At 35.7% G+C, this 129,218-nt stretch overlaps 5 protein-coding genes, 1 long non-coding RNA gene and 1 pseudogene across 7 annotated transcripts; 3 read left to right on the top strand and 4 right to left on the bottom strand.

The window, feature by feature from the left end:
• Positions 1 to 29,836: 29,836 nt before the first annotated feature.
• LOC143556976 (homeobox-leucine zipper protein REVOLUTA-like) lies at positions 29,837 to 35,810 on the top strand. The gene is made up of 18 exons (XM_077046162.1): positions 29,837 to 30,213; positions 30,790 to 30,949; positions 31,027 to 31,109; positions 31,207 to 31,297; positions 31,605 to 31,700; positions 31,794 to 31,907; positions 32,228 to 32,311; positions 32,393 to 32,545; positions 32,618 to 32,692; positions 32,772 to 32,878; positions 32,983 to 33,145; positions 33,231 to 33,425; positions 33,519 to 33,599; positions 33,670 to 33,804; positions 33,868 to 34,205; positions 34,304 to 34,409; positions 34,490 to 34,639; positions 35,640 to 35,810. The coding sequence occupies exons 1-18, from the start codon at positions 29,969 to 29,971 to the stop codon at positions 35,787 to 35,789; spliced, it is 2,526 nt and encodes an 841-aa protein (XP_076902277.1). The 5' UTR covers positions 29,837 to 29,968; the 3' UTR covers positions 35,790 to 35,810.
• Positions 35,811 to 38,055: 2,245 nt separating this feature from the next.
• Positions 38,056 to 41,118, bottom strand: LOC143556977 (auxin response factor 10-like). Its single transcript, XM_077046163.1, has 4 exons — positions 40,019 to 41,118; positions 39,249 to 39,940; positions 39,097 to 39,162; positions 38,056 to 38,632 (listed from the first exon to the last, which is right to left on the bottom strand). The coding sequence occupies exons 1-4, from the start codon at positions 41,051 to 41,053 to the stop codon at positions 38,575 to 38,577; spliced, it is 1,851 nt and encodes a 616-aa protein (XP_076902278.1). The 5' UTR covers positions 41,054 to 41,118; the 3' UTR covers positions 38,056 to 38,574.
• An 11,394-nt stretch (positions 41,119 to 52,512) lies between these two features.
• LOC143556958 (uncharacterized) lies at positions 52,513 to 55,111 on the top strand. The gene is made up of 4 exons (XR_013139475.1): positions 52,513 to 52,567; positions 54,402 to 54,508; positions 54,623 to 54,744; positions 54,839 to 55,111. It is a non-coding gene; the product is annotated as an uncharacterized LOC143556958 (long non-coding RNA).
• Positions 55,112 to 56,470: 1,359 nt separating this feature from the next.
• On the bottom strand, positions 56,471 to 60,492 carry LOC143556957 (uncharacterized). The gene is made up of 13 exons (XM_077046155.1): positions 60,159 to 60,492; positions 59,941 to 60,052; positions 59,725 to 59,859; positions 59,509 to 59,613; positions 58,528 to 58,611; positions 58,314 to 58,429; positions 58,014 to 58,229; positions 57,438 to 57,494; positions 57,286 to 57,352; positions 57,141 to 57,194; positions 56,983 to 57,057; positions 56,866 to 56,901; positions 56,471 to 56,767 (listed from the first exon to the last, which is right to left on the bottom strand). The coding sequence occupies exons 1-13, from the start codon at positions 60,176 to 60,178 to the stop codon at positions 56,672 to 56,674; spliced, it is 1,173 nt and encodes a 390-aa protein (XP_076902270.1). The 5' UTR covers positions 60,179 to 60,492; the 3' UTR covers positions 56,471 to 56,671.
• A 5,825-nt stretch (positions 60,493 to 66,317) lies between these two features.
• Positions 66,318 to 70,284, bottom strand: LOC143556956 (BEL1-like homeodomain protein 8; annotated as a pseudogene). The gene is made up of 4 exons (XR_013139474.1): positions 69,374 to 70,284; positions 67,922 to 68,307; positions 67,777 to 67,837; positions 66,318 to 66,938 (listed from the first exon to the last, which is right to left on the bottom strand). The product of XR_013139474.1 is annotated as a BEL1-like homeodomain protein 8 (transcript).
• A 17,856-nt stretch (positions 70,285 to 88,140) lies between these two features.
• On the bottom strand, positions 88,141 to 89,178 carry LOC143556966 (uncharacterized). Its single transcript, XM_077046160.1, has one exon. The coding sequence runs from the start codon at positions 89,176 to 89,178 to the stop codon at positions 88,141 to 88,143; it is 1,038 nt and encodes a 345-aa protein (XP_076902275.1).
• An 11,134-nt stretch (positions 89,179 to 100,312) lies between these two features.
• LOC143556965 (lysM domain receptor-like kinase 3) lies at positions 100,313 to 103,965 on the top strand. Its single transcript, XM_077046159.1, has 3 exons — positions 100,313 to 100,777; positions 102,526 to 103,106; positions 103,585 to 103,965. Exons 1-3 carry the CDS (start codon positions 100,313 to 100,315, stop codon positions 103,898 to 103,900), a joined length of 1,362 nt encoding a protein of 453 aa, XP_076902274.1. The 3' UTR covers positions 103,901 to 103,965.
• The last annotated feature ends 25,253 nt before the right edge of the window (positions 103,966 to 129,218 follow it).

Here is a 129,218-nt window from a genome sequence, read left to right as displayed (position 1 = left end):
AGTTCTTGTTATTTTAAGCAAGAAGATAATAATACAATGAAATGACTCTTATGGATACCCTAAGATTATAAATTTATAGTTGAAGCATTTTGATGAGAATGTGACATAAATATATTCCGATATTTTGGTATTTAATAACCATAATTAATACTAGCATTAAATCAATATTGACAACTACTCTATCTGTCCTATTTTAAATGTCATGGGACCTAAAACACATAAATTAAGAAATGTTTAATAATTTTATTTTATGAGCTGTAAAATAACAATAATGTTATTTAAGTTATTATGGCTAAAAACCATTTGTCTTCCTTGGCTAAAAAATCTAGTATATGTAATAGTAAGGGCACAATTGGAAATTAAATTTATATGTATAGAAATGACATTTAAATTGAAACAACTAAAAATTGAAAAATGAACATTTAAAATAAGATGGAAGGAGTAATTTTTTAAGGAAACATATTAAATGATGATTAATATAGACCATTTCCATTTCAAAGTCAATAATATTATGATATTATATGATATTAAATAGCCACAAAATTTATTTATTATTATTATTATATTGTTAGTCAATCAACTCATAATATATAATTTAAAAAAAAAAATCCAACTGGGCAACAGAGAAATAGGTAAGCCGACATTAAGTTACGTCAAACTCTTATTTTAAATGGCAAATCTGATACAACTGAAAATAAAGTTATAGTTTTTCGACGTCAATATATTACTATGCAAGTCATGTTGAACTCTTTTTAAAAAATGTAACAACATCTAGGGCAAAAGATCGATATTAATAAACTATAACTATACATAAATTATCATTAAAACAATTTATTGTTGAAAAAAGGTTTGTGATAATTGAGGTAATAACATAAAATCAATATTGACAACAAACATATTAAATAATTAATATAGACCAATTTACAATTTCAATAGCATAATACCATGCAATATTAAGCTTCTATTATTTTAACATCAGTTAAAGAATCCTTTTATATTTATTTTAACCGTAAATATATAATATCAAAGATAGGTTATAATAGTATGAATTTATTAAGATATATTGGTTTTTATTAGTCTCAACTATCTTTTTTTGGTCATGCCGTTCCCAACTAACGAATTGGCTACTGACGGTCTCAACTTTTAACGTATTTGTTTCCAAAGGTCCGCGACTAACAGAATCCTAGCGTTGTTAGTTGCAGGTCGTCGGAAAAAACGTTTTTGGCCGCAAAAGTCACACTTTTCTGGAAAACATCATCTGAACACTGCCACCACCACCAATTGACTCGTCACCAAACAACCACAACCACTTGAGCACCATCAACCAATTTCGACGATGGTTCTAGGGTTCCGGCGACCTCAATAGTTAGGGCTTTTACTAGAAAAATATTCCTAAAGGTCTGATACAAAGTTACAAAGATGTTTGAGATGAAAATGTTGAGTTTTCCGGAAAAAAAATGTGACTTTTCATACCAGAAACATTTTTTCAGCAACCTGCAACTAACGACGTTAGGATTCTGTTAGTCACGGACCATTGGGAACAAATACGTTCGAAGTTGGGACCGTCAGGAGCCAATTCGTTAGTTGAAACCTGCAGCAACCAAAAAATAATAGTGAATAAAACCAATATACCATTTATTAAAATGTAATTTGTAAGATATTAATAACATAAAAACGTAGTCAAACACAATAACTTATGTTTCATAGCATAAAACATGGTCACAAAATTGGAGTGTTCAAGTGTGAAATACAAGCAAAGGTTTCAAAAAACACACATAGTGAGTGTGTCGGTGTATGCGGTTGGCTCACATTCACATAATCAAATCCCATGAGCGGGCCCAACTATCCATTTTTTTTATACTTTTCCTTTTTTTTGGAACGACCGTACTTCGTACGTGGCCCCGCTGGCTAAAGTAGCCCGAGCCGGCCACAAGTCCGGACGGACGAAGCCCCTAGCGGTCCACCTATTGAGGGATTCCGTGGATAAAACCCGACCCCCACGCCCGCCAAACAACACGACAGCGAGGAGCCGGTAAAACCGATTGAGATTATGACTCGAACCCTGACAAGCCAGGGTCATCCTACATATCTTTCATATAAATTGGTGATATTGAAGTTTGAACCACATATCTCTCACTAATAAAGTGAGTACTCTATCATTGAGCCATATCCAATTAACCACTTTAAAAAATTGAATTATAATCATATATTGTACTTCACAATTTATTCATCATTATATTTACTAATATAATAAATAAAAACTCATTTGTGTCATTTGACACCTAATTGTACCATGCTTATGCCACTTGGCAAGTTTTTGTTCAATTATTAAATAAAGGATAATCACAATTGGTAAATGATTTTGTAATCGACACTTTCTTTAAATATGTCTCTCATATTATGAGCTAATTATTTAGTAAGTAATAACAATAACTAATAATAATGGTGTAGCATTGTAATGTAATATTATTGTAATTTTTGAGACTTTAAGAATTGATGTACCTTCACCGAACATGACTCACATGAGCGCATATTATTCTTCTATTAATAATTATCATCATTATTATTTAAAAAACAAGATTAAAGGACTTAGCTTAAAGAATCAGTGCTCGGTTTTTATCTTATCAACATGACAGTAATCTCTATAATTAATCATATTATATATACAAATGTCCAGTTCAAAACTAATTTTGAAGTAGAAAATTTTGAGAATCACATAAACACTTATACATCATACATAAAATATAATCAAATGTTGTGAAAGAGAGTATATATGTCTATATATGCGTCATTTTGCAAGTTTTTATTTTCAATCATTAAAATTGGTAGATGGAACTAACCCTTTGTTATAAAAAAAATTATATTAATTTCCATATAATTTATCACTCATGCTAACTTTTCGTGCCTCCCTAAATCACATATGCCGTAATTAACTTTCTCCCTAAATCATATCAGACACAAAAAATTGCAGTTTGAAATCTTATCTGAAGAATCAGAAATCAATCACATAATCTCAAGCTATTCCATATATCAAATCTCAGTTACATCGATTTATCTGTAAATACTTCATGATTTCTCCAAACTCGATAATAAACCTCTTAAGGTTTATGATTTGTTTATTTGTTAGATTTTGGTTGAATATATGATAATCTAGGTTAACGTCTTAATTTTTTTTACAATACTATTGAATTTGTTAAATAGTATTTTCTAATTTCTATCACTATATATGTGTTTTTATTAATGATTATGTCAAATTTGCTCATATTAATAGATCTTTGAACCCATAGGGTTCCAATGTAATTTTCAAATTGGGGAAAAAGTTGATGAGACTTTCAAACTTAATAAATTCAATGTAATTGTTACGTTTATGACTAATTTTGAGAACCGATAATGATGCATCTGTAGAACATGTCTACTTTGTTGAATAACTGATGAACTGTGTAATCATTTTTCTTTTTTATATCATAAACGAAACGGTGTTACAAATCTATGTATTACTTCTTATTTGTGTAACTAACTTATCTGCAAAGTTAACGTACATTATTTCTTGTAAAGAGTATATAAGTAAAATAAAAGATGTATTCATTTATGGATAATCATATGTATTTCATAGTTTAGCATGAGTAATTTTTTTGTTAAGAATATATTGGGTTTTTCATTTATCATAATCATCTGATCATCTTTTTGGTAGTTTCTCATATTTTCTTTGTAAATCAAAAATGTATAATTTAATGTTACTAGCATAAGTAGACAAACCACTACAAACTTTTTCAATAGAAACAAGTTCCTTTAGGGTAGTGATGTATCCCGAACATGTTAATACATTTGTTTTTTTATATTATTTATGAATCAAATATTTGATTAATGATATTATTTTCTTATATAATTCAGGTATCACTAGCTAGGCATGCACAATCATATTTCAAATTTTTTTTTTATATTTTTTAGATTACTATATCAAGATTTTTTATTCTTTTGTAACTTATAATTTATTCGACTTTACAAATCTTGATATTCATTTATTATAATCAAAATATAATTTATCCAACCCGTGTATTACACGGGATACTAACCTAGTATTTATTTAAACTAAAATACCATTTATTTACCATTTTATTTTCTTCAATTTCATGGCATTTACCAAACATGATAGGCTAAGTGGGCCCACTGTAAATGGGCTGATTGGACCAAGATTTACTATGGACCCACTTAAGACCACCCCATTTTATTTCATTTCATATCACCGAAAAAGGCAATAGCTCATTAGCTCATGCCAAAAGTCACATGTATGTAACAACAATTTCTCACAAATATTATTATACTACTCATATATATTTTTGTATGCAATCTTTGTTAAGATGTAAATGTTACAAGCCCAATTTAGGTTACTACATCATACAAACTTACTAAGAGATGATTAATAAGATTAGAACTACACAACTAATACTCTCTTAAATATATACAAATATAGATATATAAACATGTTTATCTTTTTAATTTATAGCTACAAGATTATTCTAATATACACATACAATTATACGCACATGACGGTTCAGTGAAAGACCTATAATATAAGTTGCGAAAAAATGGAGTAGATGGTTATGTAACTTTCTTTTGCTTCATATTTAAAGTAAAAGATATAAGTGTTTTAATCACATATAAAGTAAAAGATATAAGTATGTATCAATGTATATGGTTCTTATCTATATCTATCTAAAACAATTTTTCCTATTAAGAAAAAGTTACCTTTTTGAGCAAAAATTAAAATAAATTAAGAAATAAGAAGACAAGGTGGAAGGATGTTCAACCCATCACACTTTAAACATTAAAGTGAATAAAAAGTGGGGATATTATAGAAATAAAACAAATGTGTGATCCATTTTGACATTGTTTTTCATCATCACGCCCCCATTCATTGTAGTATTTGTGTTTCTATAGTTTTATGTTTTTGTTTACAGGCGAACACACGCATTCTCTATTTTATACAAATTTACTTTTAAATTTCTAACACTTACACTTTACAGAATTCAAACTCATAGTCACATGGATGAGGAGGACATCACTTTACCAATGTTATTCCTTTTAGGACATGGGGATTGGTCTTCGGGCTGAGCTTGGGGAGGTCTCGGGTCCGCCGGGAACACCACCCCATGTCCCTGGGGATGGACAAAACGTATCCTGACTCAAAGTCACTACACTGGGTAGAATGACGACAAGAGAGATAGGATCACCACCCCATGTAGTCGGTACCGGACAGAAGGGGGTGGGCCTCTTTGATTTGGGGAAGACCGTTCACACAGTCCCACCTTCCTAATAGACTCGTGTTTCTACATAGGTGAAATATTCTATTTTTTATATTTCTTTTTCATAGATTTTGCTTCTTAGTTTTAAAATTATTATTTTCCATAATTTGTAAATAGTAATCCATGTATCACTTTCTTCTAAATTAGTCATGTGTTATTAGTCGGCCCAAATAGTCCCAAACTGTTAAGACCCATGACCCATCAATATATATACTTTGTATACATTTAGAAACAAAATAAATATGAATAAAAATCCAAAAAGAGAAGCCCATTAGTGACAGTGGTGTGATGACTTTTGGGTGTGGGATAAAAGTCAAATTGTCTTTTTAACTTTTCTTTTATTCGCGTGTCTTAGAGGAGACAACGCGCAAAGTCACGTTTGTCGTCAGTAAAAAAAATTTGTCAACAATCTAAAAAATTTCAAAGTGTTAAAATATTTAAATACACATACAAAAACATTTAGTAACTAAATTATTTTATCATAGTAAAATATTTGTTTTCAACTTCATATTATTTAGTATAATAAAACATATCTATCTGAATATATGAAACAGGAAAGAAAGTTTTTTTTTTTTAATTTTGAAGTTCAAAATTTACATAATATTTTAAACTTACATGATTAAAAATATTAAAAATGAAATAAATTAAACTTTTTGAAAACATAGATAAACCATATATGCTCATAATATCAGTGGAGGTGTATGCTACATTTTTCTAACACATAAATATTCAGGGTCATTTTCGAGAATATTATTAAAAAAATTGTGAATAGAAAGCAAAAAATAAAATAAAATTGGGCATTGAATTAGTTGAGCAATTGGTTTAAACATTAAGAATGTATAAGTTTTTTCAAAAAAAAAAAACTATATAAATCTTAGAAAAAATTGTGTTTATTAGGGTGTCGGGCCAGGGTCGGTCACCCAACCATGTCTCAAAGCTGGCACTGTAAATATCTTTAGTCAACGATCAAATTTTGTCGTGGCTTAAATTGGTGGTTCTTCCTTGTCATGTCTCCCAACTCGGTCTCACACACGTGCTCAAGTTGAAAAGTTGAAATTGAAATACTGTTTGGTTGAATTTTTTTGTTAAAACAAACGAGTTTAGACTGAGTTTTATGATTCTTATTTGGTTCAATATTAAGTTCATGTTGACTATATTATTATGTAAGATGATGTGGGTCTTTACAACGTTCCATGGCTTTTAATAAAAGTTGGCAATGTAAAATGCCCGTTGTGTAACGAATAACTAGTTGTATTGGAGGGGAGGAAAAAAGCCAAAACCAAAAAGAAACACGAAAACCTTTTCTTCAATTTCGGTTTTTCTTTAACGGCAAACTATTATGCTACTGAATACTTCTATAATCCACGACACACGTAGCTTGCATGATTTAAATCATCCACCTCCATAAAGCTGAATTTTATGTGTTGATGTGTGTTTTATGGTGCAAATTAACTATAGTACCGGATCGAATTGAATGATGTAACCCTTGAAAATATTGGTGTTGTGCATTTGTTGATGATATATTAATTAGCGTGCTATGTTAGAAATACGTGTATTACATGGGTTGGGACATTGGGTAAAGAAAATATCAAATAGTTAGCAATGAAATTATAAAACTATATATTGAGATAATGTATAATCGAAATTATGTGTAATTTATTAAGTATTAAGTAATCTATTATGTGTTATTATTATAAATACAAAATGATGAAGTAAGAGAAGCAAAAAAATAGGATCATTTGCTGGCATAATTGTAACACATGCGCAATTATTTACTTATACGTCATATATAGATTATTAACATAATTTTTATTTGTTACGATACATTGTTTTTCTTTATCAATATCGATAACTTTTATAGGGTGGACGGCATGCATAGTCGCATGCCGCCCAGAAATCTCTCCTGTGAATTTCTTACAATATCGGAAGGAACAAAATGGTGTTCCCGGCTTCCCGCCCTCAATTTTTTAAGTAAGTGTTTTATAACTCTATGCATATAACTGATATTAAATATATATATATATATATTATATAATCTATATATATGCTTTTCATTTCTTTATTCGTATCACTTTCCGTCATACGATGGATTCAATCATATATTTAATGGGTTAAATTATCAAAGATTCTGTGATTTGTTTGATGATCATACTTTATAATCCCACTTTCTATTAATCTATAAGTATTAAATAAAATATGCAAATCATTGAGCCAAAAGATTAAGTTTAACCCTATTCCCCTACAGAATAATACTATTCTGACTCCACTTTTTTGGTTCATTGCCTGAGATGCAATAAAAGATATCAAAAATACTTTTATTGAACATTGGACCTCTTATTTAAAAAGGCTATACATAATTATAAAAGTATACTATAATCTATACAATAACTAGTTTAGCATAACTGGAGGTGAAGACGGACAGGGGTGTGCAAGAAACCGAAAAAACCAAAACGAAACAAAAACCGACGGTTTAGTTTTATGTTTTTGTAAAAATCGCACTAACTGTTCGGTTTTGGTTTTGCATGTAAAAAACAGAAAAAAAAACGAACCGAACCGAATTCCTAAATTTTTGTTTTTTATGTTTTATATTAAGTAATTTATAAGAATTTAATAAATATGTAACTCCAAGATTTTTGATCAAATATATAACAATCTATTATTTTACAATTAACAAAGTTATTTATACATAACTTCATTATCTTTTGCCAACTTTTTTTTCGGCCTAAAATTTTCAAGCTAAAATGGCAAAAACTGAAACCAAAACAAAAACCGAAACCGAATGGTTTCAAAAACTCCAAAAAACGGATTTTTTTGGTTTTCGGTTTGGTTTTAGCCAAAAACCGCACCGAACCATACCAAGCACACCACTAAAGATGGTGGCGAAGTTTGGACGAAAGTGTAAAGGGGGCTCAAATTGTGTGGAAATTTTCATAAACGAGAGGAGTGGACTCAAATTTTAGGTCGAAAACTATAAAATTACATTACATATACAAATTTTCGTGCGAAAAAATTGGTTAATTTACATAACCACGTAAAATAGCTGGGAGAAACGGGCCACCCCTGGCCTCGCTATGGTTCGTCCCTGATTAAAGAAGGAGCAAAGATTTAAGCTGGAGACCGCAAAACATGAATTAAGGATGTTTTTGGTTACAACTCAATCCTAAAGTATGTGTTCTATATTTTGGGGTAACCTAGAATTTGATATGGATATGAAAGTTCGTCATCGTACTCAGTATATCCCACCAATAGCAAAGCTATGGTAGGGTCTGAGGAGGGTAAGATGTAGGCAGCCTTACCTCTACCCCATAGGGATAGAGAGGCTGCTTCCGGTGAGACCCCCGGCTCGATAGTAGTTTTGCATCAAGCTTTAGACATAAGGCACATAGCACTCAATCATCGGGACACCGGCTGATCGGTGCATGCACCCTTATCTTTCAGCTATCAACGCCACTACATGATGCCTGATTAACCGTCCGTCACTTTTAACGTTATTTTCACGAGATTAGTAAAATAACGTCAAAATTAGTGCAATTTCACTTTTGCCCACCCGAGGGTTCACACATATATACATTATATGTGCGCACCGCAAGCAGGGCTAGATATGGATATGAAAGTTAAAAAATATAAAAAATAATAAAAATTATAAAATATGAATTTATATAATACGTGTCCAGCTGACAGGTGGGGAGCACGTGAGACTCTTTTCCCGCATGCTAAAAACTTATTATTTTGTTATTAATATTATTTTTCGACCAAATATAAAGTATGTTTAATATGTAATAAACTTTAAAGAAAAAAAAATCACGCGTAAGCATCACGTATGTAGTGTTATAAAACTTAAAAGATAGGATTATATAATATATGTATCATACGGATAATTAATATAAAAAAAGGTATTAAGGAAAATTCATAGATAATCAAAATATACTCTAACAACACACTTATCATACAATTGTTAATATATAAAAATAAAACTATTATACATGACAATTTATAAATAATCATTTGGTTATTTTGTTTAATTGTTGAACTTTTTTTTAGACTATACGGGTTTTCTAAAAATATGTAACATTTAAACAAAAAAAATGTTATATATACTGTCAATAGTACAAATTTTATTAAAATTTAAAGATATAAGGAAACCAAAAATATATATTTACTAAATTGATATTATCAAATAAATGAATAATAGACATTTAAAAGTTTGTGAGAGTGAACGTGGAATGACACTTAAGCAAAACGTGATAATCTTTTTTAAGAATATAGATTATCGTTTTATATATGATAGTTAAAACATAAAACTAACAAGTAGGACTGGTAAACGGGTCAGGTCGGATTGGTTCGGGTCACAAATCATAAAGGTCATAACAGGAAATTATTAAAAAAAATTGCGTTCGATGACAGGAAGTTATTAAAAAAAATGCATAGAACTCATAACAGGCAATTATTAAAAAAAAATTGCGTTCGATGCTACATTACGACGTATCAATTACACAAGTATAAAGACTTGTTACGTGTCTGTTGTCACGTTACACTCATGAAAAAGTAATGATATATCTCTATTTAAAACTATTAATTTCTATATTATTGTGGTGGTGTTTTAGCTTTTTATCAGATTAGGAGAAATTAATGATAAACTTTTTTTTTGAACGGCCAACTAAGTAGCGCCGGGTACTCCGTACGCGGTCCCCATTGGATAAAGGTAGCCCGAGTTGGCGACTAGTCCGGACGGACGGAGACCCTAGCGGTCCATATGTTGAGGGATTATCATTATTATTAATAAATTAATAAATAATAATATAAGTTGTGGACGGAAAGTAGGGAATGTGTGAAGGAAACGGGCCCGGCCCTGCGGCGCCAAACTAATAGTAGAAAAATGTACTTTGCTTTTATTATGAAAAAATTATTTGTATATTATAAAGTTATTAAAAACTAAATTTTCTGGTAATAACTACTCCGTATTACTTAATGATTAGTTACTTATTAATGTTATTATTGTTTAAGAAAAATAAATAAATCTATAAATATCTTAACTAGGTATTTTTCATAAGCCGATTAAGTCATTTCCGTTATCAATTTAAAACTTATTCTACTAGTTTGTAGTTTGATTTTTACACTTTGAAAGTTTAAGGGTTCTATAATTTGATAGTTTGTGGTTGTTTAACATTCAATATTTATTAAATTCTTAGAATAGTCAGTTATATATATGTATTATAGTTAAACACCAATTTTATCATTTTTAAATTATTATGAACAACTAATAATATTGAAAGGAAAACATTTCAAACCATTGATTGTTAATTTTACTTATGTCACTCTTCTAGAAGGTTTAGTAAATTGGTATCACTTGATTGTTGGATGTCTATACTGTATTGAACACATTAAAACGAGTAGTTGATAACATATAACACGTATAAATTCACAACTGTCACGTGACAATGGTAAACTACCATGCTAATCTTGTAGCATTAGTTAGTTAGACATTGTGTTTGATTTATTTGTTCATTGAAGTAAAATGTTTTTTTCTATTTTTTGTTGTTTTTCAACTTAATCTTAATGCATCCATGATTATACACCCGAACAATTTTTTAAAACCGTGATGGTATAAAATAACGGGCCCGGACCCATAAAAAAGTAGGGTTTTTAATCTACTCATTCTAAACAAATATAGCTTTATGATTTCTATTAGTGTAATCTCGATTCGATTGAAGTCATCTCAGTTTTGAACTTTGTTGGTTTTTATCATAAAAATAAAAATTAAACAAGACATTTTTAGAAAACATTACATGTGAAACCAAATCATTATCTTGTCAAATCCGAAGAATTTAATTATAATCCATCACAATCAAAGATAAAGATTTCATTCAGGAGAGCCAACAACTAAATTGTGTGCCAAATGTAAATGATGGTATTTGTCTTTGTGTCTTTAACGATACATATATCATTATTGTCAAGGGAAATGATATAATAACAGAGAGAGAATTTTGTGATATAATACAAAACAAAATAATATAAGTTATGAATTTTGAGTTTTGTTTACACGAGTTGGGCCAGTTTAGATTTATACCCGTGAATTCGTTTATCTAAACGCAATTGTATCATGTCAATTACCTCGAGGGTTTGTTGGTTAATCCATTGATTTATATATATTAGTGCAAGAGCAGTTGTTTTATAAAACTAACTGTCAAAAGTGTTCCAATTAGGCCATTTATACATATTTTCCTTAAATCAGGTCACTGCATCTTCAAATCAAGCCTCACCGATTTTTTTATGCGTCAAGAAATAAATGGAGGATAAGATGTGAGTGTCGGAATTTGCAATATATGTAGTTATATTTAAAAAATTACAAAAAACATTAATTATATTCAAATTAAAAAATAAAAATAAAATTCACGTCGCCACTCAACGTCAACATAAAAAAAAGATAGAAAAATTTCTTATGTGAAACAAAAAAGAAAACGCTAAAAAACATGTTAAAATCCTTAATTTAATAAAATATGAAAGTTGAGTGACTTAACTGGAACATTTTTTAAAGTTGAGTGACCTAATTAAAACACTTTAAAACTTGGTTATTATTGTATAAAATTACGTCTTTTGTAATTTAAGACCGATGATACGGATAAAATAATTGGGTTAAAAGTTACTTAAATGTTATCGCGATCATCTGAGTTGTATTTGAGTTTGTGTGTGTATGATACAAATGTTGGCTTCGTATGAAAATTTCAAGTTTCCTGTTATTCAACCCAACAACACGTGAATATGACCTATTTAATTCACATATACAATATCATCCTACTTATTATACTTGTGTCATACGCGAACCATTTATACATGTTGAAAATTAAGATGTTTACTCTCTTGTATACTATTTGAAAGATCGTCATATGTTGATAAAATAATAAATAAAAGTTTGTAACATTTTTGCTCTATAATCACTATTGTACAAGCCAAGATTTAGCTCAAGCATTAATATTTACAGTAGGGATAAGCATTGTCTCAAATACCCGTACTCGTACCGATTTAGTATATTCGGTACGAGTATTGGTACTCATTTTTGCTGAATTTTGGTACGGGTATGAGTACATTCGGTATATTTTACCCGTTTGGAATGTGTAGAGATTTTTATGTGATTCTCAATATTTACTATATATAAATAAATTCTCTATATTAAATTCTTCATATAATAATCAAACTTATCATTATCATTATAAATAATATTAATATTTCACATAACGATTAGGGTTAATTCTCCATATTTCATTCTTCTTCTCACTTCAACCATCATCAATCAACCAACTCTTAGAGCATCGAACATCATCAGCCATCATGCATCAACATCATTTAGATTATATATCATAAAAAACATGGACTCAAGTCAATTCATATTGTTTGTTACTTGTAAACATATCATTACCCGGATTAATTCATGTTGTTTGTTACTCGTACCGGTGTCAATTTCAAGATCATTAGAGATGTGGATATAAAAAGGAAAAGTGGTACATAAGCGGGTACCGTACCCGTACGATACCGAAAAATTTGGTACGGGTATTGGGACACGATTGTAACATCTGCCCCGATCCGACCCGACCCAGGTACCCGTTTCTCTGACCCGATCTCTTTCTTTTATGATTTAATATTTATTTATACTTATATTTTACTTTTAATAATAATATATATTTTCCTTCCCGCCTCTCTCTCTCTTTCTTTCCGCCGTCCCCTCCCTCTTCCTTCTCTCATTCCGCCTTCTTTTCCCTCTTGTCGCCGTCCCGCCCTTACGCCTTGTTTCCCTCCGGCTTGTCCTTTGGTTCTTCCCGCCTAAGGATGTCTGCAGCTCCACGCGCCAGACTCCTTATATGGAAGCCTGCGTGAAGACATCTTGTTCCTGCGATGCGTGAAGAGAACTCTTCTCGCAGCGCGCTAAGAATGCATGTTCTTCCCGCAATGCGCTAAGAATGTATGTTCTTCCCGCGATGCGCTTAGAATTCTTGCTCTTCACGCAGCACGCTAAGGATTTGTGATTCTTCCCGCAGTGCGCTAAGGATTGTTGTGCCAGCCTTCGCGCTCGCGCACTCAGCCTTCCCGCGCTTAACCCTTGTATCTTCTGTTTATTCCAGCCTGTATGCTTTTGTGTTGTCTTATCTTCTGTGCTGTTGACCTAACCTATCTAATGTCTGAATAGTTACTTTCGGCGCAGCATGCGTACCAACCCCCATTGGTTGGTAGAAAAAGTGACTGACATTATCTTTTGAGATCTGCTTTTGCCATGCTTGACCAGTACCTTTATCTGAACCGCCCATGCCTGTTACTGTTCCCTGTCAGCTTTATCTTGCTCCCTGCAGCTGCCATATCTTTTGATATCTTTACTTTTCAGAACTTTTTACTGTTGATATCTTTTCTTTTACTTTTGGAGATCTTTTCTAGGGTTTGTGTCCCCTAGGGTTTGCCTATATATAGTACTATTTTCTTAACACTTCACACACTACACTTATTCTCTTCCTCCCTTTTTGCTCTCTGCCGTTGTTCTTCAGCCGCCTCCCTCCTCTCTTGCCTCCGTCTTCCTCCCTGTTCTGCTCTGTTTTCCGGTAATATATATATATAAAATAATTTACTTATTAATTATGCTAACTTATAATCAAGACTTAAAACCGATCGTTAAAACAATAATCTTTACTTATAGGTTAACTTGTGCTTGTTTAAAGTTGGTTCTTGCTTTATCTTTCACCGCATCGTTTATCAAGTGAGTTATCTCGTATCTAATCCCTTTTTATTTTAAATGCTTTGGGATGTTCATGTGTTCATACAAAACTTGAGTCTTAAACTGTTTATGAACTTTAGTCGCGCAGTATCCCATGTGTTGAGGACGTAGACTTGGCTGTTTATTTGTATGTGTGGATCATTAACCGTCTTGTCGGTCTATTCCGCAGTTTTCATGGTACCATTAGATGAACACGGGAGAACATTCGTTTATGATTTTCTCTTTTGTTTACACATGCACAGTTAGTCTTGTTTGTGAGCTCAATTGTGAGCACTGGCAGTCTTGTCTCTTAGAGTTGGTCCCGATCAGATTACACCCTTGTTGAAAACCAGACATACACATGATGCGCGCAGATTTATTGTTATCTATGTATTGTATTAAACTTGATTTCTCACCAACACGCAAGTGTTTGACGTTTATTTTAACACATGTTCAGGTTTGCAGTAGCTGTTTTGGAGCTTGTGGACACGTAGGACGTTTTTACTTTTGGACCTAGAATTAAAATGTATCAGGACAAGTTAATGATGTTTGAATGTTATAATTTATAATATATTGATTTATGTTTGATTTATGTTCTTTATTTTCCCCGCTGCGCGTGCGCGATAAAATGTGTATTAATAAATATTGACACCAATAGTGTCACGAGTAATGAAACAATATGTGGCGCCCCGATGTATAATCCGCCTTTGGTCGGGGTGTTACAGATTGGTATCAGAGCTCGTTGACTTTAGGATAGGTGGTTAGACGTAACGGCCTAGAATACCTAAGAGTCCCTTCTCGCGCCTGAGAGAAATCTCATGTTTGCGCGCTTATTGTTAATTACTCGTTATTTATGAATATGCTCGCACTTGCGCAGTATATGATTTTATGTTTTATTTCGCGATATTTCGATTTTGGTTGAATTTCGATTTTTATTGATTTTACTTACATATTCGTTTGTGGGATTTGAAAACCCGAAAAGTCATGGTGATACATGAATAGTTGATTTTCAATTTCCATTTACGATTATGTTCTGAGGTTGGAGACTTGAAAAGTCATGGTGATACATGAATTGTCAACCTCCAATACTCATTTTCTTGTATATTTTATATTGAAGATTGGAAAGTCATGGTGATACATGAATCGTCAATCTCCAATACTCGTTTACTCGTATATTTTAAATTGGGAATTCGGAAAGTCATGGTGATACATGAATTGTCGATTTCTGATTCGAATTTGTTACCTTTATTAAGTCTGCATTTAGGATCATTTATTTTACTTTAACTGTTGACTGTAACTGACTCCGTGAAACCAAGCTTTATAAGATTAAAACTTTGCGCTAAAACCAAGATATTAACTAAAATTAAAATTTTTATAGAATGCCTCCGCTATCTCGCCGATTTCAGAGAAGAGAAGCCTCGCGCATGCGTAGACAGCAACGTTCACAGGAAATGGCCGCCGCAATAGCCCAAGCTTTGAGCCAAAACAATACCAACACCTCGAGTTATAACATTAAGTCATTTAATGCGGGTAACCCTCCAAAGTTCACAGGTCTCGAAGGAGCCACCGTGATGCTCCAGTGGCTCGAGAAGATAGAAAACACTTTCCTTCACACCCAATGCCCCTCAGACAGACGAACCCTATATGCTTCCAGTGTCCTGGAATCCAGAGCGCTTACATGGTGGAATGGAGTAGCCCATGCGCGTGGCGCAGAGGCTGCTTCTAGCATAACATGGGAGGAATTCAAGGAAATTCTTACGCGAGAATTCTGCCCTCCCAACGAAGTTAAGCGCCTGGAGGAAGAATTTTGGAACTTGAAGCAGTACAGCGGTGAAGCGCGCGAGTACGCGACGCGCTTCCACGAGCTAAGCTTACTGGTCCCTCACCTTGTTACCCCTTCACGCCGAGCAATCGAGAAATTCCTTGGGGGTCTCCCCATGGAAATTCAAGATTCTGTATGGGCCAGAAACCCAGTTACCCTCTCTGACGCCATTGAGTTGGCCGCTGTGCTCAGCGACAACCATGTCAGAGCAGGAACTCTGTTCCTGCGGGGAACTGAGAAGACCAAAACCACCAAAACTGTCCCTGAACCCGCAGAAACCAAACCAGAACCCTCAAACCGTAACAACCTCAAGCGCAGGCGCAAGGCCTATGCGCTTACCAACCCGCCCATTGTCCAGCAACCCGCTTACCAACCCCCAGTTTACGCGCCTAACCCTCTGTCAACCTACCCAGCACCTCCTGCAGTCCATAACTATGCCTTAACCAATCCAGCACTCCCTCCCGCTCGTGAAGTCGAGTTCCGTATTGATCTTGTCCCTGGTGCTTCCCCCGTAGCTAAATCTCCTTACCGTCTTGCGCCCGCTGAGATGCAAGAATTGGCAAGCCAACTTCAAGAGTTGACTGCTAAAGGATTCATTCGCCCTAGCTCTTCGCCCTGGGGTGCTCCGGTGTTGTTCGTTAAAAAGAAGGATGGATCGTTTCGCATGTGTATTGATTACCGCGAGTTGAACAAACTCACCATTAAAAACCGGTATCCTTTACCGCGTATTGACGACCTCTTTGATCAACTCCAAGGTGCCTCTTGTTTTTCCAAGATCGATCTCCGCTCTGGCTATCACCAGTTGCGCATCCGCGATGAAGATGTTCCGAAGACTGCTTTTCGAACTCGTTATGGCCATTTTGAATTCTTGGTCATGTCCTTCGGTCTAACCAACGCACCCGCCGTTTTCATGGATCTAATGAATCGGGTGTGTAGGCCTTTCTTGGATAAATTCGTGATCGTGTTTATCGATGATGTTCTGGTGTATTCTAAGACCAAGGCCGAGCATGAGCAACATCTTCGGTTGGTGTTGCAGAAGCTTCGAACCGAGCAGCTCTATGCTAAGCTTTCCAAGTGTGAATTCTGGTCTGATGAAGTACAGTTTCTTGGTCATGTTGTAAACAAGATGGGTATTCATGTCGACCCATCCAAGATTGAAGCAATCAAGAACTGGATTACGCCATCCTCTCCTTCTGAGATCCGTTCATTTCTAGGCTTAGCTGGTTATTACCGGCGCTTTATTTCGAACTTCTCGAAGATCGCTTTGCCTTTAACAGCTCTGACGCACAAAGGAAAACCGTATATTTGGGGCTCGAAGCAAGAAGAAGCCTTTCTGACGCTCAAGCGTTTGTTGTGTGAAGCTCCTGTTCTTGCGCTACCTGAGGGTAATGATGATTTTGTCGTGTATTGCGATGCATCCAACCAAGGTCTCGGTTGTGTTCTTATGCAACGAGGCAAGGTTATCGCTTACGCATCAAGGCAACTTAAGGTTCATGAAAAGAATTATACAACTCACGATCTCGAACTTGGTGCAGTTGTTTTTGCCTTGAAGATCTGGAGACACTACCTTTATGGTACTAAGTGTATCCTTTACACTGACCATAAAAGCCTTCAGCATATCTTTGATCAAAAGGAACTTAACATGAGGCAGCGCCGATGGAACGAACTCATCAGCGATTACGATTGTGAGATCCGGTATCATCCTGGTAAGGCTAATGTGGTAGCCGATGCGCTCAGCCGAAAACCCTGCCAGCTTAACTGTATCTTGCCGCGCACCCAGCTTCACTTCGCGCCGATTCAAAGCAACCTTGAATCGCGTATTCGTGACGCGCAGCGCGCATCCATCAGTAATGGTAACCTTCGCGCCGAGTTAGCGTGTGGCGCGGAAGCGCACTTTGTCCCTAATCTGAGTGGAATTCTCTGCTATCTTAATCGCATCTGGATCCCCTTTGATGAGAATCTTCGCGCTGATATCCTGAGTGAAGCGCACAAATCTCGGTATTCTATTCATCCTGGCGCTGATAAGATGTACAAGGATTTGCGCATAACTTATTGGTGGCCCGGTATGAAAAAGGATATTGCTGTGTTCGTAGCTAAATGCCTGACTTGTTCTAAAGTGAAAGCTGAACACCAACGCCCATCTGGTTTTCTCGAACAACCAGAAATTCCTACGTGGAAATGGGAATGTGTAGCAATGGACTTTATTACCAAGTTACCTTTGACAGCAAGCAAGCATGATAGCATTTGGGTAATAGTGGATCGATTGACTAAGTCTGCTCACTTCCTGCCCATTCGTGAAAACTACCGTGTTGAGCAACTCGCGCAGCTTTATGTCAAGGAAATTGTCTGCCGCCATGGTACTCCTTTGAGCATCATATCCGATCGCGATGGCCGTTTTATATCTCGCTTTTGGAAATCTCTCCAATCTGCGCTAGGAACTCGCTTGGACATGAGTACGGCATATCATCCTCAGACTGACGGTCAGTCTGAGCGAACTATTCAAACTCTTGAGGATATGCTCCGATCTTGTGTTCTTGATTTTGGAGGTAATTGGGATTCACACCTGCCTTTGATCGAGTTCTCTTATAATAACAGCTATCATTCCAGTATCGGTATGGCCCCATTTGAAGCACTTTACGGTCGTAAGTGCCGCTCCCCGATTTGTTGGAGCGAGGTGGGAGAAGCTCAAATCACAGGACCCGAACTTGTTCAAGAGACAACCGATAAAATCGCCAAGATCCGTGATCATCTGCTGACTGCCAGAAGCCGACAGAAGAGTTACGCAGATCGTAGGCGAAAGCCTCTCGAATTTCAAGTTGGTGATCTTGTTCTCCTCAAGGTGTCGCCCTGGAAGGGTGTTGTCCGCTTTGGGAAGAAAGGTAAGCTTGCTCCTCGTTATGTTGGACCATTCAAGATTCTCGCGCGTGTGGGAAAAGTTGCCTACAGACTTGACCTGCCACCCGCGCTCAGTAATGTGCATCCAACGTTCCATGTATCCAATCTCAAGAAGTGTTTAGCTGACGAGAACCTTCACATTCCACTTGATGAAGTTCAAGTTGATGAAACTATGCATTTCGTTGAGAAGCCTGTTGAGATTATGGATCGCGAGGTTAAGCAAACCAAGCGCAGTCGTATCCCTATTGTTAAGGTTCGCTGGGAGTCCAAGCGCGGAGCCGAGTTTACATGGGAAAGGGAAGATCAAATGAAGATCAAGTACCCGCACCTGTTCTCTGCGCAACCTACTTCGAGATAAATTTCGGGACGAAATTTCTTAAAGTAGGGGAGACTGTAACATCTGCCCCGATCCGACCCGACCCAGGTACCCGTTTCTCTGACCCGATCTCTTTCTTTTATGATTTAATATTTATTTATACTTATATTTTACTTTTAATAATAATATATATTTTCCTTCCCGCCTCTCTCTCTCTTTCTTTCCGCCGTCCCCTCCCTCTTCCTTCTCTCATTCCGCCTTCTTTTCCCTCTTGTCGCCGTCCCGCCCTTACGCCTTGTTTCCCTCCGGCTTGTCCTTTGGTTCTTCCCGCCTAAGGATGTCTGCAGCTCCACGCGCCAGACTCCTTATATGGAAGCCTGCGTGAAGACATCTTGTTCCTGCGATGCGTGAAGAGAACTCTTCTCGCAGCGCGCTAAGAATGCATGTTCTTCCCGCAATGCGCTAAGAATGTATGTTCTTCCCACGATGCGCTTAGAATTCTTGCTCTTCACGCAGCACGCTAAGGATTTGTGATTCTTCCCGCAGTGCGCTAAGGATTGTTGTGCCAGCCTTCGCGCTCGCGCACTCAGCCTTCCCGCGCTTAACCCTTGTATCTTCTGTTTATTCCAGCCTGTATGCTTTTGTGTTGTCTTATCTTCTGTGCTGTTGACCTAACCTATCTAATGTCTGAATAGTTACTTTCGGCGCAGCATGCGTACCAACCCCCATTGGTTGGTAGAAAAAGTGACTGACATTATCTTTTGAGATCTGCTTTTGCCATGCTTGACCAGTACCTTTATCTGAACCGCCCATGCCTGTTACTGTTCCCTGTCAGCTTTATCTTGCTCCCTGCAGCTGCCATATCTTTTGATATCTTTACTTTTCAGAACTTTTTACTGTTGATATCTTTTCTTTTACTTTTGGAGATCTTTTCTAGGGTTTGTGTCCCCTAGGGTTTGCCTATATATAGTACTATTTTCTTAACACTTCACACACTACACTTATTCTCTTCCTCCCTTTTTGCTCTCTGCCGTTGTTCTTCAGCCGCCTCCCTCCTCTCTTGCCTCCGTCTTCCTCCCTGTTCTGCTCTGTTTTCCGGTAATATATATATATAAAATAATTTACTTATTAATTATGCTAACTTATAATCAAGACTTAAAACCGATCGTTAAAACAATAATCTTTACTTATAGGTTAACTTGTGCTTGTTTAAAGTTGGTTCTTGCTTTATCTTTCACCGCATCGTTTATCAAGTGAGTTATCTCGTATCTAATCCCTTTTTATTTTAAATGCTTTGGGATGTTCATGTGTTCATACAAAACTTGAGTCTTAAACTGTTTATGAACTTTAGTCACGCAGTATCCCATGTGTTGAGGACGTAGACTTGGCTGTTTATTTGTATGTGTGGATCATTAACCGTCTTGTCGGTCTATTCCGCAGTTTTCATGGTACCATTAGATGAACACGGGAGAACATTCGTTTATGATTTTCTCTTTTGTTTACACATGCACAGTTAGTCTTGTTTGTGAGCTCAATTGTGAGCACTGGCAGTCTTGTCTCTTAGAGTTGGTCCCGATCAGATTACACCCTTGTTGAAAACCAGACATACACATGATGCGCGCAGATTTATTGTTATCTATGTATTGTATTAAACTTGATTTCTCACCAACACGCAAGTGTTTGACGTTTATTTTAACACATGTTCAGGTTTGCAGTAGCTGTTTTGGAGCTTGTGGACACGTAGGACGTTTTTACTTTTGGACCTAGAATTAAAATGTATCAGGACAAGTTAATGATGTTTGAATGTTATAATTTATAATATATTGATTTATGTTTGATTTATGTTCTTTATTTTCCCCGCTGCGCGTGCGCGATAAAATGTGTATTAATAAATATTGACACCAATAGTGTCACGAGTAATGAAACAATATGTGGCGCCCCGATGTATAATCCGCTTTTGGTCGGGGTGTTACAACGATTTTATTGATTTTCGGTACTGGTACAATAGGGTACAAGTATGGGTACGGGTACTGTCCCAAGCTCATCCCTAATTTAAGTGAACAATATTGTGCAAAACACTAGTATTAAATTGTTTTTCTTGTTGTATATGTAGTATGAGACTATACATACATACATACACATTATATATATATGTGTGTTAATGACATGGATAGAAGGGTCTGTCCTTGCCTTAAGCTGATATAGGACACACATTGGCGGACCTCACATTTCATGCGATCATACTTGTATTATTAAATATAACTAGTGTGTAATAACCCGCACTCCACCACGGGTCGATAAGCGCTTCGCATATTAGAGAAAACTTAAATATATCAAGATTACATAATGCGATAATGTTATAAACATTAGATATGCTATTATATAAGCTATGATGTTTGTTTTGTATAACAAATATAATTTTAAAAACATGTAAGAAAAATAATGTAAAGAGGGACCATGTTACAACTTACAATAGCTAATGGGTTTTGTATAATGTTGGTCTGGAATTAAGAAACCATACTTATGCTGTGTTGTCATCCACATTGGTCCAGGATCAAGGCCTTTGTATATATTCCTTAATATTCAATCATCCAAACACTTTATTTATTCGTATGGGACCAAATGTTTTAGTTGGATTTGCTTAAAAATTAAAATTATGGTATGACTTTTATATCAAATTCTATTTATACTTGTTGGCTCATTCGAAAACAACGCTTAAACATTTAGTCAATGTATGTACAGCCATTGGGATACCAGTCTTGCACAAGACAATTATTAGGGGCTTCACGATCCTAACTTAAACGAAGTCCTCTTGTTCTTGGGCCTGACCTTTCAACTTATTGCACTAAAGATTGTGTCACGACTATAAGTGTTGTGACGAAATCTCATCGGCCTTGAAGGATGGTGATGATGGTGAAAATGATGAAAACAATTCATTAGTGAATGAGTTTTGTGTAAAAAAATAAGCTTTGTGTGGTATTTATAGGTGAATTTTTATATATATTTTTTATAGTTGTTTACTATCGGTCAAAACATCAAATTCACTATCGGATTCATTGTTTAAGGAACAATAGAAGCGGCCTTTAAAGCGGATGGCAATGGGGCTTTAAAGACCCAAACACCGTAGAGGGGCATATTTGGGGGGGGGGGGGGGGGGGGTAATGTGAAGACGGGTAGCTTGGAGAAATTTGATGGGGCCATCCTCTCTCTCTCTCTCTCATACACACATACATGTATATGTATATATAATTTGACGGCAAAAAGACTTTAAACCGGATCATGGCGTTATGGAAATGGGCGACGAAGCCCATCCGCAAAGAACAGTTTTACACATGGACGACGTGTGTGCCTACATGGCTCGTTCCTCTCACATCTTATGATGTAAAACACAAATAAAGTAATATTAAATTGTGTTTGAATATGAATAAAAATATAATGTTAAAGTTTGATATGCGAATACATATATAAGAGCATTCACCGCTTGTGTCTTAAAAGTATGTGAGAGGTTTTTGTAAATTATAAGATGTGTTCGGGAGTGATATTGACTATAAGTGATAAAAAATGTTATTTGAGAAAGTTAAATTATGGTTTACTGTTCAATATTTTTTTAATATTTTTTTAAGTTGTTGTGAGTAAATACAAAAATATATATAATAATAAATATATAAATATATAATAAAAAGTAGATTTACTTCTCCATACATTTTAACTATTCAATTTTCTAATATATTATTTAATTCAATCACTAGCCTATAATTAAAATAATGGTTTTTATTCTCTTTAATTTACATTTTGTTTTAACCAATTATAATATTTAACAAACTTTTTTTTAAACAATAAATTTATGTAAGTGTCGGCTTTACACGTTTTATATGTCAGTCAAACGATTTCTACTTTGATTTTGTATATTTATGGTCCGTCTTTACAATGAGCAAAACTTTTTCATAATTTAAAAATATCCTATCGTCACATGCTTTTATATCCACGTGCCAATGTTAAATACAACGCTTTTAATTTTTTTTGGCTTACCAATTTATGTTTACGAATTTGTGTTGGCACGCTGATAATAACTGAAACTCTGTTGGCTCGCATCCGTAACGTGTTGTTTTTTTTTGTTCTACATATGATAATTTGTTGTATTTTGGCATTGACAGATTTATTTCTTTTGTTTAGTTCTGATGTCGTAACCTGATACAGATTGACTTCACGTCAACTCACAGCACGTTCGTGACTTTACGTTTTTACGTATGTTTTTTTACGATTTAGTGATCCCGTCGTAAAGCACGGGGTCTCCAAACCTAGTTATTTAATATAGATAACGAACAATTCAAGAATGCACTAAAACCTTACTACTATATATATTTTTTTTCTTAATTTATAAAATACAATTATATTTTCTTCTCAATTTAAAAATATTAAAATAATAATAATAATATAATTTAAGGGCTAATGCCTAATGGTAGGGGAGGTGATGGGCCAGGCTGAGCTGCGTCAAGATTGGATTTGACCCAAATAAAGTGAGTCCCTGCCATCCGAATTTAATAGAAAAAAGAATTCCACCCCATCTCTCAAATCTTTTATTGTTTCTTTTGGCAAAAAAGCTATAATTACATTGATCCTACAAGATTCATATAATAAATATTATTAATTTTATAGTTGTTTAAAAGCAATTAATAAATAATAAAATATATTATTTATCAAAAGTGTAAATGTAAACATTTTGTTTTTTTTTTCTAAATTAATAATTAATAATAAATATTATTCTTTTAAGGCTAATTTTAATCACTGACGTCTAATGGGCTATTGACCCACCCGACCATCTACATTTCATTCTAGTGAGGAAACCCGGTAACCCAACAATGCCATCTAGATTTTATTTTAAGTGAGACTTTTCAACCCAAGATATCCCATTTATTAAATTCAAATATTTAGATGTCTCAACCTAAATAAAAATATAATAATTAATTAATATTTTAATAAATAATCATTAGTATAAACAAAGTAAGATAAACTTAACTCTCGACTTACTATAAACTCTAACTATTTTAGTTTAAAACAATTCGATATCCACTTGTTGCTCATTATAATTGACTATGCGAAGACATAACAACCCTAAATGCGATCACTTATAGGGGGTGTTTGGTACAGAGAATGGAATTGTAGAGAAATGGAATAGATAAATGAAATTGCAGAGAAAGGGAATTGGTCTGGAGAATGAGAATTGACTGTTCTGTTTGGTAGTACAGAGATTTCAGTAGAGAAATATAGCTGAGAATCATTTCTCTTGTTTGGTACATAGAAAATAAACAGAGAATTATATCAACTTTATCATTAGCACAAGTATTTTTTTCATAACAAATATTTATTAAAAAATAAAAAACATATAAAAATATGCATAAATTCCAACCAAAATATGCATTGATCAAACCAATTCACATACAAAACATAGTTTTTAAGCAAAAAACAACAACCATAGTTAAAACCAATTCACATACAAAACATACTTCAACCATACACAACTATCCCATTGAACCATCGGTATACAACTCGACCATCTCAATTTTCTCTTCTATTGTCAACGCAAGAAAAGAACGTCCTAGATCCACATCTTTACCAATCAAATGAGCTGCTTTGAACCGTTTTTTCGTAGTGATACCTGGTAAAGCTTTCAACTCATCACTAACCTTTTCATAGATTTCACGAGCCTCCATACCTTCTTTGCTAAGTTGTTCACCCACCATCTCCCCAAATCGAAGCAAAACTTCCTTGATATCTTTGCAAGACTCTCGATATATCTCATCTGCATCCGTGCTTCTACCTCTTTTGCGCTTGCTTGTTACACTTCCTGTTTGTCCTTCAGATCTATCAACATTTGGAACGACTTCATCAACAAAATCAAAGTCTTCAATATCAACAGGTGAGCTTTTTTGCGTCTCTTAAACAACATCTTCTTCTCCAAGGTCAACTGCTTTACTACCAGTAGCTCTATCCTTACCGAATATGGTACACAATTTGTCATAGAAAGGAAATGACTTGTCACGAAAATTCACAGCACCTTTGTGAGACTACAAGACAATTACAAATAAATTAGACTAAAATTTTAAAATCTAAAAAATATATTTTTTAGAATATACCTTCACGTATTCATTCCAAACACTATCATCGGCAATAATACAACATTTTTGTTCATCCCAACCAAACCCACTTGTATGCACCATATCATATACAATGCTAAAGTGTGTCTTCCATGTCTTCATCCTAGACTTTATATGTGGTTCTGCTTTGAGGCCAGAGTTAGGAAGACTTACATCTAGCAATTGTTGAACACTATTTAAATAACCTGGTTTGAATCCATTGTCAGCACCAGCATACTTTCCGGATGCATGTATCTCCATTAATGCATCAATTAGCTTTGCATCTTCATCATTTGTCCAGGTATGCTTGCTCCGAGTAACTCCTCTCACTATATTTGAATCTGCCATGTCTACGTACAAATGCATAATTATACAATTAAAAATCATAATTCATGTAACTACAAATACAAATATAACAAGAAACATTAATAAGAAACAAATAAAGTGCATAAATAAACATTAATAAAAAACATCCTTGGTTCTACAAATAAAAAATACATAATTGTCAAACATAATTAAGAAACATTGTTGGCACGTTGCGCACGCATCGCAGTCCAACTATTAAACATTTCATTAGCAAGAAGGTCTCTACGATCGGTCCATTCTTGTGAGGGCTCGATCATAGAAATAACATTGTCATGGTCATTTGCAGGTTGTGTGTGATTTACTGGGATTTCGTTATCAAGAGGGTCTTCACTCATTGTTGTTCGTATGAAATTGTGCAATAAACAACAAGCAGTGATGATACGTGGCATGGACTCTATGGGATGATATGAGTTATCACGCAAAATAGCCCATCTATCTTTAATCATTCCGAAACATCTTTCTATAACATTCCTGACCGATGAATGTCTCATATTAAAGAACTCCTTAGCATTCGTAGGAGGACGAGACCAATCGTTAAGATGATAACGTTGACCTCGATATGGAGTTAAAAATCCTTCACCATTTGTATAACCGGCATCACAAAGGTAGTATGTTCCTACAATTAACCATAAACTCTATGTTAATTATCATACTTAAATCTATGTATATTCTTTGAAAATTGTCTATCACATACCTGGAGTTATTTTAAGACCATTGGGTCTACTGATTGCATCACGCAAAACTCTACTATCAGCTGCAGAACCCTCCCATCCCGCTAAGACATACGTAAATAAAAGGTCTCTCGTACATACTCCGAGTACGTTAGTACAAATCTGCCATTTTCTTGTCCTATAAGGTTTTCTATCGATAGCAGGGACTTTAACTTTAATGTATGTTCCATCTAATGCTCCTAAGCAACCCTGAGTTAAAAGAAATCATTACTTACTAATGTATGTTAGTAAAAAATATCTTTAATAAAAAATGTGTTTGACTAACCTTAAACCATTTCCATCTTTCATCAGTTTCATTATCTGGCACTGGCACGGGTGACTTGTAGAGTTCTTTGTGTAATCGACATATAGCATTTAAGACTAACTTGAAATACCGACTTACAGTTTCCCCAGACCTATGAAATCTGTTGACTAGTATCCTATTCTTTGCATTATGAGCAAGGGTATGTAAAAACATAGCAACTTGCTCATCGACTAGCATGTTTTTACTATTCTTTAGTCCCCCTCTAGTTTATAGCATATCACAAAATGTTGTAAATGCATTTATATTCATTCTTATGTTAACAAAACTCGTAACATCACTTTCATAAACCATCCTCACCATGTTTTCACGCCTATTGTGGTAACTCATTAAATATTTTGTACGTAAAGTCATTGACTCAATCAACCGACGCAAATGATAAGTACACAACATCCACCAACGAATCGTAACATAAATGACATAAAATGCACCTATGGCAACTATTCTTTGTCTGGAAGGTGATCTTGCCATCTACACATAAAAATATAAGAAAATTCAAGAAAAACAAATAACTCCAAAATATAATCCAAATATTAGTTTGCTTTGTGTCTGTTAAATCTAAACTTCATTTAGCTAAGAATATTGAAGCAGTTGCTAATTTAATCAACAACATAAACCTAATTCATGTTCTACCACTTAATAATTATTGATTTGTACAAAGCTAATAGAATAAGATGTATAATGAAAACAAAGTGTTGGATTAAAGGAGAACTCGCAGGTTAGGTTTGCTGATGATTAAATGATTGATAGAAGCTGATTCCAGGTACGGCGGCCGATGCTGATGGATGTCAGGTGACTGTCGATGCTGATGAAAAAAAGTATATCAGTTTGCTCTGTGTCTGTTAAATCTAAACTTCATATATATAATAAATCAAAAGAGTTCATAGTTCCTATTATACACTAAACTAGACCTCACGATAGTTTATAATAAGCGCACCATGTTCAGAGGAACCAAACTTATATATTGTCCAAAAAGAAAAAATCCAAAATCTTCATCCTAAATAAACATTTCTAAACTGATATCTAACTAATCCAAACGATACCCATGTATCAGTTGTATATATCAAAAGTTGAGGGCATTATCGAATGCTGACGCAAATTCGCCCAATTATAAGCAGGGCGATATTCAAGTAGAAATCGAAAAAATAGCGGGATTTAGACCTAATTATCAAGGGATATATTGATTAGTACCTGATCGTATTTCGAAGAGGCATCAATGAAAATAGTCGAAACCCAATAGACTACATCACCAGCTAATCGATTAGCAATTATAAAGGTTATTGAAGGAATAGGTGAATGTTGCAACCGATTGGTGAGTGACTATCGAGATAACGATTAACAGGAGGCAATTGGGTTGCGGTGCTATCCTTGCTGAAGGAGGAAAATGGGAGAAATGAAAAGGAGGAAAATGGGAGAAATGAAACCCTAGAAATCCAATTCTCCGCTTTTTTTAGAGAATCAAAATCAGAGAAATGGAAATGGTTTATTTCCATTTCTCACATCTTTCTTTCATAAACAAACAAGAGAATTATTTCCAATTCCATTTCTCACCCCTCAATTCACTCTACCAAACACCCCCTTATGTTATTAAGAATCTTAATTAAAGTTAAACCCAAACCACAAATAATACTAGTTCAAAATAGTATGTTATAAACATTGTTAACTTCAAAAACAATACAAGGTAAAATAACTTGATGCAACTTTCCCTTGTTTTCTAGCATAACCTTTCAAAAGTCACACACACCCCAGCACAAGTACACAAACTACTTGTCTACTCTAGTTGGTTAGCATGATGCCATCCTCATTCAAATATTGTATATAGTTCAAAATGTTTTTTTAGGTAGTAAATAATAATAATAATAATAATAATAATAATAATAATAATCCTTTCCAACATACACATATTCTTTAAAGGAAAGCAAGATTCAATCCACATATATAACATTTTAGGAGGTACATGGGTAATTCAATAAAAGAAGACCTAGATATTTGTGATTTCTGATTCGATTATGAGGGCTCTAGGTTTTAAGACTAGTGGCCTTTAGATTGGTGGGTAATTCCGAAACTGGAGATAACTTGAAGACGCTTAAAAGCTTTGTACGACTAGGTTGGGCCAGCTGATAATGGTCTTTCGTCATTGATTCACCGCGTATGAAGCACATGGGTAACTATTTTTTTCTTTTAGAACATCGACTTTCTTGTACTTAGGCTATCGCACTCTCAAAATTTAGAGAGCCCCGATGCCCCACTCTAGCTAGACTATGTTGTCTTAACTGGGCTCATGCTGGCTTCAGAGTTTGGCTTGGGTGTTCTCCCAGGTAACCATATCGCTGATTGCCACTTGACAGCCGTTGTGCCACCACAAGAGCAGAACTCTCTGGCGTAACACACGATGGGACAAAACCCCGGGTGGGCTCTGGGTTCGAACCGACAACATTTGCACAAGGCATATCTCAAATTCCTTAATTGACAATATTCACCCAAAAGTGACACGAGATTCGAACTTGAGTCTCCATTTGAATGATAATAATAATAAAAGTAAATATTAATTAATATTAATATTGCATAAGCATAAGCCAAAGGCTGGCTAGAGGCTGCACACCAGCAACAGCAGCATATATAACTGTCATATTTTGGATTTCCAACACAACTCTCTTTCTCTCTCTTCTTTTACATCTCAGTGACAAACCCAAAAACCTGTCTCTATTTCCAACTTCAATTCCTTAATTTCTCATTCAATTTTCTCTCTCTGTCTCTAAAACATTTTGCTTAATTTCACCTCTAAAACACACACATCATGTTTAGGGTTTCAACCACCTTTAAAATCTTGTATCTTCTTCACTAATTCCTCTTTGTTGCCTCTCTTCTTCTTCTTCTTCTTCTTCTTCTTCTTCTTCTACATATCAAGAAGTCTAAGAGAGCTTCAAAATCTTTTTTTTTTTTGAAATTAAGCTAAAAATCATTACTTTCCTTTGTGGGTTTCTTGAATTCAAGCTAAATATCAAATCTTTTTGCTCAAATAGTTTGATCCACCTTCAAAACTATTGATTCTTGATGTGGGTTTTTTCTGGGTTTTGGTTAAATTCAACTTCAAGATCAATGCTTGTCTTTTTGGGTATCTTGAAACCAAGCTAAATATCAAGTCTTTTTGGCTCATGATTCATTTTCTTGAAAATTTTCTTTGTGGGTTTGTTTAAATAATTTGATCCACCTTCAAAAGTAGTGATTTTTGAGTTAAATTAACTTAAAAATTGAATCTTTTTGCTCAAGATTCATTTTCTTGAAGATTTAGTTTGTGGGTCTGTAAAAAAGATTCAATCAACCTCCAAAAGTATTGATATTTGAGGTGGGTTTTGGTTAAAAAAAATGGCTATGGCAGTTGAACACCAGCAGCAGTACAAAGAGATCAGTGGTAATAATAGTATCACCAAACACCAGTTAGATAATGGTAAATATGTAAGGTACACAACTGAACAAGTTGAAGCTTTGGAAAGAGTTTATGCAGAGTGCCCAAAACCTAGTTCTTTGAGAAGACAACAGTTGATCAGAGAATACCCTATTTTGTCCAACATAGAACCTAAACAAATCAAAGTTTGGTTTCAAAATAGAAGGTATAACTATAACTATACATGTAAGTATATATCTACAAATAAACAAGATTCTGGAATTGAGTATTCTTGGTTTATGTTAACTTATGATTTTTTTATTTTATTTCCAATTTTGTTGCACCAAGTTTAGATCTTTAGTTTTATTTTATATATGTGGTAAGTTGATTAATAGGGAAGTTGAATGTAGGTAAAATTGCTAAAAGATTTAAACTTTAATCTTTTATTGTTTTGTGTTTATGGAAATGAATGTAGGTTAACTGCTTAAAGGAGTAAACTTTAATCTTATTATATATTGTGCATAGATGTAGAGAGAATTTGGATCTTTGAATTTCACTAAATGTGTTTATTTAATTAAGGGAAACATGTGATTTTACATATTTTTAGTATAGAAAATTACTTAAAGATTTAAACTCTAATCTCATTTTAGTGGTTTATATGTAATGATATTTGGATCTTTAAATTTCATTGCCTATGTGATAATTTAGTTAGATTGAACATGTGATTTTACAATTTTTTAGATTAGAATGTAGGCAAAACTGGTTATTTTGGTAAATTTTAATAATATTATTACGCACTTAGATGTCGAGAGAAGCAAAGGAAAGAGTCTTCTAGGCTTCAGACAGTTAACAAGAAGCTATCTGCCATGAATAAACTATTAATGGAGGAAAATGATCGCCTGCAAAAACAAGTGTCGCAGCTTGTATGTGAAAACGGATACATGCGTCAACAATTGCATACGGTACGCTTATATATAAGCTTCACTACACAAAAGTTTAATAAACACTGAAGAAAATTTTATTCATAATTTTTTTTCAGGGTTCGGCAGCTACTGATGCGAGCTGTGAATCTGTGATCACCACTCCACAGCATTCTTTAAGAGATGCTAATAACCCGGCTGGGTAATTTGGTCTTTCCATAAAATAAAGTTTTTTTTGTGTGTGTTATTTGGTAATTATGTGATCTGATTATTATTATTATTATTTGTGATTTTGGCAGACTCATCTCGATTGCAGAAGAGACGTTGGCAGAGTTCCTATTGAAGGCCACGGGAACTGCTGTTGATTGGGTCCAGATGCCTGGGATGAAGGTTTTTATATTTTCTTTTAACTCTATGTTTATTAATTCACAATAATCTTGATTAAAATGTCAAACCAGTTATCCAAGTCAATTTTTTTTGTTTTATTTTGGCGAAATGGTACATTAGAATTTTTTTTTTATTACTTAATCTAATTTTTAGTATTATTGACTTATATGTAATAATCTTGATTATTACAATGTCTAAAATCTAAATTGGTTATAAAAATAGTCTTTTTTTTGCTCATTTATAACAATCTTGAATTAATTGATATTGCTAGTTATTAAAGTCAAAATCTTTCTTTTTTTCATTTTTGCAGCCTGGTCCGGATTCGGTTGGGATCTTTGCCATTTCACAGAGTTGCAGTGGAGTGGCAGCTAGAGCCTGCGATCTCGTAAGTTTAGAGCCCACAAAGGTAACACATTTTCTCTCAATCTTAACAATTCAAAAGGATTAGTTTCACATTTGAGTTTTTATTTATATTATAACCGATTTCCATGATTTATAGATTGTAGAGATCCTCAAAAATCGTCCTTCTTGGTACCGCGATTGCCGAAACCTTGAGGTTTTGACAATGTTTCCTGCTGGAAATGGTGGGACGATTGAACTTGTTTATACGCAGGTAAATATAAATAAGTATAAGGATCATTTCAGAACTTTCAAATAATTCAAGAACTCTTCAACAAACAAATCATTTTATTTATTTATTTATTGTATGTATTTAATATTATTCGAGTGTAGTTTTATCACCTATATGTAATTTTGTTAATGCATATATGCAAGCGTAGATCACAAAACTACAGTCAAATAATATTAATATTAAATATATATATTAAATAAATAAAATGATTGGTCATTAGGAGTTCTTACATTTTAGAGTTCTGAAAGAGAACCATATATATAATAATTTTTTTAAATTAATGTGATAATTTTGTATATTAGACTTTTGCTCCAACTACACTCGCTCCCGCACGGGATTTCTGGACCTTAAGATACACTACAAGTTTAGAAAACGGAAGTCTTGTGGTACGTCCAAAATTACCATTTTACCCTTCTCTTTATAGATTTAATTAGATTTAAATCCGATGAGATTTTCCAATGCCTAAGGTGTGTGAGAGATCCTTATCGGGCTCTGGTGCAAGCCCGAATCCGGCCCCTTCTCAATTTGTAAGAGGGGAAATCTTGCCAAGTGGCTACCTTATTCGCCCTTGTGAAGGTGGTGGGTCCATTGTACACATAGTTGATCACTTAAATCTTGAGGTAAGTTAATTTATTTAATACAATAAATGCAAGTTTTTAACTTGTTGCTAAAAAAAGTTTATCTTTATTTAGGCATGGAGTGTTCCCGAGGTTCTTCGTCCACTTTATGAATCTTCCAAAGTTGTAGCACAAAAAATGACCATCGCGGTTAGTAAATCAGTTTTTCATGGTAAATGGTTTTTTATACTTATTTTTTTGTCTTTATTTATTTGATATTTGGATTTAGGCGTTGCGGTATATTAGACAAATAGCTCAGGAGTCGAGTGGAGAGGTGGTTTATGGAGTTGGAAGGCAACCGGCGGTTTTGAGAACGTTAAGTCAAAGATTAAGCAGGTAAGCTTCAATATAAGTTTGTTTTATTTGTTTATAAGTTGAAACATGTATTTTTTTTAAAAGAATTTATGTAATTTGATTTATACCTTTTGGTGTTGTTATAGAGGCTTTAACGATGCCGTGAATGGATTTAGTGACGACGGGTGGTCGTTAATGAATTGTGATGGTGTTGAAGACGTTATCGTTGCAGTGAATTCAACAAAGAATATTATTAACTCTATGAATCTTGGCGGGATTCTTTGTGCTAAAGCTTCTATGCTATTTGAAGTGAGTTTTTTATTATTTTTCTTTACTTAGTCATGAACATAATATCTAGTTTTCTTGAATAATATTTTGTTTATTTATTATTCAGAATGTGCCACCAGCGGTGTTGGTTCGGTTTCTACGCGAGCACCGGTCAGAATGGGCCGACTTCAATGTAGATGCTTATTCTGCTGCTTCAGTTAAAGCCAACCCGTATAATAATACGTATCCCGGAGTGAGGCCCACACGCTTCACTGGCAACCAAATTATCATGCCTCTTGGTCAAACAATTGAACACGAAGAGGTATTTGCAAAAAACAACATATTTTCTGTGTTTATGACTTTTATGTTATATAATATGTACTTATATGAGTGTATGTATTTTACTTTCGTGTAGATGCTTGAAGTTGTAAGACTTGAAGGTCAACCGCTTTGTCAGGAGGACCCTTTTATGTCGCGTGACATTCATCTCTTGCAGGTTCGCTTTTTGATACCTTTTTTATCTTTATTATTTTGAATTTGTTTTTGATTATTTTTCAAAATGTTAGTTATGCAACGGAATTGATGAAAACGCTGTTGGAGCGTGTTCCGAACTCATTTTTGCTCCGATCGATGAAATGTTTCCCGATGATGCGCCGCTCGTACCGTCGGGATTTCGCATAATCCCGTTGGATCCCAAACCAGTTAAGTTCATAGTTTCATTTTCTTTTTTGTTTGATCGTTGACTAACTGATCTTGTTTACCAGGGCGATGGTAAAAATGCGTTGGTAACCACACATAGAACACTCGACCTAACCTCGAGTCTAGACGTGACTCCTGCGGTTAACCATGGTTCAACTGACATGTCAACATGCCAAACCACAAGATCGGTTTTAACAATCATGTTCCAGTTTCCTTTTGAGAGTAGTCTAGCCGAAAGTGTAGCTACAATGGCCCGACAATATGTAAGGAGCGTGATCAACTCGGTTCAAAGAGTCGCAATGGCTATATCCCCTTCGGGTTTAAGCCCTAATGTGGGCCCCAAACCGTCTCCCGGCTCGCCTGAAGCACTCACTTTAGCTCAATGGATCTGCCAAAGCTACACGTAAATTTATTATCTTTTTTTATTATTTTGTTTTGTTTAATACAAATTCAAGATTTTTTTTTTGAAAACATTTGATTTGATTTGTGGGTGTTTTTCAGGTATCATTTGGGCGCAGATTTATTAAGCACGGGTTCGGTAATCGGGGAGTCGTTATTGAAAGATCTTTGGCAACATCAGGATGCAATTTTGTGCTGTTCTTTAAAGGTATAATAAGTTATTAAGTGCTGATGTAAATTTGTCTTTTTTATTAATTTTTAATAAAATGTGTTTGGTGTGATTTGCAGGCGCAACCGGTTTTCATATTTGCAAATCAAGCCGGTCTTGACATGTTGGAGACAACTCTTATTTCTTTACAAGACATCACATTAGACAAAATGTTTGATGATGCAGGACGAAAGGCATTAGTTCCCGAATTTGCCAAGATAATGCAACAGGTATATTACATACGATTTCTATTAGTAGATTTTTAGCAAAATATATAGCAACTTTAAGCATATTTTAGTAAAAAGTTCATGTTTTTATGCATCTTTTTGATAAAAATGATGAGATATATATCTTTTTATTAAAAAGTTTATGTTTTTATGCATCTTTTTTATCAAGATGATGAAATTTACATTTTTTAGTAAAAGGTTCATGTTTTTATGCATTTTTTGATAAAAGCTTATGAAACATGCATCTTTATAGTAAAACTTTCATTTTTTATGCATCTTTTGTATCAAAGATGATGAAACATGCATCTTTCTAGTAAAAAGTTCATGTTTTTATGCAGCTTCTTGATCAAAAATTATGAAAATGCATCTTTTTAGTAAAACATTCATGTTTTTATGCGTCTCTTTAGTAAAATATTCATGTTTTTATGCAATCTTTTTGATCAAAGATGATGAGATATGTATTTTTTTAGTAAAAGGTTCATGGTTTTATGCATCTTTTGTATCAAAGATGATGAAACATGCATCTTTCTAGTAAAAAGTTCATGTTTTTATGCAGCTTCTTGATCAAAAATTATGAAAATGCATCTTTTTAGTAAAACATTCATGTTTTTATGCGTCTCTTTAGTAAAATATTCATGTTTTTATGCAATCTTTTTGATCAAAGATGATGAGATATGTATTTTTTTAGTAAAAGGTTCATGGTTTTATGCATCTTTTTTATCAAAGATGATGAAACATGCATCTTTTCAGTACAGCATTCATGTTTTTATTATGCGTTTTTTTATCGAAGATCATGAAGCATGCATCTTTTTAGTAAAACATTCATGTTTTTATGCATCTTTTTCGTAAAACATTCATGTTTTTATGCATCTTTTTAGTAAAAAGTTCATGTTTTTATGCATCTTTTTGATCAAAGATGCATCTTTTTCGAAAAAGCTGATGTTTTTATGCATCTTTTTAATCAAAGAAGTTGAATATGCATATTCTTTATGTTTGTTTACAGGGGTATGCTCATATACCTGGTGGAATTTGTATGTCAACTATGGGCCGTCATGTAACGTATGAACAAGCAATCGCGTGGAAGGTTTTAGCAGCAGATGAAAGTAGTGTCCATTGTCTTGCATTCTCTTTTGTGAATTGGTCATTTCTGTAATTTTTATGTTTTTTTTTGACCATTGGTTGGATAGAAGTGTAAGAAGCATTGGCTCTATATGTTGTTGGTTGTATTAGATATAAATTAGAACTTTGATTGAAGAGTGTTTTGGAATCTATGGAAATGATAGATCATAGATGGTGCTTGGTTTCATAGTAGGTTCCCTTTATTTATCATATCTCCAAATTTACGAAAAATCTAAGTAGTCGGAAAAATCATCGCTTTCGTAATCTCTCAAATGGAGAATAGTTATAGAAAATCGTATTTGTTTCGTATACATATTTTCTATAACTTTCGTGTCTCATGAATGGAAAACGAGAAAGGGAAAGACAATAACGAAAAGAATACGAACTCTTATTTAATTAAATAGAGATAGATATAGAGAAATAAAAAAAAGAATAAAAACTATTATTTAATAGAGCATGGATAGATATGGAGGTGCCCGGGTATTTTTAGGTACCGGAATCGGTTTCGGGTATAATAAACAAAAGTTAAAAACAGGTCGGGAAGGAACCGATCCCGGGTATAGTCGGGTGTTTGATCAGGTTTTGATAGGGTTTTCAGCTTTTTCTTCGGGTTTCGGGTAAGTATAGTGTACCATGTCTCAAAAGAGTTCCAAGTGCTTTTATATATTGGTTCACATAGTCAATGTTTATTAGTATGATAAGTCTATTTTGTTGTCTAATTTCTATGTTTATTAGATTCTTGATATATAGCTATTAAACAGTAAACACAAAAGAAAACATAAGCAAATAGTTGTTAAACCTATATCCATGATTTGTTGTCTTAGAAGGACATTGTATATATATTAAAAATCACATTTTACACAATCTTCACATTATAGCCACACACGTGTCATTGTTTCCTACCTACACAACCAACTCTTAACCATAACAGATAAACAGACAAACATCATCACCTTTTTCATATCATCTTTCTCACCTTGACATCAAACACCTTTTCACTTCGACATCATGATCAGAACTACCGAGAGCTATCTCACCTCCAACACGGCTTTTGCCCATTTAGCAAAAAAACCAACTTGGTTCATATTTTCGCCCGAGATTCATCAACTTATTTCTTTAACTTGTTATATAAATTATATATTTTCTCAAAACAATTATTTAGCTTTTAACTATTCACTAACTAACTAACTACAAAGCGGAAAGCACTTAATTTAATTACCTTTCGACACGGTTTTGTTTAAAGTCTATTAGATCAAAATTCACATTCAAAATCTGGATTTGTACGCTTGTTAGTAGGGATGCTCAATATACTAATCGGACTCAAATGCTCTAATATTTAACCGAACTAAACATTCGAATTGAGTTTTCTAACCATACCCAATTTCGAAATCTAATCCAATTTTCAAATCCAACAACCCATTTAAACCGAAAACGATCCGATGAACCCCTACTTATTGGTCAACAAAAGTCAAATATGCAAGTCAACCCGGAGACAGTAGGACAATGTAGGTATACAAATATACAATGCTGCAAGAAAAGCACCCTGTTGGAAGCCTCGGATATGAGACGCGTGTCACAAATAATATCATACGGTTGAGAAACAGTTATAGCTGCATTCAAACTCACTCATTTTGGAATGATTCATTGCTTCAATTTTCAAAATTAAATTTTTATTTTCATGAAAATTCTTACTAGCAAAACTTACTGATGCGGACCGCAGCATTGAAGAAGCTGAGCTCACAATGGCAGATTGAGAACCAAAGACTTCACTTTCATACCCCCCCCCCCCCCCCCCCCCCAAATTGTCTAAAGATATCACATTAGTTAATTCAACCTCATTAAGACTGTAGTGGAGTAGTGGTTGATGTTAGTGGAAAAGTGGGTTTAACGTCACTGGCATGCAGGCAGTAGGTTCTCACTAACGAACTCAATAAAAGTGTTTAGTGGTTTGGTTAAAATAAAGTAAATATATGTAAAAAGGAAATTGATAAAAGTCTAGAATCCGGACTCAAACAAACGATTCAATTAATGAAACATAATAACCGGATTCGAGATGGGAGGTCTCCAATTACCCAATTCGAGATGGGAAGTCTCTGATACAAGGTTATAGAAAAGCTAATACTTAGATAATAATAAACATTGACATCCTTCTCACTAGAACAAAATATATAAATAATCGTTAGGAGAATAATAACTTACCCTAACCTTCGGTTACCCTTTATTAATAGAATAATAACCGGCCTTAAATTTCAGCTACTTGTTAACCCGCTATCCCCTCTTTTGGGACAATATCGCAAATAAAAAAGAGTGGTGTGTAATTATTCGATTGACCAAAAAAGAATCAACTTTGTCTCTCTCACGCTCGCTGATAGAGCAGCACCCCACTATCACGCAATGGCGTGCAAGGGTGTGATTGGCCGATGTGGAAATGAGGTCACGCCCACTACACTTGGTCTAAGACTCTAAGAGGTCGGTTACACTTTTTGGGTCAATTTTCAACATTCTCTAGTCCTAAAATACTACCTTATTCAGTTCTCACTATTTGGGTTCTATCTTCAATCTAACTATTGATTGTTCTAACAACTACCGGATGAAAACCGGCATCAAAATCATTTTCTTCCAAATCAATTTGGTAGTTTGACTTGATACTAGTCAACGGAAACAAAAGTTGCAAGTTGCAACAGTCTAGTTGATTGTTAAAGAGTACATGCATAATGCATCTAAGCTAAGTCTAGTCATAGACAAAACGAAAACACAACACCATATTCATATGGTTCAAACACCACAAAAAAGCCCATTACTACCTTAACTCCATGTTCCTAAGCAAATATACTTGCATGTCCTGTCTGCTTTGATATGTGCCCTCCAACCAATTTCCTAAAAAACGAAACAATGTGCTTTAACCGACATATTATAACAACGGGGAACATAGAAACTGACAATCACCCAACGTGTTAAATAAAACAACTATAGCAATACCATACTTTCAGAAAATAAAATGCTCGTTTTATGGTGAAACTTTTTTTTTTACAAAATATTAACATATGAAAAAGTTATAGCCGTTTTCAAAGTTTTCAAAAACCGTGAAGAGGGCAAACCGTAAAAGTGTAATCTTTAACTAAAAGTTAAAGTTTAGAGGGCAAATGTGTAACTTATAATCATTTACGAGGATAAAGTAGAACAAAAGACAAATTTGTCCTCCTTACTCTTGCATTAGGTGTTATACCATAAACTCTAAATCTTGTAAAAGATTTTGTAGCGTCTTAATTTGCCCATAGAAAGTATAAATATGATATTATTATTTTTATTTTATTTTTTTATAAAACATAAATGGCAATTACCTTCCATGATCACCACCACACACATCCATTAGAATAGTCAACCGTTTTGCCTTTAACACAAACTCACTGCATATAGAAAAAAACAATATAAAACTTTAGACGCATCTATGAATGACACAAAAAATATATCAGATAAAATAATAAGAAAATACCTGAAAGGTTCATCACCAATTCGTTTGACAACACCTTCTGCATCACTATAAATCACACACGACAAATCGTTGAACTGTCCAATTCCAAACCAGTTTCCGAGAGTTTTATCAAGTTCTTCATAAGACCTGATAACAGAAAGATCAAGAGTCCGACCTACATCCTCGGATTCCAAGAATACTTCACAATGTTGACCCGGAATCGCCTCTTGTTGACCAAAATGTTGTGAGCTTTGCTGATCAACGTGTATCGGTTGACCAAACAGTAGAAAAATAGGTGTTTTCACTTTGTTTTCATTTTTATCTAACTTGTAGCTAGAATTACCAACGGTCAGCGAGCATAATATGTCGTCATTATTGCCATTAATGGCATCATGACTGTTAGGCGAATCAAAGTGTTTAGGAAAAAGGTTTAACTGAAATTTGTGGGTTAGGTTAAGATCCGAAAACGGGATCTGAAACCGAGCATGCCTGGCTCCCTGTATGCCTGTGGTGGCTGTTTGAGGGTTGACCGAAAAAGGTTGAGGAAGGGTAAAACCGTCTTTTGGTAAATCTGGTGATCGAGGTAATCTTAGCTTCTTTCTGTGTGGAGAAAAAGGTGAGAGGTGAATTAGTGGCATGTTTGATATTAATTCAACTAACCACGGGCTTACACGTTTCACATTTTGCAATAAATCCGGTTCATCCCAATCAACCTACATCATATTATATGAATATATGCATTAGTCTATCATATTCTTACAAAATGAAAAGGTTTAAGTTAATATTATTACCTGTAACATACGCCATGGAGAATTAGGCCAAAAGAACGGGTCAACAACTTGAACAGAAGACACAGTTCCCATAAACCAACTTATACGCGATGAATCTTCGGTCTCAAAAGCCATTTTGAACCTCATTCCAACACACCATTGAACACACAACGCAGCATTTAAAGAAGACGCTTTCACAACAAACTCTGGTGTGCTTGCACGCGGATAATAACTAACCTCAAACGTCTGACCACTTGCAGCAAGTGAAGTAGCTTCAATAACATCTTCAGGCCTCACTTTAACGTTTCTACCATTTCTAATCATATTATTGCCAGTTTCACGAAAGAAGGAAGAACTCCAGCCTGATGTAGTATTGGGCCCACCGGGCCCACCAATTCCCGCTCGTTTAGCGCGTCTGATCCCAACACAAAGTTCACCATTTTCGGCTCGCATGAACACAATCGAATCACCAGCAACAAGCTTCTTTAGGTTCACAAAAGTACTCCAACCAGTGGTTAACAGATGCCTTCTTGGGGTACCTCTATATATATGTCTAAACTTCCAAATTTCACCATGAACATCTTTAGCTACTATTGTTTGAACCGGTGGATCAATTGAATAGTCCAATTTAGGAAAAATCGTCTCTGCACAGTACCGAGGGACAGAGAAACCTCCACCATTGTTTGCATCAGATTGTGTCAATGTTTTTGCAAAAGACGACGGTTTATCAGGAGCTTCAGAGACGGTATGAGTGTCCATTAGGGTTCTTTCATCATCAAAACTGTCAAAGTTGGCATTGTTTCCAAGTGGACTCAGCATAATTTTAGCATAAACTTCATCTGTTTCTAAATCTGCCATGAATTTGACATCAATCACCCTGCAAAGGATGAATGGTGGAACCCGAGGTATCCCAGTAAAATCTACATTTGCGAGGGTGTGTTCAGCATGACCTTGTGGGAAATAGAAGACCTTAGAATTCGGTAAACACATTTGAGCCATCCCACCCGCGCACGCGTGCCATAATCGAGAGTCTACACTATTCTCTACCTCTTTCATGCTTGTTACTTGTTTTTTCAGATCTCTAACTTTTGTACTCTATGTTTAATATTTCACTTGTAAATGCTGTTGACAAATAAAATATTAAAACAATTAAAGCAGAATCAAAAAGTTTCTACAAATATAACGAATGATACGCAAAAACTAGGGCTGTAAACGTACTGAACATTCGATGAACTATTCGGCGGGAAGTTTGTTTATGTTCGTTCGTTTAATATGGCGAACATGAACAAGGAATTTCACTCGATAAACTAAATGAACGAACATAAATAGAGGCCATACTCGTTCAATCATGTTCATGAACGTTCGATAATGTGTTCACTTACGTCCGTATATGTTCGTTAATGTTTGTTTCTTCATTAAAGCCTTTTAATACTTTTTAATTAATGGCTTTCTAAGCTAATCATATAGATTTAAGCAAGGTTATTAACCATACAACAGTATTATACATTGCAAGTGTTATGTGATTAATTTATATGTAAAATTCACATATGAACATAAATGTTAAAAAAAACACCAACACAAACTTGGCAGCCGAATCGTTGACACTGACCATTCTCAGTTAGCCAAATCAAATAAAACATTGTTTGTGTTCGTGAACTGATCACGAACAAGTTCACAAACTTCGTTCGATTAGGTGTTCGTGAATTGTTCGCTTGTCCTGTAAAATCTTAATGAACAAACATAAACCAGTAGGGCTGTAAGCGAACTGAACATTCGACGAACTATTCAGCGGGAGATTCGTTTACGTTCGTTCGTTTAATAAATGAAAAACATGAACAAGGAATTTCGTATGCTTAACTAAATGAACAAACACGAACATAGGCCATATTTGTTCAACTGCGTCAGTGAGCGTTCGATAATGTGTTCATTTACTTCCGTTAAAGCCTTGTTCGGTTCGTTTACAACCCTGGCAAAAACATTACCACATTAACAATATCATCCTACCTACCAAAAGGTAAACAAACAGTGCTACAAACCAACAATCTTTGTCTCTTACAGTATCACACACAGTACTGACTACTGAGTACTCTCATTATCCAAAACAAATAATCACAAATCAAATAAAACAGACCAGTTGACACTGACCAGTCTCATTTAACCAAATCAAATAAAACATCATTTGTGTTTGATTTGGCTCGTTCACGAACAAGTTCATTTCCTTAATTAACAAACACGGACAAAAATATTTGTTCGGTTAGGTGTTCGTTAACTGTTCACTCGTCTGATAAAAGCTTAACGAACATAAATGAACCGAACGCTCGACAAACCGTTTGCTAGGAGATTCGTTTACGCTCGTTAGCTTAACTAATTTACAAACACGAACAAGGAATTTCGTTCGACTAACTACATGAACGAACACAAACAAAGGCCATATCCGTTCAATTGCGTTCGTAAACGTTCACTAATGTGTTCATTCACGTCCGTTTATGCCTTGTTCGGTTCGTTTACAACCGTAGCAAAAACATTACCACATTAACAATCAACCTACCTACTAACTTAGTAACTTACACTCTCAACAGTATTTCACACAGTACTCTCATTATCTAAAAGTCTAAAACAAATAATCACAAATCAAAAACAGAATTAAGGCCTCGTTCTGTTCGTTTCGGTTTGTTTATGTTCATTAAGGCCTTGCTCGGTTCGGTTCGGTTTGTTTACAACGTTAGCAAAAACATTACCACATTAACAATCAACCTACCTACCACAACATAACCAGTACTACTACTAACTTAATAACTTACACTATTACAGTATCTCACACAGTACTCTTATTATCTAAAACAAATAATCACAAATCAAAAACAGAGTTAAGGCCTTGTTCTGTTCGTTTCGGTTAGTTTATGTTCATTAAGGCCTTGTTCGGTTCTGTTCGTTTCAGTTCGTTTATGTTCATTAAGGCCTTGTTCAGTTCTGTTCGTTTATGTTCATTAAGGCCTTGTCCGATTTGATTCGGTTCGGTTCGTTTATGTTCATTAAGGCCTTGTTCGGCTCAGTTCGTTTTTGTTCATTAAGGCCTTGTTCGGCTCGGTTCGTTAACAACGCTAGCAAAAACATTATCACATTAACAATCAACCTACCTACCACAACTCAAACAGTACTACCACTAACATAATAACTTAACACTCTTACAGCATCACACAGTATCACACACAGTACTCTCATTATCCAAAAACAAATAATCACAAATCAAAAACACACAGTTAGCCAGCTAATTCATTTTCATCTTCATCTTCATCTTCATCTTCAATTACTCAACAAATCACACAATATTACTCGTCAATTAAACCCTAGGTAATTAATTAATATATCAAACTCAAATAGTAAATCAACAACAAACAATTACTAACTATAATAATAATAATAATAATAATAATAACAACTTCCGAATTAATCCGAATTAACCGCAACTGTAACAATAATAATAATAATAATAATAATAATAATAACAACACACCTGTTGAAAATTGTAATAACCGCCGGTGCAATTAGAGTACGAAATCAGTTAATAATAATAATAAGAACTGCTGAAAGAAAACAAGTGGAATTGCGAGATCACGGTGATTGATAGATAATTAGAGTGATTTGAGATAATAATATTATTATTATTATTATTAATGGAATAAAATGGAAAACAGTAATATTAATACCTGCAAATGTTAAGAAGAGCATTCTCTCACTAAAAACAAGTTACTTTCTCTCACTAAAACAGACAGTGTGCTCTCTGACCCTACACTACACCTGCAAATATGTATGTAATATTTGTTTCTTCTTCTTCTTATTGTTATTATATTATTTTCCATTCTTTTTTAAATAGTTTTTAGATTAATCTATACTATATATAATTCATCAAACAAGGGCAAATTAAGACATCCATTTTTAAGTAATTTACAACATTTAAAGCATGATGTACATATATTAGTAAGAGTAAACTTGTCTTTTAAATACAATTCATTCAACTTACAAATTTGGTCCCTCATCCTTAACCGTATTATGTTTTTAATTTAAGTTGTAAACTAACTTCTCACCCATGATTTTTAAACGATTACAGCTTTTTCAAACGTTAATATTTTTATAAAAAAATTACACCATAAAAACGACTCTTTAATTTGGATATGATATTGTTATAATTTTTTTTCATTTTAAATAAATTAATATGTTACGTAGGGATGTTCGGTGTTGGTTTTGATGGTTTTAAGTTAAACTTGTGAGTCCAACCGTTAATACTGATTTTTTGTCGTCCAAAACCAAACTCAACCATTGAAAGTTGAAACAAAATCGTTACTAGCGGCCTGGTTCCAGTTTGGTTTCACAGTTTAAACTTTAATAATAAATTTAGTTTAAAATAATTATTAATTTAAATGTACCATCAATATTAACTAAACACCAACATAATATGATACTTGAAAGAATCATAAATAAAAGATGATATTTTTAGCCACATAAATAGTAAATATTATTGGAAGATCTAGGACGTGAAATAATAACAACATAGATCACAAAATGAATCATACTGCAATTATGTTAATTTGAAGTTGTATAACCAAGTTATTTGTAATAAAAAGATTATGTTCAATTAAATTTTAACTATATCTAATATATATTACAAAACGTATCTAATAATTAATAATAAAATGCATTCAACATTTACAGTCTGGTATGGTTTCTTAAGGCCAGTTGCCAGTATAAACCGCGAACCAACCGTTCACTACGTTTTGAAACCAACCAACAAACCGAAAGTAAAAAAAGAAAAAGGAAAAAGAAGTCAAACCAATGACCAGTTTAAGCGATTTCAAGGTTTTAACCGAACCATAAACACTTATATTTGTTACGTGATTAACAGGTTCAAATACCCGCTGCATCGTGCGGGCACCATTCTAGCAATAATAATAATATCAGTATTTTTTAAAGTGTCAACGAATTCTTAAATAAACTAATGGCTAAAATTTTCACATCGGAATATACTCGGCTCCAATATAAGGAAAACCACCGCCAAAGAACAATGCTTGTGAACACTCGCCCGAGGAAATAAAAATGTAGTGAGATATAACTCGTTCAGTTCAATGACGAAGTATACTTAGGGCCCGGGGTGGCTCCGCCCACCCCTATTTTTTGCGCGGTAGTGTAAATTTACCCGTTTTCGATCGAAATTTTTTATACGTAGTGTAAATTTAACCGTTATCGTTCTAAAATTTGAGCCCGGCCCCTCATGTTTTTTTTGCGCGGTAGTGTAAATTTACCCGTTTTTGCCAGAATTTTTTTTATACGTAGTGTAAATTTAGCCGTTTTCGTTCTAAAATTTGAGCCTACCCCCTGTTTTTTTACGCTGTTGTGTAAATTTACCCGTTTTCGCCCGAAATTTTTTATACGTAGCGTAAATTTAGCCGTTTTCTTTCTAAAATTTGAGCCTGCCCCCCTCGTTTTTGAATTTTTTTTTAATACATATTGAGTCCCCCCCTCCCCCCGGTATCTTAGTCCAAGCTTCGCCACTGGTTCAGTTCAAGGATTCAACTGTTGAATGTCACATACTCGCCTAGTCTCCCACTATTAATACCTGGTGCCGCTGAAAGTCTGAAACTAATGATGGGGTAGTAATCAAACATGGATAATATGGAACACCAAGTCTCTTTCTTATACTTCGTCACAAGCTAATTAGCAATTTGTTTCTTCCTATTATATTTAATTTTCCACCCTTTTTTAAATAGTTAATAATAATAATAATAGTATAACACTTGATATTACTCTTTTGTAAAAACCGAAAAAAGGTGAAATGATTGGACCGACGTAAAAAACAACGGTTTGTTTAATGTTTTGTGTAGAAATCGAAATGAAAGTTCGATTTCGGTTTTGCGTGACTAAACTGACAACGACAAAGTGAAATGAGTGAACCGAAACAGAAACTAATGCTAGAACTGAATGTTCGGTATCGGTTTTGCGTTTAGCTCAATTGAAAAACTAAGTTGATATAACTAAACCAAAAAAAATATGCGGTTTGGTTCGGTTATGGTTTTGCGTTTAACTAATATGACATAACCTAAAATAATCGACAGTTTGGTTTTATAATTTCATTTAGGTTCGGTTTCAGGTTTGCGTGTAACTAAACTGAAAAAAACGAGCTAAACCAAACTTATGGATTTTCGTTCTATATTTTAAGTGAATAATAGTAGTTTAATATATATTTTATAACTTAAGTATTTTAACATTTGATGTAACACAAACAAATAATTATTAACTAACAAAAGAAACTAGGTATAAATTATTTAGTTTTTGAATAAAATATGAGGTTTGCATTAATGAAACAGATATAGATAATAAGTTGTGTTAAAGTTGTCAGCATTGAGACCACAGTTACCCTTGTCACCATCTGTCTTAGCATTTGTTTTTATTTCCCTTTTGCAGCAAGGAAGGTTGTAATGTTGTATGACATATATTATTATCATTTTTTTTAATGTTAGATTTATTTAAACTATTTATATAAAAACATATTTTAACATTTGTTAGATTTAATCTTATCTTTATTCAATATTTTATCAGGGTTTTGTCTAAATTCAATCAAGCATTTAAATATTTAAAAGTATAGATGTATTGATTTTTATTAATTTCAACTATCACTTTTGGTCGTTGTCGGTCATAACTATCAAATTATTTGTTGACGTTCCCATCTTATAACGTATTTGCTTCCAACCGTCTACGACTAACGGAATCCTAACTCCGTTAGTCGCATGTTGTCGAAAAAACGTTTTTGGCCGAAAACTCACATTTTTTCTTGACAACTCAACATTTTCTTCCTAAATATCATTTTAGCCTTAGAACCTTTAGAAACCTTTTTATAGCAAAGGCTCCGGTTATTGTGGTTTGTTTGAGAGTCAGTTGTGGTGGTGGTGGTTGGTTGGTGAGTCAGTTGGCGGTGGTGCGGTTTTAAGGTTGAGTTTCCTGACAAAAAAATGTGGTTTTTCCGGCCAAAAACGTTTTCCGACGACTTGCAAGTAACGGCGTTAGGATTATGCTAGTTGCGGACTGTTGGGAATAAAATATGGGATCGTGAGTAGTCAATTAGTTAGTTGGTACCAACACTGACCAAAAGATAATTGTTGGGATTAATAAAACCAATATACCAAAAATTAATGATAAGTTGATAAAAAAATATTCATTTGTGCCTCTTTATAAAAATAAAAAATAAAACCCCAAAATTCTTATTAGTTTCGACAGTCTAACTTCACATCACGCCCCATCTTGTCTAGCATCACGCCCTTCATCAACTAGAATCCTTCGTTCTTTTGTCATTGAAACTGCCGGTAATTATAGGTGCACACTAAAACCGGGTTTTCAACTATATTCAGCACATGCATTACAATATATGTTTTCTTTACTATACATATAATTTATAATATACTTTGTTACATTTGTATGTTATATTTTAGTTTATCGTTGTGGTTCTCAATTACCGATTAATCGAGACGATTATTAGCTTAAAGTTCGTGGGACTTCAAATTTCCGATATGTACTTGAATCATTTATGTTGGGTTTGGGTGTTTATATTGCACTTTGGACAAATACGTTATAAGTAGGGTTGTATGTTGAAACTGATTTGATTGTAGTGTTCGTCATGTTATAGGCTATACGTACCAAGAGCACGACAATTGTTGAGACAGTATAGAGTTTGGAGAGAGGTGGATATAGAGAAAGATACATAGAGATCAAATACAGGTTTTTTTTCCAATAGAGAAGTACATATTACGTAGTCATTATACATTGACTCGAATTGCATTTTTAACGTACCTTGGTATTAGGTATAAAATGTTACAAATCCGTAATTACTTTTTATATATTAGACAACACATTATATGTTAAAATACTTTTTATATGTGTAATGTGTTAGTAGGTATTATGTAATGCAACATTAATGGAATAATGGTGCAAGTCACCTGTCCTATCTAAAGCTTTAAATTAAATTATGTCATAATAAATTAATAATACATTAATGAGTCTTTTTTATTTTAATCTCTCTTAGGTATAGTTGTCATTCTACAACCTAATCTATGAAGGATACTTCCCCTATGATACTTTTCATATTGCTCATAAATAACAAATTTTAAATACAAAATGACAGATATACTTATGCCAGTAATCGATCCGTAACAGATAAAACCTTGTTCATGTTTATATGTTAAACTTTTATTGGACAATATCCGTTCACGAACACCTAGTCGAATAAAATTCATTTTTTGCATAAACAATATTCTGTTTGATTTTGCTAAAAGAGAATGATAAGTGTCGACAAATCGAATATGTCTACCAAGTTTGTGTTAGTGTTTTTCGACAATCATATTCATATGTTAATTTACATAATATTCACATAATGCTCATATATATTTTGTATAGTATATACTTTTGTTTAAATCTATAAGATAGATTTAGAAAAGTCATTAATAATACTGAAAAAGAAATTAATGAACAAACATTAGCGAACATCAACCGTCTACTTGATTTGTCCGTGTTCGTTCATTCAGCTACTCGAATGAACCTTCTTTTTCATGTTTGTTTATTTACATTCGGTCGTTTAGAGCCCTAACACGGATCTTGATTGAATGATGATGAAAGTCAGAAACACATAACCGTCTACTTAGTTTTTTAATTCATATGTCCTTCTATATGTATATAAATATTATTTAAAACATAGCAAAAATCTAGTCTTTAGACTAGACTAGAACAGGTCAGACAATAGTAGAGTGTAGTATAGTTGTGTACCTCATAGTATGTGGTTCAGACATCATTAATTGAGTTAAAAGTGGAAAGTAAATTTTTTTGACCAACCAATCAAGTAACGCCGGATACTTTGTACGTGATCTCTGTTGACTAAAGGTAGATTAACAGAGAGAAAAGAAAATAGGAAAAATATGTTTATTTGGAGGGGAAAATATCAAAATGACTTATTTAAATATTTAACCAACCACATTTTTAAGTGGCCCTCAAGTTTATTAATACTTTATTCGGACGCTTAAAAGTGTCAACATTATTTTTATTTGTCTCGTTACAAATGTTAATTTTTAAAATTTATTAGTTAATGTATAAGATTTTACTTAAACACACACACCTATCATTAATAAACAATACTTATAAACTCAGTTTTCAAAGACATTATTGTTATTTGGTAAGCAAAAGAAATTAATCATTCAATCTATAACTTAAACTTTGTGTTTTTCAAACCATGATTGTTAAAAGATGAACAAAGTGAGTAATTAAAAAACCAAAATGGTCATTCTAAAAACGACCAGACCGACCGTTTAAATATGTCGTCTGACAGTTTATGGAACCAACAACATCTTGACACATGTCCTCGAAACATACAAGATATGTCATTCAATTGATTTATCATGCTGGCCGAATTATCTATTATGTCCGCCAAGTAATCTATTCGGCTTTTCAATAAATGATTTATTTTTAAAACAAATGGCCGGCCGAATAGATCAATCGATTGGCATAATAGATTAGTATGATGACATATCTTATTGTTTTGATGACCCATGTCAAGATCTTGCTGGTTTCATAAATCGTCGGACGACTGAATTAAACGGTCTCACCGACTGTTCTTGAAATTATTATTTTCAGTTATTTAGAACTAGTTTTCTATCCGACGCGTTGCGCCGGGCAGGTCGGTAAAACTCAGACAGTGGTAAAACTCAAGCGTCGACACGAATTCGTTCGGTTTCGGTGACGTGCATTATTGTACCGGAATTAAAATCAAAGATAAAACAAAAAAAAATTATAAAATTTGAGGTGGACCAATGTGGTGTATGTCGGTAAAACTCGATCCTTGGTCAAACCCGACTGTTGTCGATCTTGTGCATTGAGGCGGTGAGTCTATGGGTATTCGATCGGTTTCCGTCATGCTTGTTATGATACCGGATCTAAAAATAGAATTTGACGTTCAGTCGGTTTCCGTTAAATTCGTTATAATGACTGAACTAAAAAGCAAAAATAAAATTTACGGGTCAGTTTGGTATCGCCAAATGGCTCAGTAGGACACTTGCCGCACAAACTTGTCATTTGTTAGATTAGAGTAATAGGAATAATAATGTATAATATTTTATTTACAGTAAAAATAAAATATAATAATAATAATAATAATAATAATAATAATATATTAGGTGGTGGGGAATGGGATATTCCGTTGGGCATTCACGCAACACTGACATACCACCTTCTTACCCTCTGCTCCTGTTCTGTCCCTTTCAACATTTTCTAAATTTTTTTTAATAACTTATCAAAAACAAATTAATCTATATTTTTTATTTTATTTTCAATACTTTACTTATATACTCATTTTGTTTTTTTGGTTGCACGACTATAAAGTGTATGTAACGGGTCCATTGAGTGATAGAGACGCTGACGTGAGATAATTTTGCGGTGTGTGAGAGAGGTATACGCCTATACGGTGAGGTTTGCGAAGAGTGGCATGTATATTAGTTTTTCAGGCAAAGTTGATTATTATATTACATACGGATAGACCCATGCTCATCTAAAAATCTTATTTTAGCTCTTAGTTTTTCCGGTTAAAAAGACAAGTTATCGTTATTTATGTGAGTCGAGCGTTTGAAAAAAAAAATCGACCTTGATAGAAAGTTTGAATCTACCATGAATATCGTGTCACGAATGTGAAATTTTTTCCATTCAGTTAACTCAGTTTCTATACGAATATTATTCAGATTGGTTAAATATTCTGTTATAATATCATTAATTAGTTTTTTTAAACGACAAATGTAGTTACTACTACTACTAGACGTTTTACACCAGTAATAATATTACGCATTCCTCATGTTTGAGCCTGAGATCTCTCTAGAAACAAATGCCACTACCAGATGTGCTAGCTTCACGTTGGCTAAACACGTGAACCGATGGGATTTCTTTTACCGCTAATAAAAATTAATTAACTATAATAAGTGTATATAAAACTACACTAGTTTAGAGAGTTAAAATTGAATTTTTCTGTAATAAAAGTGTGTTGCATTTTTTACTTTAAGAAACCTAAACTCATATTATTACACATTTACACCCACATACAAAGTTTTAATAACTTTTTTTTGTTAAAAGCTTAACGTTACACTCTATGTGTATTAACCATTGACATCATATTCTACATTCTAATCATCTTATCATCCATTAATACAGAAATTCTAATAATAATTACAAGGATTAAACCATTGACTCCTTAATAATTCTCGATTGTGCAAATAGAATATATATTAGACAACAAATTTTATATAATAATAAGACAAACTATTTATTGACGATCTGAATTTAGTCGGCTATAGCTCTTTCTTATCACGTTATAAAGACTCCCCACCACCTTACTTATTTACTTATTGGCAGTTTTTAATTATACAAATAAAAAATGAGAGTCTCCGTTAAGTTTGCCAATCACCAAAAACTAATAATCGGTTAAGTTTCTGTTAAATTTGCACTCACATGCGTACGTAGTTGAGATTATTTTTTGTCATTTCAATAGCTGAGACTTATATTTGCCAATCGAATAGTTGGGATTATATGAAGCCAATACTCCTTATTACTATTATGATTACTTTTCTTATTGTTCTTACTATATCTTTTATTTAGTTCCAGTGGCACCAGGTGATGATGAGAGACTAGGCGAGTATGTGACATTCACTAGTTGGATCCTTGAACTGAACATGTTTTATCTCACCCACTGTCGTGCCTTCACGCGAGTGTTCACGGACGTTGGCCTTAGGCTAGGCTTTTTCCCAGATCGAAAAACGAGTGTATCCGATATGATGAATTAAGTTAGTTGTCCATTTAAAGGATTCGTTGGCCGATCAAAATATTATTAGGAATTTTATTTTTGGAGTTTATCAACTCCTTGTTTCCCCGTGAGCATATTTTTGTTTGTTAATTGTATTCTTTTATTTTTTGGCTAACATTTATTAATTACTTGTATTCAATATTCATCTCTCTTACTAATAAATGAGTACCTTTTTTATTTAACCAGAATTCTTGAAAATGCCACGTGGCAAATTGTAATTATTTGTTAATTAAATTCAATTCATTAAAAAGTTCCTCCATTCAAAACACACGTGGGTTTAACACACAAGTCAATATTTCCTCCATTCTTTAATTCAAAATATTTTCAACTTGCCGTTAACGTAACCAATTAATTCATCTTCCATATGGTAACTTTTACAAACCAATTCAAATCCAGATCACTTATTATACAACCACATCAGCAATTGTATTTATGATGGATGCGTGATGTTTCTTACATCTGATTGACAAAAAATGTGTTACGTGTTTATTGAGGTTTTGGTTAATGCTAACAACCATTACCAATGGGCCTTAATTAAAAACAATCTGGTTTTGGGGTTTTAGAGTTTTATTTCTCTGTTTGTTTTTATATTTGATCATTTTATATACTTTTGTTTGGAAAAACAGGTACTATTTTCTTTCAGGTGTGGAGACTCATCAAGTCTTGGACATGATATTGTGGATGTAGATGAACAGGTTCGCCTTTTGTATCTTTTACAAGTTTTGAGTTTTTATAAGGACCATATTGTTTAGTGTCAGATAAACCAAGATGATATGGTACAACTATAATATTAAGTAAACGGGTTTTGTTTCATATAAATGATAAAACAATTGGATGGTTGTGAGTCTGTTTTATGTTGTTTGTAGGAAGAGTCAACTCATTGAATGTCAAATAAGTGGGATAAAAACTGGTTTATGTTTATAAAAGTAATCTTACTTTAATAATAGTCGTTTTTTTCAATCAAATTATTCAGGAGGCGTATATATGAAAACCCCTTTTAAGATAGTTTTTTTAATAATGAATGTCAAATAATCTTACTTTAATAATAGTCGTTTTTTCCCAATTTATGGCATCTATATTCTTCTTAATTCTTGCATATGGGCATAAGAGTTTTGAGTGTAACTGGAAAAGAGAAGGGTGTAGTGGACCTGTTATAGTCTATGCAGTCGATATCGCCGATATATCACTGATATATCAGTGATATATAGGTTATCGGTCCCATGGCGATATATAAATCAGAATATTGGTTCGGAATATCGGTACCGATAATATCAATGATATTGACCGATATTGTAATAATATTTGACCAATATATCACCGATAATCCCGATATCAGTGTTTTAAGTCTTCATTATCAACTTTTAGTGTTCAACGTTAGTGTTATAAGTCTTAAACAATTCGTACTTGCTACGATTGTTAGTGTTTTTGAAATTTTCAAAAGGTTACTTTGTTAATGGTGGGAAAATATACTGAATTATTAGTGTTAAATTGTTTTATATATGAATTTTACATGATATTAAAATTACCGATATATCACTGCGATAACCGATATCTCAGACATCGGTCCTTGACCGATATCCGATATTTTTCCGCATTAACTGCTTAGGTTATAGTTTGATATGAGTATTAAGTTTTTTGATATGATGTTGTGCAAGTTTTCGAATACATATGGAATCGGCCCATTTTGAAATTCATTATGGAATCCAACAATTTTATAGTTTTAGAAAATTCATTGGTTAACATCTACAAATTATACCTTTTTTCCATTAATATTAATTACATTTGATTGAGTATGTAGTTTTAGGAAAGTGTGAATGGGTCATTGATCTTTCAAATGCCTTGAATAGCCTTACATAATGGCCAGTGTATGATGATCACCGCCTCGATATGCATGTTTCTATTCATGTTTTGTCTAACGACTTCAACGTATTACCATGAATGGCATTTTGGTAAAGTAGCATTTCAAGCTGACCAAATTTTTCAAGGCCTTTAAAATTAAAGCTACGTTTGTATTTTATGACCTCAAAAGTTTAGCATGGATAGTAATATGTCAAAAGCTATATTGGTTTGACCTTTTTAGTCACTGATTATTAATGTCATGTATCAAATTCCAACATTTGTTCTTTCAAAATTTGAATGTTAAGAAACATCAAAGTTTTATTATAGTACTGTAAGTTATAAAAGATATGCGTTATAAATTATATTGAAATCCTATCAACTTTAAATATGTTTGTTCGACGTTTATCCTCGAAGTTTGACCAGATCAGTCATTGGCACATCAGCTCTAATTATTTTTCTTTTTCATTCTTCGCATTAACATAACTAAAGAAACGTGCTACTTTAAGTAACTAATCACGCAACTTTGTCAAATTAACTGTAAAATTAGTATATGAAAATCATTTAAAAATTTTCTACTTCTAGATTTCGGATTTAATATATGTATCTTGAAATTATTGTTTATTGTTGGTTCTATAATCTTTCAGTTTATGGATGATGCTTAACCCATTATATTAATATGGTATTATGCAGATTTTGAAGTATCATAGGCACTAGCATTCGTATGCGCGACTTCTTGATACCGCTGATGAATAAGATCAATTACTTGAAGTAGAATCACAACTTGAGTTCAGGAGCATGTTAGCTAATCTCTCTTTACTTGCATGCTTTTGTTTAAATTTAATTAGACTGCAAGTGCCATTTATATTCTTTGTATGTTATGATTTTTGAAACTTCAAGTTTCTTGCTATCAGGTGTCATTTGTTGTTGTGTATAGAAAGATGAGGGCTAAATTCTTTTTGCAGATACATGGCCACAAGATGACAAGGACAAGCAAACCAAATCTGACCCAAAACACAAGTTGAGGTGGTACAAGGTGATTGAATTTGTGGATAAGTATATTGGTCATTTTAGTTAACATGGTTTCATACTTTCATGTAGGGGTTTATAGCTTTTCGACATATTTGTAGGTACTTTAGGCTATTTTGGGGTTACACTTAAAAGTTTATTCAGTGAGTGAAGACAATTCTTACAGATTCCTACTTTTGCTATGAGTTCTTTTCGTATTTCTGAAATTAGTGCATTGTTACCTTTGTGATGATAATTTTCTATAAGCATCATTTGTTTTATTACAATTTGGCTTTTATATTCAAAAGAAGTAAACCTTCAACTTCTAAATAAATACACCTGAATTTTTTTATTTTCCGATAATGTTTTTTTTAACTTATAAGACTTTATAATACATCTTGACCCATCTAAAATCACAATATTATTTATCCAACCCGTGTGTCACACGGGTTTTTAACCTAGTTAGTATATATATTTCTCTCAAAATGCTTAAAACAATTGGAGGCATATAGAATGTAACTATGAGCACCGATAATAAAAATTTTGACACCGACTCTCATATCTAATAGACTTTCATTTCGATCGGTTCTTTACCCAATTAAAAGCGACTCTCATATCTAATAGACTTCCATTTCGATCGGTTCTTTACCCAATTAAAAGTGAGCAGTTTAATCTCGCCGTCAAATTTTTCAACCGTTTTTTTTAATCTCTTAAATGTCATCTCGTTCCTACTTTTCCACAATACCCAACGCGTGGTGTAAACCGTTGTCAGCCACTTTCTTTAGAAACTTATTCTCGAACATCAACTCCAGCCTTCCCTAACCGCAACAATAACTAAACAGGAAGGAAATTTTCATTTTCTTTGTAAAAAATCTAAACAATAATATTGACACGAACAAGGCTTCAATAAGCCAAAAGTAAAATAATATGGTAACTTGCTACATGTTTCTCCGATATAAGATTGCTAGATTAAGCATATTTATGCGGGCCAAATCTATCATAATAAAAAATTATACAAGTCAAGTTAATAGATACTGGAATACCAAAACTTAGTGACTCCAGTGTAAGAAATTCCTTAATTTAATTGATCGTTTCTTTCCGATTTTAACATGTTATATTATATTATATTATAAGTTTATTTCAAGCATAACACAAAAACAAAATCACTTGTATTGATTCAATGCCTTTAAACAAAAGAGAAAAAATAACAATCAAATGTGCAGAAACATGGTATTATTGTACTTGAGACAACAGAATTTTTGTTTTATAATTATTAATAATCTTTATAAATAGCTGTCTAATTAATATTGCATCATTTTGAGACTTGCAAAGTTGCAATTATATGTGTTGTGGTTTGGCCATATTAATTAGCTTAAAGGCTACTATATACTATCTTGTTTGATGTACATGTGACATGTTCATATATAAAATAATAATGGTTAATTACAATACAATTTTGTTTTCTATATTACTCTGTTTACTTATATAATTATTGATTAGTATGCTCCACCAGCACTAACTTTGTTTTTAAAGTATTTAAATTAACAAGTTATAGGTATATAATTTTGTGAATATAACAAGTAATAATGTGTTTCAAATTATACATGTTTTTATCACATAATATTCTTCACATTCAGCCTGATAATAGATCAAGCAACGTTCTTGAATCTTAAACGCGCGCAGTTGGGCTTTTCGCGGTTCAGACCATCCACGAAGTTTAAGGTTCAAGAACGTTGCTTGATATTATTAGGGTGAATCCACGAGGTTAGATTAGTACCAGTATTTGATAATTATACATAACTAGTTAACTACGCACGCAAAACTACATTTTTTTCATGCCTATATAGTACAAAACATGTATAGCCATGAACCGTGACAAAAAAAAAGTCAACTCCCGAGACGTGAATAAAAAGCCAAATCGATTTTGACTTTTAAAAAAATTAAAGAAATGCATATCAAAGTTTAGTCTCATTCTGTCTCAAATAAGCTTTATCCGCATTGTCAAGCCGATCTTGGAACATACCCCACTCCTTTTTGCACCGATCTTTTACCTATAGTTCGAAACAAAAGCAATCACGCATACTCGTTAATATAATGTTTTAACTTATTAACCGAAGTAACAAACTAACAATGCATGAAACATGCTTACCCCTTCTCTTAGCGCGTTCCCCTTCTCATTCTCGCCCTAAACCGATAAACATAATATCATTTCGAAAGCCAATATTATTTTACTATATTAACATTGATATAAATAATGACGTCTTACCTCGCCCCCGAGTGAAGGAATATGTTGATGCACAACCCACTGTGAATCAACCACGCCAATTTTTTCATGTGCAGGCTGCAAAACGAAACATGTTTTTTTTATTAATTTATATAATAATAAATAAAAAAAGTGAAAGTAATAATAAATAAAAAAATCACCTCTACACATCTTCTAAGTGCAAAATCCAAACCCCATCCATGCACCAAATCATTCTGCATATACATTACAAAGTGTATGTAATAATGTAATATGCACATGTATCATTTTAAGATGCAATATTGATTCTTGATAAGATGTTATTACCTGAATCATGTACCACGTGCACCGCCAAGCATAACGAGAGAAAACGGGAGCCATAATTTCCACAAATCTGTATATATGCAAAAACAGTGGATATAACAAAACTATTATTATTATTATTATTAATATTATTGAAGATAATAAAGAAATTATACGCTGCACATGGTGGCAGATGTGGATCACTGCACCATCCTGATTTCTCATCTGTAACCCTGTTGACCAAGTCAAATAGTTACTGTTAAGCAATTTGTATTTGACCTGTTACAAGTAAATGGGTCGATACTGGCACTTTAATGAAAACCATTGCATTTAGGCTGTAAACAAACCGAACGAACATGAACGCAGCATGTTCATGTTTGTTCGTTTAACTTTAACTGTGCTAACAATTGAAACACAAACTATTATGTGAATGGGGTTTTCTTGTTCGTGTTCATTAGCTAAAGTTCATTTATGTTCGTTCGTTAACAACATGAACGAACGAACGTACATAACTGAATTAAAACCAACTAAAAGTAAAAGTAAATAAATATATTAACAAACATAAACAAGCAAACGTAACCTAACAAACATAAACGAACGAAAATAAACGAATTTAAATGAGTGAACTTTCACGAACATAAATAAACAAACGAGATATGTGTTCATGTTTGTTTAACTAAATGAACATATATTTTGTTTCGTGTTCGTTTGTTTATTATGAACATAAACATAAAAAAGAGATTTTAACCTACTTGTGAACCTCTTTATCGCCTCTCCTTTTAGTCATTGCCCATGTTAAGCCCTCATTGGGTTCAAGTCCGGGTTGAGATATCTCCAAACGATGTTTCTTCACTAACTGCATATACTTGTCCCCATTAAAGTGCTCGACACCAAGATCTTCATCCCAAATAAATATGTAATCATAAGCTGCTACAATATCCGGATGCAAAAACCTCTTTGCATACCACCTACAAATAAAGTGATTTTTTAAAATAAAAAATAAACAATATAGTCAGCATAGTTAATATTAAACATGAATACATCATACATACCATTTGGTTTGTTTCCTTACGCTAACGTGGATAGCCTGCTTTGACCATTCATATTGATCCCATTCGGTTGTTCTACCATCATAGTGAAATAGCACGATTTGGAAATCATCCGAAAACTATTAATTATGAAACGGCGATACAGCATATACTCAAAACTCAGTATCTTCTGATTAACAAAAAATAATTAAAAAGAAATATGCAAATAAAGTTTAACCTTTTTTACTGCTGCATCAATATTATTCCTCTGATCCCATCCTACAGTGAAAGTTACCAAATACTTCGGTTTCTTCTTTAAATCCTGAAATTCCAAGAAAAAGATGTGTTGTATTGACATATAGAAGTTATCTAGGTTCCATATAGGTTGGTAAACAAACCAAACAAACAAATACGAATGAAGCATGTTCATGTTCATTTGTTTAACCTTAATCAAACAAACGACCGAACAAGAAAAATGGGGTTTTGTTGTTCGTGTTCGTGTTCGTGTTCGTTTTTGTTCGCTCGTTAACAGTATAAACGAATGGTTCTGATACGAACCCATCACACAAGAAGGGTCGGGTCAAAGTCAAAGCTATTTATTGGACCTAGTCAAAGTCGCTTAATTAGGGGAGTCAAGGGCTGAATTAGGGGAGTCAAAGTCAAGAGGCGTATTTAGTGGAGAAACTCCTTATGACCTTTTTAGTATAAATAAATCTAGGTCTCTTCTATTTCAAGGAGTCTAAGTTATTTAAAATATATCACGTTCTATTATAATTGTAATATGGAGACTAACCCTTCTCGAATTGGGTCTTTTATCTAAGTAATCGAATCTTTTGCTTGAGTCCAGATTCTAGACTCTATCAGGTTCACAGCGTATTAAATGACAGAACCGAACATTGATGAACATAACTGATCTAAAACTAGCTAAAAGTAATGTGAAGAACGACGTGTTGGGCCTAAAAAGTTATATAAAACTATACTAAGTTGTAATGGGCCAAAAGTATAAATGAATACATTAACGAATGAACATAAGTGAGCGTAAAAGAGCGAATTTAAATGAATAATCATAACCGGACGTTCACAAACATAAAAATTTTTATAAATGAACATGTGTACATGCCCGACTATTCGTTTGTTTATCAAATAAATGAACTTCGCGCCGAACGGTTCACAAACTGTTCACTGGACTTTCAGTTCGTTTATAGGCCTAGTTCCATACCTTAGAAGGTTCACCCCATAATCTTCTCAAATAAAAATCAGTCTCTGAAACTACAATTGCCGGAGGTAATGACTCCGCACCACGAGGATTTGTTTCAACATAAATCTGAGACCAAAAAACATATGTGTTGAACCTTATTAAATGAGATGCAATTTGGATAAATTCTTGTATAGAACAAAAAAATTAGGAAATAAATAAAAAGGTGATAAAACAAACCTCAGGTGGTTCAGGTGTATTAGATGAACCAAGTTTATCAGGGAGGCTGCGTTCAGGAGGTTTCGATTGATGATCCGCATGGATTGGTGGATCAGATGAACGGATGCTGCTTGGATGTAAGATATAATAGTTGACCTAATAGATGATGATAATGCTGATGATGATAATGATGATTTTTCAAGATAAGCATACTGGATTTGCTAATACGGTAATTACCTTTGTAAAAGAAAGGTACGGGAAAGATACACCAATAAAGTATCCTAAGATCATTCCCAAGATTGCAGTTAAAACAATTCTCCCATGATCATTTGACTTCTTAAAAAAACCACTGGATTGAAAAGAACATATAGTAACCATGTTTCAGTTACAACTTAAAACCAGGTAAACAAACATACAAGAACTGAGCCAAGTTAGAGCAAAATTATATCACTAACCTTCTATACATGCTTTTCATTGATCCAAATGTACCCAACTTTGAATCTCAAGCACTAAGTCAAACCAATTATGTGTGCAGTATTACAGAGCATATGACGAGCATAAAACTCGTCTTACCACAGTAGAATACACCTGAAAATGCAGGGCAAGTTAAAGGTGGACGTTAAAAATGACATGATGTTCATATAACAACATTGAGATAAGAAAGTAGACATCAGAAAACTCACCACATAACACTAGATGGACTCATACTTAATGCACATGACAAATCTAGTAAACTTGCAATATATAGAAATCACACATTAACATTAAAACCACATTTCAGCGAAAAATAGTCAAGAGAAAATCTGGAGGAAAAAAAGCAGCCTACAGATTCCTTTTTTATGACAAATCTAGTAAACGCAATGTTTAATCTAGAACTTTTCTATGTAGTGCATCAAATTTCTTGCAAATAATCACTGACAATGACATTTTACAGTTGACATTTAACCATTTGAAGTCAAAATGAAGATTCGCCTTTTGAATTGAAACAGTTTCCTTCATTGTAATACTCTAACTGAACCCGAAGTATGAACATCTTGCTCAAAACTTTAGACACCAAGAGCGCCATGTTATCAATTTGACATGCATAATTTCCACATTTCACAGCTAAACATGGTTTGATAATTGGTTACCTGTTTACAAAATGCCCTACAACATGACAAACTAGAGAGTATCACTAACAAAACTTAGAAATTGTCTTACTTCTAAATGACGGTTTAACATCCTATAACAAAAATCATGGTAATTTTCTTGAGATTTACCATCTAGCATTTACAAAAGCCAAAACTCATTATGTTAGTGAGCATTTTAAAAAACAACACCGTCTTTGATCCTTTGAAAATTTGGCAATTACACGCAACGGAAGCCGTTTCGATTAGCATTAACTTACAATCCCAATAGGAAAGACTTTTTACTATGTCTGTGTGTACATACATATGTATAGGTAGATGTTCAAACGAGAAACAAAAAAATATTTAGAACTACGAGAACCGCATAATGCATTTGTACCTTTTGCTTTAAGTGTTATATAGAAGGCGGTTACATGATCATCACCTACCCAGTATCTCATTAAATTGCACCAAGTACAAGTTCTTTATTCAGTTTAGGAGTGTGCAAGAAACCGAAAAAACCAATCCGAAACCGAAAAATCCAAACCGAAAAAACTGAACCGAAACAAAAACCGACGGTTTGGTTTTATGTCTTTGTAAAAAACCGCACGAACGGTTCGGTTTTGGTTTTGCATGTAAAAAAACCGAAAAAACCGAACCGGATTCCTAAATTTTTGTGTTTTTTATATTTTATATTAAGTAATTTATAAGAATTTAATAAAATGTAACTCCAATATTTTTGATCAAATGTATAATAATCTATCATTTTACAATTAACAAAACTATTTATACCTAAATTCATTATATTTTGTCAAATTTTTTTCAGCCTAAAATTTCAAGCTCAAATGGCAAAAAACCGTAAAAACCGAAACCGAACGGTTTCAAAAACTCCAAAAACCGAAGTTTTGGTTTTCGGTTTGGTTTTAGCCAAAAACCGCACCGAACCTCACCACGCACACCAGTTCTCGATAAAATGTGTCCCGGTAGTACATATAAGAAGCTTAATTATTAAATTCAAACTTGAACAAACAGTAATATGATATGATATGATATAATATAAACACAAATCCAACAATCAGATTGTTCACACACAGCTCAAATCAGCTACTCATTACACATTAACATTACTTAATAAACCTTCATTATTATTACACACAGCAAAACCTACAGTCAATCAGTCAAATACGATAACGGAAACAATCATATTATTATTATTATTATTATTATTATTATTATTATTATATAAACAAACATTATCAACGGATGACGTAAGGCGATCGTAACAATGAAATTGACAATAATAATAATATGTATGTATGTATGTATGTATGTAAAATGTAACGGAAACACAGCATTGTACACAATATTAATGACTGATTATAATGAGATTATACATATAGTTACAGAGAATTAGGGTTTTACAGTTTACGAGTGTGAAGAGAATTAGGAAGAAAGATTGAAGCTTTCGTCTTCTTCTTCGGAGAGATCGTTTCGAAAGCTATTTTTTTAGTTTTTATAAGTGCGGGCATATTATTATTATTATTATTATTATTATTATTATTATTATTATTATTATTATTATTATTATTATTATTATTATCTTTTAATTTAGAATAAGTGTAGTGCAAGTTTGGTCCTTGAATTATTATAAAGTAAAACTTAGTTCGAATATTTGTGTGAGAGTTGCACGAATATTGATTAATCCTGGTCGAGTGGTCGATATTCACGGTTGGTATTTAACTCCTAACGTTAACTTCCATCGTCTTTGATTATGAGGTACACTGATCGAAGGTGGTGAAGTTTATGTTTAATTTAGAGATGTATGAGGGTTTCACGTTTAGTCCTAATGTTAATCATAATTAATTTTTAAAGATTCTAAAGAAAAACTAATGTAGTGTGAGGGTATGTGTGTTTTCAAATTTGGAACTCCAACTAAATACTCTTTTAAACTCCAAAACTCGTAAACTTCGAATTCATCACATTCAGTTACAAACATTATCGAATAGCACCTTTTGATGAGATATATGAACAAGAAGCTTTGATAAAACTGGTGTTTTCTGAATTATATGAAGCCAGTAAACAAACATCTAATCCATGGATATTTGAACCCGAGTCTCCAGGAAAAAGCAGAGTATTTGATGGAAGAACGGCAGATGAATATTTTTGCTTCTCGCTTCGGGCAATTAGCAATCATTTTTATGTGGACTTATGGAAATCTCTTTCATGTAGCTTGGCAAGGAAATTTTGAGTCTTTGAAGTTTGAACGTACGACAACGGGTTTTGGAGACAGCGTTCTACCGAACTGAACTAAGAGTGCTTTCTTATCATAAAAGAGAATACTTGTAAAGAAAAAAGAAAAGAATTGGCCCCAAGCCCCCAATACATCATCTATGCATACTATATAGTGTCATAAGAACGAAAGATTCTGTATGATATGTCCATTGTGAGTTGATCTTAAAAAATACCTCATTACTGCTCAAAAGAGAAGTAATAGATAGAGATGAAAGGATTTGAACCCGTGACATTTTGTACCCAATACAAACGCGCTACCAACTTGCGCTACATCCCTTCCAGTGGTCTGTGGTGTCATTTTAGAGAATTCCAGTCTTGTTTCGGCATCGTTACCTCCTCTATTAAAATCCAGAATTTTTCTTTTCATTTCGTCTTTGTGGTCTCATTTAATATATAATAATAGCAAAAGTGAACTATTGTAAAATCTAAGGTGATGAAGTCGACATTATGAATTTTGGTTTTAGAAAGAGTACTTTGTTAAGGTTTTAAATTAAAGACTTAATTACCACGTAACATCACCTTCCAGTAAAATTAGCTGAGATTAATAACAGAGACTAAATGTGCAACCTTCTCACAAACTATGGACCAACTTACCAATTTTAAAAACCTAAGAACCAAACTTGCAGAATGGTCAAATCACAATGACCATTTGTGTAATTTTCTTTTTAAAATATTATCCTTGCATTTGGTTATGTTTTCTCAAGATGTTAAAATGACTATTCCAGATAAATATACACTCTTTATTATGTAATGTACAAGTTAAAGACTGAAGTATGGTCTGGTTGAAGTAGATTTTGGGTCTGGAATAGAGGCTGGCCTTCATTGGCCAGGTGTCCACATAGTATCCCTCCTTTGCTTTGATCCCCATCTTTTTCTTCTTTTTAAAACTTTTGCTTTTTAGGTTTTATATATTCCATAGCAACATAAATAAATACACTTTTGAGGTTTTAAAAAATATGTAAAAATGGTTGTGTTACATGCTTATTGGATTGTAATCTATGCTTGTTGACAATTGACATGTGTGTAGCGTTTATTTTATGATCCTTGACACCAGATATGACTTTTGATTGAAGTTCGATAAAGATATATATACCATGTCGATTATAATGTACCTTTATAGAAGAAATTCTTAGTGAATCTAATGCTTGTAGGCCATGATTATGCTTATGTGATTTGCGTGTGTAATTCTTACATCAATAATGTTGTAAGGTATGTGTAGGTAGAGGTGCATAAATCGGGTATTTTTGGAACCGAGTCAGGTAGGAACCGGTTCTGGTTTTGATCGGTTTTGGCGGGTCCAGTTCCGGGTACAAGTCTGGAGAGAAACCCAATACCTGTTGTATGGTCAACAAAAGTCAAAACCGAGTCGGGCAGGAACCAGTTCCGGGTATAGTTGGGTATTTGACATGGTTTTTTTGGGTTTCGGGTAGGGTCGAGACTGGTTTTGATCGATTCTGACGGGTCCAGTTATGGGTACACGTCTGAAGAGAAACCCAATATCAGGTCGTATCCGTGAGTCAAGGACGGGTAGGAACCGGTTCTTGTTCGGGTACGCGCGGGTCGGGTCTGGAACCAGGTATTTTGTGCACTTCTATGTGTAGGTAGTATAAGTTGGCAGCTATGAAAAAAGAATAGTACTAAATACCCGACCAACCCCTATATACACACACAAAAATTACCATTTTTGTGAGAAAATTTTCTTAATCCGTCATGGTTGCATAATGCATATGATATGACTTATACATGTGTTATGTGTAAAACATATGATATAACCAAAATTGTTCATATCTTTAAGGAGAAATGAATAATATATCACTTTTACTGTTTAAATAATTTGTTTGTATTAGAAGTTTTCATAATATAAAGTCTCATGCATCTCATCACCAATCCATTTTGGGCTATTTGTGTATGGAATTACGCTAAAGCAATAAACCCTGCCAGAATAGTAGTACACCCACTATTGGTTAAATAAATATTGTCCATTAGCAATGGAATAACAAGCATCAATAATTTACTATTTTTTGTTGTATAAACTAAGTTAAAAATTAGGAAAACAAAATTAAGCTTTTCTGTTCATTAATAAATTTATTTAGTGCTAGATTAAAATAATAGTTCCATCCGGACCGAAAAAAGAATAGGTTTAGAAAACTCATAAGCCGAAATTTTGGTTTTTGGTTCAATTTAAATAAAAACTAACCCAGACCGACCTGATCCATACACACCCTATTTAACACGTGTGTTGTATGCACTCGTAATACATGGTGGATATATAATATAGATATGATACATGTGAACTGATTATACACCTTGATATGTAGGATCAAGCTTAGATCGGAATCTATTAACTTTAATAGGGTTGAAAGTAAATAGTGAATTGGGATCAAAGAATCTCAAGGAATATATAAATTTTACTTATTAAGTAAATGAGAAAAAACTAAATATGTGGAGATTTAATGTCTCATATGCAAAAGGGAGAAGGTGGCCCATTTGATAATTTACATAGATTAAGACATGATTATATATTTACAGGCCCAGCCCAATGAGAGGCGAGGGGCGTGACGGGCCCGCTCTCGAGAGAGACTCACAATTGTTAAAAGAAATGTTTCGGTTTTATATATAATTTTGTTTTAAATAAAAGCTTACAAAATAATTTACTGGTTTAATAAAATGAGTACTAGACTATGGAATCAAAAGTTATTGGTTCAATTTTAATACTTGTGTTCTTTTTTTATTTTATTACTATTATAAGAAAAAAAACTTTTCTTTTTGCTTTATACGAGTCATTTTAATAATTTGTTTATTATTATTATTATTATTATTTTGTTTTGATCCAGTTTAGGCTTTTGAAAGTCAATCATATTGATAAAGTTGTCTATCACATAATTAGAACACAATTTGAGGGCCACATTTTTTACTCGTCCGAGACCCCAAAATTTTAAGAGATTCTCGAAGACGGAATTGCATATTTCCATGCATATGTTTGTGATTTGAATGTAGATTGTTTTACTTCATACATGGTTACTTGTATAGAATATGATGTATTTATACTAGATCAATAGTATGTGCTAAAGGTTCAAAGTTTCATGAACCGACCCAAACCGACAAACGTTAAAACCAGACCGTTTGGATCGCAAACCAGCCAACTTCGTGACTTATTGTAGTTTAGACACTGCGGTCGGTTTCAACGGTTTGTAAACACTAAACATCATACCTTATACATAATCTAGAACTTTACAATATCAAATATTAAGGTTTCTAAAACAAAACATAAACCATAGAAATTAAATTCTTAATTAAATTCTTGAAAATACAACTTTTGCATCTTATAGAAAATATCTTGATGCTATATGGTAATTTTTTTATCCTAGTGAAATTACAAAACTACCCCACAAAATCATGAATCAACTGACCACCAAAATGCTGTCCAAACTGATGCTCATGTTGTTGCAACTGTTGCACATGTTCCGCGTTCTGCCACAACCCCAACGTAAGCGAAACGGGCCCCACCTCACTCGCCTCAAACGCGGTTCGTGGGTAAGGCATCATGTTTGTATAGGACCGGTCCATGGTGGCTTGAGCGATCCGTTTCTCGTGGTCCCATAGTTGCTCGTTTGGTTCATTTTGACTATTGATCATGGTTAAGGCTCCGGAAGTCCTTGAACACTCGGGTTGTTGCTTGTTTGTCATTGAGCTCATGACCACGCGGCTCGTGTCTTGACCATCGGTTAGAGGCTTGTTTGAACTCGAGTCTGCTAAGCCTTTTGTTTCAAGGGTATGGATCTCTTCAACCATCGGCTTCCATATGCGCACACGAGCATTTATGAACCAGTTTGAAACCTATGTTAACAACCATTAAAAGTATTTTATATATACCACAATTTTTTGCTTTTTGAACTCGACCATATATTTTTTTTAGAACGACAGCTATATTAATACTTGTTGAGAGAGTGAACTCTAAATATAAGACAAAAAAAATATTTCTTTTATGTTTAAAAATATTATCTTATATGTGAGACAAAAAAATTATATTATTTTGAAAGAATCTAGTTTTTAATAATATATATATATTATATATATATATATATATATATTATAAAAATCTGAAATCTAGTTTTTTATATTGACATTATATGTATTATTAATTACTTAAAATGTAAAAACTATGTGAATCTAGTTTTTAATAAAATATATATTTTATTATAAATATCTGAAATCTAGTTTTTTTAATTGACATTCTATATATTATTAATTACTTAAAATGTAAAATCTATGCATTTGGATTGTTTTAAAAAGCTATAAACTATTTGTTAAAAAAAAAAAAACTCTATGATGAATGAATTATTGAAAAAAAATTATAAAAGAAAACTAATAAGTTATGTTTAGTTTGTCCAATCTAGTTTTTTTAATGACATTCTATATATTATTAATTATTTAAAATCTAAAAACTGTGTATTTGGATTGTTTTAAAAAGCTAGAAATTATTTGTTAAAAAAATTAAATTTATAATAAATGAATTATTGAAAAAAAATTATAAAAGAAAATTAATAAGTTATGTTTAGTTTGTCCCTCAACAAGAAAACCATTTGCAAACACATTTGCATTTGCTAAACCACCTAAACATAAAAAAAAAAGAAAAAAAGTTATATATTTGTTGCATATTAAACCAAGTTCTAACCTGATTTCGGGTCAATCCGGTTTGGGTTGCCAACATATGCTTGTCTGCATCCGAAGGATACCTAGACAAAATATAAGTTAAAAAATATAATATCATACTGTTGAAAATACATGATAATATACATAGAGAAAGCATAGAGCGTTACGGGTGAAGAAAATGGTCAAACAACCAAGCTTTCAAAACCGAGACGGCGCGTTCAGGAAGGCCACGTTGAGGCCGCCACACCGGATGTTGGATTCCATCACTAGATTTCCCATGTCTTTGAAACCCATGTTCCATAAACCTCAACGAGTCGGTAGTATTATTATTATTAGCATCAAAAGTTCTACTTAGAGAACACAAATCTTCAAAGGTTTTCTTCATTTGCACAAGTTGTTCCGAAATGGCATTCTTGACAAACTGAAAGTGTCGTGAAACCGACTTCAAAGCTAAAGAAACGTAAGGTGTCGCTGAAGTAAGTCCCGCAACTGTTTCAAAAGACGAAACCACCATTTGCATCTGTTGATGATACTGTTTGTATCTTTTGCATACCTTTTTGATACATAAAAAAATTTCATCTAAAGTTCTAAACATGAGTATCAAATTATTACAAAACCGTCACTAACGAAAGTTCTAGTGACACTTTAATCGTGTCGACTTTTTCGTAACAAAAAGTTTGATGGGATGGAAAACATAGCATGTGAAATCTCAATTATGTTGTGATTAAGGACTTATAAAGTGAACATATTGTGGGGTAACTACAGTTTAAAGTAGGTTTAATTCACCTTTTTATATAATCCATGCATCTTGTTAGATTTTAGACCATCCAAAAATTCTTCTTTTAAATATTAAAAGCGCGGGTTCGTTACGTTGAGGTTATTTCAAATTGGTATTGTAGTCTTTGTACAAATATGCTGCAACTATCTCATGACTATGGACCATTTGCAAACACATGTCAAAGATAATTGTTTACAAGTTACAACAAAAGTTATGACCAACAATCACCCTAATTGCATATATTAGTATATATAATATTTTGTACTAATTACTTTCCAAATATTTGATCTGCATTTACAAATATAAATAACCCAAAAATTTGAAATACCTAAATGTATACGTTCGCAAAAAAAAAAGAATATAAATAACACAAAATTGCGAAATACCTAAATGTATGTATGGAATCACAAAAGATTATAAAGAATGTCAAAGAAACCGCTTAAAACAAGTTTACCAATAACCTTCAATGGGGGTATTATGCTTTAGAGTTTGGATCAAATACAAATGACTTTTATTGTTAAAGGGGTACAAATAACCATAGTAATTATTATTACACTTTATTATTTTTTATAACATAATTACTCTAGTTATTTGTATGTTTAGTATTTTAATTTTATTTGTACAGGATCAAACCCATGTTTTCATACATATAAATCATGCGTTTTGTTTCGATAAAACTTATCATTAGAGTAAAATAATCAGTTTTTGATTATTAGTTTGAAGGTAGCTTATTCAAAGTGATTACCCATAATCATATAATCAAACCCTAACACCTTTTAAACCAATAACTAAAGGTTAATCATTAACCACAAAAGTTTAATATATAAGTCTAGATTAATACCTCTTCTTGCATGTATATTAACCTGGCCTTCTTTTGATGAAACTCTGGCAAATACGAATCCGAAAACGAGCTACTCCGGCCAGCAACATCTTCATTTGTACCCAACTCCCCCGAAACCCGACTCATTTCGACTTCAAGAATCTTGTGTGTGTTGTCACAAGCTTGATCAACCAACTCATGACCCCCAACATCACAACTCCCACTCAACAACTCTTGTGCGGGCGCCAAATACTTCGAGTTCTTAAGAATCGTAGCGTATCCGTAAACGGCCCAAGTGGGCCCATCGCCCGATGAGCAAAAGAAGCCATACCCATCAACTGTTTCGGGTCCAAACTCGTTACTTGCTCAACTTTCAACGTTTTTGGACCCGAATGTAGGTTCAAATTAGACGAAACTGGCGATAACGATAAAGACAACCCTTGTGTAACATAATCATTATTCCTGTTCACAAACCCTAATTGATTAAACTCCAAAAGATTGTTCCTTTGATGAACACGCGCCACGCCCGTGGCGTTGGTCACAACTTCTTGAAGCCCATTTTGGTAATATGGTGAACAAATCTTGTGTTCATTAATATTTTGTAACTCTTGAATGTTGTAACTTTGTTCCATATTCATCATACCAACACTCCAACTATTATTATTATTACTATTACTATTATTATTATTACCACCAGAACAAGATTCTTGATCTATAAAAGTATGGTGAGGATGTAACATTGCATTAATGGAATTAAGCATTTCTGGAGATAATGCATTCGGGTCATATGAAACGGGTCGTGGGACATCAAACTGTGAGTCTTGTGACAAATGTTGGTGCTTCGGGTCATCCGAACTTTGCTGAAATCGCAGTTTATGTCGCCGTAGCTTCTGTGCTACATGTGATTCCATTCTCAAACTGTTCATGTCCATTGAATTCACAGTATCATACAGATCAACAATTGTAAAGTTTCCTGCATAATAAATAAAAAAAAGAAAAAAAAAGCTTAAAATATGAAATTTGGCATTTGAAAACTAGAGGTGCGCAAACTCGGTTCGGTTACAAGGACTCTTAACCATAACCATAACCATAACCATAACCGACTGGTCCGTTAGCCATAGGTTAATTGTTTAATGTATTTTTTTTGTTCTAGTTGAAAACGGTTCAGTTACGGTGTTCTAAGCTCATTATTTAATTATAAAGTTTCAAAGTTGAAATATGTCAGTTCCAACCTCTGATAACAGTGTTCCAAGCTACGCTATAGACAATTCGGGCATAAATTTAAATTTTCGAAGCCAGAATATCGAAAGGTGTAAAAGATGGAAATAAATCTATAAAATTTAATAAAAGTATAAAACACAAGCATAAAAGGTTCGATTTGGTTTCGGTTAACGAAGACACTCACCATGATAATAACCATGATCAATGGTCAAAATAATTGTCCATTGTATAATTTTATTTTTTTTATAAATTTTCTTTTATTCTAGTTTAAAATGGTTCGGTTACCGTGTTCTAAGTTTGTTTCAAAGTTTTATAAAATGGAAATAAATAAAATTTTGTAAAACACAAAAATATACGTGGTTCCAAACTTGGTTACGGTGTTCCAAACTATGTTATAAACAAATACGGCATAAATTTAAATGTTCGAAGCTGAAATACCAAGATATAAAATTAAAATGCAAATAAATGTATAAAACCTTGAAAAACACAAACATACAAAATAATTAGTTTAGTTCAGTTTAAGTTAAAGTCAGTTAACAAAGACACATTAACTGTAACCGTAACCATAACCGAATAGTCAGTTAACCATATTCACTTAACCATAACCGTCCGTTTGCATAGTTTTGCTAACCACATGTTGAAAACCCTAAAAGCTTTAAAAGGTTTTAATATTAATAAAGCTTTTAATATTATATAAAGATTTAGTAACAAGTTAAAAGTTAAAGGATCACCTGGAAGATGAGATGAAGTAGGTGACGTTTACTAGTCGGAGAATGTAGAGATGGCGGAGAGAACGGTGGGTGGTGGTGGTGGAAGTAAGAGTGTGTTGAGGACAATGATTGCAAAGGTGATAATTAAGTGAGAAGTGCAGTTGGCTTTTTAGTTTTTAGATATCTTGTGTGTTACAGACCTATTGGGTTGTTAAAATACTAAATTGCCCCTAGTCGGCCATTTATTATGATGAAAGTGACATTATTTGTGTAGGGCCTACATGGATTTGATGTCTATTTATTGGACTCTTGATAACATTTACTTGCCAATTTTTGTGATTGTAATTAATACTATTATATAGAAAATTTTATAAAACTCAGGTTCGATTCTCACACAAAATGTTAGGTTTAACGTTAGAGTATGAGTGGCTTAATGAACGAAGAACGAGATTTTTGTGATATATGGTTCGATCTAGAGGGCGTCAGGATTTTACGACAAGTGGACGTTTAAGCTGGTGAGTTTTCATCGGAACTGAAATAATTTAGAGAAGCTTAGGGCTCTGTACGTTTGGGTGGGCCAGCTGTCGGTGCCTGTTGTCATTGGATCACTGCGTAAGAAGTATCTAGACAATTCCCTGTTTATTTGTTGTTCAAAAAAATATATGTGATCTGTTTAGAAATTTTTGATAACTTAATTGGAATTTTAAGTGAAAAATTTAGGATTTAAAGAGTTATGACATACACGTTTTATTTAGTAAATGGTATATAAGGACTTTAATAATAATGAAAGTATTTAAGCAATAGATTACCAAGTAAAAGTTTTGCTTGGCACTTGTCAATCTGTGAGGATGCAAGTTGTGATTTAGAACATATGCTTTTAAGTTAATTTACATTTGAATAGACTACAGCTAAATAATTTATACGTATATTTGTTTATTTAGGCACACGTGTGTGTGGTATTAAGTACGGAGTATTATCTTATCATAAAAGGAAGATTGATTTTTAAAAGGTATCCTTGAAACTTATTGATACTTATGGAGTTATGGCTTATGGGACAAGGAGGATATTATAATTATATATGGTGTTTGATTTTTGATAATAGTAGTTTTAAAAAGGATTATTGGATTTAAATAATCCCATATTTAATGGGTTGGTCAATAATAATCTCGTCTTCGGTATTTCCCGCTGACAGTCTCACATTTTCAATGTTTTTTGTTTTATAAACCAGCGTTAAAAAAACTTAACGGGGTTAAGTTTTTGCTGATGTGGCTGGTGAGTTGGTAGTGTCATAATCCTACATGGCTTTTCTCTTTTAATCCTAAAATGCAATTACTATATTAATCCTACAAAAACGGGCTGCAGGAGATTCGAACCTGCGCCTCCAGCACCACAGTCAACACCCACATGCATAAGCCAAATGATTTGAGTGATCCTTTGATAAAAATCCAGAAAAAGAAACTATATAACCATACATTCGCAACCCAAAGAGTATTATGAACCCTAGATCATCAATCGGCCAGGTCGTTATTTGATTGGCCGATTGAAATTAGGGCTATTAAAAAGTGAATGACGATGAACAAAAAGGTATAATTAGTTACCTATAAAGATAATTGGAAGAGGGTTAATTTGATCCCGGCAGTGACGGCGGAAGGGGCTCAAGAACACGCATCAAAACATCAATGATAATATAATTCATTATAGGGTTACTATAGGCGATGTATGTGAGGTTCTTTCTGAATGTTTAATTGAATTATTATGAACAATATAAAGTATATTGATTAACAGGTTACGTCGGTTCGTTCAAACGAGTAATACGAATCAATAATTGATCTCATTCCATGTTTATGGTGTCGGTGGACTCTTTATGGTATGCATAAGGATATGCAAGATTTAATTTCTAAGTTTAGGACGAGAATTATAGTGCAAGCTAGTGATTTGGGTATCCGGGTTCGCTAATCGGGTCGCGGGGTTGGGTCAGATCCAAGTTAATAAATCTGGATAATAGGATTTAATATAATAAAATATAGTAATTGCAAATCCAAAGGGAAAAGCCATGTAGGATTATGACACTGCCAACTCACCAGCCATATCAGCAAAAACTTAACCCCCGTTAAGTTTTTTAACGCTGGTCTATAAAACAAAAACATTGAAAATGTGAGACTGCCAGCGAGAAATACCGGAGATGGGATTATTATTGACCAATTGATGGGATTATTTAAATCAATAATCCTTTTAAAAATAAGTTATAGTGCTGTTATGATACATTATTTTATAAACTCAAATTATCAAGCACTTGATTGTGAGTATTTGAAGCTTCTATTTTTCATTAGTCTAGTTGTAGCTAAATACTTACGGTGATGGAATATTACGTGTAACGTGTGATGAACTTAACCATTAATTAACATGCTCAACACGTTGGAGATGCATTCATTTGCAATGAGATTATCCTATAATGAAAAACGTATGGTGGAGGAGCTGACAAAACATAATATGCAGCCACATGACATTCTATCAACTCTACGTGACTAAAATGACATAATTGTGTCGTGCTAAAAAAACGTATGCAATGAACACCAGAGAATACGTAAAGACAAGTACCAAGGATCAAGCCCAATGCAGAATCTTTTCACACTCTCGCATGATAAAAGTATGCTCATGGCATTCGCACAAATTCATCCACTAATTCTTCGGTGGAACTATTCTTTCTTCATCCATCATCATATAAGATACGGTGTGCGTTCTCGTATGTGTTAATAATATACACAACTTATTAAACAAGCAGACATAACTTTTCATTTGTTCAGATTGTTGTATAGCATTCACATTTATAACTCTAGAAAAGGAGGATAGTATTCACTTTACTTGGGTGTCATTAGACAAGTGCTACTAAATTGCTGGTACGGCCACATGTCATACTAAGAGACACAAACCTTGCTCTAATGAATGCATGTTAAGTTGTATAGCTAGTTGCTACTAAATTACTAAATAGACGTCATGCATTTCAGAAAATTACCAAGAGATGCAGGCAAAGCCTCACTTCACAAGGATATTAGGAATGTGTTGATCTACCATGGAGGTTGGTAAGTAACTCTCTTGTGGCCGCTATGCACGAGTACAGTTATGGGCGCTTTTATAAAATTTTAACCGTTAAAAATCCAAGTAATTAGTTCACTTCTCATATCCAAAATTTTTTGTTTGTTTTGACTATTAATTTTATATTTGAGAAATGAGGTTGGTATCAGACGTTTGATAACTCATAATTACACTAAAATTTAATACACATTATCTCTGTTTTTAAATTAAATAATATTTTTTATACATTTATTATTATCTTTTTTCTTTCCTTTGCTCAAATCACTTTAAAAAGTATTACAAATATTATAAGTTGTGGGCAGTGTAAACTTAAATTTAACTTTCTCACATAAGATTTTTTCTTTTATTTACTCGAATCACTCATAAACATACAATATAATTTACAAAACCCACTCACATATTTATAAAGAACGTTTGAGAATCCTCTTAGATACACAATTAAACAACCTCATCCAAACTATTAAATAATAGTAGCAATTTAGATAAATAGAAATTTTCTTTAATTTATGGTAAACAGTAAACTGTACTAACAAATATGACAAACATACCATTTTGAATAGAAAGAATTAAAATAACACAAATGAACAACAAACTTAACTCTAGCCATAAATAGTTTCACTATACCAGAAACACTGTAGTAATATAAATTTAGATTCTTGAGAGTAGTAGAGATTTAATGTTGTTGGTGTCCTATAAGGCTGAGGGGTGTGGGGCTTTAGCCGGGGCGCGAGAGCCCCTCCGCTCGCGCCCCCAGGCGCGAGCACCACACCACCGGGGCGCGAGAGGGGCGCGAGCACGAAAAACAAAGCAGCCGCAAGGGGGGTCGCGGGAGGTGTATGGCGTAAAGGGACTTGGGGAATGGTGAAAGAGACGTTGGAGTGTTTAAAATGAGCCGTTGGCTCTTTATTTAATAAAAAAAAAAAATTTTTTTATTCCTATATATTACCCATTTTATACAACACTTAACACAACTTCAAAAAAAAACCAAACTTACCCATTTCTTTATACAACACTTCCTATATATTACCCATTTCTTTCAAACTTTTTGTTAAAAACATGTCTGGAAATTGGTACCCAAACCTAGATTCAGATTATATTGACGAATTATGGTCGGCACCGGACCAAACGATGTTTTATACGGGGCCGCAAGAAACATCCGGCTTTCAACCATCCAACATACAACCGTCTCCTAACTTTGTTGTTCCAGAGACACAAGAATCACACAGTGATGCTGCGGGACAAAGAAGACGCGTCCACCGGAAAAAAACAAGTTGCAACGGACGGGTCGGGTTCGGCTTCGACTGGAAGGACGAAACGGAAAACCACTCCGTGGTCATCGGATGAGAAGGAAGCCCTGTGTCGGGCTTGGATAGTCACTTCTGAGGATCGGCGTTGCGGTAATTGTTTTAAACGTTTTTAAAAATGATTTTTAATAAAAAAGTTAAATGACTTACAAATTTATTTATGCATTTTGCAGCGGACTACCAAAAGAGCAAGGTCTTTTGGACAAAGGTTAGGGAGACGTTCTATTCGCTCGTTGGGAGTACAGAGCGGAACGCCGATATGATTTCGGGTCGGTGGACCGAAATCAGAATAATGTTTTTTTTAGTACTTTAAATTTTTTTTTAGATATTAATGTGTTTTTTTAATTAATGTGTGTTTTTTTAAATAATTTCTTGTTTTTTTAATAATACGTTTTTTTAATACATTTATAAAAAAATAAAAAAATAAACCGCTCGCGCCCCCTCTCGCGCCCCTCCACACCAGGGCCCGGGGCGCGAGCACCACAACCAACACCCATCTTATCAAGTTTCTCTCTCTGCCACACGTCACAATATTATTGGCTGGCGCCCCCACTCGCGCCCCCCCACACCCCTAAGCCTAAACCTTAAAGAAATAGTTAGCAACTGTTGTTCTAATAGTAATAGTACAAGGGCTATTAAGGTAATTGGTGGAAATCAAAGGTGATAAAAGCAGTGAAAGGAAAAGTGAGTTGGGTTGGGTGGCAGGAATAAATGCAGAGGATAGGAACCCATGGAAAACGGGGGTAAAGTGATGGAGTGAATTCAATACTAATTAAAGTAAACCCTACAAGTGTAGGGGTATATTATCACCATTTAGACCTCCAAAAGAATACATCTTGCTAGTTTTGAAAGAAAAGTAATGCTTAATTACAAGACCATGTGTTGGGTAGGGACTTTCTGTCTCTTCACGTCACTATCATGTAAGAAAACGAGATTTAAAACAGATTTTCATGAAACCTGGTTGTGAGTTAAAGCCTCTTACTGTCTCGTTAGGCTGAGGGGTGTGGGGGGGCGCGAGAGGGGGCGCGAGTGGGGGCGCCATCCAATAATATTGTGACGTGTGGCAGAGAGAGAAGCTTGATAAGATGGGTGTTGGTAGTGGTGATAGCGCCCCGGGGCATGGTGTGGAGGGGCGCGAGAGAGGGGGCGCGAGCGGTTTATTTTTTTATTTTTTTATAAATGTATTAAAAAAACGTATTATTAAAAAAACAATAAATTATTTAAAAAAACACACATTTTTTTGAAAATTCATAATAAAAAAAACATACTAAAAATTAAACAAACAATAATATTTAATAATAACACTAATCTAATACAAGATCATCTGGTCTCCTCGCCCACAAATGTTCAACCAACTCATGTCGAAGCTCCCCGTGTATCTCACGGCTCTTGATATTTGCTATGTTATGAAGTTTTTGTTGATCACTGATTGTGGACGGTTGTGGCGGAATGTCACCTTGGTAGTTTTGGCATATAGCTTTGCCCTCGTCTTCTAACGTCATGTTGTGTAGGATAAGACACGTGTAGACGACGTCCATTATCCTCTCCCGAGTCCAATAACGTATCGGGTTCGCCAGAACATAATATTGTTTTTTTATAGCTCCAAAAGCTCTTTCGATATCTTTTCTAGCAGACTCTTGCTTCTTTGTAAAATACTTCCGTTTGTCGGCGATTGGATCTGTAAAAGCTTGAACTAACACAGCCCATTCGTTGTAAATACCATCGACCAGATAGTACCCGTACTTGAAGAGTTCTCCATTTGCAACAAAAGATTGAGGTGGTTCAACCCCGTCGATAAGGTCGTTGATCAAATGTGACTGATCGATAACATTAAGGTCGTTATTTGACCCAGCAACACCAAAAAAAGCATGCCAGAACCAAAGATCCTGTGACACCGCCGCCTCAAGTATGAGGGTCGGCCCTTCATGATCACCACGGTGGAACTGACCTCGCCAGGCCGTTGGACACATAGCCCATCCAACATGCGTACAATCGATGCTACCTAGCATCCCAGGAAAACCATGTTTTTCTGCGTGCACCTCATATATGCGTTGGATGTCATACGTTGTAGGTTTACGCAGATATCTCCGAGCGTAAGTCGATATGACTCCTACGTACAATATATATTAGAAAATGTAATAAATATTTAGTAAAAAGTAAAATTAATGTTTTTTACCTTGGCAGAAAAAATGAAGGGATTCACGTGCAACCCTTTTCGACATCTGTAAATACTCATCCAAAGCGTCCGACGAGATGCCGTACGCTAATTGACGGATAGCAGCCGTGCATTTTTGAAGAGGTGTAAAACCGGGAAGACCCCTAGCATCCTCCCTTTGTTGAAAAAAGGGATACCGTGCCTCTAAATCACTCGCTATACGCGTGAACAATTGCCTGCTCATTCGAAAACGAGTTCGAAAATCCGACTCCGCGTATACCGGTTGAGGGCTAAAATAATGCCTCATCAAAGTTTCGTTAGCACCCGATCGATCACGATCACGAGGTGGTGCTCTAACCCTCGGGAGTCGGGGTTGATGGGCTTGATTTTGCAAGAGATTGACCACGGCTGCGGTCAAAACTCCCCCTACTTGAAGAAGCAAATCATCCTCTTCTGAGGAGTCGGAATCAGACGAGTACGACGACATTATTTTTAAAGGTTTCGAAGATAGGGTGATTTTGGGTTTTGTGTGTGGTATGTGATATTGGTTTTGGTTGTAGTATGTGAGAATGGTTGGAGTTTGATATGTGAGAATGGTTGGTGTTTGATATGTATTGTGATATATATAGATGATTTTATTAAAAAAAAAAATAGTTTTTTATTAATTATTTAAGCCTCCCAACGGCTCTTTCCTTTTCCCACAGCCCATAACGAGCGCTACCTCCCTTGCGCCTGCCTCGTTTTCCGCTCTCGCGCCCCTCTCGCGCCCCACTCGCGCCCCGGTGGTGTGGCTCTCGCGCCCCGGGGCGCTATCGAACGCCTTCTCGCGCCCCTCCTAGCGCTCCGCACCCCTCGGCCTTATATATATAACCATAACTAAGTTGTTGGTTATCATAGGTTTGTTTTGGTTGATTGTCCAACATCTATTTTGGTTCTTATTTTCGTTGAAAATAGCTCCCTTGGATAGGTCAAGTTGGGCAGTCGGCTGAAACACGTAAATTTTGAGGGACAAAATTTTTTTAATATACTTTTTTTATATATTTATAAAATTTGTTTTTTATAAAATAGGTATCAATATTAGTCATCTTATGCTCTTTGGCCCAAATTAAATTTAAATCATTAATATTCGTTTAAAAAAACTAGCTTATATATTTCGATACTCGTTAGGACATACGGGTCTTTTTATTTCGACTTGTCGAAGCATTTAAGTTCTCAAAAACGATCTTAAGTTTGATTACGATGTTCCATTGTCAATAATAAAGTTTCGAAATCCATACTTTTGAATTTAGTTTGTTTTATTTTATAACCATAAAATAATTGTGAAGTTTTTAAAATAGTAAAATACAACACAATGCTTGATGCACACACTTTTAAAGAGCTTATATGTGTGAGTGTCATATTTGAAGTCATCATCCTAAATTGTTAATTATTATAATTTAGAGAAATATTTTCAATTACTAATACATTGAAAATATTTAGAGAAATATTTTCAATTACTAATAAGTTAAAAAAAAAAATTACTGATACATTTATACGAATTGAAACAAAGGGATTGATAAATAGAAAAATTAAGTGTTGTGGTTGATATAGCGATGAAGATAAAGCCTCTTAAACTTATATAGTTTTTGGGTTCAACTAATGCGTTATTAAACTTATTATTGTATTAAGTTTGACCTGATTACCTAAGAACAAAGAAATAATGGTTTTTCTTTAATAATAACATACATTATAACTAGGCAGTTCGGGTTTTGAGATATGATTATAAAATATCACAAAGGTAATTAGAATTACAAACCTAAACCCTTCTCCTCGTCATTTGGTCATCTCGCAAGAGGAACAAATCGAGACTAGACGGTCTTGGCTTGGGTTTGAAAGCACAGTCGGTGAAAGGGGTTTACAACATGCACATATATTTGAAGTTAAATAGATTTAGCGAAAACACATGACCATTTCATCACAATATAAACTGGAAGTTGTATTAATGTCTCGCTTCAAAAGCGCTCTGAGATATGAAATCATGTTTAAAGTGACCCTTCAAACAAAACATTATCTCCGACATATTCAATTATTCCAGCCACAAGTACAATTTACTTAACTTATATATACACCTTTAATAACATACTTAAAACATGAAATTCAAAGTTTTTATCATGTTATGAAATCTAGAGATAATATATTAACCAGGTATTCAATTCTATAAAAGACAATTCCAACTTTTTAAAACATATAAATATAACGTTTGTGTTCAACTAATCAACCTGTTTGATACCAATATAATTAGAGATTAATTCCTAACATATTATATGTCTAATAGGTTTTGATGGTTGTAGTAATTTTCTTTAACCGAAGTTTTTTTTTTCCGAACTATAAGTTTTTATAAACAATCAAAACACCAAACAACAACCGCGGCCACCCATAAACTGCCTCCACAACCCGGAGAGTAACCCAAAACAACAAAACAACGTTATATAAGCTCAAAATTACACCAATTCAACCAATCTAAATATTTATGTCTCCAATAATATCTTTAACCAAATGCAAATATGAATAAAGTTTTTAAATAAATTGAAAATAAGTATGATAATATAAGTGTTGGGGGAGGGTCCATGTGCATCAAAATGTATGATGTAACAATTCATGACCAATCTAATCAAATCAACTATCCCAATCCCATCTTTTATTTGAAAAAGCAATTTTTTTTATTGTCAGCAAGTAATATATCTCAGAAATACATTTTGGAATTTGTGAACATTACATCATTCACACCTCTCTAAAGCAGTGCCTAGCGGAGTAGCCTGTAACAAGTCCAGATGACTTCTTTTGTTTTGTTTCTCTCTTCTTTTTTAACGATTAGTGGAAAAATAGTAGTTAAAACTAGACGTATTTGAGCATTTTATGTTATGTGGCATCTGCCGTCTAACCAATTTTTCGACATTAAGTGAGTGTAATGAAAAAATGCCCAAAAACTCTTCTCTCTCCTCCCCCTCTCTCTTACAAAACCCTCAAAACGTAAGCTATCATAACGTTATGCGTGTACATAACTTACTTCCGAAAGCGTCACCCATAATGCTTGGGGACGCTGTTCCCATGTATTATAGAACCAAAACGCCACCATAATGTTCTCACTCTGAATGGTCTAATAAGAGCATTCACGTTCTATCTCTTATTCTTTGTGATGGAATTTTATCTAATGTAAAAGGAGTGATGTAGTATATTTTGATCAAGTAGAGAGAAAATGCAACAAATTTTTTTTTATTTTGAAAATTACTGTTCACCTTGCATAATTTGTTGAGAGTTGTTTTAATCGGAGATGAGAAAAAAATGTAACTATAAAGATATATAAAATTATTATTTATTTAAACAAGAGATAGAGAAAATGTAATGATTTTTAATATAATTTTGAATTTGAAGATAGTAAAAGGAATGAGTGTTCTAATACCGAAACGAGTATTTTTAATACGAGATATTTACCGTTCATATTGATTTTGATGGTTTATGCCTGATCCACCTGGTAAGATCGTCTAAGAGCATTCTCAACAGGTTCTCAATATTATTGTGAATAAGTTATTTATATTATATAAAATAGTTATAAGTGGGTATAAGTGAAATAGAAAAAAAAAATTGTTTAGGAATGCATTCTCAACACCTTGCTGACAACTTTTTTACAAGACCTAACCTTATGTGCACAGGAGAACCCAAGCCCTCATTGTGAGTTTTACATAATATTTTTTACCTGTTGTACTTTATTCAATCTCAATATGTAACATTACTCGTTCGTTCTGTTAGTCATGTCATTGATATATTCTTTTCTAAACCAAACGACAAAAGGACCCTTTGATTTAATGTTTTGGAAGAAGACTTGTACCAATTGTTTTGTTCCAATAGTTACTTGTTTTACCTAGGTAATTATTTAAAATTTGTGTTTTTTACCTTTTGAGTAAATCATGGTTCATTTTTTTTAAATATATTCATTCATGACACTAAATCTATTATCTATTAGACATGAAATGACAAAAGTAGCCATGTCCATTTCATATTAGTTGAGCCAAATTATTTAGAATGACGAAATAATATGGACGAAAACTGAACGTAGCTCATATATATATATATAAATTAAATTGTATATATTATACTTCCAAATAATCTAGTTAGCTTAGTATCTCTGGGTTAAAATAGGCCGGGTGGCTTAGAGTAGTCGTGAGACGATCGGTGTAGGTTTACACTTACACTTCATCAACAAATGCTATTTCCGCTTAGATGGATGATAAGGTGATTAGTGTATAAACTAAAAGTTAATAAATTAATTTATATAAAATGTAATATTTAGTTGTTAGTTTTGTTAAGAAAAAAATTCAAATTATTCTGACATTGGTATGGTGATAAGGTGTTTAGATGTGAATTGAGTGTTCAAATCTTTAATCCCTAAAGTGCATAACATTCACCTTAAAAAACAGAGATAGAGAATCTGTATTAACAAATAATAATATAAAAGGTAATTGAGAAATTAAGAAAGACTTGAGAGTAAACAAAGGTTAAAGAGGGAGTGATGACGTACATCACTGTGTACGTAGTTGTTGTAGAATCTCAGTTTTATTATTATATTGTTTCGGATTCCAGATTTTACAACTTCGAGATAATTCAGTTTTATAAAAAGAAAACTTTAGGTGTAGAAACTATTTTTGCACACGACTAACAGATGAGTGTGGTTAGAGTGAGACAACATTGCTCTTTAAATTTAGAAGTGCGGTAATCTAAATGAAAAGAAAAGTCGTCATTCAAAAAGAAAGGAACCGATTTATTCCTATGTCAACTTGTATCGGAGGATAAACTTGTCCCACAATATAAATTTTTTTTATAACCGGTTAGAACAGTGCCAAAAGTCTTCAATTTAATAAGGTGGCCGTCTTGAGTTCAAGTCCTAATTGAGACAAAAAAGAATATGAGGCTCGAGTTGAGTCAAAGGATTTTCTCACCTATGGTTGATTTCATGATCGGGTAGGTCAGTGCCCGTTAGTAATTCAAATTGACCATTAAAAAAAAAACAATAGTTTTTTTTTTCTTTAGTTTTTTAATCTCAATATGAGAGGAATATAGAAAAAATACTGAAAAAAATAATAGCAAGTATATATTAGTATAATCCTATTATAAAATTGGGCGAGGCTAAAGTAGTGTTGTAAAATTGCTAGTCGGGCGGTAAGGTGGGGACTAGTGATTAATCGGGATTAATTAGATCTAATTAATCCCTAATCTCAAGTAGCATTTTTTGGTCACTACCGGTCTCAACTACTGAAGTGGCTGATAACGATCCCACATATTGTCGTATGTTTTCCCAACGGTCAGCAACTGTTAGAATTCTAACGTTGTTCGTTGCAGGTCGTCGGAAAAACGTTTTTCGCTTAAGAAAAAAAAACTTTTATTGCTAGTAGTGTTTATTGTTAGTAGATTGTGTGATTATATTCTTTTTGTGTTTTGAATATTTATAAAACGAAGGTATTGTATATTTTTAAATAACATATAAACCCCTAATACCTTGTCAAGTTGCATATATATACCTAAAAATAATCAACATACCAACCTTTATATATTCAACTCTAAATTAATGATACGCAACACCAAGTCTTATTTTCCCACCATTTTCCACTTTATTTCGTACAACCTTAATTACACATGTTGAATTGATTCATTTAGTTGAATGCATGCACATGTGACATGTTGGTTGTTTGGTTGGCTACATATAAAAGTTATTTAAATTCTAAAAATAAGCTATTTATAGCGCGCGCGTACACATACACACACATATATATATATATATATATTAGCACGTTTAACATTCGATTAGAGTTAACTTCGGCGTACTATTTTGTATAAATTTTAAAATTGATTACGGGTTGAAGATAACTCACTTAGATAATTTCATATAAGGTTGCTCGCTTATAAGCTCTAGTAATTTCTCATACCCAGCGTTGATTTCATATCTGCATTTGTTGTATATATATGAGTAGACCGTGTTATTTGAGACTTTTATAATTTGAAGACTTGAAGTCGTTAACATGTTATTTTAGTCTTAAATAAAAAAAACATAAAAAGTTACTTAAAGTTAAAGGAAACGAGCAAATTTTAGGAGTCATAAGCTTACTCAAGTTGAATACATGCTAGATTCTGGTTTGGGTTGGACACTTTATTTTAAGCCAGCTTAGTTCATATTGTTGTTGACTCGAGTCTTAGTTGATATTAGCTCGACTCGACACCTTCGGTTTCTTATCTTTTTTGGTTTTATATTGGTAGCTTGGCACGTTGGGACTTTATTGATTTAAAAAGTTATTAACATATCATCATAGAAACAAGATAACTTAGAATGTCATAAGTTTACTCGAGTTGAGTATGAGCTAGCATTCGTCATACTGAACACGACAACACGTTATCTCAAGCTAGCTCGTTTCGTATTGTTGTTGACTCAAAGTGCCAGTTGATTTTAACTCGACTACGACTCGGTTGTTAAATATCCCTACCATCAACCGGTTGTCTGGTTGACATCAATTTGCTTGGTTAAGAGACATTAAATACAACATGTCACCCTCTCATCATTTTATGGACTGTTGAAAAACTCACATTTTTTTCTTTGGATTTTAATTTTATGTTGACTATGATTCAGATGTATTTAATAAGCAACTTGCTTTTTTATTGAAAAGGTGTTTTTATATTATTATTGATAACCAATTTATGTTTATTTCTATATAGTAATAACCATGTATTGGTCACAGTATATAACTATAGCTGATTGAATAAAAGTTTTGTTATAAAAATCACTATTAGTTAGTTGTTAATGACAACTACCAATGGGGTTCGTGGTTAATTGGTAAAAGCAAATTCTTTAAACACTTTGGGTCAGCAAGACGAGAGATTTTGAGTTCATGTCTCATAGACGACAAGAATTAAAAAAGAAATTTGCCATAAAAAAAATTGTTAACAGAAACTCTAGTTAGTATATATATCATGTTCGGTATGAGCCAAATTTAAGTAGAGATTCATAAAAAAAACGGTATAAATACATTATACATGTTTCTTTTATTTTAGAGTTAAGTGTCATTTTCGTACTTGTGGTTTGTTCGATTACACAGCTTTAGTACCGTTTTTAAATTTATTGCAAATGACTACTTCAGTTTTCAAAAACATGCAATTTCAGTAACTTTTTGTCCGTTAAATCAGGGGTAAACTGATAACTTCATTATTTTTCTTATTTTTAACAGACACTTAACTCTTTATTTTAAGTATGACACATAAAACGATTATTGTAACTTCTATTATATATCTACCAAACACTACATACAAACATTGATAATAGTATTCTCATAATTTTCTATTTGACACCCTCATTTTAGTATCTTCTTTTTCTATGTGCGTTATACTTTAACTACTAAACACGTTGATACTTTGTATTCAAGTCGATTTTGGCTAGTTGTAGACAATTTTGTCTAATTTGTAACGACATAAAGTTTAATTAATCTATCACTATCTATGTATTGTTACTATGCATAATTTCTACCAACTTCTATGGTTGATTTTAACTTTGAGTTGACTTTTCAAACATAAATATCAAAGTATCAAACATGAGATCATATCAAAGAAAGTCAAAGACAGTTCAAAAGCTTTTCTCGTATCAACGATGTCTGCGCCGATATTACAATCAAAGTCAAACATCGCATGTACATGGTTGAATAATGTTTAGTAAACAAAACTCACCAACTTTCATCATTTTCAAGTTTCAAAAGAATTCTCGTATTTTGTTGATTAACTGGCTTAGATAAAATCGTATATGTTGTGACAGACGTAAAACTTTTTGATTTTGTTGTACTCGCTATTATAACTAAAAATAAAATCCAACGATATAGTTGTGATATAACTAAAAGAGTATTAAAACGTGTTCATTATATTGTTTTTTTTTATTTTGCAATACTTAACTTTCATTACACCGGACATTTCACATGCGCATAATTAACATGTTTGTTTATATATGCATGATCTTTGAGAATCACACTTTAATGCTCACTAAGCATATTTTCTATAACACTTGAGGGGCCTAAAAGTCTCCATGACTTTCTCAATCGATACATAGTCATACGATAATTTGGTATCATGTGTTTTTGGGAGATAAAAGTTTTATATTTTTCTTCTAAGCATTGACCGTTAAGATTCATTAAGATTCATCGTTCTCAAAGCTTTAAACGTGCATCCATTCTCTAATATGACAACGTCAACATCAATTACCTTTCAAATAACCGGCCAGGTATAACAAAGCAAATTAACATGTTAGGATTGATATTCACTCTGTTCGAAAACAATTTAGCGTTGAAATAACTACACGTTCTACATTTTTCTTTAAGCTCGTAATACACTAGTATCTTCACACAAATTTAACAATTTCATTTAAATTTGTTCGACATTCTAACAATGTATACAATTATACGTGTATAAATATTTGACCACAATTAAATATTTATCATTATTCTTTATTCTGATGAAGCTTATAATTTAGATTACTTAAGTTTTATTCTTTCTTTATTATCTGATTTTATCTTCTTATAAAAATAAGTAACATAAAAACAAAAGTACAAAACAATTCTTAACCCACGTTGTTCACAAATGACTGTGGTGTAGAATTTATTCCTTTAGTTTCAACTTTAATAAACTAATTTTCCACTTCCACTTGTGCACATGATGTTGGACCAATACGCCTAGTATGTAAATTTTGGTACCAACTGTTTGTTCATTTTCAATTGAATCACAAAAGAAAAGTGTACAGAGAGAAAATAAATATGCAAAGCTACACGATAGTCATCCTAGAATTGTGCTCTCTAAACATGGAAGGAGATAAATATATAAAAATAAGAGATAAGACTAAATGATAGTCAATGTCCAGGAGGTAAAATAGGCGGCAATTTACACTCCCCCTCAAGTTGGAGCGTGTAGGTTCCGAACGCCCAACTTGCCAAGAAGAAAGATCAATTGTTGCGAACCCAAAGCCTTGGTGAATAAATCGGCGATCTGTAGTTTAGTGTCAATACTTTTTGGTTGTATTTCCTTTGACTCAACCCGTTCTCTAACAAAGAAACAATCCATCTCTACATGCTTTGTACGCTCATGATAGACCGGGTTGTTGGCAATGTGTCTAGCGGCTTGATTGTCACAAAAAAGTGGTGTCGGTTGACTTTGATGTAGGCCAAGTTCGCTTAGTAACCAACGCATCCATAACACTTCACTCACCGTGGTCGCCATGGCACGATATTCTGCCTCAGCCGAGGAACGAGAAACCACAGATTGTTTCTTGGATTTCCATGAAACGGGTGCACCCCCTAAGAGAAGCAAATAACCTGTTCTTGACCTTCTTGAATATGGACATCCAAGCCAATCCGAATCACTGTATGCCATGAGGTCCGATCCACCTTCTTTTGGTAACAAGATTCCTTGTCCCGGAGTGCCTCTTAAGTACCTTATAATTCTTGTGGCTGCTTCCATGTGACTTTGTCGCGGGTCGGATACGAATTGACTCAACACATTTACGGAGTAGACAATGTCTGGTCGGGTGGCATGCAAATAAAGAAGCCTCCCTACGAGCCGTCTGTATTGGCTAGCATCCACTCTTGGCTCTTCATCATCTTTTCCCAACTTCAAGTTTTGTTCCATAGGAAATGCACTCGGCCAAGAACCTAGGACCCCACAATCTTCTAGTATGTCAAGCGTGTATTTGCGTTGGCTTAGAACTAAGCCTTCTTTTGTCCGTGCCACTTCAATCCCTAGAAAGTATTTCAGATTTCCAAGGTCTTTGATGCTAAATCTCTTATTGAGGTAGTCTTTCGTCTCATTGATCTTTGGTGGATTGTTTCCCACAACAATAACATCATCGACATATATAAGGGCTGCTACAAAGATGGCTCCTTCTTTGTAAATGAAAAGAGAATGGTCAGCCTTGGATTGCTTGAAGCCGAGCACTAAGAGGGCCGAAGTGAATTTTTGGTACCAGTTTCGAGAAGCTTGTTTAAGACCGTATAGTGATTTTCTCAATCTGCAAACTTTGTTTTCCTTTCCTTTATCGAAACCTTGTGGGATATTCATGTATACCTCTTCATTGAGATCTCCGTGTAGAAATGCGTTGTTCACGTCTAGCTGATGGATAAGCCAATCTTTCTTGACTGCCACAGCTAGGAGGGCACGAACTGTAACAAGTTTGGCGACGGGAGCAAATGTGTCATGAAAGTCTACTCCTTCCAATTGCGTGAATCCTTTAGCTACGAGCCTCGCCTTGTACCTTTACACTTCTCCATTGGGTTGAAATTTCACTTTATAAACCCATTTAGAGTCTATGGCCCACTTTCCCTCTGGTAAGGTTTCGAGAGTCCATGTTCCATTTTCTTCTAGCGCTCGTATTTCTTTCTGCATGGCCTTTCTCCAATTTTCATCCTGTACAACTTGTTTGAAAAACTTTGGCTCATCAATCGAGCCGATGGCCGCCAAGAAGGCTTTATGAGAGTTAGAAAATTGTTTATAAGAAATAAAATTTGCTATGCTATGTACCGTTGAAGGTTCTTGACCGGCAGTAGGTAATGCATTATCGATGGATGGTGGGAGATCAACAACGAAATCGTCTAGCCGTTTTGGGCGGGTTCGATTTCTTTGTTGTCTTATTGGTTCAGACTCCTCATGGACTATCTCTTCCATCATTTCGGCTTGAAGATTTTGTTGGGCATTAGGTCCACTATTAATAGTAGACTCATGTGATCTGTCTTTATTTTCATTTTCAGTTTGGTGGCTTTGTTGTGTGGGAAGTTCATTGGTAATAGGAGGCCCATTTTCATTTTGATCAGGCTCATGTTCTTTTTCATGTTGGGATGTGTTACTTGAGTACAACGTTTCTGGCCCACTTTCATGTGATTCGCCCACGTTTGGACTTCCAGTTTGGCTTGTTATCTCACTGGTTCCATCAGTAGGTGTATAATACCAAGGGGGAAAACTAAATAGTTTGTTATTTTCTTCTTTGTCAATAGGCTTAGAGTTACCATAGGGAAATATACTTTCAGCAAAGATTACATTCCTTGACACCACTATTTTATCATGAACCGTGTCATATATTTTGTACCCTTTCGTTCCCGGTGGGTAACCCAAGAATACTCCTGGTTTCCCCCTTAATTCGAATTTGTCTCCCTTGGTGTCGGTATTTAGGAAGTAGGCGAGACATCCAAAAACCTTCATGTGCTCATAATCGGGTTTTCGTTCGTATAGGATCTCGAACGGGGTCTTGTTGTCAGTGGTCTTCGAAGGAAGGCGATTGATTATATAGGCCGCGGTCATGACACACTCGCCCCAAAAACAGATTTACCTCAAATCTAAGGGCTCGTGCAGTCTCGAGTAGGTGCCTGTGCTTGCGCTCCACAACACCATTTTGTTGTGGCGTGTGGGGGCAAGTCGTTTCAACAATCATTCCTTGTTCGGCATAAAAATCATTCATTCGATTTGAAATAAATTCTCCCCCGTTATCACAACGAATTTGCTTAATTAACTTTCCAAATTGGGTCTTAACCATTTTGTGAAATCTTATTATCCGGTCACCTGCTTCAAACTTATGTTGCAAAAGGAAAACCCAAACGGATCGACTATAGTCGTCCACGATTGTTAAAAAATAGCTTGCCCCCGTAAGCGACAGATGTCTATACCTCCCCCATATGTCACAATGAATTAATTCAAAGCATTCCTTGCTTTTAATAGAGCTAATTTGGAAGGGTGATCGGGTATGCTTAGCCTTAGCACACGAATCACAATCCACGGTTTTAAAAGAAATGTTCTTAACAAAATCAAAGTGAGAGAGTTTGTTACTAGATGTATGGCCTAGTCTTTTGTGCCATATGTCGGTGGTGGACATCATTGCCTTCCTTTTATTATCTACCATCTCGATCCGATATAACCCGTGCTTGCATTTACCCACTCCAATCACTTCCTTGGAACGCAAGTCTTGCATGTAACAAAATTCGGGGAAAAATGTTATGGAGCATTGTTGCTCTCTTGACAGGCGGCTTACCGATAATAGATTGCATCTAAATTTCGGTACATGCAAGACTCCTTTAATAGTAGTTCCATTTGGCAAATGACAGTTTCCTCTACCCTCGACGGGTATGGAATCACCTTCGGTATCATAACAGGAGACTCATGAATGGATATTGTTTTACCTTCTAGCCATTCGGCTTTGTGTGTTATATGCTCGGTGCAACCCGAATCAATTATCCAATCATCACTTTGATTAATCTTGCCTGCCATGTTGGCTTCTTGTGAAAGCTCATCCATGTTGTGCCCATCAAAACCGCAGAGATCACAACATCCTCTCCGTTCAGTTTGGTTGTCTTCGGAAGCGTGAATATAGAATGGCGAATTGGTGCCGACGTAGGTTTCTTCCTTTTTCTTTCCATCGGCCATGATTGCAGATCAGAGTACAGCGATATGTATTTTTTTTTGCGTTTGTTTATTGAGCGATTTAGGATCTTCGCTCTGATACCATGTAAATTTTGGTACCAACTGTTTGTTCGTTTCAATTGAATCACACAAGAAAAGTGTACAGAGAAAAAATAAATATGCAAAGCTACATAATAATCATCCTAGAATTGTGCTCTCTAAACATAGAAGGAGATAAATATATAAAAATAAGAGATAAGACTAAATAATAGTCAATGTCCACTAGGTAAAATAGGCGGCAATTTACATAGTACATAATGTATTCCATTGTATCCTATCCCTTAACATAGTGGGTTATGCCTTTGTATATATTTGTACAATAGGAGGATTAATGTATGACTAAACAAATGTAAAAGTAATTCCAAGTTTTATCATTACATATATTTTCAAATTTTATATTCACTTGTTTAGAAAAGTGATGATAAGACCACGAGTTATGATTCATTTTTATTAATCTCCTTAACTCGTGTAAGGCCCCGAACCCGGTAGCCCTACTTTAACGTCGGATTTACTCATAAACACAGTTCTTACAAATCAGAGTTCATTAAAACTTTCGCGGAATATAAAAACTTTCATGAAACGTTACAGCAATCCAAAACTTGCCTTAATTAAACATTATTGTCTTTCAAAATAAACGTCAATTACATTAAAACATCTTGAGTCTTCAGATGCCAGTCTCCTATTCGCCCACCATGTGCCTGCTCAAGCTAGCTGTCTCATTCTACTCACCTGCGTGCATACTAAAAGTCAGCTACGCTGAGTGAGTTCTAGTTAATCGGACGCCACACAATACATACACATACATACATATCTGAAGATACATATCCATACTTAACCAATTACCCTTCTGTTCTACATACATACTTACTACCATACGTACATACATATCTACAATCACTAACCTCAGTCTACCGAGAGTACGTTCATAGTCCGCCGTCTATACCTGTACTCAAGGTCGTGAACACGTAAAAGGTCCGCCGTCCTTACCTATGTTCACCATTCATGGTACGTACAAGGTCCGCGATCCTTCCCTATACCATCATACATCCACAACACGTACAAGGTCCACGATCCTTCCCTATGTTGCAACCTAATTCATAGCACGTACGTGGTCCGCAGTCCTCCCCCATGCTAAAGCACGTATAAGGTCCACAGTCCTTCCCTGTGCTGACGCCTACCTATATTACGTATAAGGTCCGCAGTCCTTATCTACGTTACGTATAAGGTCCGCCGTCCTTATCTACGTTGGCGTCTATCTCCTATAACACGTATAAGGCCTACCGTCTCTATCTACGTTTATATCTATCATCTACATCACGTATAAGGCTGGCAGTCCTTAACTACGCCATCACCAGCCGAGTCTATGTCCGACAGAAGCTAGAGGGATTTGCCATCCTAACTTACTATGTCGAACGTAGAACTCACATACCATTCGTGTACCTGTATACACATACTTCACATATACAATAATTACATTATAGCATAAAAACATTCTAGGCGTTATTTACATCCTTCATTTAACAACCATACCCCTTGTCGTTACGTGCAATATCCGAAGATCGTTCACGCCCCGACAAGTATTCATTTGTAATATTCATACATCTTCGATATATAATATTCGTACATTTATTTTTAACCTGACAGTACGTGCAATATCCGAAGATCGTTCGCGTACCGACAAGCAATCATTCATATCCATCACATATATCACATATGGCATACACTTATCACTTAGGATAAATGTATTAACAACACATCGAGTATGCACACAGCCCCGAAAACATAACAAAGAATGGGGCTAGAAACTCACCTGAACTCTGCTTCTTCCTCTGATTGTTGTAAATCCCTTCTTTAACTGTGCTCGGCTGACTGTATAAGTTACACGTATCAATACTCGCCTGATCTAATCTGGTGGCCTAGTATTAGCTTACTTTTACTTATCGTTTTAATCTATTCTCTAATCGAACTTGACTTTAGGCGAAGTTAAACCTTAGGCGAACTTAGCTTTAGGCGAAGTTAAACCTTAGGCGAACTTCGCTATAGGCGAAGTTGTTATCAGGCGAACTTGGCTTTAGGCGAAGTTGTCATCAGGCGAACTTGGCTTTAGGCGAAGTTGTCATCAGGCGAACTTGGCTTTAGGCGAAGTTGTCATCAGGCGAACTTAGCTTGCAGGCGAAGTTCATCAGGCGAACTTAGCTTGCAGGCGAAGTTGTCGTCTGCAGCTACTGTTCGTTCTTAAATCCCTTAATCACCTTCGTTTCTTAACCAAATAACTCGATTTAGGTACCCACGGGATCGTCTGACCAGCGCCTACAAACCTCAACCATCAAATCGACCTAACATCGATGTTTAAAGGGTGCGATTTAGGCATATAGGTTACGGATTCTTTTTATCAATCAATTAACCCATCAAATCATAACCATTTTCAGTAAGATTAGCTTTGTTGGATTCGTTTTTACCATACAAACTCAGATCTATCAATTCTCAAATCAACCCGAACCTACACGAACGATTTCTAACTATAAACGTACCTTGAACGAGTCGAACTACGAACACGGAAGCCTTGATGTTGTTTTGGTCCGTCACAACGTTCCAGCACCAACAAGCTCGGGTTTTCGCCTTCGGATCTTGGTTCGGGTCGTGTGTGTTTTGGGTGTGTGTGTATGGAAATGAGGATTAAGTGGTGGTTAATGGTATTTATATTTAGGGATCATGGGCTTAAGCCCATGGACTCTCCTTCCTTCTTTCATAACCCAAGTCCATAACCCATATCCATTACCCAACACTAGCCCGACCCATACCAACTCCTACTCTATTTATTTATTTCCCGATAACCCGAGTAAACTTTCCCTCTATTATTAAGTAATATAATTAATATCATTTTGGAAATTTCGGGATGTTACAAGTCTTCCCTCCTTAAAGAGGTTTCGTCCCCGAAACCAAACTTATTCCCTATAAAAGGAAAACTTCTTATATTTACACACTTTATCGAATCGCCTTTGCCTTGTGGGTTATCCTTCTTACTCCCGACTTTGCAGCCATCGAATGGTGGTCATGTGTTTTAGCTATTTAAGATAGCTCGTCCATGAGACCCTCGATGTACCAAGACTCATCTCATCCTTCCAAGGCTTCGATTAGTACTTTTAACACTATTGTCTAAAACAACCTTTCATCATAGCATAATAATCATTCATAACCAACCTCAACATATTACACGTCACTGATAAACATAAGTTTTAAACCTTAACACAAAACAAGTCCTTAAGCAAAAGTAACTTAATAAAACCATTGCATGAGCAATTATTCCTTCATCAGGTGTTCCTCTCTGCAGTTTCCCCAAGTCTTTATCCTTTCGCACCTCCCGCCCCTGATTCCTTGCAATCCCTAGCCATGTGGTCAGCTTTTCCGCATTTGAAGCACTTTGGACGATCAGGGCATTCTCGGGAGTAATGCCCACTCTTTCCACACCGATAGCACCTGTCTGTCCCAGTCCTGCATTCTCCCTGGTGCACTCGCCCACATGTCTTACATGCATCCTTGTTCCCAACCTTGGCCTTCCTCTCATCAGTTGTTGTCACCATCTCGCCAGACCGCTTAGCAGAGGTAGCCCATTTCTTCTCCTTCTTTTCCTCCACCACCACATCGTCCTCAGCCAGGTCAGCATAAACCACTTCTGCCAGTTCAACAGCAGAGTCAAAAGTAGCAGGTTTATTTGCCCTGACTAACATGCGGACTTTTTGTGGCAATCCCCTCACATAACATTTGATTCTCTGGACCTCAGTGTCAACCATATCAGGCATCAACCTAGATAGTCGGTTGAATTCAGTAGTATACTCACGATGCGTCATCGTACCGGCCTTTAAATTCAGGAACTTCATCTCCGTCCTTTCAACCTCGGCATCTGCACAAAACTTCTTCATCACCAACTCTTTCAGATCGTCCCATCTCAACGCCTTGATCTCATCCCTAGTCTTTCTCTGCTCCACACTTTCCCACCAATACATAGCTTCTTCCTCAAATGACTGAGTAGCATACCCCACAGCTTGGTCGGGACGGCATTCGCTAATGCGGATAATCTTGTCCATAGTGGTTATCCATTGGAGAGTAGCGATTGCGTCTCCCAACCCAGTCAGCTTTGGCGGGTCGCATCCTTTGAAGGACTTATAGTTGCACCCATCTTGGCCTCTTTTCCTGTCATCGACCTTCACATATTTATCCTCACTCGATGCCTCTCTTTCTCCTTCCCCATCCTTCCTACCATCACCACCTGCCCCTTCAGCAGTTCGTTCACGGCTTCCAGCAGATCTTTCGGGATTCAGGTTCTTCACAGCAGCAACTACAGCTTGAACAATGGTTGCTTGAACTGCAGGGCTAAGTTGAACCTCTTCGTTGTTGTTCTGGTCTCCTCCAGCCGCGCTTCCTTCATCTTCGGTGTGGGAAGCTTCTTCTACCGAGGGTTGCCGGACAAGACGAGGCCTGCCACGACGTCCAGTGCGACCCCCAGTTCCAACAAATTCTCCAACTCCAGCCATTAGTATTCTAAAAGGGAAAACACAAACATCATCACTCAAGGAACTATTTAGTACAAGGATAGCAAGGCTAACAGGTAATAACAGTGGCCAGCTGTGACTAGCTGATCACGTTGCTTTCCGTGTCCTATACACTTCCCTTTATGAGTCTCTTTGTGCTGGTTCTACTTAAGCAGTTAGTCAAATCAAACAATCAATTATTCCTATCCCTAACCTGCACTCATTCTTCATTTAGCAAATAAGCCAACATTAACATACACCATTTACCATACACTTTACCTTTTACTGAGCTTGCTTGAGTGACACATGGCTATCTTGAACTGGCATCTCTTTCTTTCTCATTTTAAATCTCATTCTCTGTTCGAGTCTAAGCATGTAGGATGCTTAAATCTCTCGAACTTATGCTCTGATACCAACTTGTAAGGCCCCGAACCCGGTAGCCCTACTTTAACGTCGGATTTACTCATAAACACAGTTCTTACAAATCAGAGTTCATTAAAACTTTCGCGGAATATAAAAACTTTCATGAAACGTTACAGCAATCCAAAACTTGCCTTAATTAAACATTATTGTCTTTCAAAATAAACGTCAATTACATTAAAACATCTTGAGTCTTCATATGCCAGTCTCCTATTCGCCCACCATGTGCCTGCTCAAGCTAGCTGTCTCATTCTACTCACCTGCGTGCATACTAAAAGTCAGCTACGCTGAGTGAGTTCTAGTTAATCGGACGCCACACAATACATACACATACATATCTGAAGATACATATCCATACTTAACCAATTACCCTTCTGTTCTACATACATACTTACTACCATACGTACATACATATCTACAATCACTAACCTCAGTCTACCGAGAGTACGTTCATAGTCCGCCGTCTATACCTGTACTCAAGGTCGTGAACACGTAAAAGGTCCGCCGTCCTTACCTATGTTCACCATTCATGGTACGTACAAGGTCCGCGATCCTTCCCTATACCATCATACATCCACAACACGTACAAGGTCCACGATCCTTCCCTATGTTGCAACCTAATTCATAGCACGTACGTGGTCCGCAGTCCTCCCCCATGCTAAAGCACGTATAAGGTCCACAGTCCTTCCCTGTGCTGACGCCTACCTATATTACGTATAAGGTCCGCAGTCCTTATCTACGTTACGTATAAGGTCCGCCGTCCTTATCTACGTTGGCGTCTATCTCCTATAACACGTATAAGGCCTACCGTCTCTATCTACGTTTATATCTATCATCTACATCACGTATAAGGCTCGCAGTCCTTAACTACGCCATCACCAGCCGAGTCTATGTCCGACAGAAGCTAGAGGGATTTGCCATCCTAACTTACTATGTCGAACGTAGAACTCACATACCATTCGTGTACCTGTATACACATACTTCACATATACAATAATTACATTATAGCATAAAAACATTCTAGGCGTTATTTACATCCTTCATTTAACAACCATACCCCTTGTCGTTACGTGCAATATCCGAAGATCGTTCACGCCCCGACAAGTATTCATTTGTAATATTCATACATCTTCGATATATAATATTCGTACCTTTATTTTTAACCTGACAGTACGCGCAATATCCGAAGATCGTTCGCGTACCGACAAGCAATCATTCATATCCATCACATATATCACATATGGCATACACTTATCACTTAGGATAAATGTATTAACAACACATCGAGTATGCACACAGCCCCGAAAACATAACAAGGAATGGGGCTAGAAACTCACCTGAACTCTGCTTCTTCCTCTGATAGTTGTAAATCCCTTCTTTAACTGTGCTCGGCTGACTGTATAAGTTACACGTATCAATACTCGCCTGATCTAATCTGGTGGCCTAGTATTAGCTTACTTTTACTTATCGTTTTAATCTATTCTCTAATCGAACTTGACTTTAGGCGAAGTTAAACCTTAGGCGAACTTAGCTTTAGGCGAAGTTAAACCTTAGGCGAACTTGGCTTTAGGCGAAGTTGTCATCAGGCGAACTTGGCTTTAGGCGAAGTTGTCATCAGGCGAACTTGGCTTTAGGCGATGTTGTCATCAGGCGAACTTATCTTGCAGGCGAAGTTCATCAGGCGAACTTAGCTTGCAGGCGAAGTTCATCAGGCGAACTTAGCTTGCAGGCGAAGTTGTCGTCTGCAGCTACTGTTCGTTCTTAAATCCCTTAATCACCTTCGTTTCTTAACCAAATAACTCGATTTAGGTACCCACGGGATCGTCTAACCAGCGCCTACAAACCCCAACCATCAAATCGACCTAACATTGATGTTTAAAGGGTGCGATTTAGGCATATAGGTTACGGGTTCTTTTTATCAATCAATTAACCCATCAAATCATAACCATTTTCAGTAAGATTAGCTTTGTTGGATTCGTTTTTACCATACAAACTCAGATCTATCATTTCTCAAATCAACTCGAACCTACACGAACGATTTCTAACTATAAACGTACTTTGAACGAGTCGAACTACGAACACGGAAGCCTTGATGTTGTTTTGGTCCGTCACAACGTTCCAGCACCAACAAGCTCGGGTTTTCGCCTTCGGATCTTGGTTCGGGTCGTGTGTGTTTTGGGTGTGTGTGTATGGAAATGAGGATTAAATGGTGGTTAATGGTATATATATTTAGGGATCATGGGCTTAAGCCCATGGACTCTCCTTCCTTCTTTCATAACCCAAGTCCATAACCCATATCCATTACCCAACACTAGCCCGACCCATACCAACTCCTACTCTATTTATTTATTTCCCGATAACCCGAGTAAACTTTCCCTCTATTATTAAGTAATATAATTAATATCATTTTGGAAATTTCGGGATGTTACAACTCGTCACGTTTACGTCAACTTAGTTTTTCTTCTATCATTCAATTTCAGCACTCAATTTATTATCCTCTATTATACCTTATTTTCCATTATTCCGTTTTATTTAATATTAAAATTAAATAAAATTAAAAGGAAAAAAAGAACAAAGAGTTTGATTGGATGAGGGGTCAACATACCTGCATGACCACTCTCATTGACACCCCCTCGATCACCAACAGGCGAGAGGGTGCGCTGTTCCTTTCCCTTATTCTACTCATTCCCAACCATGTAGGGCCTTCCCTTATCCCCATTGATGTATACCACATCGTCCATTAGTAAAAAAACAATACTAGCAAAATTAAGAAAAGTTTATAGAAAACGGAGAACAATATTCATCCTGGCATTTTATTATTTATGTAAAACAATTGTGTGAAATTAATAATATGTGACGCCTTGTGGTAGAGTCGGCTTAGTTGTACCCATTTAAGGACGCATCGGGTTTTCTTTTTTTTTTTCCCTTGTTTTTTTAGGAGAGGTGTGAGGCCGAGTCTTTGTTCACGTTGGAAATGTATCTACGCGTGAAGCTCCACTCTGACTCGCCTATATCAATGTTTACAAATCCGAAAATATAAAGTTTAATGTTGGGTTTGTTAACTTTTTATCGGTTAAAATGTGTAATTAGATCATATTCTTGCTAGCAATTTTTATAATATACCCACCTTGAAAAGGAGATAATACTAAAGTTGTCAAATACATTCAACATTACAAGACTCTCTATAGTAGTCGGTGTTAAAATAATATATTAAAGTGTTATGTAAGCAATAAGACTTTAACAAATCCATTCTCTAATAAGAGTGTAACGGTTTTAATTTTGGTTTGTTAAAGTTCATCCTATTAGGGTTTTTTTTTGCCCATGAAATATTCCAACATAAATTTATTATTATTATTATTATTATTATTATTATTATTATTATTATTATTTTGTTTTAGAGTGATAAAAGAGAGAAGAAAAAAAAAGTATAATATGAATTTTTGTTACTTCATCCGTATAAAGTGTTTTGATTTGATGTGTTTTTGCCCAATATGACCACAAATAATGAAGTGGTGATCTTTTCTTTTGGACTTCTTTCTCAAGAAACAAAAAAGGAAAAGGGTGTTCTTTGTGGATGACAGAATTCAGCCGACACCACACAAGAAACCGAAAATAAAAAGAAAAAAAAGGGTGTTATTTGTGTTCCTTTCTTTTGGTGTTTTGTAAAGTTAAAAGACATTCATAGATATATAATTTACTATTGGTGATATATTTTACTCTTTTTTTTAACTGTATTTGATTTTATATACTTAGAAGTTCTTTGTTCCAAGTATACGGTTATTATTATCTCTTTATTGATGATCGCAGATTTAAAGCGGCTATAGTAGTCTCGTGATTTTTACCCTCGTTTTGATAGGTTTTCCAAGCTGTAATTATTGTATCCCTTTTGCAATTAAAATAGTTCCATGTATGTTTGTATCGTCGTACGTTCATTCGGTTGGGAAAGTTTAGTCAGACATAGATTATTTCCACATTATATGTGACCATTGGTGACTAGGTCATGTTATTTTCCCACCAACCTTGCCCCACCCCAACGCGACGCTGCCTTTTATTCACTTTCACTCTCTTTAAAACCTTGTTGGAGACGGTGATGGTGCTCCTCTCTATGGTGGTGTAGTGGTTTTAACGAAGGACGAGGCTAAAGTGGGTCGGTAGTCGGTTGACACCCCCAACCACATCCAAGGTTGTCTTTAGGGATTGCGAAATGAAGCTAGTGTTTCAGGCCCCCACCTCCAAAAGCTTCAAATTTTCAAAACAAGACTAATAATTACACAATTGTAAGTTGGATTAATATGTGCAATTTGAGTGTTGTTTAAACTGAACAAGGTCTAGAAATATGTCAGAAACTGCATTACTTACGTGTTTGCAAAAAAATGATGACATCTTGACTTATTTGAAGTGAAAGTAAGATAATTTTTTTATAACAAGACCTTGTTTTTAAATATCATTTTAGGCTATATTGAACCGCCCTGTCCTCATCCTCATCTACATCCACAAAGACTAATAAGGAGTAATTTATAAATAGGGGAAAATTAAATTACAAATAAAATTAACGTGATAATGGTTAGAATCAAATTAAATAATTATGTATATAAGTAGAGTAATTATGTAATTACGTTATAGACATAATTAATCTATGATGTAATTATAAAATTATTATACTTGATTTTTATAATTAACACGTTACTTTCGTATAAATATATGATTAGAAAACTAATGAGACCCCACGCACACACACAATACATATCCTACACGGATGTCACATTGTTTGAATAATCAAAACAGTCCATCCCACATGAGACTCCTGTCTTTATCCACTCCTCTCTGTTACATATTATATTATTATAAAAAATAAATAAATAATAACATATTACATTCACTCTCCACTTTTTCTTCATTATTTATTTTTATTATTATTATTCATTACCCCCTTCAACATTCAACAATTATCATCCGATGACGCTGACGTCATCCATTAGGCCGGAATCCACAAAATGACGTCATCTATACCCAACCATTATTATTATTGTTAAATGTGTGGAAACAAACCGTCCGTAAAAGCGGACGAACCAGAATTAACCAGACGAAGCAGAAGCTCAAGATCAACGGCTGAGACACGCTCATCCGCCAGATCAAACATACACATGCAGCCTCAACAAGATCAACCATCATCCAATAACAACAACATAACAACAACTAGCAGCAGTACAACAACATACACTTATTACGACGGTGGTACTACTACGGGCTCTAGCTACCGCCTCAATAGCTCAACTGCGACAGCTGGCGCTTCGGTTTCATCGAAAACATCGTTATCCAGTCTCCGTAACTCGTTGCCGGAAAACACACATATATATGATATTAACGAAATTCGTCAAGCGACTAATAATTTCTTAGCCAAAAGGTTTTCGGCGGCGGCGTCGGTGCCGTCGTGGCGGTGTAATTTGCGTGGGAAGGATGTGGTCGTGTTTCAACGGAAGTTTCGTCGCCCGATTCAGGTTTGTTAAGAAACCGAAAAAACCAATCCGAATTAGAAACTAAAATATCGGGTTTGGTTTTGATTCGGTTTTTTATTTTGTGAAAACATAAAAAACCGAACCACAACAGCTGTTTGTTGAATTACTTTTTCAGCGGAATAAAGTAATTCAACAAATCATTTTTTTTATAATTCAGTGTCAAAATATTTGATATTTTATTAATTATAAGTTTATAAAAGAACTGAAAATATCGAATTGGACCTGGGATGGTAATGTGTTGGGTTTAGATATTCCTAAACAAATACTGATTATTAAAACCCGTCTCAAATTGGGTAATTACCGGTCGAGTTTCGGGTTTCACATTGGGGTTTTGACAATATACCCATCGAGTATTTCCGGACAAAAATCCACTGGGTTTCTATCGGATTTTGACGGTATAAACTAATCATTTGCAAACAGTGATTACCATAAATTGAAGGGAAAATTCCCAAAATAAGCTTTATAAAAACGTTTTTCAGGTTTTATGTGTCATTTGCAAGAAATTCTCAAAATATGTATTATAAACCAGTCGTGACGAGTAGTTTATGATTACACACGAGTAGTTTGTAGAACTAGTTAAAACTTGCCATGTGCCCTTAAATTAACCGTAACGAGCAGCTTTGCTAATCATTTACTCGTCACGACTAAAAAAGTTTCATGCCTAGTAATCAACGCCCATGAGTAATTCATACGTCCTTTAGTTGCGGCGACTAGTTTACCTCGTTTACATTCCCTACACGAGTAGTTTATTAGTAGTTAACTCGCCGCGACTAGTTTAACCTTACAATCTACTCGTCGCGACTAAAGAACTTATGAATTACTCGTGGACGTTAATTACGAGGCATAAAACTTATTTAGTTGTGACGAGTAAATGATTAATAAATCTACTTGTTATGGTTAGTTTAAAGACACGTGTCAAGTTTTAATTGGTTATACAAACTACTCGGTGAAATGACACCTAAAACCTGAAAAACATTTCATAAACACTTATTTTGTGAATTTTCCCTAAATTGAATGTCTTAAACAATTGTCATAAACAAGTTTCAATAAATAATATATCTAGAATATAATATACATAAATATATATAATATAAAAAAAGTTATGTTAGGTACATTGGGTAAATGTTATCGGGTATATTACAAAGTCCAAACCCACCAAAAATGTCAAAACTAATCCTAAACTCGTCCCAAACACTAATGGGTCGGGTATTACCTGATGTCAAGTTTCGGGTTTTCTCATCGGGTTCGTGTTTCATTGCCATATTTGGACCCGAAAACCGAGAACCAAAATATCAGATTCTAACAGTTTTGAAAAAAAATAAAAAACCGAAACTTTGGTTTTCGGTTCGCTTTTAAACCCAAACCACATCAAATCACACCGCTCACACCCCTAATGTGAGTTTGATAAGTCATAGGTTGTCGCAGTCTCCAAGAATCGTTATAAATTAAAAATTTGTGCATTGATTTAAGTCATAGTTTTTCTTATTAGTTGTAAACTATTGAATTTATATAAATTAAAAATTTGTGCATTGATTAAGTCATAGTTTTTCTTATTAGTTGTAAACTATTGAATTTATAGGCTCAAACGATTGGTTAATTGAGTTTAAACATTAAATGTATAAACATTTTTTTAAAAGATATATATAATCTTTGATGTTTAGTTTATTCAGTTTCTTGTATTTTGTTATAACTTGCTATATAATATGCCCAACTTGTACTCTTTCATTCAGGAATCAGAGTTACGTGACAAGTTATCAGTTATATACAGAAGTCATCATGTAACAGTTATTAAGCTCGTTGGCGCGTCGATTTCTGGCGATTATATTTACTTAGCGTACGATTTCGTCTCGGGAGCAAACTTATCGGACTGTTTACGCAACAAACGTAATCCGGACTTCACGATGTTGTCCACATGGATGTCACGAATGCAAATCGCGACGGATTTAGCTTCGGGTTTGGACTATATACATAATAATGCGGGGTTAAAGGTTAACTTAGTGCATAAGTATGTGAAGTCGAGTAGTGTCATTGTTACCGAACCGTCGTTTTTTGCGAAGATTTGTCATTTTGGGGCGGCCGAGTTGTGTGGCGAGACGGTTTTGGAGCGAGTTGGAGACGATGAGATTGTGGAAGTTGAAGCGGAAGAGATGAAGAAATTGACGAGGTCGGGAAGTCGGACCGTGCTGTTTGAAGGTGTGAATGGGTACATGGCACCGGAGTTTAAGGGTCTCGCGACGCAGAAGTCGGATGTGTACGCGTTTGGAGTTGTGGTTTTGGAGTTGTTATCCGGTGAAGAGCCGGTGAAGTATAGGTAAGGGTGTGCAAATTGTGGTTCAGTTTTGTTTCACCTTTAACCATGACCATAACCGAGCTTCGGTTTTGATTATTTGCTTATGAAGCTCGGTTATGGTTATGTTTCACTTAATTATTTGCTAAAGGATAATATATTGTCAAGGTTTTACGTTACAACATTAGCACATATACGAAAACCGCAAATCTATTCCATATGAAAATACCAAAAATTTAATTTTACATGACGTTAAAAGTCTGAATAATTAATTTTTATTGTACTTTTTTAAACCTATTATTGACATTTATACCAGCTTTTCTCCACGACTTTTAAACGGATATAACTTTTTAATAAACTAATATTCTTAAAATATATTAGCTCTTTAAAAACGAGCATTTTGTTCTTTTGAATATTTAACATATTAATTGGTTAATCTTATTTATTGGTTAATCCGGTTTCAGTTAATTTTAATTAACGGTTAATGTTTGCTCACCCCTAGGTACGATAAGGAGACGGGGACTCATGTGAAAACATTAGTCGTGGAGACCGCTAGGTACGCGGTGGGGGGAGAGGAGTCGGAAACCGAAGGGAGGCTGCGACGGTGGGTGGATAGGAGGTTAAAGGACTCGTTTCCGGTGGTGGTAGCCGAGAAATTGACCCGAATAGCATTGGATTGTGTTGAAGAGGATCCGAATAAGAGACCCAATATGAGTCGGGTGTCGGGTAAGATATCCAAGCTTTATTTGGACTCTAAAAAATGGGTTGATACGTTTCGGGTACCTAATGACTTTACATCATCTTTTGCACCTAGGTGACGTTATTGTCAGGTTTACATAGGTTATTATTTATTTAGACTTGATTAAGGTATTTATTTCGTTACGTTTGATTCAATCTAGTCTCGTTTGAGAGTTTTAACGTGTGAGGTAACGAGACGTGTGTGAGACAAGTATTGACATTTGACACAATCTTGTTACATATCTAATCATTTTTTGTATCAAAAAATTGAGTCCCCTCAACGTTTTCGTCCAAGTTTCGTTTTGAATGTTTCGGTTTATCGTGTTGGATTCAGGTTTCTTTGCCTATATGGATGTGTATGTTTTTTTATATTTGATGTTTAAATTATGGTTTAATACACACTAAATGGACATGTAATCATTTTAAAACACAAGTTATTGATTGTGGCCAAAAGTGATTACGACGTTTGATACAATATTCTATGATTGTAACGATGAAAGTTAGGTTTGTGATCTAATCCTACCGTGGTTTATGGTTATCTGTACTTGACTTGGCTTTGACTTTTGACTCTTTGGTGCTTCCTTGGATTATATTTGGGATGTTACTTTTACCTTTGTTTGAACAGCTTTTACTTTTACCTGAAAACCCGCAACCTAACCCGAGAAAACATATACCCGGACCTGAACTAACCCGACGCAAAAACCTGAATTCGAGAAAAGACTAACCCGAGCCTGAACCGAAGTAATTCGGGTTGGTTCTCGGGTTTGATTTATAAGTTTCGGGTCAACCGTGATAAACTTTTAGTTTTGAAATTAAATTTATTTTTATGTATACCAGGCTTAGTCTTAGCCACTAACGTTATCCGAATCTGGTCCTAATCGATTGTTGTCATTACAACTATTATAGATCGATTGTTTATTGTTAATTATGTTTTCCGTTTATTACTAAAAGCAACCGTAATCGAACAACCAAATCACGCCCGATTGAAGATGATTATGGTTCGAATTAGTTTTACCCTTCTTTTGGATTGTTTTATGATTTATCAAGTTATGTTGGTTTATTATTTGATTATTTGTTTACGAGCAAATAATAATATGTTGTTTTAATTTAGCATTGTAGTTTTTTACATTTTTTTTGTTATTTGTTTTGTTTTCTAGGATACTCGAAACCCAATTAACCCAACCCGAAAAAACCTGAATCCGAAAAACCAATGAGAGATTCAGGTGGATTTCGGGTCAAGATTTAAAACTTTAAAACCCAAATAACCGACCCGAAAACCCCGAAACCCGAAAAACGAACCCAGAGAACACCATATGGATATTTTTTATTTTCTAGCCAAATTATTAGTTCGGGTCTTGACTTTTTGGGCTAAACCTTAAGCCCAACAGTTAATTAGGTGTAAGGCCCCGTTACCGGTAGCCCTACTTTCGTGTTGGATTTACTCATAAACGCAGTTCTAAATATCAGAGTTAATTAAAACATTCGCGGAATATAAAAGCTTTCATAAAACATTTCATAACAAAACACGTCTTGTCTTAAAACATCATTTTGTCTTTCAAAATTAACGAAACATTAAACTTAAACGTCTTGAGTCTTCCGATGCCAGCCTCTTATTCGGTGCCACGTGTCTCCTCAAGCGAGCTGCCTCATCCTACTCACCTGCGTGCATACTAAAAGTCAGCTACGCTGAGTGAGTTCTAGTTAATCACATAATCATACAATACCTTCTTACATTTCATACTTAACCTCTTAACTTTCTTTCATACACACATAATTGCATATACTTTCATTCTTACCTTCATACTTTCTTTACATACATAATCATACGTTTTAAAGAGCCTTTCGCCTTATAACCTCACAGATATTATAAGGGTCTGGTCCCTAACATCACAGATATTATAAGGGTCTGGTCCCTAACATCACAGATATTATAAGGGTCTGGTCCCTCTTCGTTACCATACAACCGTGCCTTTCCTTTGTTTATTAACTTTATCGCATTCATACATATGAGCAAATACATTATACTCACCTTATACGTAACACTACAACCTGACAGTACGTGCTATATCCGAAGATCGTTCACGTACTGACAAGCAATCATTCATACATTTCACATCATTCATATAAGGCATACACTTATCACTTAGGATAAGTGTATTAACAAACATATCGAGTATGCACACAGCCCCGAAAACATAACACAGAAGTGGGGCTAGAAACTCACCTGAACACGGTTACGTTCACAGTTAATCGTAATCCCTTTCCTCAGTTGTGCACGGCTGACTGTATAACAAGTATACATATCAATTAACTATCACTACTCATATCATCTTTCTAATCTTAATTACTACCCACAACGAACGGGGGTCTGGGGGCAGCGCCCCTGGCAGCGGGGTCTAGGGGCGGCAGCCCCTAGCAGGGTCCAAGGGGCAGAGCCCCTGGCTGGGGTCGAGCTGCCAGGTCAGTTTGGAAAAATTTTATTAACATTAACTGTCTTAACACATTTTTCATTAGGTTTTTAATTTATTTTCTAATCGAACTTGACTTTAGGCGAAGTTAAACCTTTGGCGAACTTAGCTTTAGGCGAAGTTAAACCTTAGGCGAACTTAGCTTTAGGCGAAGTTAAACCTTAGGCGAACTTAGCTTTAGGCGAAGTTAATCCTTAGGCGAACTTAGCTTTAGGCGAAGTTATCAATTAGGCGAACTTGGCCTTAGGCGAAGTTATCAATTAGGCGAACTTGGCCGTATGTGAAGTTAAGCTTTGAAGGCGAAGTTATCGTTTTGAAGGCGAAGTTGCCCAGTTCGCAGGCGAAGTTGCCCAGTTCGCTACGGGTTTGGTTTTTATCACGCATTTTGGCGATTTTAATACCCTTGTTATGGTTCGACATCACCCACTAACGTTCCCTAACCGTTTCGGTCGTATATATATACCCCGTATATACTATAAAGCTTGGATCTTTAAACTTTAAAGGTCAAGAACATACCTTTTGTGCTCGTTTGGATCTCGTTTAACTTGTTTAATCACAACCAATCGTTTACTCTCTCTCGGATCTTGCTCGTTTCTCTCCCTCGGCCGCCGGCCGTATATGGCGGTGTGTGGTGTGTGTGTGTTTTGGAGTGTGTTAGAGAATAAGATGGAAATGAATGATGGTTTAGGGTTTGGGGGATATTTATATCCCTTAAAGCCCATGGACCGAAGGCCCATTCTCATTTAACCCATCTCAATTAATCTAAGTCCATGATCCGTGATATTAATTAATTATTAACGATAAATCAATAAACGTAACTTTCTTTATTTAACATTATAAATTTTAGGATGTTACAAGTCTTCCCTCCTTAAAGAGGTTTCGTCCCCGAAACCTAACTATTACATAAACAAACTTGCGCATCTCCTCCTCGGCTTCCCAAGTAGCATCTGATCCCTTGCGGTGTTTCCATATCACTTTTACCAAAGGTATAATCTTGTGACGAAGCTGCTTCTCCTTGCGATCAACGATCTCTATCGGTTGCTCGATGTAGTTCAATTGTTCATCAACCTCAATGTCCATCAATGGCACGTGAGACGTGTCATCAGCTAGACACTTCCTCAGATGAGAAACATGGAAGGTTGAATGAATTCCTTCTAACTCATCGGGTAAATCCAGTTTATAAGCTACTTCACCCACACGATCTACAATCTTGAACGGTCCAATGTACCTTGGACTCAACTTTCCTCTTTTCCTAAAACGGATAATCCCCTTCCAAGGCGAGACCTTGAGCATCACATAGTCACCAACGTTAAACTCAATTGGTTGTCGCCGCTTATTTGCATAAGACTTTTGTCTGTCTTGAGCGGCTTTCATTCTTGCTTTGATCTGATCGAACTTTGAAGACGTTTCTTGAACCACTTCTAGGCTTCCCATTTCTTTCTGACCAATCTCACCCCAACACACCGGGGTTCTACATCGTCTACCGTAAAGCATCTCAAACGGTGGCATACCAATACTTGAATGGTAACTGTTGTTATAGGAGAACTCTGCCAGATGCAGATGATCATCCCAACTTCCACCAAAATCTAAAACACAAGCACGTAGCATATCTTCAAGGGTTTGGATCGTCCTTTCAGACTGTCCATCGGTTTGAGGATGATACGTCGTACCGATGTTCAACCCCGTCCCCATAGCTTCATGGAATTTCTTCCAGAACCTAGAAGTAAACCGTGTATCTCTATCAGACACGATTGATAATGGTACTCCATGCTTAGCCACAACCTCTTTAATGAACAAGTTTGCTAATGTTTCTGACGAGATAGCCTCTCGTATGGGCAGAAAGTGAGCACTCTTGGTCAAACGGTCCACAATCACCCAGATGGTATCATGTTGCTTAGCTGTACGAGGTAGCTTAGTTATGAAATCCATGGTGATGTGTTCCCATTTCCACTCAGGTATCTCTAGCGGTTGCATCTTCCCATAAGGCTTTTGGTGTTCGGCTTTGACTTGTAAGCAAGTTAAGCACTTACTAACATAATCCACTACATCATTCTTCATTCCTGGCCACCAGTAATCTCTTTTCAAGTCTTGGTACATCTTTGTAGCTCCAGGATGGATTGAGTACCTTGACTTATGAGCTTTATCTAAGATTCGACTTCTAAGATCACCATGGCGTGGGATCCACATACGGTCGAACCTAGTCTTAACTCCATGAGTGTTTTCCATCAACTCATCTTGCTGGCCATAAATCCTTTCTTTCTTTACTAACCCTTCATCTACTAACACCTCTGACTGCACCTTGATGATTTCTTCAAAAAGACTCGGGTTCATGATCAACTTGTATGACTTCACTGTTGCAAGGACTTCCTCATTCCTACGACTTAACGCGTCAACGACTACATTAGCTTTACCGGGATAATACTTAATGTCGCAGTCATAATCCTTAATCAACTCCAACCATCTTCTCTGCCTCATGTTCAATTCTTTCTGCTCGAAGAAGTACTTTAAACTCTTATGATCTGTATAAATAGTACACTTAGTACCGTACAGATAATGCCTCCATATCTTAAGAGCATGCACTACAGCTGCTAACTCCAAATCATGCGTCGGATAAGTACTCTCATGGACCTTCAACTGTCTAGACGCGTAAGCTATCACCTTCCCTCGTTGCATCAACACGCAACCTAACCCTTGATGTGAGGCATCAGCACAAACAACGAAATCCTCGTCACCATCGGGTAGAGCAAGGATTGGAGCTTGCGTGAGTCTCTTCTTTAATTCTTCAAAGGCTTCTTCTTGAAACTTTCCCCAACTGAATACTATCGACTTTCGGGTCATACCGGTCAGCGGTGCGGCTATCTTGGAGAAACCTTCAATGAATCTCCTATAGTAGCCAGCTAACCCTAGGAAGCTTCGTATATCAGTCGGATTCTGCGGAGTCTTCCAATTCGTTATCGCTTCAATCTTAGCTGGGTCCACAGTAATCCCTTCCGGATTAATCACGTGACCTAAAAATTGCACTTCTCTTAACCAGAACGCGCACTTCGAAAACTTGGCATACAACTTCTCCTTCTTCAGAGTCTCCAATACCTCCCTCAGATGCTTAGCATGGTCAGACTCGCTCTTTGAATAAATCAATATATCATCAATGAAGACGATAACCGACTTATCCAATATCGGTCGACACACCCTATTCATCATGTCTATAAATGCTGCATGAGCATTTGTTAGACCGAATGACATTACGAGGAACTCGTAGTGTCCATACCGCGTTCGGAACGCTGTCTTAGGGATGTCTGCCTCTTTCACCTTCAGCTGATGGTAGCCTGATCTGAGATCTATTCGTGAGAACCAACTTGAACCTTGCAGTTGGTCAAACAGATCATCAATCCTTGGCAAAGGATATCTATTCTTTATCGTAAGCTTATTCAACTCACGATAGTCGATGCACATTCTCATACTTCCATCTTTCTTTTTCACGAATAATACTGGTGCGCCCCACGGGGAAACACTCGGTCTTATGAAACCTTTGTTGAGGAGTTCTTGCAGTTGGGACATCAATTCTTTCATCTCGGACGGTGCTAGACGGTAAGGCGCTTTTGCGACAGGTTGGGCTCCTGGTATTAAATCTATCTGAAATTCTATCTCTCGCCCCGGTGGCAACCCCGGAAGATCCTCAGGGAATACTTCTGGGTAGTAGCGCACAATAGGAACATCTTTCATTTCTTTCGTCTCGGCCGTAGCGTTGACGACATACGCCAGGTAGGCACAACACCCTCGCCTTAGCAAACCCTCGGCTTTTATCATCGAAATGACATTAAGCCCAGAACTTTCCTTATCACCATAAACCGTCACCGCACTACCATCCAAGGACTTTAACCTTATTATCCTACTCTTACATACTATCTGAGCCTCAAACTCAGACAACCAATCCATACCCAAAACCACATCGAACCCTCCCAAGGTCATAACGTACAAGGTAACCGGGAACTCATGTCCTTCCAATTCTATCTTACAGTTCTTAACCATTTTTGTTATTTTAACCGAAGTGTCACTGGCGGTTTCTACTACAAAAGTTTCAGACACTCGGAAGCCTTTCATTTTAGCTAGTTTACTAAATGTCGTAGCTACAAAACTTCTATTCGCACCAAAATCAAATAATACGGAAGCAGAAATGCCGTTTACTAAGAACGTACCGGTCACAACATCAGGAATCTGCTTGGCTTGTTCTTTGGTCAGCATGTAGGCTCTAGTCCTCGGCCTTGCTTGATCATAATCTTTCTTCCCACTACCTCCAGCCTCACCTTTAGTGCACTCTCTTGCCATATGGCCTGTCTTGCCACATTTGTAACATGCTGGCTTCGCACCGCACTCATTAGCATAATGCCCTACCTTTCCGCACTTATAACAGGCATTCGACCCCATTCTGCATTCTCCACCATGAGCCTTTCCACACTTGAGACAAACATCAGAACTTCTACCCCACTTGCACTCACCACCATGCATCTTTCCGCAGGTCTTACACGATCTCTTCTCCCACACTTTCTGCTTCTTATCTTTGGGGTTCCATAACTGAGTACCGGGTCGTTTAGCAGGAGCGACCCATTTCTTCTCTTTCTTCTCGTCTCCCACCACCACATCATCCGCAGCCAGGTCTGCATAGACCATCTCTGCGAGTTCGACAGCAGAATCGAAAGTAGCAGGTTTACTTGTCCTGACTAACATGCGGACTCTCTGTGGTAATCCCCTCACATAACACTTGATTCTCTTTGCCTCAGTGCTGACCATATCGGGTACCAACCTCGACATTCGGTTGAACTCTGTAGTGTACTCACGATGTGTCATCGTCCCAGCTTTCAAGTTTAGGAACTTCATCTCCGCCCTTTCAACCTCGGCGTCAGCACATAACTTCTTCATCACTAACTCCTTCAGATCGTCCCACTTCATCTCTTTGATCTCTTCTCGGGTCTTCCTCTGCTCCACACTCTCCCACCAATACATAGCCTCATCTTCAAATGATTGGGTGGCATAACCGACAGCTTGGTCAGGACGACACTCGCTGATTCGGATAATTTTATCCATGGCGGTTATCCACTGAAGAGTAGCGATTGCGTCTCCTAAACCAGTCAGCTTAGGCGGGTCACAACCTTTGAAGGACTTATAGTTGCAACCGCCTCGGCCCCTCTTCCTATCATCAACTTTCACAGACCTCACCTCACTTGAATCACCCTTTTCCCTCTCATCATCTTTCCTACCATTACCACCTGCCCCTTCAACAGTTCTTTCACGGCTTCCAGCAGACCCTCCCGGAGTAATATTCTTCACAGCAGCGGCTACAGCTTGAACAATAGTTGCTTGAATTGCGGGATCCAGTTGAACTCCTTCATTGTTTTCCGGGTTTCTTCCAGCTGCGCTTCCTTCAGCTTCGGTGTTGGAAGCTGTCTCAACCGAAGGTTGCTGGACACGACGAGGCCTGCCGCGTCGTCCAGCGCGACCTCCAGCTCCAACAATGTCTCCAGCTCCAGCCATCGTATTCTAAAAGGGAAAACACAAACATCATCACTCAAGGAACTATTTAGTACAAGAATAGCAAGGCTAACAGGTAATAACAGTGGCCAGCTGTGACTAGCTGATCACGTTGCTTTCCGTGTCCTATACACTTCCCTTTATGAGTCTATTTGTGCTGGTTCTACATAAGCAGTTAGTCAAATCAAACAATCAATTATCCCTATCCCTATCGTTCACATATCTTTTCTTTCTCATTAACATATATCATTTAATCATACTCTTTACCTTTACTGATCTTGCTTTAGCGACACATGGCATTCTTGAACTGGCATCTTCTTTCCTTTCTTACTTAAATCTCATTCTCTGTTCGACTCTAAGCATGTAGGATGCTTAAATCTCTCGAACTTTGCTCTGATACCAACTTGTAAGGTCCCGGTACCGGTAGCCCTACTTTCGTGTTGGATTTACTCATAAACGCAGTTCTAAATATCAGAGTTAATTAAAACATTCGCGGAATATAAAAGCTTTCATAACAAAACACGTCTTGTCTTAAAACATCATTTTGTCTTTCAAAATTAACGAAACATTAAACTTAAACGTCTTGAGTCTTCCGATGCCAGCCTCTTATTCGGTGCCACGTGTCTCCTCAAGCGAGCTGCCTCATCCTACTCACCTGCGTGCATACTAAAAGTCAGCTACGCTGATGAGTTCTAGTTAATCACATTATCATACAATACCTTCTTAAATTTCATACTTAACCTCTTAACTTTCTTTCATACACACATAATTGCATATACTTTCATTCTTACCTTCATACTTTCTTTACATACATAATCATACGTTTTAAAGAGCCTTTCGCCCTATAACCTCACAGATATTATAAGGGTCTGGTCCCTAACATCACAGATATTATAAGGGTATGGTCCCTAACATCACAGATATTATAAGGGTCTGGTCCCTCTTCGTTACCATACAACCGTGCCTTTCCTTTGTTTATTAACTTTATCGCATTCATACACATGAGCAAATACATTATACTCACCTTATACGTAACACTACAACCTGACAGTACGTGCTATATCCGAAGATCGTTCACGTACTGACAAGCAATCATTCATACATTTCACATCATTCATATAAGGCATACACTTATCACTTAGGATAAGTGTATTAACAAACATATCGAGTATGCACACAGCCCCGAAAACATAACACAGAAGTGGGGCTAGAAACTCACCTGAACACGGTTACGTTCACCGTTAATCGTAATCCCTTTCCTCAGTTGTGCACGGCTGACTGTATAACAAGTATACATATCAATTAACTATCACTACTCATATCATCTTTCTAATCTTAATTACTACCCACAACGAACGGGGGTCTGGGGGCAGCGCCCCTGGCAGCGGGGTCTAGGGGCGGCAGCCCCTAGCAGGGTCCATGTAACACCCCGACCAAAGGCGGATTATACATCGGGGCGCCACATATTGTTTCATTACTCGTGACACTATTTGGTGTCAATATTTAACAAATACATTTTACTCGCGCACGCGCAGCACAGGAATTCATAAAATAACATAAAACAACATATTATAACTTAGAATATTCAATAACATAAACTTGTCTTGTTACATTTTAAAACTAGGTCCAAAGCAAAAGAAAATATCCTACGTGTCCACAAGCTTCCAAAAGCAGCTACAGCAAACCTGAACATGTGTTAAAATAAAACGTCAACACTTGCGTGTCGGTGAGAAATCAAGTTTAATAGATAATAATAGATAACAATAATCACTGCGCGCAACACGTGTATGTCTGGTGTTTAACAAGGGTGTAATCAGATTGTGATCAAGCCTAAATAGATCATAGTTCATAGTTCAATCCGTGCACCCAAATGAGCACAAAAACAAGAAAACTCTGTGCAAGTGTAAACAAAAGAAAACCGTAAACGATAGGTCTCCCGTGTTCATCTAATGGATCCATGAAAACTTCGGAATAGGCCGAACAAAGCGGTTAATGATTCACACATACAAATAAACAGCCAAGTAAACGTCCTCAACACATGGGATACTGCGCGACTAAAGTTCATAAACAAGTTTAAGACTCAAGTTTGTACGAACACATGAACATCCCAAAACATTAAAAATAAAAAGGGATTAGGTACTAGATTACTCACTTGATAAACGGTGCGATGAAAGATTCAACTCTTAAACAAGCAAAGTTAACCTATAATTAAGATTATTGGTTTAACGATTGGTTTTAAGTCTTGAATATATGTAACCATTATTAATATGTAAATCAAATTATTTTATATTATATGTTACCGGAAATCTGGGCAGAAGAGAGGGGAAGACGGGAGCAGAGAGAGGAGGCGGCTGAGGACAACGGCAGAGAGCAAAGAAAGATAATAAGTGTTTGTGTGTGTAGTGTTAAGAAAATAGCATTATTATTTATAGGGGAAACCCTAGGGAACACAATCCCTAGAAAAGGGGAAAAGATCTCCAAAAAGTAAAAGATTCCAAAAGCAAAAGATAACAAAAGATATGGTAGCTGCAGGGGACAAGGGAAAAGCTGACAGGTAACAGTAAAAAGCATGGGAGGGTCACATAAAGGTACTGGTCAATGCATGGAAAAGCAGATCTCAAAAGATAATGTCAGTCACTTTTTCTGTCAACCAATGGGGTTGGTGCGCATGCTGCGCCGAAAGTGGCTTTTCAGACATAAGATAGGTCAGGTCAACAGCACAGAAGATAAGACATCACGAAAGTAAACGGCTGGATTAAACAGAAGAAAGACTCAAAGGGGTTAGCGCGAGAAGGCTCGAGCGCGCGAGCGCGAAGGCAAACACAGAAGGTCAAGAGTGCGCGAGCGCGAAGGCAGACAGAACCAACCTTAGCGCGCCGCGGGAAGAACTACAATTCTAAGCGCGCCGCGGGAAGAACTTCAATTCTAAGCGCGTCGCGGGAAGAACTATAATCCTTAGCGCGCTGCGGGGATAGTTCGCCTCGCGTATCGCAGCAACAGACGGTCTTCACGCAGGCTTCCTTGTAAGGAGTCTGGCGCGTGGAGCTGCGCAGACATCCTTAGGCGGGAAGAAACAAAGGACAGAGTTAAGAGAAAAAGAGGGGTTCAAGGCTTAAGGGTTAAGCAGAGGGGCGGGACGGCGACAAGAGGGACAAGGAGGCGGGAAGGAAGGAAATTATTATTAGTAAGTAATATACAAATATATATGATTTATTAAGTGTTAAATTACAAAGGTTAATAATCAAATTTTAAATCATAAAAAGAATCGGATTCAAAAACGGGTACCTGGGTCGGGTCGGATCGGGCAGATGTCACAGTCTCCCCTACTTTAAGAAATTTCGTCCCGAAATTTATCTCGAAGTAGGCTGCGCAGAGAACAGGTGCGGGTACTTGATCTTCATTTGATCTTCCCTTTCCCATGTAAACTCGGCTCCGCGCTTGGACTCCCAGCGAACTTTCACGATAGGGATGCGACTGCGCTTGGTTTGCTTTACCTCGCGATCCAAAATCTCAACAGGCTTCTCAACGAAATGCATGGATTCATCAACTTGAACTTCATCAAGTGGTATGTGAAGGTTCTCGTCAGCTAAACATTTCTTGAGGTTGGATACATGGAACGTTGGATGCACATTGCTGAGCGCGGGCGGCAGGTCTAGTCTGTTGGCAACTTTTCCCACACGCGCGAGAATCTTGAATGGACCAACATAACGAGGAGCAAGCTTACCTTTCTTCCCAAAGCGGACAACACCCTTCCAGGGCGACACTTTGAGGAGAACAAGATCACCAACTTGAAATTCGAGAGGCTTTCGCCTGCGATCTGCGTAACTTTTTTGTCGGCTTCTGGCAGTCAGCAAATGATCACGGATCTTGGCGATTTTATCGGTCGTCTCTTGAACTAGTTCGGGTCCTGTGATTTGAACTTCACCCACTTCGCTCCAACAAATCGGTGAGCGGCACTTTCGACCGTAAAGTGCTTCAAATGGGGCCATACCGATGCTGGAATGATAGCTGTTATTATAAGAGAACTCGATCAGAGGTAGGTGCGAATCCCAATTACCTCCAAAATCAAGAACACAAGATCGAAGCATATCCTCAAGGGTTTGGATGGTTCGCTCAGACTGTCCGTCAGTCTGAGGATGATATGCAGTACTCATGTCCAAACGAGTTCCTAACGCAGTTTGGAGAGATTTCCAAAAGCGAGATATAAAACGGCCATCGCGATAGGATATGATGCTCAAAGGAGTACCATGACGGCAGACAATCTCTTTGACATAGAGCTGCGCAAGATGCACAACACGGCAAGTCTCACGAATGGGCAGAAAGTGAGCAGACTTAGTCAATCGATCCATTATTACCCAAATGCTATCATGTTTGCTTGCGGTCAAAGGTAACTTGGTGATAAAGTCCATCGCTATACTTTCCCATTTCCACGTAGGAATTTCTGGTTGTTCGAGCAAACCAGATGGGCGTTGATGTTCAGCTTTTACCTTAGAACAAGTCAGGCATTTAGCTACGAACATAGCAATATCCTTTTTCATACCGGGCCACCAATAAGTAATGCGCAAATCCTTGTACATTTTATCAGCGCCAGGATGAATGGAATACCGAGTTTTGTGCGCTTCACTCAGTAGGACAGCACGAAGATTCTCATCACAAGGAATCCAGATACGATTGAGATAGCAGAGAATTCCACTCAGATTAGGGACAAAATGTGCTTCCGCGCCACACGCTAACTACGCGCGAAGGTTGCCATTGCTGATGGATGCGCGCTGCGCGTCACAAATGCGCGATTCAAGGTTGCTTTGGATCGGCGCGAAGTGAAGCTGCGTGCGCGGCAAGATACAGTTAAGCTGGCTGGGTTTGCGGCTGAGCGCATCAGCTACAACATTAGCCTTTCCAGGGTGATATCGGATCTCACAATCGTAATCGCTGATGAGTTCGTTCCATCGGCGTTGTCTCATGTTAAGTTCCTTTTGATCAAAAATGTGCTGAAGGCTTTTATGGTCGGTGTAAAGAATACACTTAGTCCCATAAAGGTAGTGTCTCCAGATCTTCAAGGCAAATACAACCGCACCAAGTTCGAGATCGTGAGTCGTATAATTCTTTTCGTGAATCTTAAGTTGCCTTGACGCGTAAGCGATAACCTTGCCTCGTTGCATAAGAACACAACCGAGACCTTGATTGGAGGCATCGCAGTACACGACAAAATCATCATTACCCTCAGGTAGTGCAAGAACAGGAGCTTCACACAACAATCGCTTGAGCGTTAGAAAGGCTTCTTGCTTCGAGTCCCAAATATACGGTTTGCCTTTGTGCGTTAAAGCTGTTAAAGGCAAAGCGATCTTTGAGAAGTTCGAAATAAATCGCCGGTAGTAACCAGCTAAGCCCAAAAAGGAACGGATTTCGGTAGGAGTGGATGGCGTAATCCAGTTCTTGATTGCTTCAATCTTGGATGGGTCGACATGAATACCCATCTTGTTTACAACATGACCAAGAAACTGTACTTCATCCGACCAAAATTCACACTTGGAGAGTTTAGCATAGAGTTGCTCAGTTCGAAGCTTTTGCAACACCAACCGAAGATGTTGCTCATGCTCGGCCTTGGTCTTAGAATACACCAGAACATCATCGATAAACACGATCACAAATCGGTCCAAGAAAGGTCTACACACCCGATTCATTAGATCCATGAAAACGGCGGGTGCGTTGGTTAAACCGAAGGACATGACCAAGAATTCAAAATGGCCATAACGAGTTCGAAAAGCAGTCTTAGGAATATCCTCTTCGCGGATACGCAACTGGTGATAGCCAGAACGGAGATCGATCTTGGAAAAACAAGAGGCACCTTGGAGTTGATCAAAGAGGTCGTCAATACGCGGTAAGGGATACCGGTTCTTAATGGTGAGCTTGTTCAGCTCGCGGTAATCGATACACATGCGAAACGTACCATCTTGCTTTTTAACGAACAACACCGAAGCACCCCAGGGCGAAGAGCTAGGGCGAATGAATCCTTTATCGGTCAACTCTTGAAGTTGACTTGCTAATTCTTGCATCTCAGCGGGTGCAAGGCGATAAGGAGATTTGGCTACAGGGGAAGCACCAAGGATAAGATCAATACGAAACTCGACTTCCCGAACGGGAGGTAAACCGGAAAGATCATCGGGAAAGACTTCAGGGAAGTCACGCACAATAGGGATTTCGCGAAGTTTCTTCTTTCCTTCATCGGGTTTGACCACGTGGGCTAAGAATGCGATACATTTCTTCCGCAAGAGTCTTCGGGTTTCAGCGCAAGACATAAGTTTAAGACCGTTAGACGGTTTCTCGCCGTAGATATGAAGATCACCATTTTCTCGAGGGATGCGAATCAACTTCTTGGCGCAAATAACTTCAGCGCGGTTTTGCGAGAGCCAATCCATACCAATAATAACATCAAAACTTCCAAGAGGCATGGGGATGAGGTCGATCAGAAAATCGTTTTCGTTAAGGTTAAGCGTGCAATCTTTAATCACGGAGTTTATTAAAATAGTTTCACCATTAGCCAATTCAACTGAAAAGTTTTCGCTTAAGTTTATGCGCGGTCGCGCAAGTTTCTGCTCAAATGCGCGAGAAATAAAACTTCTATCGGCGCCAGTATCAAAGAGTATAGATGCATAATGTCCGTTAAGTAAAAATGTACCATTAACCACGTCATTATTCGCTTGCGCTTGGTGCGCGGTTATGTTAAAAGCTCGTCCGCGCGCCACTTGGTTCGAAATTTGGTTAACTGGGTTCGCTTGCGTAATCTGAACTTGCAGTCTCGGGCACGCGTTCCGGAAATGACTGGGATCACCGCAGTTGTAGCACGACCTGGGTCGTGGATTAGGGTATGTTGGTTGTGGGTTTAGCGGGTAGGCTGGTGGTGTTTGTGCAGTTGGGTTGGCGGAAGGGACTCTACAGTACTCAGCAGAGTGGCCAACGCGGCCACATCGGTTACATTGTCGACACGGGACTTGGGTTGGATGGTGAAGTCTACAGGTTGGGCAAAAGGGTTGGTTTCCTGTGTAGGGTTTCTTAGTTGGCGGGGCAGGGAGTGCGGGATTGGTTAAGGCATAGTTATGGACTACAGGTGTTGGGTAGGTTGGCAGTGGGTTAGGAGCGTATACTGGAGGTTGGTAGGCGGGTTGCTGGACAATGGGCGGGTTGGTAAGCGCATAGGCTTTGCGCCTGCGCTTGAGGTTGTTACGGTTTGAGGGTTCTGGTTTGGTTTCTGTTGGTTCTGGGACAATCTTGGTGGGTTTGGTCTTCTCAGATCCCCGCAGGAACAGGGTTCCTGCTCTGACATGGTTGTCGCTGAGCACAGCGGCCAACTCGATGGCGTCAGAGAGGGTTGCTGGGTTCCTGGCCCATACAGAGTCTTGAATTTCCATGGGGAGACCCCCAAGGAACTTCTCGATGGCTCGGCGGGAAGGGGTAACTAGGTGCGGGACAAGCAAGCTTAATTCATGGAAGCGCGTCGCGTACTCGCGCGCTTCACCACTGTACTGTTTAAGATTCCAAAATTCTTCCTCCAGGCGCTTTACTTCGTTGGGAGGGCAGAATTCTCGCGTCAGGAGTTCCTTAAATTCCTCCCAGAGCATGCTAGAAGCAGTCTCTGCGCCACGCGCGTGAGCTACTCTGTTCCACCAAGTAAGCGCCCTTGATTCTAGGACACTTGAGGCGTATAAGGTTCGTCGGTCTGGAGGGCATTGGGTATGGAGGAAAGTGTTTTCAATTTTCTCGAGCCACTGGAGCATTACGGTGGCTCCTTCAAGTCCGGTGAATTTCGGAGGGTTACCCGCATTGAAGGATTTAATATTGTATCCGGAGGGGTTGGTATTAGTTTGGTTTAAGGCTTGGGCTATTGCGGCGGCCATTTCCTGATAACGTTGCTGCCTACGTCTGCGCGAGGCTTCTCTCCTCTGATGACGGCGAGATAGCGGAGGCATTCTATAAAAGTGTTAGTTTTTGTTAATATCGTTTTAGCGCAAAGTACATCGTCGTAAAGCTTGTTTCGCGAAGTTAGATACTATCAAATGTTTGAAGTATAAATAAAATGAATTTTAAATGCAGACTTAGTACAGGTAACAAATTCGAACTGAAAATCGACAATTCATGCATCACCATGACCTTCCGAATTCTCAATTTAAAATATCGAGTAAATGAATGTTGGAGATTTGACAATTCATGTATCACCATGACTTTTCAAATCTTCAATTTAAATTATCGAGTAAACGAATATTGGAGATTGACAATTCATGTATCACCATGACTTTTCAAATCTTCAATTTAAAACATAAAGTTAATGGTAATTGAAAATCAACTATTCATGTACCACCATGACTTCTCGGATTTTCAATCCCCACAACAAACGAATATGTAAGTAAAGAAATAAATCGGAATTAACGATAAAATTTGAAAGATCGCGGAAAACATAAAATCATACGCTGCGTATGCGCAAGCATATTTAACGAGTAATTAACAATAAGCGCGCGAACTTGAGATTTCTCTCATGCGCGAGAAGGGACTCTTAGGTATTCTAGGTCGTTACGTCTAACCACCTATCCTAAAGTCACATAGCTCTGATACCAATCTGTAACACCCCGACCAAAGGCGGATTATACATCGGGGCGCCACATATTGTTTCATTACTCGTGACACTATTTGGTGTCAATATTTAACAAATACATTTTACTCGCGCACGCGCAGCACAGGAATTCATAAAATAACATAAAACAACATATTATAACTCAGAATATTCAATAACATAAACTTGTCTTGTTACATTTTAAAACTAGGTCCAAAGCAAAAGAAAATATCCTACGTGTCCACAAGCTTCCAAAAGCAGCTACAGCAAACCTGAACATGTGTTAAAATAAAACGTCAACACTTGCGTGTCGGTGAGAAATCAAGTTTAATAGATAATAATAGATAACAATAATCACTGCGCGCAACACGTGTATGTCTGGTGTTTAACAAGGGTGTAATCAGATTGTGATCAAGCCTAAATAGATCATAGTTCATAGTTCAATCCGTGCTCCCAAATGAGCACAAAAACAAGAAAACATCTGTGCAAGTGTAAACAAAAGAAAACCGTAAACGATAGGTCTCCCGTGTTCATCTAATGGATCCATGAAAACTTCGGAATAGGCCGAACAAAGCGGTTAATGATTCACACATACAAATAAACAGCCAAGTAAACGTCCTCAACACATGGGATACTGCGCGACTAAAGTTCATAAACAAGTTTAAGACTCAAGTTTGTACGAACACATGAACATCCCAAAACATTAAAAATAAAAAGGGATTAGGTACGAGATTACTCACTTGATAAACGGTGCGATGAAAGATTCAACTCTTAAACAAGCAAAGTTAACCTATAATTAAGATTATTGGTTTAACGATTGGTTTTAAGTCTTGAATATATGTAACCATTATTAATATGTAAATCAAATTATTATATATTATATGTTACCGGAAATCTGGGCAGAAGAGAGGGGAAGACGGGAGCAGAGAGAGGAGGCGGCTGAGGACAACGGCAGAGAGCAAAGAAAGATAATAAGTGTTTGTGTGTGTAGTGTTAAGAAAATAGCATTATTATTTATAGGGGAAACCCTAGGGAACACAATCCCTAGAAAAGGGGAAAAGATCTCCAAAAAGTAAAAGATTCCAAAAGCAAAAGATAACAAAAGATATGGCAGCTGCAGGGGACAAGGGAAAAGCTGACAGGTAACAGTAAAAAGCATGGGAGGGTCAGATAAAGGTACTGGTCAATGTATGGAAAAGCAGATCTCAAAAGATAATGTCAGTCACTTTTTCTGTCAACCAATGGGGTTGGTGCGCATGCTGCGCCGAAAGTGGCTTTTCAGACATAAGATAGGTCAGGTCAACAGCACAGAAGATAAGACATCACGAAAGTAAACGGCTGGATTAAACAGAAGAAAGACTCAAAGGGGTTAGCGCGAGAAGGCTCGAGCGCGCGAGCGCGAAGGCAAACACAGAAGGTCAAGAGTGCGCGAGCGCGAAGGCAGACAGAACCAACCTTAGCGCGCCGCGGTAAGAACTACAATTCTAAGCGCGCCGCGGGAAGAACTTCAATTCTAAGCGCGTCGCGGGAAGAACTATAATTCTTAGCGCGCTGCGGGGACAGTTCGCCTCGTGTATCGCAGCAACAGACGGTCTTCACGCAGGCTTCCTTGTAAGGAGTCTGGCGCGTGGAGCTGCGCAGACATCCTTAGGCGGGAAGAAACAAAGGACAGAGTTAAGAGAAAAAGAGGGGTTCAAGGCTTAAGGGTTAAGCAGAGGGGCGGGACGGCGACAAGAGGGACAAGGAGGCAGGAAGGAAGGAAATTATTATTAGTAAGTAATATACAAATATATATGATTTATTAAGTGTTAAATTACAAAGGTTAATAATCAAATTTTAAATCATAAAAAGAATCGGATTCGAAAACGGGTACCTGGGTCGGGTCGGATCGGGCAGATGTCACAGTCCAAGGGGCAGAGCCCCTGGCTGGGGTCGAGCTGCCAGGTTAGCTTGGAAAAATTTTATTAACATTAACTGTCTTAACACATTTTTCATTAGGTTTTTAATTTATTTTCTAATCGAACTTGACTTTAGGCGAAGTTAAACCTTTGGCGAACTTAGCTTTAGGCGAAGTTAAACCTTAGGCGAATTTAGCTTTAGGCGAAGTTAAACCTTAGGCGAACTTAGCTTTAGGCGAAGTTAATCCTTAGGCGAACTTAGCTTTAGGCGAAGTTATCAATTAGGCGAACTTGGCCTTAGGCGAAGTTATCAATTAGGCGAACTTGGCCGTATGCGAAGTTAAGCTTTGAAGGCGAAGTTATCGTTTTGAAGGCGAAGTTATCGTTTTGAAGGCGAAGTTGCCCAGTTCGTAGGCAAAGTTGCCCAGTTCGCTACGGGTTTGGTTTTTATCACGCATTTTGGCGATTTTAATACCCTTGTTATGGTTCGACATCACCCACTAACGTTCCCTAACCGTTTCGGTCGTATATATATACCCCGTATATACTATAAAGCTTGGATCTTTAAACTTTAAAGGTCAAGAACATACCTTTTGTGCTCGTTTGGATCTCGTTTAACTTGTTTAATCACAACCAATCGTTTACTCTCTCTCGGATCTTGCTCGTTTCTCTCCCTCGGCCGCCGGCCGTATATGGCGGTGTGTGGTGTGTGTGTGTTTTGGAGTGTGTTAGAGAATAAGATGGAAATGAATGATGGTTTAGGGTTTGGGGGATATTTATATCCCTTAAAGCCCATGGACCGAAGGCCCATTCTCATTTAACCCATCTCAATTAATCTAAGTCCATGATCCGTTCTTTACTCGATATTAATTAATTATTAACGCTAAATCACTAAACGTAACTTTCTTTATTTAACATTATAAATTTTAGGATGTTACATTAGGGTGGACAGTTTGGGCTAAACCTTAAGCCTAACTAAAGGATTTTATGTTGGGTTCAAAAGAGTTCTCTTATTGTTTACTTGTTTTCATTGAAGATTAGAAGATATAGCACAAGCGAATTTCACTTGTTTTTCGCTTATAATTTTTAAAATATGATGGTTCTATAAACATAATGTCATTATGTTAACGATCTAAATCTTTGAATAAACACGTCCAACCCCGCCACAAAACATCATTTTCACATAACCAAGAAGCAAAGGATAGCCGTGCACTAGCGACTGCCTGGTGACTTTCACTAGAAGAGGTGGCTAGTTTGAGTCTCATTTATGATAAAATGTCGTGGTCAAGCCAATAGATTTACCACAATAGGCTTTCGGGCAGTGGGTATCTCCTGAAATTGGTGACAGACTTTGTAGGTCGATGAATAAAATTAGAACAAGAAAGAACCGATGATGAATCTTTCACGGAAGCAATTAGAATGGCATTTTCAAATAGTTTTGAGCCATTATAACTTGACACTAGTTATTTAACCCGTAAATAATAAAATAAACAATTTAAAATAGGTTATTAATGTGTTTTATTGCACTCAGACTATCCATAACGGATTGCACAAAGACGGATTTTTGACTCACAAAACTCAAGTTAAAGATTAGTCCCACATCTTAGGTAGGTCGGGCCGTAACCCATAATAATCTGAACATCACCAAACCACCGATTGACAACTCATAAACCCGTAAATCTAATTAGATTCTTTCAAAAGAAAAATTTGGGAATAATAACTCATTTATATCAAGTAAACTTCACTAGCACAAAACAATACAAGTACATATTGTGGTCCTACCAACACAACTTCCTTCCTAATTGGAACCATATAAACCATTAACCCTCAAAAGTCAACTCTTCTTTACAAAAGTTAAAACATAACATAACACAACATTCGTTAAACTTAATCATCTTCAACTTGCATCAAAACTCACATTAAATATTAGTCCCACACCTTAGCTCAGCGCGTAACCCATCAAAACCCGAATATCACCAAACCACCGATCAACAACTCATAAACCCGTAAATCTAATTACATTCTTATAAAATGAAAATTTGGGCATAACATAACAACCCAATATCATATATATATATATATCAAGTACACAATTAACCTTAACACAAAACATACAAGTACACATATTGTGGTCCTACCAAAACTACCATTAACCCTCAATAGTCAACTTCTCACTTACAAAAGTCAACATTAACACTTAACATTAGTAATATTAATCATCTTCAACTTGCATCAACAAAGAAGTAAAAGACATGTTTGGAAACAAATCCAACTCCGACACGCCACGTGTGTCATCCACCACCACCGTCTGGGACCCACTTCCGTTGACTGACGGCGGAAACAACGATGTGTCAACGTGGTGTAACAGCCAATCAATGGTTTGACCATCAGTTTTGTGACCAAGTTCTCTAGTGAGTTGGAATATCCTGGCGGCACACATCACCGGAACCCTGACTCTACGGCCTCGGCCGTTGACTTTTGAGTGGTGGGGTTTCTTCTTTACGGTGGTGGATGGGCCCACTTGGTTGTTGGTGGAGGATGACGGCGGCGGCGGCGGTGGTGGTGGTTGTGGGTCCATGGTGTGTTTTTTTTGTTTAGGGTTTGAAAAGAGGTGTAGAGGATTTGGGTTTATTTATGTTTGTGTTTGTGGTACAAGTTTTGAATTTTGAAATGTTTTGGGCTTTCTTTTGAAGATTAAATTTGAGTTAATTAGGATTAGTTACAAAATATATAAATTTTTTAAATACTCATTTTCAGTGGCGAAGTTTTGACATATACGTTGAGGGGGGCCAGGGGCGATATCAATATGTATAAAAAATATTCATAAACTAGAGAAGGGCGGGCTCAAAATTTCAGTCGGACACGTGTAAATTTACAATATGTATACAAATTTTCGGCCGAAAAAAGATAAATTGACACTACCGAACGAAAAAAACGGAGAGTCCGAGCTCAAACTTTCAGTCGGAAACGAGTAAATTTACACTATGTATAAATATTTTCGGCCGAAAAAGGATAATTTTACACTACCGAGCAAAAACAGAGGGGGTCGGGCTCAAAATTTCTGTCAGAAACGGGTAATTACGTATAAAAATTTTCGGCCGAAAAAAGATAAATTTACAATACCGAGCGAAAAAACGGAGGGGGCCGGGGTGGCAACTAAGCTACGCCTCCGTATTTTTTTTATCGGAAAACTGTTTTTATATAATTCTAAAACGGTTACGATTTGACATTTGGCTGGTGACGGTCCCAAGTAAAGATGCATTTGTTTCCAACAGTTTGTGACTAATGAATTGTTAACTTCGTAAGTCTGATGTTTATGTAGCAAGCCTAATCAGATGCCATGTAATCGCGCCACGTGGATCTTTTTTTTGATAACTAGGTATGTCATGTAAGTATCAGAGTCTTGAACTTAACTATCCGTTAATCTCGAATCGTTAGAAACAAATACATCTTTAGTTGATTTAGTTGAGACCGCCATCAGCCAAATGTGAAAACAGGTCATAGTTAAGATTATTTAAAATCAATTTTTCATTATGTATCATTTAAATTTTAGTAGGGCCGACCCCTATGGGGGGCTGGGTGGTCGACGGAGCCCGACACCCCGTTAATCCCGGAAATTTTTGTTTAAAAAAGTTTATATGTATTTTGTTGAAAACAATATGTATATTTAATCTAAAACTTAATAACATAACAATTAACTTGGCATAGGGACAAAGGAATATGACTTTCAACCAAAAGGTTGTTGGTTTTAGTCTCATTTGAGATATGTTGAAGCTTGTTTTTATACAAAAAAATTTTACAGAACGCAAATTATAATCAATTATGCTCATTTAAAAATTAAATTGTTTAAATTTAACAAAATACTCCTTTTTATTTAAGGCCTAGAATATTTTTTATCTTCTCGGAACTGGCCCGGATTCTAGTATAATAAATCTACAGTAAGTGGATAACCCTTGATTGGGTTCGTGAACCAAACTGAGTGCTCGATACAACCTTAACCATGAATACATAATTTATGTGTCCACCATACATATATACAAAAAGTAATACGTTTTAAATGTGTACAAAATCAGTTCTTTAAAATATTATTTATTTATAACATAGGTGTTAATACAGAATACCATGTTACATGTTACGCTAGTCACTGACTATTACCTATATTACATGTTACTCTAATATACAACTTTAGAAGAAAAAAAAACATATCAAAGATGTATAAATAACATGCATCTCAACTTTTGTAAACCAATAAGGTAAAACTCGGTTTGATTACAACTAAATAACGACCCTTTAACATTGTTGTAAAAATCGTTAGTCGTTAGTTGGGCGGTGGGGTGGGGACCTGCGATTAATCGGGATTAATTGGACCATACTTTAATGTATATTTTTCAATTTTATATATACATGCACACATTTTTATATGTAATTTTTAGTTTTATACATACATAAACACATTTTAGTCGGTAATTGGCTTGAATCTCACCAGAAACTGCTGTTTTTGATGGAATCTCGTCGGAAAAACACTAATTTTGATCGAAATCTCGCTGGAAACCGCTGATTTTGGTCGGAAACTCGCCGGAAACTGTCAATATTGGCCAGATTTGTCCATTGACCGATTAGCTAAAATTAATCTATGAAGTGAGGACTAGCGATTAATCAGAGATTAATCGGCGCCTAATCGGGATTTTTGCAACACTGGCCTTTAATTATGCTTGTGTAGCCAATGTTGGTTATTTACTAAAACTAAAACCTTCTTATATTGGTGCCAAACTTCTATATAAATTAAGGATGGTTGCTCACAATCATAAGAGGGGTGAGTTTTTTATGTGTTGCTACAAAGATCCTGAAATAGAACTTGGGCCTCTATAACGGTGAATGCAGAGAGTCTCTTATGGGTTGCAAACACCATAGTCATTAGAGGTGTACAAAAACGGTTAAACCCAACCCGAACCGGGTTATAAACCGAACCGGTTTGGTCAACGACTGGTCAAAACAGGTTTGACTCAAACCGGTTTAGAAGCAGGACAGGCCGACCTGGTCACACCGGTTCGGTTCGGTTTAAAAACCGGTTTAACCGGTTTTAAACCGGTTTGATAGATTTGAAAGGGAACCGGTCCTGAAACTGACGGTTTGGGTCGGTTTGGAAACCGGTTTTAAACCCAAACCGGTTCGGTTCGGTTTGCCTAAAACGGTCCCAAATCGGTTTCTTTTGTACACCCATTATGGCGTTGGGCCCAAAGGAAAACCTAAATGTTTGGACATATATGTTCCAACCGAAATCTTCATGGTACTACATACCCAAAATCTAGAAAATGGGCTAGAAAAAATATTCAAAACTGGCCCACTAAATAATAATCAATAATAATATGACCGAAAGAAAATATGAGCAATTGGGTCAAATATCTAGGATTGAAACAATAAATAAATGTTAAGTGATATAAATAGAACAAAACTTTACATCAGTGATCTGATTGGAACAAAACTAAAACTTGGTTATTATTTTATGAAGTAAACCCTTTGTATAAATTGGTATAATCCATGTAATAGTAGAAACTATCAAAATGAAGATGATAACTATAAGTACACACATGCCTATGATACAATTAGAGCTTAACGGCAAAAACGACATGAAAGACTTGTAGCCTAGCAACATCAACAAAGATACGAGATGTGTGCCCCATCGCCCACATCTAGTGATTGAAGGTTATAACCTTATTGTGTATAATTAATTTTATTTAAAAAAAAGGAAAAAAAATGGTTCGGGCTACTTAAAACTTCAAATGAGCGACATCATCAATTCGAGTAGTTTATGATAGTTCAGGGTAAAACTTATGTGACAAATTGGGGTCTTTGGGGATGTTTGGCCTAGCTTTTATTTTTAAGCTTATGCTTATATATAAAATTAGCTTATAGCTTTTTTTCTATTATTTGATAAGCTTTTTTTAGGTGTTTGGATTAGCTTATATTCTACAAGTTAATTATGTGTCTTAATAAGTTCTTAAATCCAACAATTTTTAATTTGTTAGAATAATAATTACTAATCCACCTCTATTTGAGAACAATGAGTAATTTACTTTCTTAAACAAATAAGTTTCATCAAATAAGCTAAAAAATCATCTTTAAATAAGCTTCTTCAAATGAGCTTATATAAGCTAATAAGCATAAGCTTAGAAAGCTAAACCAAACACCAAGTTAAGCTAATAAGCTAATAAGCATAAACTATAAAGTTGTCGAAATAGGAAAACTTAAAGGGGTTAAAAAAATTTATAAGCTTATATTATGTGTTTTGTCTACATATTTATATATTTGTTCATATATAATTATATAAAAAATAAATTAAAAATATTCGAGCCGAACCGAACCGAGCATACCTTTGCTCGTTTGCAAACCGAACCGAGCCGCTCATTTACAATCGAGCGAAAAAACGAGCGAGTATTTTCCGAGCTATTTTCGAGCGAGCGACGAGCGAGTTCGAGCGACAAGCGGTTTGGACGGCACTAGTTAATAATACCCAAAAATGTGGAGTTACAATCAATCAATCAATCAATCAATCAATCATACCCAGTAAAATCCCACCGACAGCAAAGCTATAGGTAGGGTCTGGGGAGGGTGGGATGTAGGCACACCGTACCTCTATCCAAAGGAATAAAGAGGTGGCTTCCAGAGAGACCATCGGCTTTAAGTACATGTGTATGAAGCAAAATAAAGGAAATCAAAGTTTAACAGTTATATAAAAACTACTACTAATTATAATAATATTAATAATAAGGTCACAGTTTAACAGCTATATAAAAGCTAATAATAATTATAATAATAATAATTATAATATATGTAAGGGAAATACCATTATGGTATGTGACCTAAAAAAGTCAAGTCTAAGCCCTAAGATATTCAATTCTCTCTA

This window comes from Bidens hawaiensis, unplaced genomic scaffold (genome assembly GCF_021521415.1).
Source record: "Bidens hawaiensis isolate Kalapana, Puna unplaced genomic scaffold, B.hawaiensis_p1.1 tig00018764_1, whole genome shotgun sequence".
In the NCBI taxonomy this organism is placed as follows: Eukaryota; Viridiplantae; Streptophyta; class Magnoliopsida; order Asterales; family Asteraceae; genus Bidens; species Bidens hawaiensis.
The sequence above is the reverse complement of the archived record's forward strand: the minus strand, read 5'-3'. Positions and strand labels throughout refer to the sequence as shown.

Coding starts and splice junctions, on each gene's coding strand:
- LOC143556976 (XM_077046162.1), top strand. CDS start 29,969: ATGGCTATGGCAGTTGAACACCAGCAGCAGTACAAAGAGATCAGTGGT. Junction 30,214..30,789: donor GTTTGGTTTCAAAATAGAAG/GTATAACTATAA, acceptor TTACGCACTTAG/ATGTCGAGAGAAGCAAAGGA. Junction 33,805..33,867: donor TCCCGTTGGATCCCAAACCA/GTTAAGTTCATA, acceptor CTTGTTTACCAG/GGCGATGGTAAAAATGCGTT.
- LOC143556977 (XM_077046163.1), bottom strand. CDS start 41,053: ATGAAAGAGGTAGAGAATAGTGTAGACTCTCGATTATGGCACGCGTGC. Junction 39,941..40,018: donor CTCCATGGCGTATGTTACAG/GTAATAATATTA, acceptor AATATGATGTAG/GTTGATTGGGATGAACCGGA. Junction 38,633..39,096: donor TGTGGTGGTGATCATGGAAG/GTAATTGCCATT, acceptor TTCGTTTTTTAG/GAAATTGGTTGGAGGGCACA.
- LOC143556957 (XM_077046155.1), bottom strand. CDS start 60,178: ATGAAAAGCATGTATAGAAG. Junction 58,230..58,313: donor GTAAGGAAACAAACCAAATG/GTATGTATGATG, acceptor CTTTATTTGTAG/GTGGTATGCAAAGAGGTTTT. Junction 56,902..56,982: donor TTCCTTCACTCGGGGGCGAG/GTAAGACGTCAT, acceptor TTATCGGTTTAG/GGCGAGAATGAGAAGGGGAA.
- LOC143556966 (XM_077046160.1), bottom strand. CDS start 89,178: ATGACCGCGGCCTATATAATCAATCGCCTTCCTTCGAAGACCACTGAC.
- LOC143556965 (XM_077046159.1), top strand. CDS start 100,313: ATGTGTGGAAACAAACCGTCCGTAAAAGCGGACGAACCAGAATTAACC. Junction 100,778..102,525: donor AGTTTCGTCGCCCGATTCAG/GTTTGTTAAGAA, acceptor TCTTTCATTCAG/GAATCAGAGTTACGTGACAA. Junction 103,107..103,584: donor GAAGAGCCGGTGAAGTATAG/GTAAGGGTGTGC, acceptor GCTCACCCCTAG/GTACGATAAGGAGACGGGGA.